General features: G+C 39.6%; 1 protein-coding gene across 2 annotated transcripts; it reads right to left on the bottom strand.

Moving 5' to 3' along the window:
- Positions 1-13,946: 13,946 nt before the first annotated feature.
- On the bottom strand, positions 13,947-97,542 carry sema3b (sema domain, immunoglobulin domain (Ig), short basic domain, secreted, (semaphorin) 3B). Of its 2 annotated transcripts, none has more exons than XM_044351051.1 (18): positions 96,907-97,542; positions 44,181-44,783; positions 38,666-38,823; positions 37,131-37,193; positions 28,558-28,677; positions 27,733-27,826; positions 27,365-27,484; positions 26,700-26,842; positions 26,354-26,468; positions 23,894-23,963; positions 23,592-23,736; positions 21,043-21,262; positions 20,833-20,924; positions 20,655-20,696; positions 20,116-20,273; positions 19,932-19,987; positions 18,062-18,201; positions 13,947-17,620 (listed from the first exon to the last, which is right to left on the bottom strand). In XM_044351051.1, exons 2-18 carry the CDS (start codon positions 44,359-44,361, stop codon positions 17,108-17,110), a joined length of 2,430 nt encoding a protein of 809 aa, XP_044206986.1. In that variant the 5' UTR covers positions 44,362-44,783; positions 96,907-97,542; the 3' UTR covers positions 13,947-17,107. The 2 variants fall into 2 exon arrangements, with proteins under 2 accessions (XP_044206986.1, XP_044206987.1); XM_044351052.1 differs by lacking the exon at positions 96,907-97,542 and adding an exon at positions 52,068-52,834.
- Positions 97,543-134,203: the final 36,661 nt, after the last annotated feature.

Genomic DNA, 134,203 nt, shown 5'->3' with positions numbered 1-134,203 from the left:
GTGTGCTGGAAAGTATCACTCACACTGACTTACAACAGATCCTGCCCTGCCTTACACTCTTATAATTCCCACTACATGTGTTTAATTATTTAACTTGGACTATATTTCAGCTCCATTTACATTTTTGAGATGTCAGATCTCAGTTTTGTTTCAACTTTTTCTCTAAAATTAGATAGTAAGACTTTTTAAAGTCTGTTTTTGTTAAACGTGGGAAAGAAAATTACAGCAGAAAGAAAACACGGGATGCTTCAGGATTCAGTTCAATGTCACTGGGTCACATGTGGGCCACAGAGCATAAATCATTATTCAAACCTCAGAACCTTAGAAATGTTTTACTTTTCAATGTACGCTTTTAGTTATTGGTCGTCGTAAAATGAAGTGTTTCCATATAAATCTATTTTAATCCTCTCAATAAGTTAATTACTATAAAAGTGATTGAAGGTTTAAGCAGTTCAGGAAATCACACATGGAATGTAGTTAAATGTGCAAATTCAGTTAAATGCCTTCTACTTTTGTTTTCTGAATGTTTTCTTAAAGTTCACTATAGACAATGACAGAAAAGATGTATGAACTCCTTCTTCCCTGACTTTGTTACAGCTACTTTCAAACTCAGTAAGAACACATTAACCTAACTGTGCTATAAGGTATCAGGTTAAACACTGATGTCATTTATTTATATCTGTTGAAAAAAATAAAGGACAAAGTTCTTCCTCCACATGAAGCATTTTTCACATCAGAAATCATAAACACATCCCATAAGTGTGTTTGTTGCAAAGGAGGTTGAAAGACTTAACATCTGATCTAGCTTTGAACTCCACAGCTCTGTCTCAGCCTGATTCAACGCGACAGATCAAACAGTTTCTTATAAACCCAGATATCCAGAACATTCTTTCTGCTCTCGCCATTTGTAGATAATTTCCACTCTTTCATTTTCTATTCCTCTCATGATTGTCTGTTTAGGCAAACTTGTCTTTTCAAGCCTAGGATTAACACCAGATTCGTCAATTTGTAAAAGGGCAGTCTTTCTCCATTTTTGAAAATGATCAATATTTCAGACTTCTAAATGTGTAGCTGTTGCTCCGTGTATTATGATAACTCCTTCCCACTTTAGGATCATCTGGATGCTTGCTGTCCCAGCTCTCTTCCATCATGGCGGCAGGAATGTGTTCAGATTTACTGTGACTGAACATAAACAAAACATCAATAAATTAATAGTGTATTGGGGCACCCAGGTGGACTGGGGGTTGAGGTCCCAGGTTTGAATGCAGCCTGAAACCTCTTGTTCTGTGTAATCTCGATTTTATTTGATATATCTGTATTTTTAGGTACTTTGGTAGAGTGTAACATATTGTGACTGTTGGTTCTGATTTTTCTCATTTGGTAAGAAACAATTAAAGTAGTAATAGTGCTGGTAGTAGTCCACTGTGCTTTACTACTCAAATCTAAGGAGGAAATAAAGAGCTGCAGAGGTGTGTGTGTGTGTGTGTGTGTGTGTGTGTGTGTGCATGCAGAGTACAGGAATGCCTAAGCGATCCACAGGGATTCGGCTATAGATGTAGAGGCTCCACTTTGACTGATGAAGATTAATCTACAGAGAGGGGACTGGCTGGATTGGAGGGATGGTGAAGTGATATTAGTAGAAAATTCCTGTTTCTGTAAAACTATTCCTCAAAAGGAAAATATCAGCGGTCAACAGCTTAAAGTGGCTGCCCTGGGGACCTGAAGTCAGCAGGACTTTTGAAAAACAGTGCATGTATTTGAAAAAAAAAACCCATAAACTCTGAACTGAATAACATTTCATTTTGTCATAACTGTAAATCATGTTTTTACCTGTTGTTGCAGGTATTGCAGACCGGAGTGTAAAAACTCTGTGTTGATAGAGACAGAAGATTTTCAAGGCGTCCATCATTGTGAAGTGATGATAGTTTTGATTCTTCATTTTAATGTTGAACTTTTTTTTTTTTTTTCTTTTTGATATGGAGATTTTTCAGGAGATTATACAACTTTAAGTCATTTCTCACTACTTTACCATGACTAAATAAACTAAATAAAACCACCAAATATTATCTGGCTTAATTTCTGATAACATCTGGAAGTTGGGGCGGTTGGCCACAGATCAGACTGTTGTTATTCTGTCTAGACACAACATGGAGACACAGCATGCTTACAAAATGACATATGGGTTGCACATGATGTTCTACAGTAACAAACCCATGAGTGAAACTCATTTTATCTATTTCAATCTTCTTTTCTATTTTTGGTCAGTTTTCCAGCCTCCAAACTTTTCTACAATTTGCACATTTTTTTACAGCCTAAACAAAAAGGAACGTGCTGCTTGTCAAAGCAAACACACTAAAATTATCCAGAGTTTATTTGGAGATGGAAGGAATGAGTGATAGATGAAAAAATATTTCCAATACATCATCAGAATTATACCAAAGAGACAGGACATACAAACACTGTCGAAGAAATGTGGTCCAAATATCAAACACTGTACCACCACTACACATACTGTAGCACTTCAGATTCTTCAATGTGGGAAACAAATGAGGACGAGGACAAGGGCAGGCAGTGAGGACAGCAAGAGAAGAGGAGAAGGATAGAAACAATAAAGAAGAAGAGGATGGAAAAGAGGGAGGGGAACTTTAGTACAGGTGGTAGATTGAGACTCCAGATAAATAAGGTAGGAGAGGGAGATGAAGGAAAGGGGAGGAGAGGAGGAATGAAAGATGGCGCACTGGATGGTAAAAACGTAAGTGATGATAAAGGGAGCAAAAGAGGACATTAAAGGGAAATGAAATAATGACTGGAGATACAGGGAGGCCTTGTGGGGAGAGCAGGAGAGTTCAGTCATTAATCTCTTATGTTCAGTTCCTTTCGTCCTCTGGGAAAAAGAAATAAAGATGAAATTCTTGGTGTGTCACAACCTGTTTTAGGAGTTTGAACTGGGGCTGTTTCGGGCATGTATTCCAGTCCCAATAACACATCTCATTACTCATTAGACAGATAGTGACATTACACCATAATCTCACAGGACACATGGCAACGCGCACGCTCACAAATGCGCCCACATTATATGACTCACTTTAAGCAGGACTACATATTATTCATCTTTCAGTGTTCACACCAACATCGTTTATCACTCTCTGACCCCTTGATGTTCCACGCAACCACAGGAACCTTGCTCTCCTTCATGTTGAAGGTCCAAATGTACTTGGTCTCCCAGGCTTCTTTCACAAAAAAACACAGAAGAATTCCCCAAAGCAGCTTGAAACGATGTTTAATCAGAGTAAAATCGTGTGGAAAAATTCCACCAAAGTCCACCAGGAAGACTCTGACTTTTCTTCAAAGGGGAGCAGTGCTCTGAGAGGGATTTATCCAAATTTATTGATGTATCAACGAGATAACACGCTTGAGAGAAGATATTATTACATTTTTTTTAAGTGGGTCCCATAGAAATAAAAGAAACTTTGTTGTATCTCCAAAATTCATAACCGGTACGAATCCTGGCTGTGTTTTGGGGTCACTAGAGCATTTACTACATGGATGAAAAAAAGTCATCTGTCAACATAAAAACACAGAGGTTGAAAGAAATACTTAAGTTCTCCTGAATGATTTATGTACTCAGTCAAATTATGAACTTAATCCCTAGTGACAGTAATACAGAAACTGGGAAAACGGACTCTAACTTTTGCCATGAAAAAACAATGTATTGATATCAGCTTCCTCCATCTAACAAGATTAGACTGTCAACAGCTGTTCCCCAATGTTAGACTTCCTTTTGTAATGACGAACAATGAGTACTTATTGGCTCTTCACAGCAAAATAACTTCCTTCAAATGTTTTTTATCCATTAATGGGAATAGACTGATAGCTGCAATGTTTGCCATGAAAAACACATGTTTAATAGAATTTTGTTTCCCTGAAAATTACAACAGCTTAATGGTGATAAAGAAATTCCAAATATTACACATATTTTATGCATAAAATCCAACTGCAAAGCCAAAAGCTCAACTGTTTTGCATGCAGACTTATTCTGTCAATATAGTAAGATTAACAGATAATACTTTAAGTACTACATTCATAGTGTTTCCTATGTGTTGGTATTGCAAAAGTCTCCATTTCTGCAGCTACATTACATATCTTCAGCAGTGATTGTGTATTCTTAATCAAGTATGTTAGTAAACACAGTATGTGTATATCATGTAACATAACACTCTGTATGTTGTATATTCAGACACAGATGGTAATACAAGGTTGTCACAGATCGGCTGTTGCTCTTTTGTTGCAGAGCAAATGCAAAACTAACATTTCCGTGTTATTGTGATTTCGCTGTCCTGAGTATGAACCGTCATAAAGAATCTTTTTTTTAAAAAAAATCAATTTACTCTTGTTTTGTTTCTTTAATCTGGTTCATCTGGTTCATCTGGTAACGCTAAACACAAGAAATCTCTCCTGACTATAAATCATCTAACTAAAAGATGTAAAGGTCTTTGATTTTTTTTTTTTGCTCTCGAAATTTATGGTCTGGCTCAAATTAGATCATTCTTTTAGAATATAATCATACTTTTCACTTGGAAATAATTATTTTCTTGCAGAGTTTGTCACGATTACAGGTGTTTAACAAAAGTAGTGGAACAATAATACAGCTTAAAAATGCGATAGATGTATTACAGTCTTTTTGATGGAGGGAGGCCTCAGTAAATCTGACCTCAAAATAATTAACTGGTGTTTTATAAGCTTTTACTATTTCAGTATATGACACTGATGAGTTTCACCTCATGTTCATGTCCACTCCATAGTATCTTTCCTGCGGGAAGGTGCAGCATTGCTGGATTTGGTGTGAATGCAGCCTGACATGTAAACCAGGGGTAAGAAGGGTACTAAAACAAAATTTACTTTGCTTTACCATCATCATATTACGATTATTAATTTTGCATAGCCATAAACATATACATCATCATTATCCCTATGCATCCTGCAAACAGCTGTGTGTAAAAAACAAAGAAAAATATTATTAAAAACAAGTAGCTTTTCCTTTCACTTAGCCTGTCATCAGGAACTGCAGCTGATTATGTGTGGGCCTGTTTTTTCCTGACATTGCTCAGATTCTTTTCAATAAATACAAGGACATCTGACCCATAAGCAGATGTTTGTTGCAACGCAGAGAGGAACACATGTTTTCATGTCATGCTGCTGTGGATTCATCTTTTAGCTGTTAGAAACTGAGTGAGAGAAAGACAAAGAGGTGCTGTTTTTATCCAGAGCGGAATAAACAACTGAGAGGAAAAACGCCTGGTTATTTTAAAGGTGGAAGTAAACCGAATGCCAACACAAACAAACATGCTAAATGTTAATTGAATATTGCTGGGAAGTCTGGTCAAGTAGTCTAACACAAAAAAGCTCTGGTTGTTTACGTCACACACTCTTGCAGTTCACTTCCTGTTCTTTCCTGTTTAGGAACACGGCTGAATCTGGATTTGGTCTTTTTCCAGACTGCATTGATTATGTCAGGGTAATGACCTGAGAGGACTGGCTATTCTGGTTTGTGTGTGTGTGTGTGTGTGTGATAACTATAACAGCTGTACTCGGCAATAGAGCAGGTACCTCTGGAACTGCCCACCTGAGACCAGACCTTTTTATACACACCGGTCAATACAGCAAAAAATGTCAATTTAACTCTCCCTCCCTCTTTCCTAAACAATTCAAGCTTTACTGGCATGACATTTTGATCAAAAACATGTTGCCAAAGCATATACACAAAGACTGACAGCATAACATGAATAAATAAATCCAATGAGAAAACAGAGAAAGACAAAAAACTAATATTAAAATGAAAAATATACAAATGAATGAAATAAAAATAGCAAGTTATTTCCCAAAGTTTCCTCACATCTTATTCTATCCTTTTGTGTGTTGTGCAAAGTCCCATCACAAACATATTGATTGAATTTAATCCTCCCACAGCTCCTTTTCTCTGCAGACACACACACACACACACACACACACACACACACACACACACACACACAGTACACTATACACACCACTGCAGTGTGTAAAGGTGTCTTTAGAGTCCAACGAAGTTAACAATTAGTCCTGCTGTGTGTTTTATTAAAGATTAACTTACTTCATGTACGCAGGGTTAATTTATTCTACAGGTAAGGGGGGAGTATCACATGTGTGTGTGTGTGTGTGTGTGTGTGTGTGTGTGTGTGTGTGTGTGTGTGTCACAGGAAGTATCGTGTGTGACACATGCAGTCGTCACTCTGCTACTTCCTTCCTAAGGGTGTGTCTGACCAGCAGGAAGTCACAGACTGACGCATTGTCCACAGAAGGACCAGCTTCTTACCGTATGTGTGTGTGTGTGTGTTTTGACTCATGCAGCTCATTGTTTCTTGTTTTTACAGTTTTACTCAGTATAATCTTTTAAACCAGAACAAGAGCTGCATTTTAAAGATCTCCACCATTTTGATACACCTCAGATGCAAGTACCGGCATCTTATCTGTACTTTCCTAATAAAGTTAACAGCTGAAATACTGTTTTAACTGATCACTCGTGTTGTTCTTTCTGTTCCTGTTTGGCTTCATGCACCGGTACTTCATACTGAGCTGTTATACAGTATCACATGTCACATACTGTATATCATGTAAATCTTTGACAAAGTCGTTAGTTCAAAGAATATGTTGATCGCTGTATGTTTTTGATTCTTCTTCAAATTTACATTATTTTTTTCTGATTAAGCCTTAATGGTTACAGCAATAACTTTTATATCAAAACTGTCCAGAAAAACAACAGTATTGGTCATTTGACAACTCACTTCTTAATTTCATGTGAATGTGACTTTCCTCTCTGAAAATGAAAAAAATAGAAAGTTGTGGAACTAGTGTGATGTTGTTATCGTGACTATGATCTTTCCCTAACCTTAACCGAGTATTTTTAATTGTCTAAACTTAACTTACCTTAATGATAGAGGTGGCAGAAAACTCTCATTTGAGCCATTTCTGACACACCGCCTATTTTGTCATGTAGGTATGAGGTATGAACTCATTTGACCTCAGGTTTCTAATATAGAGAGGTGATTAAATGAGGTGTGATGCGGGGACACAGCTGCCCCTTCACTGGTACAGATGATTCAATATCCTGATTTTGCTCAGGAGACATTTCATTCTGGCAGAACATTTACATTATTAGTCCTCAAAGCTCTTAACAGAGCTCAGTAACAGTTTGATATTCAGACTGCCAGCTCTCGACTTGCTCGCAGTATGTGCTGACACCTGACATAACAGAGACGGGGAGATGCTGGCATTAGACGAGCCAATTCATTACGCACTCTGTGTCTGAAATGACTTGGCCGGTGGTAAGTGGTAATTGGAGATAATTCGAGCTATGTTTATGTCTGAGTTTATGTCTGAGTAGAATAAACTATCCCGTACAGTCAGCTAATTGTCTGAGCCCTTCATGTCAAACAAATCCTCGAAAATCCTTTCTCTATATCTTTTTTTTAACCTTTCTTATCTATTTTGGTTCTTTCTTTCATCTTTCTTTCACTGTTTTCTCGTCTTTGTTTTGTCTTTTGTTCTTTTTCTTCATCATGCCGAAGGTATTTGTTTTCTGTAGAAACAATTTGCAGTGGGAAAATGTTTGGGTTGTCAAGGTGGTAGGCTTCCATCGCCGCAAATTTAGCAGTGGTCAGAGGTGTGTGTGTGTGTGTGTGTGTGTGTGTGTGTGTGTGTGTGTGTGTGTGTGTCTGAATGAGTGACTATGGTTAGTTAGTGGGAGCCCTGTCTCCTTTGTGTCAACAGGCTTTCTAACTTGCTGTGGTTAATCACCAGGGTAATTACTGTTAATTAGGCTCATTAATCATTAGACCTGTCAGCCTTTTTCACTGCCTGGTAGCTGGTGCGTGTGTTTGTGTGTGTGTGTGTGTGTGTGTGTGTGTGTGTGTGTGTGTATTCTATAAATAGTTGAAAGACAAGCAATATGGGGTTAATCTGGTTTCAAATACAAAACTGTTCTGAAAGAGTAATCATAAAAGAAGTGAATGAGATTTGATATCAATATGTTCCACCACCTCACTGTGAAAATTGAAGACAGATAACACTAACGTGTCGAGCCACCAAAAACAATTTTCTGATAATATTCAGTAGTTGCATTGGTTATGCTGATACACTGTTTTGGATGTAGCACTAATCAGATTTGTGTGTTTGCATTAGAAGCAGGGTGAGTTAATATTAAAACAATAACAACTATTGATGCTTTTGGCATGTTTGTACATATACAGTGGTACACCATGTATGCAACATTTTCACATAAAAGAAGCTCTATCAGGTCAGGAGGTGTCATAGGGACTTTTCAACCTATCCAGCAATATCAAATCATTTATCAATTAAGGTGATTATTGAATCTATATCCTGCATATGTTTTATATATTTGTATATTCTTTAGTTTCATATTCATAATATATGTGTATTCATAAAGTAACTGAATGAGTCAGTTAAATAGTTGTATAGTTGAAATAGTTTTGGTTTGAATTATGGCAGCTTTAATGTGGCTACTGGAGAAATATAATCCCTCCGTTTATCTAGACACTATACACTATAGCTCAGTGTTAACAGATGTTAATAACTTTCATAGCAATAGAATCAGCAGCATGGAGCAGTTATGTATTCAAATGGTTCACTGAAACTGCTTTACTTTGACCATAAAATATACTTACTGTACAAGACAGCGATGCAATCATTCTTCTGTTTCTCATTTGAAACCCAACAAAAATAAATCTTGCATGTAGTGAGAGAATTGTGTTTACTTCATGCAGCAAATTGAGTTGAAACCTTTCTGCAGTTAAGACTCTAAACATGCACTCATGTTATTAAATCGGTGAGTGATGTGCGCCTGCAAATTTTAGAAAGAAGAGGTTGGAAACTAGGTCAGAACCTCTGCAGCATATCATCCCTTTCTTTTTCTCCATTCTTTTTGGACATCTACTGACACTGTTACGCTGTAAAAAATAATCTGATTTGGACAAAACTCATTTGAGAGGTTTTATTCTGACAAAGAAGTACATGACTCTGCATCGCCAAAGGCTTTTAAGCTTTTACCAGCCGCTGTTCTGCTGGTTGGATGTACTATAACTGTGTAGAGTTGCATGGATATTATCATGTAATGTGTAACTCTTTTTGTGCATTATGGTCATTTTCAAAACTTCATTGGAAAGATAAACAGTATATATGAACATTTGATACTGTAACTGTCAGGGGTCAGTGTGTTAGATGGTACGCTTTACATAACAATAAAAAAAACACAGTGCAACACACGAGTAACATATTTAAAAGAATAGAAGCCCACAAAAAAAAAGACAAAAGAGAGAAAAATCCTCCCCTGTTGCCTCTCTGGACTATTCCACTGAGTTGAGCTACTTGCGTTTGTAATCATTTGAACTGTTTTGGACTTCTTCCAGAAAAGCAATATATAGGAGCCAAAGTTTTTTTGATTTATCTTTGAGGGTAAATCCCTGACATTTAGACAATACTGGAGCAAACTTTTCTCTACTGTTATAAGGCCATTATCAATAAACTGTCATTGACCTGCCAAAAATGATTCATAGTCTGGTTGCACTTCAGTACATTATAAAATTGTAAAATCTTCCTACTTGACCAACAGAAAACAAAACTTTTGAAACTTTTGTCTTTTCGGTCAAAATAGCATCTTTGTAATCTGAATTCTGTTGTGACCTCACTGAGAAGTTCAGCCTTTGACTGGCTCCGTATAAGTCTATGTTTAATATTGCGTTGAATGGCATGTGAATGACTTTAAAAAGCCTTCTTTATTCTCATCTACTGCTGCGACAAATTGAACGTAAACATGCTGATGTATATAGAAGGCATTAGAGTGTGTGTGTGTGTTTGTGTGTGTGTGTGTGTACTGGGGTCTCAGTGATATCGTGTTTCACACAGAGGCCACTGCTGTTTTCCAAAGTTACATTCACCCTGTCATGATACACTCAACTATATGTGGAAATATATTTGCTTTACTCAGCAGGAGAGAGAGGCACAGAGGCACACCTGCATCACACACACACACACACACACACACACACACACACACACACGTACCTGGATCAGGACACACGAAGAGAATGATTCAATACTGTACATACACACACATATTTGTATTTCTGAATAGCTGCTGCAGACTACAAGAGTTTCAGAATTTCAACCAGAATTGATAAACATTGTTTGTCTGTCTGTGTATAAATTGCATAACTGATCTCAGACAGATTACAAGAAGCTGAGAAGATAACCGACTGATAATCAGTTGAAGTCAGTGTGTATGTGTGTGTTTGTGTGTGTGTGTGTGTGTGTGTATCCACTTCATCCTTCCCTGTCTCCGGTTGCCTGTTATTCTCTCATTGGATATGCCCATCTCCCATCTCAAAGGACTACAAGAGCATCTTGGTTTTGGCCACAATAAAATTTCACCTGTTTAAAAATGACCATAACGCCCGAGATGGCTCTGAAACTGTTTCAAGAGGACTTGTCTTGACAGGGACAAGCACTGATTCTTTGCCAACCACAGGAGGTTTCGTCGCAGATTTCATTCATTTGTCTGCAACAGGCAGATTATGAACCCTTGGCTTTATGTAGTGATTGTTTGGTTTAACTTAAACTTCAACCTAAACTTAAACCGCATTATGACCATCAAACAACCCTTTGATAAAGTGAGAACTGACAAAATGTCCTCACTTTTCAAAAATGTCCTCTGCCTCTGGCTTTAAAACGTGGTCCTCACAAAGATAGAACGACGAGAGCACACAAACACAGAATGGCAAATGGTACCCAGTAAAATCAGCATACGGAAATGAGCCCTCAATTGGGACCCCACGGACCACTGCAGACCCAATTTAACACACACACATAAATATATACAGAAAACTGAAGGCTATTGAAAACACTGGGGGACTAATGGGATGCCAGGTTGAGTAATATGGACTCAATTTAATTTCCTATGTGTTTATGACTAGTGACTACATACTGCGTCTGTGTTTGTGTGTGTGTGTATGTTTCTGTGTGTGTGTGTGCGTGTGTAAGCGTCACTGAATACTTAAACATATGTGAATGTTCTTCACGTGTAGAGGAATGCCAGTGGTCTCACTTATATATATATATATATATATATATATATATATACATATATATATATATATATATATATATATGTGTGTGTGTGTTTGTGTGTGTGTGTGTGTGTGTGTGTGTGTGTTCCTGTCTGGATCTGTGTTCCCAGCGCTGACAGGCAGGTCATGATGATATTAGTATGAAGAATGTGGGTCTTAATGTCAGAGATGGAGACACTGATATACAGATGGAAGGAGGGGAGAGAGAGAGAGAGCGAGAGAGAGAGAGAGAGAGACAGGGGGCTCATAAGGACCCCATAAATATAAGCATCCACCTTGATAAAATAGCTGTGCTGTATACAGTATGTCATTATGCTGCAAGGAGTGTTTTTCATTTCTTTTCTTTCTGTTTCTTAAAACACATTTGTATTGTGTCTCACATTCATGGTATAATGTTTTCGTTCTTTAAGAGGAACAGTCTGACATTGTATGACTATGTGTATTTTTGGGAGGAGACAGGAAGGACCTGGACATGCAAAGACAAAAAAATGAAATAAAGTATAACAATCTACACTGTATAAATAGCACGTAATGCAAACAATGTGTTATTCATTAAATTGAAGCATGACACAGGATAAAAACACTAAAAATGAACATATGTGTGCTTTACCTTGAGGTAAATTTTGATGCCAAGCAATAACTAAAACATTATTATTTGGAATTTTCTTTTAATATTTTTACCTGTCTTGCTCGCCCTGCTTACCTGAGCAGATGGCAGGTTCCAGAAGTGGGGACGATAAAAGGCCAGTGTCCAGTTTCTGTGGTCATAGGACTGTAACTGGCAGCTTTCTGCTGGTTAGTTTGTTGAGCTTTCTTCATCTTTATTGAACTTCTTGGGGTGTTTTTCTTTTTTTGCTTCTGTTTCATTAAGATTATTGATTAACTCCACCTTTTTCATTTGCACTGCCAACACTTTAGCCATCATTGCCTTTAAAGGGTATCTTCTGCACTTTATATTGGACTTGCAGTTATAACATTGTGGAATTCCATAAACAGAACTTCATTGAGATTTGTCATATACAGTGCTGCTTGAAAGTTTGCGAACCCTTTAGAATTTGCTCTATTTCTGCATAAATATGACTTAAAACGTGATCAGATTTCCATTCAAGTCCTAAAATTAGATAAAGAGACATCAGTCAAACAAATGAGACAAAAACCTTACACTTGTTCATTTATTTATTGAGGAAAATGATCCAATGTTACATATTTGTGCGTGGCAAAAGTATGTGAACCTCTATCAATTTATTTGAAGGGGAAATTAAAGTTGGGTGTTTCAATCAATGTGATGACAATCAAGTGTGAGTCTGGGAGGCCCTACCTTATTTAAATAAGAGAAATCTGGGTCCTCACTATCAAAGTCTGAGCTTCACAACACAGGTTTGTGGAAGTGTGCCATGGCTCAAATAAACAATATTTTTGAGGACCTTAGAAGAAGAGTTATTGATACTCACCAGGCTGGAAAGGATTACAAAACCATTTCTAAAGACTCTGGACATCCAACACCATCGTTACCCCCCCCCCCCCCCCCCCAGGAGTGGTCAAACAACAAAAATCACACCAAGAGCAGGCGTGTAATACTCTGAGAGGCTACAAGGGACACCAGGGTAATGTCTAGGAAACTAAAGGCCTCTCTTACAGTGGCTACAGTCAGTGTTCATGAGTCCACCATCAGGAGAACATTGAACATCAATGGTGTGCATGGCAGAGTTGCAAGGAGAAACCCACTACTCTCCAAAAAGAACATTGCTGCCGTCTGCTGTTCACTCAAGACCACATGGATAAGCCAGAAGGTGATTGGAACAATGTTCTGTGGACGGATGAGACCAAAATTGAACTTTTTGGCTTGAATGAGAAGCGATGTAAACACTGCATTCCAGCATAAGAACCTTATCCCATCTGTGAAACATGGTGGTGGTAGTATCATGATTTGGGCTGCTTTGCTGCCTCTGGACCAAGACAGCTTGCAATCATCAATGGAGCTATGAGTTCTGAGTTGTACCAGCATATTCTACAGAAAAACTGTGAAGGTATCCATCTGTGAAGCTCAACAGAAGGGGGTCATGCAGTAAGACAACAACCCTAAACACACAAGTCGTTCTACCAAAGAACGGTTTAAGCAGAAGAAAGTTAAAAAGCCCTGACCTTAATCCTATAGAAATGCTGTGGAAGGACCTGAAGCAGGCACTTCATGCAAAGAAGCCAACCAACATCCCTTAGTTGAGACTGTTCTGTAAGGACGAATGGGCTAAAATTCCTCCAAACCGATGTGCAGGGCTGATAAACAGTTACCGCAAACATTTGGTTGAAGTTATTGCTGCAAAAGGGGGTCACACCAGTTACTGAAAGGGTTCACATACTTTTGCCTACCACAAATATGTAAGATTAGATAATTTTCCTCGATAAATAAATGAAAAAAAAATATTATTTTTTGTCTCATCTGTTTAATTGGGTTCAATTTATTTAGTTTTAGGACTTGTGTAAATGTCTTATCACGTTTTAGGTCATATTTATGCAGAAATAGAGCAAATTCTAATGGTTTCACAAACTTTCAAGCAGCACTGTATCATAAAGTTTACCTCATAGCATGGCTGCCACCATGTGGCCAAAGCGCAGATGACATAATTTAGAATCCTGAGTGCACAGTATTATTACAAATATAATAATATACTGTTAAGATTTTTTCATAATTCATCTTTCACTCATTGAAGCAACCATTTTTATTAAAAACACAACAGGATGAAAGTCTTTAAGAGAAAGAACAAGCATGTCTTGAAGTAACTGCATATTTTTTTATTGTGTTAATCAAAAACAATCTGACATGACATTTCACAAAGACCTCTGGGAGTATTACAGTGCACCATGTTAACTTTGGCCTCCGACCTTTGAACGCTCACCTACACACACACCTCTGTTCCTTTGCCATTATATACAGAGCTCTGCTTTCCCCCAAAATCCACAGACACACACATACATACAAACACATACACACACACACACACACACACACACACACACATACGCACACACACACGCCCACACACAAGCCTCTCCTTGTAAGCTATCATACAGGGGTGCGTCACATGGCATGGGATACTACATGAGTGTTGATTGGAGGGCTGTGTGAACAACAAAGACTCTAATTGGACACTGTGTTCAGGAGGAGTTTCCCCATTGGCTGAAATGTACAAAAAAATGTCAAGGATGAGTCCTTTTCAGCAGAACATGAACGATACAGATGTAAATCTACATTTATAAGAAAAATAAAAATCCACCACAACATATCAGCTTATCTTTGCACATAAATACATAGGAATAATAATAATATTCAACATTGTGCTTTCTTTCTCTCGCTCTTTCTCACCACCACACCATTGTCAAACGCGTTAGCCACTAACATTGGTCATGCATTTTCCAAAGAGCACAAAACAACAGCTGGCTTAAAAGGGAGACTCAGGCAAGTTTGACATCACTACCAAAGTAAATAATCTCTTATCAAAGAAAAAGAAGTATACAACTAATATGTTTTATCTCCATTTAGTGAATTAGAAGTCTAAGCTCAATTGTTTTGTGGTTTAAATGCAGATACTACAACAGCATCCTCCTACAGTTAAACTCAGATTTGATCTGCATCTTTTTGCAGTGAATCCTCTGTTCCTGGATGTGTTGTCAAAATGCAGAGTGTCCCTTTAACAGGCGTCAGTCAGTTCAGTTCAGTCCGGTTTAAATAGTTAATTACATCTCTATAAAGAAGGTATATAAATAACAACGACAATGATTCCATACATCTAAAATCCACTCACAGACCTAGTTTGTGCTGCCTCCTGTTAGTTATGTGAATTAATGAACACACCAAAGCCAAATTTAGAGGTTGTGATGCTATTATTGATATATAATTGTCTGAGAAATCAGTGGCAGCAACACAAATTAGACCATATATGTACCAAATCATACTGACATTTCATTAATGTAAAACATAAATGCATGTTTTATCTTACAAGGCCAGTTGCTTTCTTTCATGTGGATAGACTATGACATATTAAAGTATCGTACCACAGGTAGGCTCTTCATCAGAGCCTTTACACACAATGGACACTAGGGGGCAGGCTACACACACCATGTTAGCACAGACGACCAACAAACAAGGATTCTTTACAGATAATACACAGGAAGAGATTGGACTAAAGACAGAGAGAAGGAAGACCTTATAGTACTAATTGTCCATTAGGAAGAGATGACATTGTTAAGCAGCAAAAGTCAATGATATTAATGACTGTAACACTACATTGAGAAGTGATTACAACAGTGTATCAAGTCAGATGGAAGATGCATTGTGGGTACCGCAGAAGAACACCTCTCTGTGCATTTTACCGTGCTGAATGAGGAGTACATGACCCGCTCATCTCAAATATCATTCGCATATATCTATGTATCACAAACAACATATGCAACAACAGTGTAAAAGAGCAAGGAGTAGAAGTACCGCCTAGAATACAAAAAAAATCATAGTCTCACTCATAAATATCATGCTAATATATACTGTACTGTACTGTAGCCCAGAAACATGGGTTGTCATACTTGGAGTCCACTATGATCTTCCCTCTCATCCTCCTCACTGAATTAATGCTTCACACTCAAACCACCATGTTCACAATTTCTCCTTAATGTTAATGCAAAAGACATTAAACACAGCCAAAAATAAAACCAATAAATAGTGAATTTTAGAGTGATGTCAAAACTCTTTTCTATATGCACTTCCAATGCTCATAATAGTATTTGTGTATGTTATCTTTGCACTGAAAGATGCCTCATAAAGTAACTAAGACTTGTTAAGATATAATCCAGGTCTTATTTGGGTTTTTACTTGTTTTTAGAAATTGATTTCTTCATGCTCCAGCGTTGTCTGTGTATTGTAAACATCTCATCTTTCACTCACATCATGGAATGCCAGTAGTTTTTTCACTCCTCATTATGTAGTGGTTTGGACCAGTAAAGCAACATAATCATATCTGGGCAGATATGACTGCTCTTTAACCATGACTGCATTGTATTGTGTGATTTATTTTGCTGCAACATGCCTCAATATGCCTAAGGAAACCACTAAGAAACCTACCACATAATCAGTTCTGCAACATGCTGCTCTGTTCCACAGGCTGCCCCGCTGCTGGCATCCTCTACCTCATCTGTAACTGCATTGTGTAATATGCACACAAAACCTGTGAAAAGTGAGGTTACTGGAAATATATGTGCCCAGAGCACCACAGGAAGTTGATGAATTCACCTGTTTATGTAGATATAATGTCTATTATCTTTCTGCATGCGCGTGCAAATGCACTTATATAGTTACGTGTGTTTCCAGTTAGAGATCTTTACTTTCCAGTATGTTCCAGTTGTCATGTTTCTCCATTCATTCCCATTATGCGCAACACTCAAGTCCACTATTGTTCTGCACTGGTATGAAATCTTCACGTAAGAAAAGCCATGAGGAAAGTTCATCCAAAACTTTGGAGCTGTTTTTGTTTGAGTGGTGTAGTCCAGAGTGTAGGCTGTTTACATATAACGTGTAGCTGGCATGTAGTAGGCAAAGCTTAATAAAGGTCACATGTACCTGCTTGTACATTCAACTACACTGGTGGAACCGTGTAAAGGGATCGTGCAGAATCAATTTGGGCAGTAAGGCAGCACATGCAGGGGCTGGCCAGTGGGACGAGGACTCAGGGACTGGGGTACCATATAGTGGGGGCATCCATAGATAAATATACACAATAGAGGAGGTGCTGTGTGTGTGTGTCTGCATGTGTTTTTATGTGCATGAGTGTATCTGTGTGTGTGAACACCTCCAGGAGTTCTTGGTCTCTGTCTCTTTCTACCATTCTCCTCCTTTCTCCCTGTATCAGTCATTCTTTTCTCCCTCTATCTCTTTCTCCACGTTGTTACTCCCCTGCACTGCGTGGCGCCCGAGGGTTCGGTTTCCCGTCGTGGGTCCGGCGGTTTCTCCCCTTCCTTATCTCCTGAAGATGCTTCCACTTCTTGTTCGCAGAGCGGACAGCAGGGCCCAGAGGTGTGACGTCCTTCCCCACAGCAGGAAAGCTCTTATCCACTTGGTCGCCGCCAGCATTCTTGCGTGCCCAAACTTGCTCACAAATCTGGTCAACGGTGCTCAGGTTGGGGTGGTCCACCAGTTGCATGAAGTCCCGGTACCAAAGCTTTTGATTGGTCATTTGGGGCCCACCTCCACTGCGGGGGTCTAATCGGACAGGGGCATCAGAGGGTAGATTGGAGATAGCAGTGGATGTTGAAGGTACAACTTCCAATGTGATGCCTAGCAAGGTTTGGGTAAAGCCGTGTTCCATGGCGTGGCATTGGTAGACTCCGATATCCCTCTTAAGGACACGTCGAATCAGAAGGCCTCTGTCTGTCTGGAGGACACGGTCATCTAGACGCACCTGGAAAATAGAAATAAGATTAAATCAGATGGAGGAACTAAAATATGTGATACTGCTGCCATTTTTACAGTAAGTATATGTCTTATGACTAATGTAAGTATATCACGTTGCTCTCCATGATCTGTGCTTGATAAAATAAATGTACTAGTTTTCATTTCAATTCGTGACCACAATGAATGGTTTTGGAAATATGGGTCAAGATGTACTGATATATTGTTCAAGAGGAATGTTTCTGTTTTTTCTTTTCCTTTAGCTAATGATGCAAAGCCTTTGTGTTACTGTCTGTCAAAATCACAACTATTTCCTCATTGCACAAGTTGGTTAAGTGCTGAAATAGTTCAAACACTTCTGTGTGAGCCTAGAGTGGATTTAGGCTATACTACAGCCTCTTCAGACCTCTTATTTACAAGCTCTCACTTCCCTCTCTTTCATTCCTCTCACCTCTTCTCGTGGGTTCTGTGGTTGTTTCTGGAAGGTCCAGGTGACTCTGGCCTGAAGGGATTTGGGGATACACTCCAAGAAAGTGCTGCTTCCCTCCACTCCATAGAGCTTCCTCTCTGCAACACGGTGCTTATGATGGTCTGCAGGGGGCAGCAGAGACAAACACATCATGGGTATACTGTAACTCAAGATGAGCTTACTAATAACTATCCAAGACCAGGCAAGAATGGGAAAGGTGAAAAAAGGAAAGCATAGGGCAAGACATGACAGGACAGAGCAATGCAAAAAGGTCAGGAGAGATACTGCTCTCTGCACACTAAGGACTGGACATGGTAAGACAGGAAAGGTAAAAAACCAAAAAACAGACAAGGCAAGAGCAGACAGGACAGACCAAGGAAAGATAGGATAGGATAGGATGGGACAGAAGCAATTTGAGCTTATGATGCTTGACTAAGAAACCAAAGCTTACTTTGAAACACTTATCCAATAACTACACTTATATAGATCAGGACGTGTTAAGTTTTGTGATTAAACGTTGTATTGTCCAACATAAGTCCAAAGTATTGGCACCACAAGAACATATGTAATGCACATAAGTTCTTAGTACAATAGAGTCTTGGTTAACTGATTGATGACTGCCTCTTTGTGGCTTCTGATGGGGAAGTTCACTCCAATTACACATAATGACAACCTTCTGTAGGAGATGTGTGAATATTGTCAGTACTTAGGAAGATTGATGTTTGATGCGTCTAACATTAAACAAATACTTTTATTGTCCTAGCAGAGCTTAGTCATGCATGTTGCCAATATGAGTGATGAAGTTTAGTAATGACAAAGGATCACTGTCTGTGCCCCAATTTTGACCTTTGCTATAATTTTCTACAAGACTTTTTAAAAATTCAACCTACATCAACACTAAAATTGGGTCAGAAAAAGATCAATTTCTTTTTCTAACCACCTGCAATACACAAATTATTGGGGAATCAATGGTGTTTAAACTGCCAGACTGACCAGCACTTCGGGGCAATACCATTCTCATCAGAAACAATTACTCTGATCTTCATTAGTTTTACACAACCCGGCTTGCATGCCACATGATGTAATCATATCCAGCAGTTCCTTCAGTTTGAGCGATTAGCCTGAATCGGTTATGTGGCAGAAAGACAGATAGCGAGAGAATGCTGGTATTGTGGTCTAGGAGGACAGAGGTCACCAGGCGTGAAGGGTGAAAGGATTTGGGAGTTTTTTGGCACAGGGACATGTCAGATGCCAAGAGCCTTTGTGAGTCAGAGTATGAGCGGAGTGAGGCTTTGTTCTTATTTATTGAACATTCCTCTTTGGTGGTTCAACAGTGGTCAACCAACAAAACTGCTCACACAAGGGAAATTTCAAAACCAGAGCGTTCAGAACCAAAAACAGTCAAACAACACAGCAAGAGTAGATGCATCAACAAACTACCAATATGTTTTTTTGATCTGTGGATCGAGTATATGTGTAGTAGATTTGGTTTGATCCTCTGTATGTTTCTTGTCTGTTCAACCATGGTGGCTATCTCTCCTCATGGAAACAGCATAGTTCACTATCTGTTTATTTCAAACTATCTACTGTTGCTGGTGAAGGAGATGTAAAATATATCACTTCTTCCACTTTCTTTTAGACTTTTGCCACAGAAATTCCTGGCAGAAGAGAGCATTAACATAAACTTCATATAAAAATGACAAAGATAATTTAAGAGATTAGGAGATAATTTGGCATCCTTAATGGTTGTAACTGTTATGTAATGATTATGTATTGTAGATAAGCTATAGCTGGACAACATGGGAGACATTATCAAATTAATGCATTGTTTATAATCAGCAGTGGATCTTACCTCCAGAGCACAGAGTGTTAGGGTCTCCATTCCTCACATCCTGGCGACGGAAACGTCTGTAAAACATTACAAACATAATCACATTATCACAATCAATATCTACAGTTTATCTATACAATTAGGAATTAGTACTTTAATCGTGTCTTTCTTATTCATTAGTGTCATTAGAGTTTGTGTCACAGACCTCTTGGTGTTTGGTAGGTAGCGAGTACAGGAGGTTCCATCCCAGGCGCAGTATGGGTCTCTAGCCAAGCAGCATTCGGCACAGGCCTTTCCATACACGCTGCAGCGGTGAAGGGGAACCTGGGCAATGCCTGTGTCTGAGCCCAAGTACAGCTGTTGCTGTGGGGACACAGAGGGTGGAGGGACAAGTTTCAAAATAGGATTTCAGGACTGTTCCCACATTAGAGTCAAACATTTATGTTATGGAATTTTCCATCTTTAGAGGTTACAAATTGGGTTATACTGGGTCAAGCATGGGCTTTGAGGTCACAGAGTAAGCAACATCAAGTCTTACAGAGAGACACTGCCTCTCCTTGGATATGCAGCTATAAAGATGAAAAATTCCATTACAAATTATGTCAAGTTTAGTAGTGATCTCAGTCTGAGATTATGACCATTGGACAATCATCAGTTCAGTGAAAATAACTGATTCTGAATTCTCTGAAAATGGGAGCCACAATGTTTCTCTTCTTCATTAGTCACAATATAAAACAGACTTACCCGTTTTGAGGAGATCTGCATGTCAATGATAGATGAAGCATCCTGAAGAACAGAGGAGACACAGCAAATGAATACCACACTAGGAACTGAATAGTTAAAATGATCATATAATATACTGCACAGTACATATTATAAGTATTGTTATCTACAAGAATTCACTTTTTCATAGATTTCTTACTTTGAAGACCTCCAGCTCTTCCAGTAGAAGTTCCTCCATGTTGTTCCAGCTCTCCTTGGGTACATTGATCACCTTCAGTACTGTCCCTTTGTCTGAAATAGGCGATGCAGTCCATCAAATTACATTTTCATATTTATGTTTTTTCTTTGTTATTTTCAGAATTTAATTGAATATTGATTTACAACTTGGAATTGGAAACAGATCATTCACCTGTGCCAATAAACATGACATCATACTGTCCATCTGCTGCATTGACTCTGTCCACAGCGATCTGTGTGAAGCTGTAGTCCACGTTTGTTCTGACGAAGACGGGCCGTCTGCTCATAGGGTAGACCGGGTTATACATCAGAGGATGGTGACGTGCAAACTGGATCACATCATCTGGGAAACCTTTTGTGGACTCAAAGCTGCCAAATGTCTTGCTGGGACACTAATGGAGGACAATAAAGAAAAGGTGAATTCACATCCCAATAAAATGACCTTGTTTATCCAAACTTGAAAACAAAAACAAAGGTTATCTTATCTAAAAAGAGATCAGCACAAAAATAACATTAGGTAAAGTATGTTGTAATTATTGTAGGCATTTTGCGGTGGGGATGCAAAATGGTGCAAACTTCTTAAAACATTAAAAAACAATCTCTGTAAATAATACTAAACACATTCAATTGAAACCTTTTCAATGGCAATTTTTCCCTGGGAAATCTTGTGTGCACATTTCATATTCATGAAAAGATTTAGGCTGCTGACCAGCAGTTCAAAGTAACAGTATAACACTTCTACTGTAAAGGGTTTGTTACAGCTCTGCAGAACAGGACTGACAATGAGTTCATGCACCTCTCAGAGACTCTTTGGCATTAAAATATTCCATGACTTATATTTACAAATGGTTTTGTGTTTTCTCTGCATGTGAACTGAAATAAAATGTCTGATTTGTCAACGTTTCATTTGCCCTGAATTACACAAAGCAACAGGCTACAGTGACGTGATTATGGTGTGATGGGTCACAGGGACGTGAAAGATTTACTCAGGTCAGAGTCCAGCCTCCCTCTCTAATTAAAAGTGCGCTTCTGGACTACTTCTGGATTATTCCAGGATACGAAAATACTAAAACATACAGTATACTTTTCCCCCCTCTTGAATTATGATCTTTTCCTTTCCTGTTATTTTACAGCATAGTGTTGTTAGTATAGTTCATATCTTACATTATATACTGTAAACATTGCATAGTTTGCTTTTGATCTGATTCATGCATTTTAAACGCTGGATCTGTTTTCTATACAATTTTGCATAATTCACTTGTAAGCATGATTATTTCCTTTTAATTTGATATGTTCCACTAGTTTTACAATCCCAGAGAGGTGACGATGGTGTGAGAGAGGTTTCACGGTACTATAGGCCAAATACAATTACTATTCTGCAGTCATACAATGGGAATTGTTCTGCTGTGGCAGCAGCAGCTGAAGCTCTGCATAACAAATCCTGCTGATGTTACGCTTGTGTGTTTAGCAGAATGTAAGAGCCCTAATAAGCACACATTGATTGGGAGGATTGTGGAGAGATTTTGAATAAAATGAGGTTTAATACTGCAAGTGTATGAAGTGCCCATAAGATTTATATCACAAGGATATTACAGGAGATTAATGTATCCATATTGCTACAACTTTGTATTTTTACATTGTACAGAGAGCAGTATCAACTATTGGGTTGAGAATATGATGCTGTTAGATCTATTACTTAAGATTTAAATAAAAGTACCAATACCAGAAGTTTGAAGTATAGTATTCTATGAAAAGCATTCATCATTTTAGTTAAACCTGCAGCAAGCATGTTGTGAAAAACACTGAAATATCATCACCTTTTCAGTTGTTATGGTGAACCTTTTAGCGAACAGTTGCTAATTTACACATCCAGCAGTCACAGAGCAACATAATCATTCATTTGCTTCTGTCCAACTAGCAAATGCAAATCCAATATTCTCTCTCCTTTAGCCTGTTTTTTCTCTATACCGACTCCTAGGATAAATATCTTTTTTTTTAGCTACTAAATGTTCCACTATGGTCACCAGCAAGTCACTAACTGTGTCTGTTTGCCGTTTGGCACTGAGCAGGTAGTGTACAGGTTTTTAGAGCCTTTTCTCTGAAAACAGCTGCCAGCTGTGGCTGAAAACAGTAAGAATGAACCAAAACAGTTAAGTCGCAGTGCCCGACATTTAAAAAATGTGCTGAAACTCATTATAAATTTCCATAGACCTTAGGGGAGCTGCAGTGTCGGGTGATAACTCTCTGTAGGTTCATCACTACGAGTGACACCTCAGACATTACACATTGTCGTTTGATACGTTATCATTATAAAAAACATTTATTATAGCTGGTTTAAGTAAAGGTTATGCATCCACAGTCCTCATTCAGACTGTTGTAAGATATTGATATATGCAGAAATTTAATGTTATAGCCTGTTTAAGCTGATTTTAATATAAAGTACTTTATATTCCATTGAGTAGTTTAATATATGACAATGCATCATATTTTATAAGCTGACCATACTATCGTAATTATGAAATGTAACTGAGTCATTAAGTAAGTACTGTATTTCCCCCTGAAATGTAGTAGTATAAAATGGAAATACCCAGTAAAGTGCAAGCACCTCAGAGTTGTACTTGAGTACAGCACTTGTTTAAATGTATTAAATTACATTTCACCGTGGTTATGAACTCTCTCTGACTCAACTCTATTGATGGGTCTTTACTGTTACTGACATACCATTCCTGGGCGGGGATAGGGGACTTTTCCCTGGAAGGGGACCCACTGGTAGTTGGGCCCCTCTTTGTGAGCGAAGGGCCCCAGGAAGGCCCTCCGGATGTCATTCATGGAGTAGAGACACACAGCTGAGCCTTTAAATACACTGCTGCTGGGGGACAGGGAGAGCTGGGTTAGATACATCAAAACACATATAACACACACACACACACACACACACAGACACATACTCATTTCTCTCTCTCTGTTTCTTCTGCAGACAGACACAGACTCACACACACATATCGGTATAAATGGACTCTGACCTGGAAGTAGAGAAGACTGTGTAGACCAGGGGATTCTTTCTGTCCCTTGTCTGTAGCAGGAATACATCGCCTGAGGACAGACACACACACTCAGGTCAGGTGGTGGTGGTCCAGAGGTCAGAGGTTGAGAGAAAGATAAACAAAGCCCTATGGCCATGTCTAACCACTTTAAAGAGACGTTTCACTGATAACTGAAGGTCATGACATGGAACAAAATCCACTATGGCCTCAAGCAATGGTTTGTAAAATTATTTTGAACAAGAATTAGTTCCATTAAAATATTTTGTCACACTTGTCAAGTTGGAACCTGCCACAAACAAAATGCATTTCTGAGTCTGAAGGAATGAATAAAACACTGCAGTTTAAAAATAATATTATTGCTCCCACTACTATTAAAAAGTAACATGTTGTAGGTACTTCAGTAAAATAATTTGAATTTTCTCCAGATTCTTGTCACAAAGTGACAGAATCACATCTGGCTCCATAACACTCATGTCTGTCTTGGTTCAGATCAACACATATTTTTACAGGGAGGTCCTTTCAAAAGATTTGGCCTCAGGTGTGGTCAGAAAACCTTTGGTCAAGATAAGAGACTCATTGTTCATATGCAGGAAGGTGATGGACAGGTGTAGCCTAAGGTAGGGTAAGAATTTGGACAAATTTTTCCACTTAGTTCACCTTTCGCAGCGTCACAAGATAAGCACAAAGACAGATCATATTATAGCCCAAATACACATGGTCAGAGAGATCAATATAACTACTGCAGCTGCTGTGCAAACCACATGACTGCAGATTTGATGTTTCACTCTGTGAGATGTGCTTTAATCAAATATTGTGCATTCTTTTCATAATTCATCAATGATTCCTTTAAGTCTGAATTAAAGGGTTTTATGGTAGCATTTGAAGACAGATGTATTTAAAGTTAAAGGACATGTTTATCTGTCAATGTTTTACTTCTTAAAATAAACTACTTCATTCAAACATAATCCTGTTTTGGTGATTAGTTTATATTCTTGGACAAGCAAGCTAGAGCTCAGATGTATGCTTTACTGATATTTTAAGCAGTGTGTTTCATTTTTAATATTACATAAGAAAAGGCCTTTTAGGATGAGGACTAACCATAGTGTTTGGGGAACGTATCACTCTGTCTGATAAGTTTGGTTGGGGTTACTGGAGTACAATCTTCCCGAAATACAATAGAGCAGGACAGATATGCTAACATTAGTCTGCACACTCGTATATTGTATTAGCATACAGGACCAGCTTCCACACAGTGGGGCAATACTACACAATCATGTACTAGTTGTGAATGAGGCTTTTACATAACCTGGTGCCCCAGAAAATGGAGTTAGGTAATTAAAAACGCTCTTGGCCTTGTCACAGCAGATGAACACATTGTTTAATCCATTTCTTATGCTTGTGTTCTTGTGATCTTGTGTTTTTGGTCTTGAAAAGGCTAAAAACATACTATTCTCTAACTCTTAAGATGCCAACTATTGCTCTTTCAATTTGGAGATATCAAAAGCTTGACAGGCCTGCCATGCCTGATAGTTGCTGAGGTATGATTGGACAATCACTGTTCGCAGGAAGGGTTTAGGGTTTAGGGTTTAGGAAGTTCAAGGTTTTTTTACTGTATAAAGTTTTATAGTCATACACAATGTTTGGTGCAGTTTTCTCTCAGTTCTGAGTACTTCTGAGGAAAATGCTTGGGCGAACTGGCACCAGATATTTGTGTAACAACCACTTTGCGTTTAGAGTGAAATTATTTCTTCTTTATCATAAATTCTTCTGCCCACAATCTGAGCTGTAGAAATTTAGCCTTGCTTCTGGACTCTGTCTAATGAAAACACATTATTTCTTTTTGTCATATGAAGACTCACCAGAGTCAAGCCTGCAACTTACTTTGAACCCACAGCAAAAACACTGGCTTTGGATCAGGCCAGAATCTATTACCAATTAATCTCTTACTCATGCTTTCTCCAAGTCTGCAGGAATGTGAGGCTGAATGGTAATCTACAATTGAGGTCAGAAATCCTGGTTAATTTATTATGCTTTCCTCAATTTTCTCTCCCTTTGCGCCCTCAGAATGTGTTTCTGGGTAAAAATCCAAAGAGGTAAGGTTGGAAAATCATCCCAAATTTCAACTCTTTGTTTGGCTTTTTCCAGCTTCTGAAAAATCTGATTTCTTTATCGTACTTTATGATTGACAGAGAATAAGAAACCTAGACCAGTTTTGCAGCTTGGACATTGAGGCCAGGATGAGGTCACAGGTGGACTTTCTTCAAGCTCAAAAACCCATGTGTGAAGACTTTCATTTGAGCTTCCTGTCAGGTTTTCACCTTCAACACCTTTTATATTACATCATTATAACTTTAGTCATAAATGACTTCAGCAACTGTAAGAAAAGTGCAGTTGCAGATATAGTATCTGTCCTACAGACTGTGTGCACAGTGAACTCACGCAGCTCGTCAAAGTACGTATCGCTGCCGTCGGCTCCTGGTACCGAGCAGATCAGACGGGTCTTGAGGAATGTCGTCCACTTGTTCACCAGACTTCGCTGACCGCCCATGTCGTTCTGATTCAAGACCAAACAGTAAAAAGCTGGTTAACAGGATCACAAAAGGAACTTGTATTTGGAAGGAAGAGAGTAACAGCAGTGTCATTACTGGGCACAAACCATTTTTAGTTTTTAGTAATTTAGATTTTTTAGAATATTATGTGATCTGTCAACTGGTGCAGGCTGTTGGGTTTTTTCACACCCAGTTTATTTAAAATACTGAACCTCAGTGAGGAAACAATCTCTTACCCTGCAGAGTTGTCCAATACGGGAGTAGGTGGACTTTCCCAGTCCCTGGGCCTCAACTGCCGTCTCCCGGAAGAAGAAAAATACCTTATCATCATCTGGGTTTTCACTTTCCGGGACCCAAAAGGAGCCAACAAATTTTGGTTCTGTTAGACAGAAACAAAGATGAAGAGTACCAGTTATACCAACATTTTCTCCAAAACAAGATACTTGTTTTGTACTATTTGGAAATTGCCCTCCAAATAAAAACAACAGAATAATTTCAGCAAGTGCCCCAAAATGACATACAGTATGTTTACATTCAAGTGAGAAAGCCCACTAGCAGCCCTAGTAGGACAGGGAGTAGGTCGGGTGAAAGATGGGTCAACAGAGCCATCTGACTTTAACACGGGAGACAGCTGTTTGTTTCCTGTTTCCAATTGCAAATCAGCATTGTTGTTTTTAAACCATGACCACGGTCGTCCCCTAACCTTAACCATGTGGTTATTATTGTAATCATGATGATGAATGCCTCCAAACCTTAAAGCGGTAAACCAAGATGTCTCATCTGGTGTGCATGGACCAACAACGCTATTTGTCTTTATTTGGGAAGATTTGTTGGAAATTATGAATAAACTCAATTTAAAAGGAATGGATGCCTAATCTGACACAAAAACACAGACACTCACCATTAAGCCAGCGTGAGTCATGCTGTTCGGTGCGGATGGAGGGGCGTTTCCCCAGGCTTCTGAAGATGGTAAAGTCTCGTCCCATTAAGTCTGTGGCCACGCCTGCATACAGCTCATCACCTAGGAGACAGAATTCATCAATAACTCATCGATAGCAATTGATCATGTGAGCTTTAAAAATGACTGGGTCTATATCATCCACCAAGATCAGCTAAAATTATGATATGAAAATGTTAGAAAGTGAATACAACCATAATATATTTCCAATAATACACTTTTGTCAGTGTAGACCCATTTTTGGGATGGTTAGGTAAAAATTGACAGTTGATTGATAATCAGCGCATATTAAAATGCATGGGTTTGGTTACCGACGAGCACAGATGCAGCATTGTGACGAGGATCATACGGACTCTTCCCTTTCCCGTCCTCCACCTTAGAGGGGTCAATCCTGAACACATGGTCCTGATGGAGAGAGAGGACAGAGGGAAGTGGACTGTGATCACACATGCAGTTAGTTTTCTCGTGTCAGACACATACTGTAATTCATTTTTATATCTGTTAAATTTAGTTTCACGCTGACCAATTACAAGGGGGAACAAAAGTCACATAAACTGAGAGAGATCCTGTCATCCCATCAGGTTTAGAGACTTTGGCAACATGAGGGAGTCAAAACAAATTTGAAACTGGAAACCTAAGCTAAGCATGATTTATTTGTCTGCACTCTTTGCGATAATTGTTATTCTCTACAGCACATGCCCAGACTCCTGTATGACTTGAGTCAATTTTGTTATGCTAAGCTTTCCAAGTGTGAGTAACTACTGGATATATTACTGTTTTGAGGTTCTTCCCTGCAGTTTGTTCGGATTATGTTCTCACTTATAATGATGAGTAAAGTAATTTGGTTGGCAGAGGACTGAGGCTTGCATTTAAAGACATTGGAACCAGTTATGTCTGCGTGTTCTGAGTTTAAATAACATTTTATTTGAGTAGATGAGAACAAACAATGTACGAAGTGATTTAAATATTCTCAGTGTAATTATGTAATCATGATGTAACTCAACTTTATATCATAGCTATGATATATGGTTGAGTGGTCTTTTAGATACTTGGTGAAGTGTCTCCATACCTTCAAATCTTATCACGCACTTAAATAAAATGTGTGTTTGTGTTGGTTTGTTTTGTGTATTGCTCACCTCCATCCTGTGTCCCACCTCGACGAAGGCACAAGTAGGGTGGAAGGCCCCGGTTCCACAGGCGTACAGGTGGGTGCGGTTATAGTGGTGCACGATCTTCACATAGTTCACACAGTCGGACTGAAAGACATACAGATACACAGTGTCAGTGTTCATCTATGAATCACAATTTAAATGATGATCTTCAGGAACATTTTTATTGATTTGGATTTTTCTTTTTTCCCTTCATGCATCATCTAAATACTGCTTCAGTGCAATAAAATGCACTGCAGGAATAAAATTCTGCTGAGTAAATACTGAATCTTTTTATTTAATTGTCATGGTCTGAAATGGTCAAATTCAAGTACACAAAGTCTTAAATTAACAACCAAGTGAAGCATTCAGTTGTACAATGTCAACCATACTTTGGGTCACTAAAACCCTGGAAGATTCACAAAAATAATACCGCAGATGTGACCTCAGTTAGCTGCAGCCCAGTTTACTAGTGTAAGAATACGTTAACATGACATGAAAAAAAAACACTGTAAATCCAAGATCCACCAACAAAACCTGGACTCTCTCTCTCTTTTGGTTTAGTGGTGTACATTCCTTGATCCTCTCTCCCTGTCTGCCTGTGACAACACTGTCATGTCCTCAGTTCCACCTCCAACACACTGTTGTGACAGCCTTTGTGCCCTGGCTGTACACACAAATGCTGACAATGTATGCGTATAGGAATGTGTGAGCTACGCGAAGGTCGATTGTGAACAGTAGGACACAGCTGTGCTGCATTGTTAGTCTAGTTAAAGATTAATATCTAAACCATAATAAACTCAAATATAATATGGCCACAGTGGGACTAATGTTTGATTTTCCAGTTTAGTTTTGGGGATCAAGTTTATTTTCTACGCCTGAGTTGTGTATTATGCTTGACATTTGTTAGACACATTTGTGGGCACATGTTTTACGCTGGCTTAGTTAAAACATTTACACGGTTACATTCACAGTTAGACGCAGAAAACCCGTGAAGAAGCACACATGCACCCAATAAATTAACTCATTTCACTTCCTTTTAAAAGAATAGTTGGACATTTTTGAAAATACAATGCCAAGAGTTAGAAGCTTTATGCTAAACTAAGATCTGTTGGCTAACTTCTTTTCATCTAACTCTTGGCAAAAAAGCAAATAAGCATATTTCCCATAATGTCCAATTATTTCTTTAATATCAACAGACTTGCTTGGCATTTGTTTACTATTTGCTTCCCAAGTGTTGTTTTTATCCGCAGGCTGACTTAAAGTTTAAGGAAAAGACGGAGAAAACTGGCACTTAATTGTCCCTCTCTTTACAAAAGACCACTTTCAATGCTTTTTTTTTTTTTTTTAATCTCTCTTCTTCTCTTGACACTAGGCTATTGACCCACAGACACATCTGTCCATCTGGGAGTCGGGTTACGGTAAGCTGGATCTCAGGAGATTTCTGAAGAAAAGATTTACAGTACAGTAAGAGCAGATGGACAGACTGAATGGTTCACTCTCCTTTTCCAGTCCTAATCTTAAGTCCTTATCTTGAACACTGACACCTGGTTTTGTGGAGACTGGCCCTTTGTTCAACCACAGTATATCCATGAAGTGATGAGAACATGGGCATTATCAGTGCATCCTCTATGCCTTTGACTCCAAGACTCTATAATATATGATGAGCTAATATAAATGAATTTGATTGTCTGTGCTGTCATTACATACATTTCCCAAAACCTAGTCTACTCATTAAGATCTTGCTCTTTATTCACACTACTGTAAACGCACTCTAACTCTCACATCAATCCTAACTATCCCTCCCTTTCTCTCTTGTCTACTTTTCCCTAGACAGGCCACCGTAACATCTGTCTGTTGATCAAGTTACAAACACTGGCGGACCCTCAGGGGCCATTGTAAGAGAGATAAAAGACATGAATCTGATCGTCAGCAGCTGACGGGGATAATGCACAATCACCCCTCTGTATGTGTGTGCGTGTATCCTAGATAGCACAATGCGTGATGATTCTTCTTAGTTTCATTTGTTAGTGTTCATGTCTTTATTTTGACTTAATTCAAGTGGCTTAATGAGCTTGTTTTGCATATTATTTGGCTTTTGTCTTAATCTGATGATCCAAGTTGGTCAAAGGGTCTAAGTTTAATCAGAGGAACATGGCACTTTCCTCTCCCTATATATACTCTATGTATCTATCTATATATATTTTTAAACAACTTTTGTTTGTTTGTTTTTATTTTTGTGTGTGTATTTCAGTTCTGTTCTTAATGGGTTTTCTTATGTGCCATGCAGAGTGGGGGAAGGGAGGGAGGTGCAGGGACTTAAAGGTCTCTGTTCACTCTATGTTTAGATACAGATGTATGCAAGAGTTGATGATTTGCATAAGGATAAAGAATGTTCCTGATATATTCAATCTACCCTCTAGTATTGACAAATACAAATTTGATCACAAAAAAACCCCAAAACAAATATTCGCATTTTTAAATTTTATAATTTTTTACATTTTAGAAAGTGGATAGTCGTTGTCATGGTGCATTCTATGATTTTTATGTTTCAAGTTAATCATGAATGGAAGTCATGTTAAGGTACATTTCTAATTTCTTTCTGTTTCTCCATCTCTCTGTTATCTACACCTTTACTCTCTTCTTTAAGCTGACATCTTTACTCATTTCCGGATCTTCTGACTCTCAGCTTCACCCGAGGATGACAGACAGACAGGCCAGGTTGTAAAAGCAGTGGCACAAGCGGAATTGTGGCTCATTAGGCCTCACACACACACACACACACACACACACACACACACACACACACACACACAGCCTTCAGTGGTTTACAACAAAGGCGTGCCTTGCAGCCTTTGAAACCCACCATGCGGTTAGAGTGGGAGTTGGTGTGTGAACACAGAGGTGTTTCTGTGTGTGGACATGAGAAGGTGTTAAACCAATCGATCGGCTGATTAAGCTGTTGACAAACACAGGAGACTTCTGTTTCACATGGAATAAGGGGGCACACACGCTCCAACTTTGCCACCGCCCTTAGGCTGACACACGCATTTACACTGTGAATGAACATACACACACTGAAAACACACATCTCACCAGTGACCATGTTCGTCCTGTAAAACATACTCATGCCAAGTTTCGATCAATCTTCTTCCTCCGAATCTCCAGTGGGTTTCTGAAGCAAGACCTCCTCCTCTTCAAACTAACCCCTATTGTATTTTAAGCCCTTAGTGTGTATATGTGTGTGTCAAAGGGCAATCAGCGGAGCGGCGGTTTGACAAAGTCAACCCTTTGATGTGACAAAGGAGAAAGAGAGCAGGAGGCTGCGGAAAGGAAAAGGTAAGAAGAGAAAAGACTCTTGAAAGACCTTGAAAAGATCAGAAAGGAAGGAGGAGAACGAGGGAGGTGAATTATGCCAGCAATCACATTACTGTGGTGTGTGTGTGTGTGTGTGTGTGTGTGTGTGTGTGTGTGTGTGTGTGTGTTAAAGGGTTCACCGGTCAACCTTTGACCTACCACTCACTCATTAGTTGAAACAGTGAGCAAAACGCAGGCTGTGACCTCACCACAGCCTGAGCTTTAGGTCTTGCCTTCATGTCTTATAAAGCTGTATTGTTCTGTCGTGGATGTCTTTTTTTCCCCTTTCTCTCTTTATCCTTTCCACTCCAGAAATGATTAACCCAATCTACCCATTTATTATTCCAGCCATTATCTGTCCCTCTGCTACTGCTCTCCATCTGTCTGTTTGTCTTGCACAAGCTAGGTTTTTATTCAAGCATTTCAATGTGAAATATTATGTGTTGAGCTTTAATATTAAGTACAAACGAAAAGTACAATTTGCTCAATATTGCAAAGCTTTTTCATGATCCCCCCAAAAAATATTGAAGGTCGAAGGTATTTCTTCAATTTGGACATCTTCAAATTATTCTTGCCAAGTATATCTCCACCATAATTATGTCATAAGTTTCATTTCTTTAATATATTAGAATACAGTCACGGTTAAATGGGCATAGAATGCTGTCAAACACATATCATTTATTATATTTAGACAGATTTAATAACAAAATCTGCTGATATTTGAAAATAACTCCCTTCATTTTCCCATTTATCCATCAGTGTATGTGAGAGAAAAGAGTCTCAGCAATCCAGGAAAGTTTAATAAAGTTAATGGCTGAGAGCCTTAGACTGAACACACAGAGCGATGGCGCACAGTGAACAACCATTAGATACACAATACAGCAGAATGTAATAGCCCAGGAATGCCTTTGATCACTTCTGTTGGACAGGACAATGTAACAGCGTTGACATTTGTGTTGTCTCTATGTTGAAATATTTCTCCTGGAACAGGCTGATTTCTAGACTCTGACCTTCTGTAAAGTGTAGTTAAAATAATATCACAGAGGAACCATCGAAGCAGAGGGGATTTCCTTCCTTCTTATTAATGGGATGGAAATGTTCTGTGGGTGTTTGCTGTGTGTACAAAGGTGAATTCCCACACACTGATGATCTGAAAAACACCAAGCTACACAATAATTCAAAAGTCAAATGATTTACACTTGGTGGTTTTCATCAAGCTTCGCATTCACACATTTGGTGGCCACTGACCCCCTAAGCTCGATAGTTGAGGGTTAAGTTCCTTGCTCAAGGCCACTTCATCAGGGCTTAATGAATCTTCATATCTGTGCAGCCTGGAGAAGCAAAATTCCAGCTTCAGCCTTGTCAAGCCGATACAAGGATGACATGCTAGTTCCTGCTATGTAACTGACCATAAACAAAGATCTTTATTAGCTGTTTGAACAAATTAGCATCACTGTTGTATTTCCTGAGAAGATGGTCATTATATGCACATATCAAGAAAAGATTATTTGCGTGTCAAGAAAATGTTAACATGGATTATTTTTTTGGCAATTTGCACAAATGACCTCAGTCCCAACCCCTTTAACCAGTCATGATTTCCCAGTTGGTCCATAGATTTTAACTGGTGATCTGCTGGTTACAGGACTCATTCTGCTGCTCAGATAGTTTCATATCTCAGAGGTAATTAATAGTTTTATGATTCACCCTTCATCCCTCTTCATAGGTGATTTGTCTTACATCATAAAAGGGTTTAAAAGATGTACAGTACTTTTTGACTCAATAATTTAAGGAGAATTATACATTTCCTAATCACTACTGATTTGTTAATGGGTCTTGGAAGATAGAGAAAATTACAAAGTGGGTGTTAACATAATGGCGTAAACATACAATCTATCACTTCTGTAGGTTTCAGTGTGGCTCCAGCTCTACAGTGACGCGTCAGTCGGAGTGCTGAGTCAGACTGGGTGTCTGGGTGAAATGTCATCTGTTTACTGCCACTGTCTGACTGTGTTTATGTGCATGTGTCTGGGTTTGTGTTAGTGCATGTTAGGTGGCTTTTCTGTGGTCTCTGGGTGTGTGTGAGTGATGAAGTGTTTATTACTTGTCTTTATGTGGGCAACTTTAAGACCATCACATGCCTACGTGCGTAAGTATTGAGCTACAATGATACTGTGTGTACTGAACTTATTTTTGTGAAATAACCCAGCAAGCTTTTGCTATGTCTAAAAACAAGGTTTTGATGTTTTTTCTTTCATTTTGTCTTTTAATAGTTGTCATTTTAATCATTAATCATCACCTTTAATACCTGGCTGCTTTTATAGCTATCTGTCTTACAGAAAGCATCTGGTATCTTATCTAATATGACCGATGAAACTCTTAAAAAAGGAATTTTCCTAATAAAACACTCTGATACTCAAGTCTGCGTTGAGTTACTAAACCCCCTTTTTTTTACATCCACATGGCAGTTACTGTATGATTACAGATTACTTTAAGGTTAAAGACAGATTGTGGTAAATTGTGGTTAAGGAATACAACCAATAACTAATCCACTTCTACCCAATGGGAGTGATGGTTGGCATTTGCTTCATCAGAGCCTATTTCACATCATGACTGTCCAGCTGTGTGGAAATGAGAAAGGATCCAGGGTTTGAATTTATCTCTCTAGCTCTCTTTTTTTCATTTGTTACATAACTATTTCTGTCATTTTGCATGTGCACAACCAAGTGCAGCACTACGAATGCCTTCCAGGAGAAGCCATCACTTATCACGTCTCCCCCTTCACTACGACGTCCAACTTTTCACTCCGCCTTCGAGTGTGGCTGTTCGGAACAACTAAACACTTTTAATTTCCAATGTGATCATAGTATCTAGTTCTTGTCGAGCATTACCTAGTCCTTAGCCTGGTTACAGACCTCTGAATCATGGTCCACTCCTACGACGGTTGACTGCAGTGAAACAAAAATGGCTCACTGGCTTCCCACCAAAGAACACTGTAGACTCGGTTTGATTGAGCGCCTGGCCAAACTAGAAGTGACGCTGCCATGTATTGAATCCCTGTGGTGTTTTCCAAGGCACCATCCCAGAGAACAAATGAGATACAGAGAGAACATGGGAAGAAGGAGAAAGGAGGACTGAGACAGAGAGCAAGGAGAGTAGGGGAGGAGAGATCCAGAGAGGGAGAGAGATGTTGACCTCTTCCTTCAGAGAAACACACTTCTCTGTAATTAGGGTCAACGGTGTGAGGTCAGCTAAGTTCTCAGTGTGTGGGTGAGTTTTCACCCAGAAAATAGAAGACTAAAGAAATGAGAGGGGAGTGTTTAACAAAGGATAAAAATAACATATCCAGGGCCAGAAAGGAGAGAAGAATGACTGACCAGGGGAAAACTCAGTTCAATGCATCATTTGTCTTCAAAATTCCACTTTTTTCTTTTATTTTCTTATCTCTTTCTCTCTCCATCGAACCTTCCTCCTCCTCCTCCTCTGGAGCAATTTTTCTAATTCTCTCCGCCACTCCCCGTCTCCACTGTTACTCTCTCTTTCAAACACACACAGAATACATACACACAGAAACCTGAGCACACACTCAGACAGTCTCCTGGTCAGGTGAAACTGGAGCCTGGAGTTTTGTATGAATGGAGCTCGTTGTCTGTCTGCTACAGCTGTGTAATCACACTGATGAAGGGTTTGTTTTACACACACAAAGAAACACACGCACACACACACACACAATGGATACATACATGAACAAATGTACACACACTGTTAAACATGTGAACATAAATACAGTATATATTAAAATTTGTGGCATGTCAGCACACACTGATGGGAAATCACTGTTTCATACACACAGTAGCGCACCTACACACACACAAACTGTATGTTAATTGTGTGTGATGTAATCCTGGGTGGTCTATAGGCTCCTGGTGGCCTCTACATGTCGGTCAGTGAAGCGGAGCCTGCTCTGCCCGGACACATTTAGACACATAATCATCACATGGAGTATTTACTCGACATATTCTTGGAAACTAAATGTTTCTCTACTGTGGATCAAAATAGAAAATCTTGATTTTTAAACCTTTTGGCAGCCAATAAAAAGACTAAGGGAAGTAGCAGGGTGGCCTTTGTTTGGAGAAACTGCCCTGTGAATATTACAGTAGGTCATGAGTTCAATCCCTGCAACATGTAGTGTATGCAGCAGCCATGTGTGCTGTCAGTCAGGTCCCTCCCTGTACTCTCATCTTGGCCGGGCCGCTCTAAATAGCCCTTCCTTGTCGCATTAAATAAGGTTTAATCATGTACTGTAACCTGATGTAACCTAACACATGTTTACATGCAGCAGGTCAATAATTAGATTTTCCCTCTAAACTCAACCTTAATTTGGAACCATGGCATGGAAAGTACTGTAGTTTAAGTGTATCAGTGATATAAGATGTTTCTGGAGTTAACTGTTCAGCTGTGAAACTGACTTATTGGAGACAGACTTTAAACATCTAGAATGTGATACTTGTTGAAAGTCTTTGTGATGCACATGTAAAAACCCTGTTTGAAACCCAACAACGTGTATACATGGTCAAGAAATCAGGTTTCTCCACCAGAAATGTAGCTGTGCCACAGTAAGTGGGTTTATCTAATTCCTTGTTGATGTTTAAGGAATTACTGCATGAAGCCAGCTGTTGCTGGTTGCTGTAAGCTGCTGTCAAAAAAGAGCAAGGTCTTCGGCTCAGTATCAAAATGAGCAGGTCACATAGGTTTTAAAACAAACACATTTTGAGGAAGTGATCTCACCACAGGGCAGATCCAAAACAGAAGAGCAGTGGGAGGGTTGCACCTTTTATTATATCTGTTTAAACGTGGTGTTTCTGTCTTGTGATGACTCCCATGACTCCAGTGGATTAAAAGGTAGCATTGTGTTGCATTGGGTAGGAGTGGACGGTTACCTCCTCCACGAGGAGCTCCTCAGAACTACGTGCAGAATGTATGATGTCTGGGGGCTGATGAGGAGTCTTTCTTATTTTTTAAAAAAGGATGTTACGTACTGTGTCATAGTTCATGCACAGGGAGTCTGTTTTAGTTGATGAAGGGTAGGGAACTGTCTTAACTTAACACATCACTTGTCATTAAGGGATGCAGATGATTTTCAGGTTCCTTAGAACTGTAGAAAATGGGGTGAGTAAGGTCAGTTGAAGTAATGTGAAGAGACTTACAGTGATATCTTTACCAGCCCAGTTACACTCCTCCCTCCAGTCGACGGGGGCTGGCCAGTAGATCTGAAACACAGCAGGCAAAGGTCAGATGATCCTGTCACTGAAATCTGAATTTATTATGTGGTTTTATTTACTGGTTTAAAGTCTGCTTGACAAACATTTTGAGAAATTATTTTCCTTTTAAAACCCTCAGAACAACAAGTGTTTGTCCCTAAATGAATAGTATGACATTTAGCAAGAGGTCTAGACAAGTAAAAGTCTTCAAATCCCTCCCCTTTAGCTTCTCCAAATTTCTGTTCAACACACTCACTTCTTTCTCTTCCTCCCTCTTTTGTCCTTTCCCATCTGCTTCTTTTTCCTGACCTCATCTTCCCCTGTCATCTTCCTCATCCTCTACCCCCCCCCCCCCCCCCCCCCCCCCTCGAAAGTAGGGGATGAGGAAGACCCCACCACATCGAAGAGCAGCTTTAGCTATGGTGAATCTGCACACCCAGGTCATAAATCAAACTCGCCCACATACGTACATAAAACCAACAGAGGCTTCACATCTAACGTACCAAACACATAATTTACTCCAAACAGCTGTGGACAGATGTTTGCAGTAGACTGCATTTTGCTTGTATAACTATGTTTTCTTTGTGTGTGTCTCTATGCTTTTAAGTGCATTCAGTGTTTTTTGGCTGAGTATATCTGTATACGTGTATTGCAATGTGTAATGTGTGCAAGTGTGTTTCTGCATCTGGCTATTTCATACAGAAGCACAAAGCTTCATTCAAAGTATGTCATTTAGATATTAATCACAATGTGTTTTTGGACAAATGGTCTCTTTTCATATCTGTGCACCTCTTTGTTTTTCTACCTTTCTCTATTAATCCCACATTTCTTTTTCTTCCCTTCTTACACATGTGAAGCTACTCACTTGATTGGTCGCATATGTGCAAGGATATGATTCAATCATTTTCAAAGAGGCATGTTGGCGAAATGTGGCCACACAGTATTTCTTTTGTCAGGCCTTTACAGGTCCACATGAAAACAAACCCTTAAAGCGTGCAAAGTCTGATGTTGATAACAACAATAATAAATTATTCTTAGGAATCAGTTAATATGGCACTAGTTATAAATATGAACCACTTCCTTATTCTCATCCTTTGCCAGTATAATCTCTAAAGTAATGAAGTCATTTTATCATAGAAACACAGTGTTGCTGATTAGAGCACACATCTGGCAGATATATGTCTTCATTATTTAATACAGTGTATTGCCATGAAAAATACAGTAATTATAATACTGCTTTGTTTTGTTGGACATTGTTTTAATGGACTGGAGTGCAACGTGGGTTTTTTTTCTAAAAAGCATGTTGAAACCTCAGCAGAGTCATTAGTATTGATCAAAAAAACCTCTCATACCTCATATTTTTTCAAGCATATTCTGTTGTGGCGCAGTAAAAGGAAAGATTCTGTGTAATAAATGTTGGTGACTTATTGTAGTTTCTACTGATTTTAGTGATCAGTTCTTTGAAAGTGGATCAGACCAACCTTGTGTTCCTGCTTAGCGATGTTGTCCAATGAGAGTGACAGCAGGAAGTTCTTAGCCCCAACGAAAAGACGGCCCCTCTCCTCATCCAATAGCAGAGCGCTGAAGCAGCAGGAACGCTCCAGCTCGAACCGCCGCACGCCATGGAACTGCTGCAACTCTGAAAACACGCTGGATTTTAGGGCATGGCACCTCTCTATCTGTTTTTTGTCATGTGTGATATACTGATGGAATCCCATAATTTAACAACATAAAACCGCTTCCGGTTATTGCATGTCGTTGGTGATTTTGTCCTCTGCAGCTTCACTCAGACCTCCACACAGCAGGATTTCTGTCTCACTGGCTGATTGATTTGAAGTGTGTTAGTCTGTATGTGTGAATTTGTGTGTGTGTGCGCATTAATGTGAGTGTGCATGTACCTTTGTGTTTGCCTTTAAATGTTTGTGTTGGTAGGTAGAGAAATGGTCCAGAAAACCCTCAATTAAATCTGAAATAACTGTGCAAGAGTCCAGCTGGGTTTTGCCAGTTTCTGACTGTTAGTCTGACCTTTTATTGAATGGTAACAAAAAATCTAAAGTATGTTCTCATGTTGGGACAAATGATCATTCTGGTTAAATGCAACATGCAAACTCTTTCAACTCATATTGCGCTGTCAACAGTTGGGCGAAATAAAAATAAATATTGTATTCATGGTCATTATCCATAGACAATGACCTAAGAAAGACTTTGTGATCAGTGTATCAATGCCAAAACAACCTCGAGACATCAGATTCTTCAGATCCAAATCAGTTCCACAGGGCTGCAACAAGTCATGAGGTTGATAAAGAAGATTACCACTTAATTTTAGTATTTATAATAATAATAATAATAATAATAATAATAATAATAATAATAATAATAATTAGTAAAACAGCATTGGTAAAAAGATGTGTCTTAAGGTTTTGTTTGAAAGTGTCAACAGACTTAGAGTCTCTTAGACCCTCAGACAGACTGTTCCAGAGTTTTGGGCAGTCTGTCACAAGAAAAACAACAGTATAGGTCTAAAATTCAGACCGGCAAAAACGACTTATGGTTATGTTTATGCCATTTAGCAGCTGTTGTAATAATGACCCGAGGAAGTGATGCTGTTCAAGTGATGTCAATAGAAGGTGACTTCCTCATCAGGAGGAGGCGGGTATGAGGGGGATGGCTATATAGTTAACATGGTGGCAAAAAGTGGCCTTTGCTGCAGGAGAAAACTGTTCTCGCCTCCTGCTTCCAACTAAGTGTTTTTCTTCACAAAAGACACCGCGAGTCACCACAGCTCAGGTGTCCAAAATGATCTTTCCCTAACCCTAATCAAGTGGTTTTCGTCCCTAAACCTAAGCTGACCTTAACCACAATGTTGTCACACCATAAAACTGGTCCCCATCCATCCTCTAGAGGGTGCAGAAAAAACTCATATAGGTCATTTTGGGAGAATAATAGACCTGTTCTGTCGTTTGGTATGAGGATTTGTTGGTTTTGGGGCGTAAATCTATGTTGTCTTTTTTAAGCAGTGGTTCAATTAAAGCAGTTTTAAAAGCTGCAGGAGAGGTGCCTGCGACTGATTAATTATTGTTAAAACTTCATCTGCTAAACTGTTAAAAACCAATTTTAAAAAAGTGGTGGGAATGGAATGGAATGGAAAGAGCACAGATAGAGGATTTTAATTCACAGACAACTTTCTTGATTGTTCCCAAGTCCACTGATGTAAAAAAACTGCATGGTGCATTTGAATTTTGGGGCGATACTTTGTGGTACATTGTCCAGCCTTTTCTGAATAATATTCATTCTGATTTTATCTTGAAAATAGGCATAAATTTCATTGCATTTAGTAACGCTCAGGTGATCAGTGTAATAGTTAGGGGCAGGGTTTATGAGACTGTCAGCAGTTGAAAATAGAGCCCTTGGATTGTTAGAATTGTATTTATAAGTTCAGAGAAATAAGATCGTCTGGCGTTTCTCATGGCTGTATTGTATTCTGCTAGGAGTTCTTTTAAGATATCATGGTGGACCTGAAGTTTAGTTTTTCTCCATCTCCGTCCAGCTTTGCAACAGCTTCTTTTGAGTTGGTTGATATTCAGTTTTCTCCATGGTGGTTTTTGTTTTTGAGGATTTTTTTGTACCTGACTGGGACAATATGGTCAATAGTTGATTGCAGTTTTGTATTTAAATTGTCCACTAGATCATCAACAGATGAAGAGAGATTTGGCAAAGACATTTTATTTATATGCAAAATAAAATGTTCTGCCATTTCAGATGGAAGATATTTTCTTTTAATAGTGTGCCTAGAATTGCATGCAGCATATGAAGAGAGACGGTGAATTCACGTAAGTAGTGATCACACAGAACCACATCGATGACTGATGAAATGTCAGCAGAGAGTAATGACAAGGTCTAAGGTATGACCACAGCTATAAGTTGGTTCATTAACATGTTGTATGAAGCTCAGATCTTCCAATAGATGTGAAAAATCAGTTGCCTTCTTGTCTGTGCCATTGTCAATGTGTAAATTAACTTCACCAATAATGATTATAGTTAGAGCTGATGATAGATGAGAGCTCAGAGACATCAGAGGGGCAATGCTTCGGCGGTCATACAGACAATAACTACAAGAATGGGTACCTGATATTTCAGTATGACAGCATGACACTCAAATAAAGTACTATTTATACTCAAATGAACTAGTACTATTTATATACCATTTCTGAACTGTGTCCTAAAGCCAGTCACATGTGAACAAGCAGAACGAAATCCTCTGACAGTAATGACACTATATTGGTTTAAATGGAAAAATTGAGTGTCCTTGCTGTTTCCCAGCTGGCAACAGAAAATTCTGGGGGAACATTGCCCAGGAAAATTCAACTTGTATTTGTAAACGTAAACTATAATAAGTGCAGTGGAAAAAAAAACATTGTTCTTGGCTTGACAAACTGAAGAAATAAAGGGACTGCATCCTCCCCTGCTGGCCTAGCTTAAACCACGAACTTAAGAAAACAAGGCCGAGGCCCTCTGAGCTTAGACATTAAAATGGCTTTATTAGTCTGCTATTGTTCTAATGCGAATTTATAACTTTAATTAAGACACTGACGCCAACAACCAGCGTCCTGCATGAGATCAGGGACTTTAGGTCTGCTGCTCCTGTTTTACATTAATGTGCTATTTGTAGAAAATGTTTTATTACTCAAGTCTACTATACTACTGCTACCGATAATAAATGTGTGCCCAGAGAAGACACATATTGCACTGAAAATGTCGCATGTTTAACATACCTATTGTCTAGTAAATGCAAATGGAATAATGTAGTCGACAACTTTTAAATATAGTATAATTGTCTTTGTGTTAGTCAAGTCTGCTGTTATGTTAGTGATGTCTCCTCTCTCAGTATGTTCACATTATTTTTCAAAACAAAAAACACAATTTTAAGGCAATCCTTGAGTTAAGTCATGGATACTTTCTCTAGTTACCCTGTGAGGCTGTAAAGCTCACACCAGAAAATGAAACTGCTAGATGGACGAAAAAGACAACTTTGGTATTCTTAGTTGTTTAAAACCACTACAAGGTCAAAAAATTAAAACAAAAATTTTAAAAAATGGCTTAATCAATAGGTTATCTTATGTCCTGTGCTCCTTTTAGGACATCTGACTCAGAGCCTGTGAGGCTGAGCTTCATATCATCTGATGTGGTTCATCTTTCATGTCATATTAGAATGATTGTAATGACAAGAATGATGAGATCTCAACTTGTAAACGGCGTTCATGTCAATATCCAAGTCGTAATTATGACTAGAAAACTCAGATTTTTCTGAAAGCTCTGATATATCTGACTTGGTGCTTCAAGTTCCTCAATTTCCAGCAAACAGGGATGAAGCCAAAATGCATCATTCAAGGTGATTAAACCGACATCCACTGGATATGGTGGTATATCGACAATGCACATTATTTTTAACCCTCATTTGACCAACTCTGTAATCATACAACCGTCTTAACTTGTCCTGTGACTTGAACACTTGCAAGTTGTAAACATGGGAATTTTCCCATCTGTCCCGTATGACATAAATGTGGCATTTGTCTGCCTCAGCTGCACGTACACTCAGCTGTTAGCTTATTAGCATGTTGACATGGTCACAGTTTAACAAGTTTACAAGCATGTTAACAACTTTTATATGCAAGCATGCTGACGTTTAACATGTTAAATGAACAATGTATGTATACTGTGTTATAGGAATTTGATTTGAATGTTGAAAAGTGGGCGAGCTAATGAATCTTAGCTCTGTGCTGCTAAAAGTTGAAGATTGATTGATGGGTGGATATCATGATATTATTGGTTAAAATTGGCTGGTTCAAGTGTATGTAAGCACATGTCCTCTTTTATTTTACAGGAAGAAAACATGATTGGATTTTGATACAAGAATACAAACAAATTGATTTTTTGGCATATATTGTTAAATAGGTTTAAAATATGACCGGGGATGTGATATAAAAGGGTTAAAAGTGCATTTTTCATTTCATCTCGACTTTAATAAATTAGGATGATAATGTGCTTACATTTATCATGATAAGTTCAAATGCTAACATGTTATGCTAGCATCACAGTCAGACATAAAGACTGACTAACTTACACTGTCATCCCTTGAGCAGCATGCTAGTCTAGCTAAAAACAGTTTTTAACATTACTTCACTATTTGGATTTGAATCACCATGTCAAGAGTTATTTTAATGTCCAGCTACTTGTACTGCTTATTTCTATTGGAACAGACATAAGAAATAACAGCAAACCCTTTCAGAATACTGAATACAGAAACAGACTGCTACTGTTTGCTGTGTTCTGCTTCCCTGCTGGCTAAATAAAATTTAAAGTTATTTCAGTGATGCATGAGATTGTCAGGATCTCTTTAAGTCCTTCATGTGTCTACTAAAACTAAAATATTCTGCCCCTGGTTTTCCATCCTGTATGCAACATCTTACCTTCAGTCTAAATTAAAGGGAGCACATATCTCAGCTGGGCAGGCGGCCTTCAGCGAGCCTCACGTCCTTGGTGAGTTAGTTCAGGCTGTAATTGCTGGCTCTCAATGATGGAACACATCCCTGGTTCATGTGGTTGTGTCGGGCATTGAGCTGCCTTCTTCTAACTTACAATACTCAAGATGAAACACAAAACCCTGCCACTGTGTGTTTAAGCTGTGCATGTGTATGCATCTGTTTGTGTATGAGTGTGGCTGTGAATCACAGTAACCACAAATTACGCCTGGCTACTGTTCAGGACTGTGTACTTTGAAAAGGATATGGCAGAAAATCACATGAAGCAGAGAAAGTGTATGTGTGGCTGAGAATGTGTACACGTACTGCACACAGAATGTATAGTATACAAAGTATACTACATTACTACATTACATGTACCGTAGGAGACAAACACACACATGTACACCCATGAGCCAAATTTGCCTTCTTTAGATAGAAATGCTGCAACTTTGCTCCCCAAAGCTTTAGTTCTTACCTTTGTACGAGAGCTTCATGCGTGGTGAGGAGGATGAAGAGGACGAAGAGGAGGAGGATGAAGTTGAAGAGGATGTGCGGGTCATGGTGCTGGAGGAAGCATGGGCGGCGGCCAGCCCCAGCAGCAACAGAGAGCTGCAGGTGACCATCATGGCCGCCATCATCATCATCATGGTCATCATCTTTGCACACTTAAAACAAACTCCCTCCTTTCAACTCTGAAATTTTGAGTCTGTGTAATGAATTTATTGTTGTTTTCAGCTGGATTTTGCCTAGTTACCAGTCCTGTTCTGGTAATGATTCAGAACTCCACCTGCCTTTGGACTGGTCTGGTTTGGGTTTAGTCCTGTTTGGCGAGTATTCAGTATGAGCTTTGCTTTGCAAACCCAAAACAGATTTTCTCTCTTGTTGTTTTAATTTAGCAGAGCTTCAATCTCTTCAAGTCTTCCTTTCGAGTTGTTAATATTCAATGTAATCTTTACAATGTTCTCCTTGGTTCTGAAGAGTTCTGTTGGCAGATCCACAGCTCCTCCCCGAGAAGGACGACAAAGTTCACCTCTCACAGCCAAGATGGGACAAAAACGTCACACATAGGCATAGATATCTAAAAATAGAGAGACAGAGAGGGAGAGGAGTTAGGAATGGACACTACTAGCTTCTGCCAGGGATGCCCCTGAACACACACACACACAAACACACACAAACACTGGCATCTAAGGTATATTTAGTCAGAGCCAGATTTATGCCCCTGCCAGGCTGTGTTAATGCCAGCCTCCATTATGGACACAACATTATATCTCTTCATATTACAGCAAGACTCAAGGACATAATCCAAAACACACTTTCACACACACAGACTGACCATGATAATGAAGACTGCATGTGTGTGTGATAGAGATAGAGATATGCTTTGCCCACTGCCAAGCCAAGCGCAATCTCTCCATGTCCGTGTCTGTGGCATTGCCAACTCAGACTGGCTTCTCTCTCTCACTCTCTTTCTTGCTGACACTCTCTCGCTCTCTTCACACAGACAGACGGTGTCACCAGATGAGATCTCTTCATCGCTGAAGCCTAATGAGCTGACAGTGACATGGATGGATGTATGAATGGATGAGTGTATCGGTGCTTCTCAGAAAGTCACTTGTGAGTGATTTCAGCCACACAAAGCGAAAAACTGTTGGTTTTTGTAATGAGATTTGGTGTCTATATTAAATTTCACAGTAAGGAGATACAGGATGTGACAAGTTTTCTAAAGCTTCAAAATGTTGTTATTTATAATCTGGTTTGGCTTATTGTATTGTAAGTATAAGAGGGCTTGCTGTCAATGGAGCGTGTTAAGGGAGTAAAGAAGTTATTTGAGAATTGGAATTGAACTTAAAGGTGACAGTTTAGTTATTGGTTCGGAAAAATCCCCAATAAGTTGGTGCCTCAGTTGTAAGTGTGTTGTTGTAAACTGCAACTCGCCATGGCAGGAGCCCGAATGAGGTCAATGGTTTGTCAGCCTATATGTATGTGAATATTGTGTTGAAAAAAGTCTGCACGGGACATGGATGTATGCACACACACACCTCTTTCAGGACTTTGGACTCTGCAGTCAGTCATAACAATAAAGTCTTTCAGTAGAAACAGTCTCCTTTATTATATTACACCTCACTGTGGGTATTCGGTCAGTAACAGGCAACGGCCTGCTTTTCCCCCTTTTCACTTTGTTTCTTCTCCCTCTCCTCACAGTGACCTCTATCATTCTGCTTCTGTGCCTTTCCATAAATACCTTTCTAGTGTCTTGGAACGAAACCAGCTGCCTGGCCAACGTGGGGCTAACTCTGCTCTCTACTGCAAACTCACTCTGTCAGTAAGTGGGGCAATATATGGCATAAAATAACACCAATTATCTTTCTTTATATGGCACTTTTCAAATAAGAAGCTTCAAAATGCTTAAGGAAATCCAAATGGAAAAAATTGGCCCAGCAGAAGCCTAAATTTGGGACACTTGCACTGTCCCAAAGTTAGCCAAAGCATTGATAACTGGAGCTGATTCTAAGCCCAAATTTGCCTTAGTCTGCACCCCTAAAACTTATCCAAATCTTGCCACCACATACAGTATGGGCTGGACCCAATTTGCATTGAGACCTGTAGTGACAGAACAAAGCTCAGTGCACCAGGAATTTTACGAGAAACAGAGAAGAGCTTCCCTCAAGATTTTTATGTTTAGCAGTGACATTTAAAAAATAATTCAATGAAAAATGCCTCTTGGATCTGACAACGATGTGACACAAAACAAGTGCTTGTGATATAAAGGTAAGCAATCAATATCCACAAAAAAGGGAATGGATTTATACCTTTTGTCAAGGTGCAAAAGTTAAAAAGCCTTTGTTAGCTACAGGTTAAAAACAACACTAACGTGTAACGACTGCATGCTGGTCTTGCAGTGTCAAACTATCACATAAACAAATGGGTAACCTAGATGTTGCTGTGTAATTGTACCTTTACAAAGTGCTGTGCCTTAACTTTTTGGAGGAATTGATTTTCCTTCTTTGTGGACATTGAGTAACATTTTTTTATTTTGAGTATGCACAGTGGTAGAAAATTATTTCTGTACAGTATATCTTGACTTACATTGGTGAATGGAGAGTGAGAGTATGATGGACTCTTCTGAAAAAATCATCTCATTCTTTTTTAAGCCAGAAACATTTTTATATGAATTCCTCAATTTCTGGCGGAAGCACTGCTGAAAGCTCCAGCTATCACTCTTAAGCACAGTAGGCACACATATGCATACCGAAACACACAAAGAGGAGAATATACACACAAACTCTATACACACACAGACCCGTCCTGGCTGTTGGCACAGAATTTTATGAATAATAGACCTATTGAGGCGTGGAGACAGGAGAGCTCTCATAAGCTCACAGCTCCCTGGCCACAACACAACAGGATAGGAACATGAACTCCCATATACCCTGCAGTATGTAAACACACACACACTTGTGAATGGACAAAAGTGCACATGCAAGCCATGAACAGCACACAACCTGCCATCCTCTGCCACATCTCACTGTTTCAGAAGCGCACAAAGAGGTGTTGTAAAGTGTGAATCGTCTGGGATATTTTTATAGCACCGGGTCTGCTAACCTCTGGTGTGAAGCAGAAAACATCAGATTTCTCCTCGTCAATCAAGGGAGTGATGATGTGTGCAAAATGCAGTAATAAAACGTGCGTTTGTGTGTGCAGCAGAAAGAAACAGGGTGAGTCGGCCTGTGTGTGTGTGTGTGCTCAAGGTTCTGCAATGAGCTGCAAAGATGCTGCAGTATTTCAAGGAGAAGGACGTCAGCACTCTCGTCAGCTCCTTGACTCACAAACAGAAACAAACTCACACACACATTTCACGTCACAGTCCCTGGGAATGTCAGGGGCACCAGCAAAGCCCTTACACTCCTGTCGGCTGCTATAAAAGGAGGTCCCATTGTTCCTATGAGTCTCCCCGAGCTGTGTGTGTGTGTGTATGTGTGTCTGTGTGTGTGTGTGTATCTTCAAAATCTGCCATCATGAGTTGAAGAGAGCATCATTGTTCCTCGCACATCCTCATCTCATCCCAGAGCCCTGAGTGGAGACACACACATACACACACTCACACATTTATAAGTATGCGTGCAGGAGCATATGTACTCATCTACAAACTCCCGCTTCTCAGCACTTAGATCAGCAAACACACAAACGTGCACACACACACACACACACATACACACACACACACACACTCACAAATACACAAACTCCATAATGCTCCATAATGCATCTTAATAAAAAAGCCACTGGGCCCGCTGACACTTGCATTCAGTTCAGCTTCAATAGACACGGAGCAGCGGCATGCCAAGAGGGAGTGGATTAAAAATAAAGAGTGAAACAGAGAGAGATTCTTTAGAGGGGGGGGGGGGGGGGGGGGGGGGGGGGGGGGCAAGCCGTCCTGTCAAAAACCAGCCTAAATAAAGACAGGCAGACAAAGCGGGCCGCCTCCAGGGTGAGACAGGCTTTTTCAGAGTGAGGTTAGAGTGCAACCCTACAGTATAGCATACAATAATGAATGAATGGATATCAGCAGTTTAACCTGTAGCCCTCCACTACCACAAGTTTGACAAGAGAGAGAGAGGAGAGGAGAAGGAGGCATGATGGGAAGGCAAGGAGGGATAAGAACGACAGGAAGGAAGCAAGAAAGGTAAAATGGTTAGATTGAGCAACATGAGAGAAGACGGTAGTAAGAGAGTGGTAATGAGGAGAGGAGAGGAAGGAAAAGAAATAACGAGTTGTAGTGAAAAAACAAAAGGTGGAAAAAGTAGATAGAGATGGAGAAAGTAAATGTGACTTTAGGAGTGAATGGAGCAGAAAGAAAACGTGAATGAAGCGGGGGAAGAGGATTATTAGAAGTCTGAGAAGAAGGAGGAAGAGGTAGGGAGAAGAGAGTGAATGGGAAGGGAGGGAAAGAGATGATGGAGGGAGAGTAAGAAAAGGGGTTGAAACAGTTAGCAGAGGTAGGAAGAGGAGGAGGAAAGAATGGAGGGACAGAAGGATATATAGACATTACACCAAGCCCACTTCAGCCTGCCTGCGTGCATACAGTCCCACGGAAAAAGAGAATGCAATGGAGGAAGGGAGGGAGGGATGGAGAAGAAAATGAGCAAGGCAAGAGGTGACAGAGAGAAAGGAGCCAATTGTTTCGCCTGCAGGAAGAAAAGAGTTTCCCTGGCCTGTGACCAACAAGTCTAAGCCTCCCTGCGACGGAGAAATGAAAGGAAGGAGGGATGGATGGAGGGATAAAGAGGAAGAATGAGGTGGAAAGGGTGAGAAAGAGGGAGGGAGGGGCTCTCGGTTTTACAGAGGAAAATGACTGAAACAGCAGGACTGGTGGCTTTCTGATATAGGAGGGTGGGGGTGGAGTGTGGGGGGGGGGACGAGGGGGGTGGAAGGTTGAGCGAATGAGAATTTGAGAAGCAAGAACAGGAAAAACCAATCTATCATAAAGTACCTCAGGCAAAGAAATAGTTTTTTTTTTGCCTACTTGATCTGATTTTTAGGGCTACTTTTGAAGTTTTACAATATATTTGTATTAATAATTAATAAAATAAATATATTAAAAAATATATTAGTCAAGAAAAAAAGTGGTAGAATGGGGTGAAAAGAGGAGAGGAAGGTAAGGAGATGAAGAGGGGCTCCTGTAGGAGAAACATGGAGAGAGAGAAATGATGAAAAAAGGGGAGGATGGGTGCTGAAGGTGAGCCAAGTTGGACCAAGCAGAGAGACAAGAGAGACGGGGGGGGGAGGCGAGGTCGGTAGTTCAGTCAACTACTAGAGTGAAAGCAATAACGTTTACTATAAATGGTATTAAATGTCTAGATCCATATAACCAGATAAGAAACAGTTGCGTTATTACATTCTTGTAGGTCTGTGTCATTATGATGTCAATAAAACACATCTGAAATACATTGGCATTGCATTAGAACACGTTTCATGCCATAAATGTTTTCATTCTGGTAATTTACTGCTTTCTGAATTAGGTTCATGGCCTACTTTGGTATAAATCTGATATGTGTAACATAAAAAGTGCTCATAAAGTACATCAGAAAGCAAAACGTTGTGTGTGCTCTCAGTATGTATTCATTACATTGTGGAGACTAATCTACCATCTGAAGACAGGTTTGATCCCCACAATGTTAACCATTATATTAAGACCTGGTTTTAGGGTTGATTTAAAGAAAGGGTTGGTGTCTGGCATGTAGGTTAAGGTTGGGTAAAACCTCCAGGGACTGAATATAAGTCAGTGTCTTCACAAGTATATTAGTACAAGTTTGTTTGTGTGTGTGCAGCGAGCATGTAAAAAGTTGGATCTCTCGACTGGAATATATAAAGAACATCTTTCTGCAGTTGCACCATTTAAAATGTTTTGATTCAGCTTTTATAAAAATCTGTTGGTCTGATTGCTTCATTTACAAAAAAAAAAAGGAGAAAGCCTTAAATGTGCAGAGAGAAGTAAGTGAGGTATAGCAGGTGATTCAGGGGAGCGTGGCTGCACATCAACACACTACAGGGTTTTCACAAACAATGTCTAGAGGGAGCAGCAGCAATGAGCAGACGTGCAGCAGGCATGTAAAGAGCGGGGACTTGTAGAGTGCAATGACTACAGCTGTGACATTGTTATTGGTTTGAATCATGAGATCATTTCTCTTTTTCCGAGCGGAGAGCTGCTGAGCAGTGCCTCATTTCCCTTGAAAACTAGAAAAAAGAAACAAACGTTGATAAAGACAGACCACCAATGGAGAGAGAGGACTCCTTCCAAAATAGAAGAAAGGTCAATGCTCACTCTGTTTTGTGTTACTTATTACTTATCACTACTTATTTCGACATAAATATGATTATTTAATTTGAGAGTAAGAGGTAAAAATGACTCTAGGTATTTATTGAAGTGATTTTCTCCTTATTCTCTTAAAGGTTTTTTAAAGACAAGTGGAATCTTATTTTCTCTCTTTTCTCAGTCATATGAAAGTCACATCTGGTTAAGAAAATCTCCATCAACAATGTAATGCAGCTTAAAGGTACAGTGTTTTCAGCAGAGGGTCTTGGGACAAAGTTAGTTATAGAAGTAAATGAGAGTTTTGCGCACACACATCAAGCAAAGTAAAGCCGCTACAAGCCAAAAGTGACTACCGGTCTTTATGGGATTTAATCAGAAAGACAAAGTGAGAGAAAGAAAGCGAGACGATCCGGGGCAAAGAGCCGGTTGCTCTGAAAGAGACGGAGTGAATGAAGGAGCCGGGGAGGCTACAGCGCTCTGCTGGTCGCTGGTAACGAGCCATCTGGCCCAGTATCATGAGTGGAAAGTTTCCCAGCCTGCAAATCTATGACTAGCATTTGTTCAAAAATTATTCGCACTAGTCAAAGTTTGAATGGGAGAAATTAAGAAGTGTTAAAACTGGAGTCAACAAAATCTATTTACTGGTGTCCAGAGGTTGTGTACCCTGCCAAGTTTGAGCCGATACAAGTCTTACACTCATGATGATAGATATCTGTTTAATCTTTTTCATCAGTTCAGGCTGCACAGCTTGAGTGGGGAGTGGTGACTGGACTAATGTTATTGTGGATAATATGAAATATTACAAGGGAGACATATATCAAAATGGTATTGGAGAATTGCCTTGCTGTGGTCATAAGGACGATTAAACCTCTTGTCGGTTGTAAAAAGCTGAAAAAAAGAGGAACAATGAAGGAGCCACTAAGGCGAGGGCAGCCTGCTGTTAGCTGGTGGCCGGCCATTTGGCTGTGCTAAACCCAGAAGCAGCAGTAAGTCAGGACCTTACAGAGCTACCTCTGGTCTCCTGACTGGAGCCACTCCAAACAGCTCTCTGAGGGAAGACAACTCACTCTACTCTCCTAAATGAAACAACAGAGCAGATTTCAAGCCAGTTCTTCTGAGGCGGCGGCGGCCCCCATGTCATCAGCGTGACTTGTAAAAAGATATTTGGGTTTGTAATAGCTCAGGAATAGCCACTGCTGCATGAGATCACGTCACAAACACAGCAGGCTTATTAAAACATCAACTTAATGGTTTTTAATCATCATTTCTTATTTGTACATGTGCCAGCTGAAGTTACTTTGTGACTGAATGTTTCAGATTTATCTTCAGCCAGATCTGATTTTTTGGAATACACAGTGACACCACAAAAATGATTAAAGTATAATATTGTCAGGTATAGTTTGCACCCAAAATAGTAATACTACAAAAGAATCTGTGGCACATGATTATTTTGAGTTTAACTTGACATGATAGATGAAAATACTTGAGGGACGAGAGCAGTGACCCTAAATGCTCCTGACTGGACCACAGTCAAAATGAACTCACCTGTCCATCCGTTACCAGGGGAACCAAATTCCAAAAGAGTTCAGCACATTCCGGACCGGGATCAACGTCCACCTGAGCCCGACATGCCTCTGACAGCACTGACCGTTTCCATAGTTACAGTACTGCTTTTAACCTCTCATAGTCTTTCCATTGCAATAAAAAAAGATAACAAATATATTATATACCCAGAGTGCTGTATACACACCTACACACACTCACTGAGTTCTTGTTATGTGCTTCCAGCTTGAGCATGTCTGAATTAAATGTGAATGTACAGAAAAAGTTCCTCTGGAATCAGGTGGAAACAACTGATGCTGTATTTAAAACTTTGACAGTCCATAAATTTTTAGGAAAAATGAAATGATGTGTGAGGCAGGTAGAAATTCTTGTAAAAATTATTCTCAGTAAGTTGTTTTAAAAAAATTCCAGTGATAGGAATGGTGCCTGGAGGGCAGAAACAGAGCAGCGGCAAAGTCCCACTTTGGTGCGAAGTCCAGTGAGTCTTAAAAAAACTCCAAAAAAGCAGCTGGTGCGCGAGTTGAAAAGCAGCGCAGTGAGATCTGAGTATTCCCCAGTCTGCAGTCAGCTCCACTGATGAACGGCTGCACTCCAGCTCCACTTAGAAAAACACACAACCTTATGCACACACACATAAAAACTCTTCTTAACACACACGTGCGAGGAGTTCACACACACACACACACGCACGCACGCACGCACATACACACACACACACTCACACAGAGTTTTCACAGGAGCTGAGCACAGTAGAAGTGCTCAGAGGGAGAGCAGGCAGGAATAATGGACTTAATTCAAGAGGGGAGAGAGAGAAAGAGAGAGAGAGAGGGAGAGGGAGGGATTGCAGAGAGGAGGGAAAGGTGGGATGTAAGAGGAGGGGAGTGGAAAGGGGCAGGGACATGCACTGTGTTGTTTACAGTGCATGTGAGTGCGTCTATTGGTACCTGGATGAAACTGTTTTCTTTACAGTCTACGGTTGTGATCAGTGACTTTAATTAACTTCTATGCAGAGCATTAAAACTCAATACAGCAGCAGAGACTTGGACTCAGGTCAGTCTTAAAGCCCCCTATACTTAACTCCTGGCACATCTTTCAGAATTAAAGCTCCCTATACTTAAACGCACAATATGTAATTTTCTGCCGCAAGAGGTCTCTCAATCAAAACATGACAAAAGACGGAGTTTGATGACGTTGTGAAGTAGCGTGGGATCATGGGAGTTGTTGTATTCATTTTTTAAAAACCACCATTGCCGTCATTGCAGTCAGTTTCTCCTGGTTAGGATTCCTTCAGTGTTCATCATTCAGGAGGTTTTTACCAGGAGCCAAATTATCCACAGAGGTCTCTCTCAAAAGCAAATGGGCACACTGGTTAAAACCAGTAAAAACAGTTAATAAAGCAGTTTCACGTTAAAAATCAGTGTTTCTCCGACGCCGTTCAGCGGACACAGGACGTCCAGAGGGGCTGCCAGCTGAGCTGCTGATAACTTAATCTCCAGACATCCAATTACTAAAATCCTTCATCTTGTTAAAAGATATAATTAAACTACCAAGATCTAAAAAGTGTATTGAAAAAATGTGGCTTAAAACTGGATAAAAAGTCAATTTATAACAATTTCTGGCAGACAACCACAACGCTGATGCATGCGCAAAGGGGCTATGACGTCATAGACAGCTGACCAAACCTTGATTAAAATGATGGATTTCTCTGAGTTTTAACATTGTTGGAAACATTTAGGATAACGTTAAGTACACAACTCAACAGTAGACAGTAGTTTTTAGACATTTTAATGCAGAAAAGTTACATATTATACCTTTAAATCCTTCGTGCAATATCCAATATTCATGACGATGCATATGCCTGCTGGCGTCAGGAAGCACGCCTTATATTGCAAACTTCCTTTGATTTACATGAAATTTAAAATGTGTGGTCTACATTTGATATGCAGCAATATAATGTACATTTAGTGGGTGTTCTCTAGCACCACATTATGGACACAGGAAGTGATACAGTAGTTATCTCCTACATGTCCAATATTCATGGAAATGTATATCTGTGTCAGTTGCCCTCTGGTAAATGTACTGCTGCGTGTCAACCGACCTCCAGTTGCAATACCACAGCTTCCGCTCCCTCTGATGTGTGTGTGGTGTGAGGGCCCATTCATTATTATTATCATTATTATTATTATTATTATGTCAACAAAAAGAGGCTTGAGAACATTTAACTGCTGTCAGACCTGACTTGGACTTGCCTCATAAGACTTAAAACAGCTCTGGAAGAGAGTATATTCATGTATTTAGAAAACAGCTTTGGATAAAGATCACTACAGACTCAAGGAGGAGGTGGTGGGAGAGCGAAAGATTTCCAGATACTAGAAAATGACTCTATGCTGGTGCGGACGGTTTGTAGGCTGATAAGCTACTGTACATACAGTAAGAGGGTAATTGGCATACATTTGTAGTATATGAGGGGTTTACATCATCCTGCACGTATCAAAGTTGAAGCTATTCACGACAGCCGGGCTATGAACATAAATATATGAAAACATACATGAGGGGAGAAAGGTTTAAGAAATGTTTAAAAGTGATATGAAGACATCAAAAATGTCTTTTCCTATTTTGTTTAATAGCAGATTCTGAAAGAAGTGCCAGGGTGAAGATCTTAAAGTTAAGCGACTTTCTACCTTATAGAATAGATATTTACTGTAGTTTGTATTTTCTTTATTTTTTTCTGCAGAGAACATTTGCTGTGGTTAGCTTCAGCACAGTCAGCCACACTGTATTCCTTTGATGACAAAGTTTCACGAGGGAAAAAAAGTATGAAAGCATCCATTCAACTTATCAAACAATTCCTGCAGCATAATCCTTTCGTCTACAGTCTACTGATAGACTCAATGTGTTCCAGACACCAGGACTGGGTTGGGTATAATACTGAAATTACCACCGTGCTTGAAGCTCAACTTTACACTCAAATGATCTCAAATAAACAAGCTCAAAAACTTCAAGCTCAAATCCTCGGTTTGTGTACACTGCTTTTCCTGCCCCATCATCAGAGAAAGGACCAGAACCCAGAGCTTTAATTGACAAAATGCCAAAATATGAATATTTAATACCAACATTGCGTACAATGCATTCAAAAAATGTTAAAATAACAAAGTTTTATTGTGTGGCCAACATCTTAGTGTCAGTGTTACACTCACAATTAGACTGTGTGTGTGTGTCCATGGTTTCCCCAGTTGTCCCACTCCTTTAGTCTTCATTCCTCTGGCAGATGCAGTGCTGCGCCTGGCAACCCTGACATTCACACCCACACGAAACCCGCTCACACCAGGGTACGGTCCCCATACAGAGAGGTCATAGGTCTCACATTAGGGTGTTCACTGCAATGTGTGTGTGTGTGTGTGTGTGTGTGTGTGTGTTGTCTACAGGTTTGGCTGCATTTTGAACACACAATACACACTTGCCCTCAGTGTCTAAAACACTTTCATGCATATATGGGCATGTATACAATTAAAGCTATTGGTGTAAGTGAGTGTGTGTGTGTGTGTGTGTGTGTGTGTGTGTGCATGTGTGTGTATGCCGTATGCTATTGTTTTCAGCTGACTGCCCACCCCCTGCTGACCTGTCTGTCATAAACCAGTCTGATGTCTCTACAGGCTGCAGAGAGAGCCCTGTGATCCTGACAAAGGCTTTTGTTTCAGCTAAAGCCTCTGTGCTATTGAAACAGATGAGAGCTCACTTTCCTAATAGCATCTTAGTGAATCTTTGTTTTATTGCGAGTCAATGAACCGAAATGATCTTTAGATTAGTGTGGGACCATAATCAGGCTGCCGTGTCCCATATGGAAATCTCCCCCTGTGGTCTTATGGTTTACTTTTTATTCAGTTCAGGTATTCCAAAACATATAGATAAAATATAAAGGAGAAAAGGGTAAAACAGATGTTTATTTTTATTATATTTTCCAACATATGTCAGCTTCATTGTGCTCCCTTATTCAACAGCAGACAATACATTAAAATGAAAGTCATTTCACCATGTTGAGGTTAAATTATGCGTGAACAGCTCTGCAGAATGTTTTCATGAAAATAAAAGCTCTTGACACTTGAATACAGGCTGAATCACAGTTTCCATTTAATGGTTTGCTGTGTTTTGTACAGTGTTTTGTATAATATCAATGTAGAGGGGAGTGTCAGTCTGTAACTCTTGGCCCAGTAGGGTTTGGACTTTGACTTTATCCTGCAGATTAGCTTATGACATGCAGTACATGCCAGTTTTATATTTACCTCACATTGTAAAATATGAATACAATAACATACTGTAGAATTCCTAACCCGAAACACCGAATAACAGACAGTTTTGGTTTCATAAAGCATAAGTGTGTCGACTGAATTGGGTTGCTTCCCATGGTGAGAACTTTCATAAACTGATTGGGATACTATTGTTTTTTGTCACATGCTTTACGTTGTGTAATCAGAGGAGCAGGAATGTAGCCCACATGACAGCGCTAATTACTGTAAGACTTATTTAGGCAATGCTGCTTATGAGTACTTGCAGAATGTGCACTTTTACCTATGATGTCAGTCATGTAGTTTCTCATGAGTAGTTTTGAACTTTTTACTCAACATTGATTAATTACGGGAGTATACACTATGTTCTTTAGGTGGATAAAGATTTTTTAAAAATCCAAAATGCAGTTTGCTCGACCTGACTTTAGAAAATGTCCAAAAACCTAAAAATGAACCAAGTGAATACTTGATGAGACGAACTTGTTGCTTTTTAAAAATAGACATGGAACCAAAGACTGTTGGTCTTGTAAGATGATTAACTTAATTATGTACTGCCTCTGTGTTATATAACGCTCAATATGCATAATTCACAACGTCATACACCAGCACCATCAAAGCCACACACACACTCTGGATTACGTCAGTCCTTCAAAAACATTGTTTACTTCATTACATAATGCTGCTAAAGAACTTAATACATATTCCAGAGGATACATGAAAAATCTTCCAGGAAAACTATTATAATCCAATCAGCAGCTACAGTAACACTAACCTGAGTGTAGCTGCACAATAGCAGTTGTCGAACAGCTCGGCTACCTTCTACTTCTTGTGCTAAAGTGGAAGTTTGTATAAGGTTGCTTAAGACCAAACCCCAGAATAAGCCTTTCAGCCATTTAGAATTAGGAATGCCAACTATGAGAGTATATTATACTAATATTAATGTAGCGATGAATCATTGGTGAAGGCAACCTTAAACAAAACACTCAGAATAAAAGCAAAATACAAGTGCCTCAGTGTTGGAAAGCCATGCTTCATTGAGGTTAATTATACCATATTGACTTTAAAAACTGCACCTATTAACACAAGTGCTGTGGAAGCAATGTGTTATTGTTGGAAGAGAATCTCTGAGCAAAAATATTGAATCCAAGTGGTAATTTCAACATCACAAGATACGTCCTGGTATGTGACTGTGAAGGTCTCTCGCCTGCAGCTTGATTTTCCACTGTATGGCGTAGGAGCACACACTGTCGCTGTGTTCACTTTTAGAAGCAGTGACTGTGTGGCTGTCACTTGATTGACCGCTATTGAAAACTTTTCACCATGGATGAGGACATAGTTGAAGAAGGTATCATACTTTTTGGCGTCTAGCGTGTCACACTGCTCCCTCCTTTCTTGGCCAAACTGACTTTTTGAGAAACACACTGAGGTATGATGCAAGCATCCATGTTTCCATCGCATTTAGTCATGGTTGTTTCAGTACTGTATAGTGTAAAATCTCCTCGATTTAACTGGATAACTGAGATGAATCTACACTGGCACATTACATTGTTGCTCCACCCCGGCGAGGAATGGTTTCAGAATGCTGCAGGACACATGCAGAGGTCGGATCTTTCAAAAGCATGGGAGGAACGATGGTTTCAAATAGCATGTACTTACAGCAGGCCAACCCTAATAGTAAAATTTCTGTGATGTTGCGGTACTGTGACACCTGCCAACATTACAAGTGTTGCATTATAAACATTTGCTCGACAGATGTACAAATATCTGGGCCTAGATGCCGTGCATGTAAAATTAGCAGCATGAAATACCACGTTCACTGTGTGCTGTGTGGGCTCTGTGGGTGTCACACTGACCCAACATAAAACAAATACCAGCATTAAGTGGATCATTAGCATCACTACAACAGTGGAGCCTACTCTGTCAGCTGTAACCCCACATTTATCTCATCTGGTGTTTGTATGTATGTGTTTGTGCAGTGAATGTGTCCTTTAATAGCAACCACAGAAGTGTGTCAGGAGTTGAACACACGTGAATGATGAAGTTGGGTAAAACAAAAAGTAATTTTGGTGTTTTTGGGGGACTTATGGTGAAGCAGTTTGCATGGCAGCAATGATGTGATGCTGCGTCTACAAGGCCAGAAATAAAACATTATTCTTTTTTAATATAATCTGTTTCTATCAGCCTTAAACTGATCCTCTGTTTGCCAATATGCTAACTCTTCCATTTATTTCCCTTAATTTCTGTTATTTCATTTCATTTTTTTATATGTGTTACTTCAAATTAAAGAACAGCTGAATCAAAATGTGTTCATGGAGGCAGAGAGAGGAAAAAATGAAAAAGATGAAAAGAGTGAATGAAAGAAATGAAGGAGACATAAAAATAAGTGATAAAAGGCAGAAAGGATGAGAAAAGAATAAAAAGTTTTGTCTCTATTCAAGCTCAGCTAGCTATCCATATCCAGCTGTACTATATGTGTCCTGAGGGGTAGTCCATGACACGGTCCCCTGACCTCTTGACACCACGAGGATTATAGGGGCCCTGGTGGAGAGTGGCAGCAACGGAAAAGAGAGAGAGAGAGAGTTACAGTTAGTAGAGGGAGAGAGGGGTCTTGCTTGGGAACCCTTAGGGCACAGAAACCTGTAATCCTCCCTGTTTCACTTTGATGTGATCACACCCAACTGAAAGGATGGAGGCTGAAGGGGGGGCGGGGGTTGTTGGTGTGTCAGGAGGGCAGTATGGGTGGGTGGGTGGGTAGAGGGTGACTGACCGTGGTGCCAGGAGGCTCAGAGGTGGGACACACACTCTCACACACTCTCACAGGCAAGGCAGTCACACACCATCTGGCTCCGGGGGTCACCGGGTGGATAAGACCACCTTCAAACATAAGCAAGGTTTTAGTGACACATTTTCACACACACACATACACACACACCTCCGAGCAGGTTCTTAAGGTCAGTGAGTGGATTACAGCACCTTGCATGACCACAGCGTTGTCTCTTTCACACTCACGCAAACACACACACACACACACACACACACACACACACTTGGAATAAGCAGTATTTCTCAGTGGAATGCACATTGCTGCGCTAGTTCCCACCACTATTAAATCGGCTAATGAAGGTGTGGTTCTAGATGTTAGCAAAAAGCAAAAACAAAAAAAAATGTATGATGTCTAAAAAGAAGGAAGGACTATATCAACTAAATTGTAGCCTAGATTTGTCATCATATATTTATTGATAAATACAGTGTTTTACTTAATGTGTTATGTGAGAGGATGTCCCCATTGTACTGATTTTTGAACTTTTTTTATAATGTAGCTAAAAGTCTTATAAAAAAATCACTACACTGACAAAATCAAACAATCACTCTCATTTCATTATTATTTTTTATCACATACAGGCTACAGTTAGAATATGCAGGCACATGCTGGTTTCAAGCCAGATGTACTGCCCTGTAATTCTGAGCTTCACTTTAATCAAACCTGAGCTGTTGCTGCTGCTATTGCTGAGAGAATTCAGCACAGATCACAGTGACAGTGGATGAAAGACACAAAACTGGGAAATCACCTCTTAAAAGACAGAAGCTTTAAACCTCAGACTTAACACACGTAGCACACTCAAATTTACAGTTTTTAAAGGCCCACACATGGATCAGTCCCTGCACAGCTGTGCATATCCAGGTACAGACAGTACGCACAAAGTCTACACGCAAGCCACTAAATTACATACTGTGTAATGTAGCATCACTTAGAAAGTGCACAATTATCAAATTATCCAGCATATCAAGCATCTTTGGAACAACTACAACTGCTTGACTTCAGCAGGTACATCGGCTAGTTTTGCAGTTACGCTGCTAGAGGCTGGCTATACCAGGCCAATATTTTACCTAAAAATATGACTATATATGTATTTCCTCTTCCTGAGATCCTTTAGTGTCTCAAATGTTGCTGATGTGCATCTTTGTACACATACACTGATTTTTTTCTAATAGAGCAAGTGAAAATTCTAATGGACCACTATGGTGAAAAACATCAGTGAATGTTCATTTGAGCACCCATTTCCATTGTTAAACATAATTATAAATGGAAGATAGTTGTTATAATGTGGGCTAAAGCATCTCAGTAGGCTATTAATAATAATAATAATAATAATAAACTTTATTTATATAGCACTTTTCTTAACAATGTTACAAAGTGCTTTACAAAAGGAAAATGAAAACAGACAAAGCAGATAAAAGTAGAGACAAAAAAATGAATAAGATCAGATAATTAAAAAAAACGTATATCAGACATTTCCAAAAGCTTTTACAAAGAGAAATGTTTTAAGAAGAGATTTTAAAGAGGTTAACAAGTCAGTATGTCTGAGTTCAGCAGGCAGAGAGTTCCATAGTGTGGGACCTCTAATTGCAAAAGCTCGATCACTCTTAGTCACCAACCGTGACCTGGGAGTAACCAGCAGGGCTCCATCCACAGATCTTAATGGCCAACTGGGAACATACCAGGTCAATAGAGCAGAGATGTATTTAGGTACAAGGCCGTTAAAGGCAGTTGTTGAAGGACACAAGGAACATCAGTCATCAGCTCCTCCACCTGCTACGATGTTCATGTTCAGACTCATTTTCATGGATGAGACTAATTCTGTACTGAATAAAAAAAAAAGACTTGGTGCAGTGGATTAATCAATCTGAAATGTGTGATATTAACTTACTGACATTTTCTTATTCTCATGATTTTAAAGACAAAATCTCAAAATCCAAACTGTCATTAAAATGTTTGGATTTGGAAACAGTTGGGTTGGGAAAGACATTTTTGCTGAAAAGCAGGCAGATAGGGCCCAGGGGGGCATGTGATGACACACACGCACGCACACACACACACACACACACACACACACACACACACACACACACCACACACTGTGGTGCCACTGTGCTGCCTCATTAAGGCCTGAGACGTGATAGCAGTGAGCAGACCCAACCAAATGATTCCTGATCCTGATGGGCACTGATCCAACCAGACAGGCTGCACTCAGCGCCATCGCGGATTAATAACACGCATACACACAGACACACACACATGTTGAAGTACACACTTCCCAAGGGGTTGGTGAGACACTAGAATGTGCAGTTATTATCGTGTGAGTGTGCACATACAACCCCAGGGGATATCTGAGACAAGCTCAGCAGATTTCACAAGAACATTCGTGGTCCTGACACACACAGATGATTCTACTTGTGGAAATATGTACATACACACTTTCTATCTGACACCATTTGCTGCAGTGTGAGAACAGCAGGTAGTTATGATCCACATTATGTGAAAAATTAGTTTTATTTATAAAGACAGTTAAAAATTTGTATTTTTTACAATTAAAAAAACTATTTTTTTCAGTCCTGAGACCTATGGTGAAGCAGTAATGTGCAGTTCTGTGTTCAATACTGGTGAGTTAAATCTCACAGAATGAGTTGTTGAATGAAGCTCAATGAAGTAGACAGTGAAAGTACAAGAGCTAATTTAAAGAGGCTATGTGCTTTTGCCACTTACTGAAAAATGTATACTAGTCATACTCTGATTGCATGTTTATAATTTTGCTTTACACACACTTTTGTGAACCCTTTCATACTAAAGCAGACAGTTTCAGTCTTTGAAACTAAGTCTGGAGCAAATACAGGTCACAGTTAATGTTGTGTTTGATCTCATTACACCAGTGGGTGAGGTTTTTCTTGAGTCCCACCTAGTTAGCCTAGCTGACTGAGCTTAAAAAGCCATTTTTGCCAAACAACTAATAACACAAGGTAATGAGTTTCCTGAACTTCAAAACTCATGCCACAATTGTGTTGCTTCTCAGTGGTTCTTTAGTTTTGCCCACTGAAGCCCATTTTTTTGCAACCTAACTACTCTGCCTTCATTAAATACTTCTATAATTCTGATCTGCAATCAAACGTTTCACTTAAAGAACAGAGTACAGGCTTAAAAACAGACAGTTTCACAAGTAAAATATTCAGTTTACGTTCTCCCAGTTTCAAAATGTGTCTCTGTTTTAAAACAAAGCATCAGAGATTTATCACAATGGTGGGAAGAAATTACTGCCTATTTTGGGTTCTTTGTACACAACACGCTATCAGCAAAACCTTCAAGTAAACACTCAGACCGTGTAAACCTTCACTTACAATCGCTTTCCCAAAGCAAAGCATTCAAAATATGCAGCTGTTCACTTCTCTTTGCCAGAAATGCACAGCAACAACACACACACACACACACAAACACACACAAACACACACACCTGCAGATGTTCATCAAACATATAACCTGTGTTCATAACAGCTACAGCAGATTACATGAGTGGTTGAAGTTCTTTCAGCTTTGCCATAATTGTGATTTCACTTTTAGATTTAAGCTGTCAAAACAGCTGCTCACACATAAATACTTAAATCCCACACACACACACACACACACACACACACACACACGCACACACACACACACACACGTATATATTTCTCAGGTGTACTGAGAAGTGCAGTCTGTGTCTGGCGGGCCAGAAATCCCCACCATTAACCTGTAATTTAAGACAGTTACAAGGGGAGAAGAACAAGGGGGATGAATGAATGAATAAACAGCCATGAGAGGAGAGGAGGAGGGACGGATGAGTGGAAGGTGAGAAGATATGTAGCAGTTATAATACCATTATGTTTAGGGGTTCAATTATTTGTGTATCTCTGGCTAGAACAAGTTACAGACAGTGCCAAGTTAGAACTTTGATTACTGAGGCCACCCATAAGGCACCTGGAAAACTGAAGCGTTTATGGCCAACAGTGGATGCAAAACAGGGAGGATGATATGGCAGTGGAACAGGAAAACTCACACACATAAAAAGTTGAAATGATAACATGATGAGGAACAGCCAGGAGAAAACAGGATACAAAGACAGCCAGAGCCCACACACACAGTTTATCTACCATATTTTACATTTTTTTCTTTCACTTTGTTTCAGACTTTCGGTTCTGTTTTATAACAATCACAAATGTCTGGTTCCTTCCGGACAGCGATGCTTATCACTGCTAATGTTACTGTTGTCTTTGGGGAGGCTGCAGACAGATAGGTGCAACCTCCATCACACATACTGTAGACTGTTTGTCACCTGGGCACTCATCTAGTGATACCAGACAATCAGAGATCTCCGCCAACCGAAGTCTGAGGATTTCTATGTTCTCCTCTATAGTGAACTGCATGTCACCGCCCCAATATGAAGGGCTGACCTAAAGACATAGGAGATTGTCCTCAGTCTCTATGAGCAAAGTGTGTAAATACTGACCTGTGAGTCTACCTGGGCACCATCCATCCCAGATCCACCACAACTCTGCTAGTGCACTAAACAACCACTAGGAGTGACCGGTGCAGCAAAAAGAACATGATTCCTCACCGGCTTCCCACTCACAAACACAGGCAATAGTGTCAAACGCACAACCAAGCTGAGGGTTACCCTTCCGAGAATCAAACCACAGCTCTCTGTGGTGGTGCAGATAAACCTCCTAGTGGTCAAATGGTACCTTTAAATTCAATTTAAGTTTAGTTTAGTTCACCAGGATGATCAACTCAGTATCAGTACCTACCTACTATGAAATGTTCACTACACAGAAAAAACAGCAATCTCATTTTCTGTTGCCTACTTACTTCTACTGAATACTTACTTCTCACAGGAATGATGGAAAATTCATTGCAAGTCATAATGCTAATTTGGCTCCCAAGCAGGAAAGTTTAACATGTAAAGAATTTGAATGCTTCTAAAATTTAAAGACCTTTAAACAAATCCTGATCGGAGAACAAAGGCTTTTTTAACAACAGCACTCAACTGAATGGCAAAGCTATTGAGGAACAATTGAGCCCACATTTATTCCAGACACAAAGCAGGGAGAAGTCTGCCAGCCAGCCATGTACACACACACATACACTAACAGTAAATGACACAGGGTGTGATTTTGGGTTGCCGGGGAAACATGGGAAATCACCTCGTTATCACAGAGGCAACAGCTGTCATTAACATAGCCCCAAAATCACAGTGAACGAACACGTGTGCACATACGCACACATAAGAAAACTATCTAAAAGCACTAAAATAAAATCTGGTATCTATATTCTTGAAGAAATATGCAACGACTTTCATTTTCATCTGATGCCAACCTTAACTAAAAATAGATAAACCTGCTCTCCTTTAGACAAGCACATAGATTCAAGATGTCCAGTCAGAGCTGGTTGACATCATTAAGGCAACACACAGCAATCTCAAGCTTTTCTAAAAATGTTAAAAATATATATTGCTGCATCAGCAATAATCTCTGCCAATACTTGATTATAAAAAAGTCAAACATTTGCTGTAAATGCTGCCCCATTTGTTGCTGCGTGTCAACTATTTTAGGACTAAAATTTATGGAAATATTGTGCTGTGCCTATTTCAAGCAGAACCTGGTATTTTATTCTATTTATGGTGCTAAATTGGGTCAAATATACAAGTTAGTCCACAAATATAATGAAATCATTTTCTACACCACAGCCTCTGTCTCCAGGCTCCCTCCATCCATCCTGTTTGAGGTTACAGGTAGTCAGCCAAGTAGAGGAAGATTAGAGCACTCTAAGTAATAGGCTGTCCTGACCAAACAAACTGTCATTTCCCTCTGTTTGGCTCAGCTCTTCTTCTCCTTCCACCCCTCTTTTCCCTCCCTCCTTCCACTCCTCCCCTCCTCTTGGAGCCAACGTGTCAAGGGGAAAAAACAAAGCTGTTTAAACTCTGAGCAGCATGAAAAGAAGAAAGGGAGGGAGGTACACAGGGGAGGATTGAAGTAGAGATTCAGAGATAGAAAGTTAAAGGGAAAATGAGAAAGAGAGATGCTTTTTAAGTAGCAGCTGATAATGTCTCTTCTTTACATGAAAGGTCTGATGTGTTTTATTCATTTTAAACAAAAAAAAGAACAAAAAACTTCCAGAGCACATTCATAAAAGTTAAGCTAAAGTGACTATATGACTGTCACCAGACAACAGATAAGACACAAACAGAAAGCCTAGGGCTGTTTGGATTTCAATTTAATCCCATGAAAAGGACACTTGAAATTCATGGAGAGCAGTACATATTCAGTGACATAATGCTCCATAAGTAGGTGCAACCAAAAAGTCCAACCAATCAAGTCAAATCAAATATTTCTCCTCATAACAAACAGCTACTTGGTTTACTCTGTTTGAAACATATGTGCATTAGACATGACATGACTTGGCGTTATCATACTGATAAACATGAAGAAGATACTATTGATGCATGACACAATAATAAAAACTTTATCATCAGTTATCTCCTGTTTGGCAATTACAGTAGTGAATCATAAGAGAGAGATTTAAGAGACCTCTATGTGACATCAACTTTCTATAAATATGGCAAGCCAGCAACAACAGATCTTGTTTTGAATATTTCTTACTTTTAAGTCTTTCAGCAAGTGGCTTAAGCCAATATTACACATGGCATTTGCTACATGAAAGCATATGAGCATATTCTTGGATCTGAACATAAATATATTGTATGACAAAGGAAAAAGAAATTTGGATGTCCAGAGGAGAGCAGGCAAAAAGAAACAGTTGATGAAGTCAAGACATTGATAAAAAGCCAGTACTGATCAACAAGTACGGAACATCCACACGGGGACAGGACACATTAAACCCAGAAGACAGCAAACACTCGCCATTGATAGGATGGATCAAGCTAATGCTCCATAAACATTAGCCAAGGCACAAACACAAACTCACAATGGTCTCTCTTTGCTTTTAGCTCTTAAAAAAGATTAATCACACACTTGTTATGACTTTTAGTTTGTGCGTCTACCATGTAAACATGTGGAACTTGTAGGTCACTGGTTTTTATTATCTGTACCGTCTCTCAGAACTTGTACAGAAGCTTTTCTTCACCCAGCAGCTGCAGCAAAACTGTTGCCAGAAATCTTCTCTTTGATTTTGTGCCATCCGTTGAGTATGTCCATGTCAAAAGTAAAGAAGCATCAAATACCAAACTAGATTGAAATTCTATATTCTTTTTAAGGTGAGTTTTGTTTGTTGTGCTCACAGCATTCAAAATGACATTTAAATAACTCAACAGTAACATGTTTTTATAGTGGCAACAGTGTCTCTGTCACATTGAATAATCCACGGAACAACTTGTCAAAAGTTTTCATTTTAACCCTTTCTAGTGAAGGAAGAAGTTCAATTTAAAGCCTGTAAATGACTGATTGATCCCTTTAAATCTAATCCTCCTTTATTCTAAATGTCCCCCTAATTTGTGAGCTAATACAAGGATGCGTCAGCCATCACACCCTCAGATGGACACCTGGTTTCAACCACAATCTGTGATGAATCAAGAGGCTTTCCAGCAGTGCTGATATGCCTCATATGGTAGATAAATAGGCACACGGTCCTTCTCTCTGTGTAAATGAAACCACAAGGCAGTTTATGCCAAAATGCTGCAGCCAGCTTGGCTAACGTGACTACTCCCGAACACATTAAATACACAGCCTGCAGCCTCCCTCCTGTGACCGCAGCACACCCGCTCCAATAAAAAAGAAAAAAAAAAAAAGGCTTCTCATGTGTTATTACTTAAGTTTGAAATGCCATATTGGCTGAATCACATTAAATCTTATCCAAAACGAGGCAAACAATTTAACTGAAATAACATGAGAGATAGAAAGTATGACGTGGTAAAGAGTTTGTGTGTGGGACAACCTGTACTTCTCACTTTGTGAGGACCAGTTTTGGGCTTTGAGAGGACATTTCTGGAAAGTGAGTTTGAGGATTGGTGAGATTCAGTTTCGGTTTAGGCTTAGGTTATGGACCAGAATTTCTCAAAGAGGGTCTTCAGAAGTATTAATGTTTATGTGTGTGTACTTGATTATATACATTGTGGGGACCCATCTCCCATTAGGGGACAAAAAGACGGTCTCAACAAGATAAACCAATATTTTAGATCAAGACTCACTTTTTGGTTGAAGATATTCCGTGTCTATTGAGTAAAATAAATGTTGGGAACCATGCGCTTCTTTGAAAACCAGTAATCTCTTTAGAGTTGTTAGAATTGCAACAACTTATTTATTTGGCCTCTTGGGGGCAGCAGAAACACAACATTGACATATTATCACTTTTTCAGTTGATATGTTGAACTTGCACCTGAAACAGTACATATATAGATGACAGAGAGCAACAATAGCATTCATTTGGAGTTGTATTTCTTGCCCCTTGGTGAACGTAAGTCCAATATTCACTCTCCTTTTAGGTCTTTTTTTGGTATCAACTAATTCTAGAGAGAGATATGTAACTTTTTAGCTGCCACTGCTTAATGCTCTAGCATGTTCACCAGCTAGGCTCTAACTTTTCCTACCATTTAGTGCTGCTAGTGCTGAAAACAGGATCCTGCTGCATCCAAAAACAATGCAGAGGAGAGTGGTGAAAGTGAACAAAATTGTTGCGGGCTGGAAAACAAATAATGAGTTCAAAGTTGCTAAAAAGCTGAGAGGAACTTCAGAGTTGGTTGATAATTCTCTGCAGGTTCATCACTACGAGCGTCTTTCACACACAAGTGGTCATTTGATTCATTGTTAATATAAAAATATTGATTATCACCTTTAAGCAATGATTGTAAAGTAATATTAGTTACAATTATTCAAAATTTGTTAAAACTTAAATTTTTTGTTACATTGTTTACTTTCTATGGCTCTGAAAACCAAAGACAACCCATCTTTTAGGCAATGAAAAATCTTGCAGTAACTGATGCAACATTGTTATATTAAAAAAAAACAATAACATTGGTTTACTCCTTTAAAACATTCAAATATTCTTGCACTACATTTTAAAGAAATTATGACAACAAACATGCATTAGCAAGTTAATTAACAGATTAATTCTTATTCTAAGTATTTTAAAAGGTTTCAAAGATTTTTTCTTAAACTATACCTCTTAGGGCAACTCAGTAGCAAAGGGAAGTAACTACTTATTAAAGTAAGTTTGCCCAGTGTGTGTGTGTGTGTGTGTATGTGTGTATGTGTGTGTGTGTGTGCATGTGTGTGTGTGTGTGTGTGCGTGCGCTCACACAACTGACTGTTCTCAGTATAAAACTGAACTACGGCCTGTATGACTCGTCTTATACATCTGTTGATCATTAGTGGGATTCTCCCTCTGATACTTTCTTGCTCCATCCAGCTCTCTGTCTCACTGTTTGTTCCTTTGTTTGCTGTACGTTCTTCTCTCGTCATCCTCACTTCCTACAATGGCATCTGTGCTTTACATTTAAATCACTTTTATGGGACATGTCTAAATATTTTCTGTTCTTTTGAATGCTTCTTTTTTCCCTTGCTATTTGCTTATTAATTTTCCTTCTTTACTTCTGTCCAAAACCTCAATCTGCTCTGATAAATCTCAGGAAGGGCTTAAACTAAAGTGATCAGGATAAACTGCCCCAATGAAAATATTTAATGCAGAATATCTAAGAATATAACCAGTGGGATACCATCTCAAAGCCGCCTGACGTAGGTAAGCACACAGAAAATGAAACATGATGCACAAGATGATTTTTTAATTTCCCATTTCAGGCTCTTTCACTTGATAAATAAATGCCGGAAGCCTGGAGAAGGTCATTTTCAATTTTCCACTCAAAGCATGTCCAAAACTTATTCTACCATAAAATGTGTGTGTACGTTTTCTGTGTCAGCATCTCTCATTATCACACAACCGATGTTTAGTTTCCTGTGACCAGCGTTGTGTGTGTGCATACTGCATGTGTGTGCTTGTGAGCGTGTGTGTGTGTGTGTGTTACATGCAACCTCATATAACCCTAGCATGGGCCGGTCCGAGAGCTATTAGGATATTGAGAGAACATTGCCTGTGGTTTACCAAAGCTTGGCCACAGTACTTGAAAGAAAAATTGTGTTAAATACAGAAGTAACAAGCCATGTTCTTCCTTTTACCACAACGTTTTCATGTAATGCAAAGCTGCGCTGCAAGCTTATTTTGCTTGTTCAGGTCATTGTTTTCTCTTTTTTTGTCATTAAGCTGATCACTAATTTGGATTTTTATTTCCACTTTTATAGATGTTCAAGGATTTACATTTGGTCAGCCAGCAGAAACAAGTGGTTTGGCTGGTAGAGTATTCTATAAGTATGTTAGCATGTCAGCGTATTAACGTTTTTTCTCATTTTTGCTTGCATCTCATGAGTGCATCTGTAGCAAATAACAGTACACTGGTAGATTCCTAATGCAAGACAGATGCATGATGGGACACGTCTGTCAAGGCCACAACAGTGAACCCTACAGCATGTCGGTCAGCAGAGCCGCAGAGCAGCAAACTGCTTCTCTTGCCATGTGTTTGAGGAAGGATTGTAAAATAGGTGGTGCCTTTCAGCATTGCAAATTTGTGGTCGGGACTTCACCAAGCACTGGTTAGAGGAAAAAATGAGGGAGCAAAGTTGTGAATAAGTTGTGCACTGGTCAAGGAAGCACACACACACACACACACACTCATGCAGCGATTGGCAGTAATCCACAACCACAACAGCATGATGCCATTTGGAGGAGCCCTGAAAGGGATTGCCTCCCTTCTCCTCCTCTTCTTCCTGCTTCTTTCTGTTATTTTCCCTCCCTAAACCTCCTCATTTATAGGTTTTATCTTCCTTTACCACCTCTTCTTTATGAATTATTCCATTCCTTTTCTCTTTGTCTTTCTCATTTTTTCCTTTCTTTTGCTTTCCTCTTCATCTGCTTCCCTCCGTATTTCTTTCTCTGCCTTGACTGTTCAACTTTCCATACTTCATGACCTTTATCTCCTCCCTCTTATTTCTTTCCCACTAAAAATAATAATAAAACAAAATAAAATAAGTCTAAATTAAACTGTGAAGGCAGCTCGTACCCGTTGTGGTTAATTATTTTTGTCTTTCTCATTGCCACGGATTTCCCCCACTGCAGCCTCCGGCCAGCTCATCCACTCGATCCCTCAGATGGGAAACACATCAGACACCATAAGATCTGCTCACATTGACAACCACTTGTATCTGCACTCTGTCTAAAGCTGGATAAACACACCACACCTGCAACTGAGATCTGTCTGGGAAATCAACACGAGATGGAAAGATCTAATGGCTTAAAAGTAATTCAGTTGAAATAAATCTCTGATTTTCTGACTTCCACACTGGTTTTACTTAGATTATGGTGTGATTTAAAGGCAAATCAGATCATATTAAGACAATACCGTATGTCATATGGAGAATGGATACCAAACTGAATGAAGACCAAACTGAACCCATATGGATGAATATTCAGGGGAAAGAGCAAACAAGATCTTCTATTTAACTCTTTCCCTTGTTTACCGACCTGGAAGACCAGCCATAGCCCAAATATTTACAATCATTGAGATTTAGACCAATATTTATCATTTTATATAATGAATGGTTTGGAATTAGAAATCTTGTCATGAAGTGACACACCATATAGCCATATAGCACACGGCATGTAGAATATATGTAACGTATCTCATATGAATCGAATTTTAGCTTGAGTGTTATTTCACTTCTTTCCATACTTGAAAAACAAATATCTCCAGCTATGACTTTTTAGCCTTTTTAATTATTATCTTTATAATTTTGGGACAGATCGGCCGGTGTCAACACTAGAAATTGGGACAGTGGTGTATTCTGTCATGATGAAATACATTCACCCACTTTGATGTACACCTGGCCACTGCTAGTGTTCATGAAAAAATAATCTGATGTAGTAAATTTGTTTTTCATACTGGTGACACAGGGCACTAATCATTTGAGCAAGTGTCTTTATTTCAGCTACCAAATCTAGTTTCTGTAATCTAGCCAGTGGCCATGATTGCTAGCTAACTTTAAATCTAATCTCACACTGCTAGACTGCTGTCTCATCAAAAGAGAAATCAGGGGAAAACTTGCCAAAAAGGCATATAACAGGCTTTTGGAAAACCTTTGACAGCTCTTAGATTTATTCTGATTTTGAAAACACATTCTCTTGCTTGCACCAATCCAGCACTAATATTTAAACACCCATTCAGGCTTTTCCTCCCCTAACTGTGCTAGTTTTAAGTAGGCTACTAAGAACAGCCGGGGTTATTTAGGAAACTTTTCTGCCTTAACTTCCTCAGACTTGTGGGAATTTAATGAGCGCTGGCTACATATGTTTACTTTGTTCTTAGTTGTTGTTCAAAAGATTCATTTATGTGTCAAAGTTTTGTTAAGTTCATGACAATCTTTGAGTCCCAGGGTTGTGGCGGCCACAAGAATAAGGTCAAGCATCTCTAAATTTTGTACAGCTTGTAAGAGCACCATAATTATTTTTGAATTGGTGCAATCAATCAATTCCTAAGAGTGTGTGTCACTTCTTTCAGTTGAAGGCCATGTAGCCTTGGATCAGGAATATGACTGTACATTATAATTATTTCCTCTCTGTGGCAACTTGTCACAAATACTTCATTGCTTTTCCTTGTAATTCGATTACTCATGCCTGTTTTGTAATGGCAGATGGGTGATATAATGGAACTACTATGAATCCTCACTAGGGAGTGTGCCTCAACAAGAATTTGAGCTGCAAGCCAGACACAGTTAATGAGGTTAGCCAAACAACACGTGCACTATAGAGAGCGACGCTGGAAGAAGAGACAGAGATGAGAGGGATGGATGGATAATAAAACGAGCAGAGAAAGAAGCAAACAGAGATGGAGAGAGGGAAGAGAGGCGGGACCCAGAGGAATAACAAAGGAAAGAATAATATAGCCTGCTCATAAATCATTTTATTTCTTCTTTTTCTTCCCCCCTGACGGCACTTCTCACTCCTCTGCCATCCTACTGCTCTCTGCCTGCCAAATACCGGAGTCCCACTTGGAACGTCACATAATTACATCAGTTAAGGTAACAATCTGTGACATTTTACTGTATATTGTAAATGTCTGGAAACCTACTTTCTTTCACCAACTGGCATAAACGGTAATACAGTGACTGAATCTGTACCTAGACAGATTTACCTTTCAAGTATCTCATATTACATAAAATCTATGATTGTAGTATCATGATAAGCAGTGAGCACAGTGCTCTACTAGTGTCTTGTAGGTTTTTCAGGGAAAAAGTCCTCAAGGGAAACAATGCACCTTATGTTTGCTTTGAATGGATGTTCAGCCTGAGCAAGGATGGACACCAACAAAGAAAAGAGAAGCACTAACTACAAAAAACCCAAGTTTGATCAAAGGAAAAGTTGAGGGGAAAGGCCTGACAGTCGCTTACAAATGATTCCTGGAAAGTGCATGTTCCTTATGTAAAAATGCCATTAATTTTGTTCAAAGTTTCTTCTTTGTTCCTAGACGACAGTAACACCACTGGAGTGTTTATCCCAAACACTCAGTACCAAGCACAGAGAGGAGAAACCCCAACATGACCTGGTATGGCTGAACTGAGCTGGTGACCATCTCCTTTTTAAACTAATGAACTAAAGACAAGACACACACACACACACACACACACACAGATCAGACCTGAATCACACACACATTTCTCTCAGGTCTTCACATGAGTAGTAAAGAGACCTTATATTGTAGACTGATACACTTATAGTACGCTGATAATGTTTTCTAAATTCATCTAGAAGGCACCAGCATACCTGTGTCATCATTTATATGGTCTTACCATCTAAGTTGCTGAGTTATTTAACACAGTTGAGCTCAGAGCTGATAACCATAACACCAGATCACAGAGGAGATTGACTTTAAAAGTTCCTCATACAAACTGAACTGGGGAAGACTGGTTTCAGGTACTGTGCAACACAGCTTAAAGTTTAGACACTTGTTCCTCTGAGGGACTAAATTAAAGACTAATTAAAGTTTTATTAGCTGCTATTCTTCAGAATGTTTGTGATTGTTTTAAGTCGTGTGTCTGATGATTGTTTTGTGATTGTGATGTCTTATTGTGACCCTGTGTATATATTCAAATAAAAATACAACACAACTGAAAGAACTTAATGTGGGTACACTAAAAGTTAGACTGGGGTGATAAAAATGGGTTAAAATATATTTCCCATAATTATATTCTTATTCCCATATTAACTTAGTGGTAAAAACAGACCAGGGTTCTGTACATGCTGATTGGTTCTTGATGTCACTGTAATTAAAACAGCTCCTAGCTCACATTTCAGAAGACAGATTTAAATTGTGTTCAATTAACAATAATTCCATGTTAGAGTAGATACACTATCAGCCTCGGTAGTCTTGAAAAGTAGGAGTACCCTCTACCCAAAGACACATATACCATATGATATACTCTGTTCACATATACATATAGAAATTCCATAGAGTAATGTATATAAATACCATAACACACACACACACACAGAGGCCTCAGTTCTCAGAGAGCAGTGGGAGTGGCACATCATCCACACTGTTCCCCTCATTCACCCTGCCTAATTAATTAACATACTTAACAAGTTCATGCTTAACGAGTTCAGCTTGAACACAGCCACTAATTGGCCGTGTCAAACTGCATGTGTCCCATGCTAATTAGCTCTTTGATTGGGGCTTCATAGAGTTAATTAGCCAATTAACCACTTCAGTCGTCCAGTTCGCTCTCACTGTGGCTTATGTTTCTGATTTTGGGTGGATCAGACAGTGGTGAGGAAGGATTGGAAAATATACCATCTATCTGTCTGCTTAACTAAAGTTAAAAAGAAAAGAAAAGAAAATCAATAAAGATATACAGTATTAGAGATTGAGCAAAACCTGAAACATTCAGAAGAGAGAAACAGCTAAATATACTCTCTGTATTCATGGCAGACATCTTGACATGTCATAGCAGAAAAAGCACAGATGTGATTAATAATCTTAATAACGCTTCTAATAACAGTTCCTGGTGTTGTGCATTAGGGTTCACTGGTATGGCTACTGGGCACTTACATACATGGAACAGAGCCATTGTTAATGTTAATTGTTCCATTTGGACATTTCTTGCCATAACAAGTCAAAACATCTGCTGTGAAGAGGTCATATTTTAGTAATATTGTAGACTGTTTTCATTGTACAGTATATGATACTGTCATATAAGTGTCTTTCCATGACTAATTCATGATTTTGGTGAGTCAAGTAACTTGTCCAGCCTTGGTTTCATACACATGGCATTTTTGCCAGAATGAATGTAGACAGGCTCAAAAAACATGACAGCTTATGCATGGCTATTATCTGTCCTCACAGACATACAAACATACTGACAGTGACACTCATATGTTCACATGTACAAATGCTCAGACTAGCCAGGCTACATCAGCTCTCAAGGTGCAATGATTTCTCTGTCACTAACTGTAGAGGTGTGTGAGCTGTCTTAATAATGTAAAGGACAGAGGTGGAGTAATGGGTCAAAAGGTTAGAGAAGTGATCGTGGTACTGGGAGGTCAGCGGTTTAAATTCTCACAGCAGATTTCTGAGAGGGAAACATAAAAATATTTCCATTCCTTCTCACGTTTCCTGTAAACATGATAGAGATTCCTTATTGAAACCACACGGGACAGCTATGTAGCCCAACTGTCCCTTTGGTCCCCATGAGGAATGCTAACAATAAGTGCAAGCCTTTGTAGGCAAACTGAAGTCAACTGTAGATACTTGTGGCCACACGTGCCACAATGTAGGAACACATTGTGAAATGTGTCTGATCCCTTTTCACACCGAACACACCCATGTTAAGAATTTGTTTGATATTTCCCGTCCATGTGTCCTTCATATTTCTGCCGTCGATGTTTCAGTATGAAATGTAAAATCTGGCTCAGCGCGCAAAAAAAGATTTGTTAAGTGGTGTGTAAAAGAGAATGTGAGTGAGGTTTTCAAGTTTTCCTTTCATAACCATATCAAAAACATAAACCAAGCTCACTACTACAGTTCCCCTTTCCTAAATATACTCAAGCTTTCCGCATAATGAACATGTGTAAACAGTGTGCTCTTTCATTGTATTGTCTTAAAATACTTTCTCTAAGAACTATGGTAGTCTCTGCACTGTTTGCATTCTCAGCACGAAATCAATATTTCAGAATACGTACATACCTTTTAAGGAATGTTATGACAGTATATTTCTCTATAAATAATTCCTTCGGTGAAAGGAGCCAAACAGGTGCAGTAATAATTCAGCCGGCACACATTAAAAGTGACTTACAGTGGCTACATACAGTAAAAACAATGGTCCTAAGTTCACTACAGCAAAAAAAATGTAATTGCTTTAGCAAGGATCAACAGCTTTGGATTTGAAGATATTTAAGAAGATGACAGATGGGATTGGTTACAAATCCTAGGCAGCTTTGGCTCTCTTCATTTCCTAAAGTGACAGCATGTCTAAAGTATTGTCGTTTTTTAAGAAGCTGCACCATATGAGATCTGACCCAGGAGTACCAGGACTAAATTCATTTTCCAGGCAGTAAAGGAACGCTGCAACTGTTTGGCAAATGTGCAGCTGGTGGCAATATTACAAGTTTGCCAAGTATTTATTTAATTTAGCACAAACTTGAGCATATTGTGTATCACTGGCGCAGCTAACAATACCATGAAAAGGGCTGTATGTCTTTACTCTGCAGTATCCAACAGCTGGTATACTTTTAAAGGAAACTACAGTAATACATTGCAACAAAACTCATTGCAACAGCTGTTTAGGTTTCTCAAAACTATTTTTATTTTGGGGAGTGGAGCCAGATGCCAGTGGTAGGTTAAAGCAAGTAAAAAGTGAAACCAGTACCTGTAAATGGCTCCAGCCCTACTGTAGCTCATCATCCTCTCAGAAGAACTATAATCCAACAGTGCAAGCTGGGATTTGAGACCACTTAGGAAGATGACAGATGGGATTGGTGACAAATCCCCTTATCCTCAGCTCACTTCATTTCCATAAGTGTCAACATGCCTGAAATCTTGTGGAGAGACAAGAAGTTACAGCAAGGCGAGATTTGACTCAGGAGTTTTATGAATTAGACAGAAACAGTCGATCAGTCAGTGTTGCATACTGGAATACTCATACTGCAATGCAACATTACTGAAATTCAGCAACAGCAGAGGGTGTTTGCTGTCAGCAGTTTGGGGATATGAGGGTGTAGATGAGCATGTGTTTAAAGATAAAGTCACCTCAGTCATTTTCTGTGGAGGGATCTGAAAGCCCCACTAATAAGAGCTAAACTTGCAAAAACGCAAAGCACACACGCCAAAGCAAGATGCATATACACAAAAGTCACAGAGCAAGACACACACCAAGAGAGGTAAGCAGCAAGTGAGTAATAAGCTTCACTTTGTGTGGTGCTGTCATAGAGACACACACATACACACACACAGGAGAACGGATTAGAGGATTTTGGGTGTGTACTCTCTTGCATAATCTAATATCACCGTGTTGGTGTCGTTCATAATTAATGTTGCTCCAAGACCATCATTGCAACTGACCAATCACGTTGTTGTGATGTCGTAGCTTTGTGACTCCAGGAAAAAGACCTCCTTATCCGCTCACACGCATACTGTATGCAGTAGGTATACAGACGGTAAACATTAAAGGTGCAGTGTTTGGGATTTAGTGGCATCTAGCGGTGAGGTTGCAGATTGCAACCAACTGAATACCACTCCCCTTACAAGTGTAGAAGAACCTGCGATGGCCATGAAACTCGCAAAAAATGCGAAAGGCCCTCTCTAGAGCCAGTGTTTGGTTTGTCAATTCTGGGCTACTGTTCAGATACTGCTAGCTATAAAGGTAATTGCCTATTTAAGCCAAATGCCACATCCATGAGCCAATTCATTATATTTACGGTAATTATTTTACCCAAGGTTCCAATTCAGTTTGATTTCTGATTCGATTTGATTTGATTTGATTCAATATCAATTCGGTTAGGGACATTTCAGTTACAATACCAAGAGATTCTCAGAGAACTAATACTGTAAATTGTACAAGGAACCCTCTAACCCTGTGCATTATTAAAAATATTAATGTTTTTAATTGACCCCATCTGTTACATTAATGAACTTTTTATTTGTTAGCTCAGTTAGCCATTAGCTCTGTTAGCTCAGTTAGCTGTTAGCTCTGTTAGCCATTTGAAATGCATGGTGTATTTCAAATGCATATTAGCCGTGTTGTTGTTTCCACACAGCGGCTGTCAGCAGCCCAAACTGCCAGAACAAACAGTCTGACAGCAGCAGGAGCAGCAATGCGGTAAATTACCATTAAATAAAGATAAATGAGTCTGTCTTACCAAAGGCTAGCCATGTGAGACTAACTGGGTTAAGTTAGAGCTTCATGCATCCACGAGAAAAGGCTTACAAAAAGGCTTATAAATCGATTTCAGCTTAAAAGATCGATCTCGTGATGAAAATGTCCTATCATATTATTAAAGAAAGTATTTTTAAGGCTTACCTTCTGTTCTCCACTACATACAGTATGCGTGTAAGTGGGCAAGGAGCTGCACTTTTGTATATTCCAGTCTATTTCCCCAAGACGCAAAGCTATGAGATCACAATGTGATTGGTCAGTTGCAATGATGGTCCTGGAACAACATTAATTATGATGTCGTAGGAACAACACAAACATGACAATATCAATTTGTGCTGTCAAAGAGAGTAGAGGTAGTAACACTCACTCTACAGTAAACATGCTAAATAGTGAGTGTGAGACAGAGAGCCAGATCATGAGACACACTGACAGTTTAATTGGCTAAAAGAAGAGTGTGAACTTATGAATGAGAGCGGGGGGACACGGTAAGAGAGAGAGAGGAAGAGAGAGCACACCAACAGTGGTGTGTATGGGAGTTTTTCATGGGAGAAAGAATGCAGTCAGGAATTCTTTTAATTGTCCAAACTCCGCCTCAGTGCTCAGCCTACTCACCCATCCCAGGACACACATTAACACATACACAAACACACACACACACACACTGTAGATACAGACACATACCAGTCATTCTGTCTGCACAATGCTCCATTGCCAACCCCCGTAAAACTCCATCTCTTACTGCTTTTCCTGGCAAACCTGCACTCTTAGCTCAGGACACTATTAACAAAAATGACTTCATGACATACTTTTCCGTAGCTACGTCCAGGTCTAGTCAAACTGATTAATGCAAATCTCCTAACATAGCAAGCTCACCAAAAAGCACAGTAAAGTAGACAGAAATGGTCTTCCCTCCTTCCTTTTTTTTTTTTTTTTTTGCTTACTGCTATTCTTCCTTTACACAAAACTGAGATGTTTTGTCATATAAGGCCAAATATAATGCAATGTGTTTGTGATTTTGTTGTTGATGCATGTTTAATTTCTGTATTATTTGCAGTGGTTTAGCACTGTTTATCAATTTATATTAAGGAGACTTTATTTTCCTAATCATGCATTCATACTGCAAGCAACCCTCCAGTTTCAGTATCAGCCTAATGAAAATTTCAAAACATCTACAATTTTGTTGTCTTGAACAATAACAGTAAAGCTGATTCTGTTCTGATTCTTTATGTGCAGCTGTTCTGCGTGAGAAATGTACAACACCAATGCAAGTAGTGTAATGTTCAAACAGTGCACAGAAAAATCAAGTTTCACGTCTTGTTTTATAGTAGTGTTGACATTTTTATTTTGCCTTCATTCCCTAATGTTAGTCTTGATCTTGAATTTAAAAGTATCCTGTGTATTATTATTATGTCTTCAATCCTCACCAAAACATATTGTGCGTATTCTTGAAGCATAACATAGCACATATGTAACATAACATAACACAATATATTTCAAATAAATTCACAAAGCCGATTTTTTTTTTTTATCTACATTGTTTACTTGCTAGCAGTCGTCTTCTTCTTCTTCTTCTGCCTTTTAATGGCACGTGCTTTGCTTCTTGGTGTGCTCCACAAGCTATCGAGTCATGGAAGAGCGAGACTTGTGTGATCTGTATATTTGCATTACTGCCTTCTGCAGTGGATACGAATGTGTATCAGGTCACGTACATACACATGCACTTGTTTGTGCATCCTTGTGCATGTGCTAATAGAGCATGAGATACACACAAAAAAGGGACCTGCTCATCCAACTTTCCTCCGCTGTTCTCCAAAAGGTCAAAACATTACTCAAACATACCCCAAATCACTCAAGAGGCTGTCATTACTGTCTTTTTTAATGGAAATATCATGATAGGAATTCACTAACTTTGAAACATTAAAGTTTGTGAAAACTTAACTTAGCATCTTTAATCAACTTTAATCAGTAGCCTCAGCATATTCATGCTCCAACTAGCACACAGCTGCCTGTGATCAGCCGTCACGCAGTAGCGCTGCAGTTTGGTAGCTGGTAAGTTTTTCCATAACGTTTAGCTCTTTCTGACGTTTATCTTGGCCTCCTTCTCTGTTCCCAGCTGTCCGAAGCTGCCCTTGGGGTAGGATTCACTGTGCCCAGGTGTGTTCCTCTGAGTGTGTGTGTGTGTGTGTGCTATGTATAGAGTTACTGAGAGGCCCCTGAGTACAGCTGTCTCAGATCGGGGTGAATCAATGAAACGCAACACTGGAAGATAGCTGACACTTTCTGTTGACACACAGTTATTATACACTCAGCTTATTGTTGAGCAGAGCATGTTGATTTCATCAGACACAGGTGTATATTTACCTTTACTGGTTTTTAAGTATGCACATTAAAAAAAAAGAATTGTAAATCACATTTAAAGATAATGGTCCCATATAGAAATACATACACACATATATACACACACAAATACAGACACAGAGGCGACAGTCGCAGAAACCTGACATCAGATGTCACCTTGTGGTGTCTTTCTCTCCTTTGTGTCTGTCTCTTTTCCATTTTCCGCCATACCCCCCCGGTCTATCTATCTCGCTTTGTCGCAGGAGTTCGTGTTTCAAAGGAGGAAATTACCTTATTCATACACGAGACACACAATACCAACAAACCATCAGTTATGCCCTACAGCGCTGCTTTGCCTTCTCTGTCTCCAAACCTCTGCTTCATTCCATAATGAGAAGAGCTCTGCTGCTGCTGCTGCTGCTTGGCACTGCTCCCCAGCAGCAGCTGAGAAGAGGCATGAGGATTTTTTTATTTTTTGGAGTGGAGAAGCAATAACCTAAACAAAGGAAGGGCACTCAGAGGAGAAAGTGATGATTGGAATTTGTAGTTGAACAAACATCTGTCCTCTTCTTTCCTCTGTTTCACTTTTTTTTCTCTCTTCCTTCTCTCCACTTTTCTTACTTCTATTCTTGCTTACCCCCGTCTCTTCTTCGTGTACTTCTGTCTTGTCTTTTCCTCTCCTCTTGCTTGTTCTGTGCTTTTATTATTTAGCACCTGTCGACCATAGAACAGAAAACCTTGTTGTGCGACCCGTAGAAACACACACACACAAAAGCTGTAGTCCTCACAGAACCACACACTTCCGAATGCTGACGCACAGAGACCCACATACACGGTTTCCAGATACTGTATACATGAACACCCCGCACACATGTACACGCCCCTGACATTTTCTGATGCACATTAGCTAATGTGGAAAGACGGATGGGCTGAATTACCACTACACCTAATGACTATTTCATGTCAGGATGAGAGGAAGAGCAGAGAGGAGGAAGAGAGGCCAGAAACGGAATACAGAGTTGGATTCAGCAGATTTAAGTCTTATCTTTCTTTCCTTTACATCCTTCTTTCTTTGTCTCTTGTCATAATGAATTAATCACACAGTCTATGGATGGAGACTGATTGAGGACTGATAATATTTCTTCTCATTAATTATACCAAATGCAAGTTAAAACAAACAAGGATTAAAGGTTGTGCCAAACAACAATTAACTCATACTACTTACAAAAATTGTGTGTATCCAAAGTCTGATATATCATATTCCTCTATGCCGTAGATCGTTGTTGTCCAAAAACTATTAAAAATACATCAACGAGCCACACCGTTGTTAGTTTGTTTAGGACTGGCTCCAAAGAGTAATAACAGCAATAAGATTTTAACTTTCAGGAGTAGTTCCTTGTAAGGCAGACGCCACTGCGCAGGCATGGGAATGTGTTTACGTTTACAGAGCTTTGCTAGCTTATTCTGCCACATTTTGCAATTTATTGACTTTGTGCGACATTGTAAATTTCTCAAACAGCTTCAGTACAAAGTCAAGAGGTTGTTACAACCAAATATTGCTACAAAAATGTTTTTAAAGCACTGCTGTCATTTGCAGTGTAATTCCAACCCCAGTGTGTCTTGGTGACAGAGTTGCAGAGATGAACTGACAACTTTAAGAGTCTCAGAGTTGTTATGGAGGATGGATGATAGGACCTCACATAAAGTGCACTGAGAGATCGTTACACACAGCAAGGGATGGAAGTGGTTTTACACCCTACGGTTCATTGGCTTTCAGAGGGGTCTTGCTTACTTAACTAAAATTGTGCTTGACATTTTTTTTCCCCCGTTCAGGAAGTGAGCATCAGTGTGTCAGTGTGTAGTTAAACCCTGCTGTCAAACCTCCGCTGCCACACAGCAGCCCGGCAGGACTGATGGACTAATGACAGGGTTTGACGATGATGTGTCTGCGTGTGTGTCTGCCCTGTATTTGTCATTCTAGCACAGTGTTAGTCATTGTGTGTCTCTCGAGCCTCATGCAGCTCACCAAGTTTTAATTGGCGGCTCGCATCCCAGCTATTAATTATGATTAGGGACGACCCCTGAATTGGAACCAGTTCTAAAATTTTAAGAACCAGTTCTTTTATTTTAAGGTCAGTTCTTTTATTGGTACTTTTATACATTTTGGTGTAACTTGTGGTGACGCTGCAGCCTCTCCTTTCTGTCCTCCCCTCTGCTCTCTGTGACTGTGTTTGACCGAGGGCGGGGCGCTCAACTCCTCCACACACACACACAGACAGAGCAGGGAGCAGAGCAGAAAGGTGGAGACAGTGAACCAGGTAAAGTGAATAACATTTTACTGAAGTTGATGACAACTATGTTCATTACTGAGTGAAATAAAAACTTTGCAAGTAAAAGGCCAATAAGAGCACTTTATCAAAACACCTTTTCAACAATGTAGAAAAGTGATATTTTAAACAACTTTGTCCACAGTCTCCCATCCACTGCCAGCATGTTTCACACGACCACAACATGATCGTCAGGCTTATAGTGAAGCGCTATGAATGAGCTGTCTGTATGTAGCCTGATGATTTAGCTTAGTTTTTAACGTATATTAAAACTAGTCAAATTGTTGTAAACTAAACTACCAGCGGTACCTGAAGGCAGTGAATCACATGAGCAGTAGAGGGAGGAGGACAGAGGACAGGATCAATGACTGATAGCGACTGATGTATGTGTTCTTCATTCTTTCTAATCTTTACTCACTATCATCTCAGAAATATTATTTATTATACATTTTAGATTTGTCTCTAGTGAGATATTATTGGGTTTATATAGTGACTTTCTGAGGTAAAGGTTACTGTTGCTGCTCTAGAAACAATATTTAGTTATATTTAAAATATAAATACATTTTAACTCTGCTCTGAATTATTCTTTTTTTAATTAAGATATTTTTTAAAAATAGCAATACTGTAGTAATGAAAAATAACCAATAAGAATATGGACAAAGAACCAGACCAATGAGGAGTATCGATAAGAGTAACGACAACCATCCCTAATTATGATAATGCAGCCAAAACACATAATTTACAAGGACTGCAACAACAAAGTACAAATATAACATGAGGGAAGTCAAGGAAATGCTTGCTTGCCTCTGTTCAATCCAGTATTAAGGTAAGCCTGTCTTTAATTGAGATTGTATTTGCTATATTACATATTTTATGTTGTGGGATGACAAATTAGTAGGCAGATTTACTTAATGGTTAGGGTGGATTTTGGTCTTTCGCGATAGAAGTGGCTCTCCTATTGACTGCATGCTGCCAGTGTGGCTCCCATAAAAAAAAAAGAAGAAGAAGAATAGGGAAACAAAAATGTGTTGCTGGTTAAAAAGCCTTTGTGATCTAAACTCTCACTGACATGGCTGTTTTTAGCCATCACAAACTGCAATGTCATGACCCAACAATTATCTGACCAAGAAAAAAGCTGTTTTTAGTTGTTGTTTGCCACCAATCTGAAATTTCTGAGCATTAACAAAAAGTTTCAAAATAAGTTTTGAACAAAGTAAGTGGCTATTGGTATGGATTCCTCCATGTCATTAGTCCATTTATTGTTGGTACGGAATTTTTACGATGCGCATTGGTATTGATTGCGCAAGATCACATGATCAAATTGTTTCAAAAATGGAGGAACGTTTTTGATACGGGAATCCTTCCCATTGTTTGGATTAAAATGGTTAGGTTTAAGCACAACACTTGGTTAGAGTTAGAGAAGGATCATGGTTTGGGTTAAAACAGTAAAATGCGGTATAAAATATCCCATTTAACGGCACCACAATTCCCGACGTGATGGTAAAAAATGTCTGGTTGTCTACAAGAGGTCTGACCATAAATTCCAGAAACCCATTCCGTGCCAGTAGAACAAACTACTATCGGCACGGAAAACCAGTCTATTCAACAGTCTGTGGACTACTGGCACAGAATCCTGCGCCGTGTCAATAAAAATCACTAAATTATTGCACCGGTTCGGTAGCCATACAGGTGCCTTGAACAAAAGCTGGAATTGATGCATGGAAATGAAAAGGGAAAATTTAGAAATTCCGATTTTCATCTTTTCCTAACCCCACTGGTGAAAACAAGAGGTGCAAAGCCAAAAGTTAGACCGCTCTTCTTACTTTGGAAATTTACAGTTTTGACAACACAGATAGGACTGATACAGACTCAACGTGTACACGCACCTCATTCTACATTTAAATGTGGCTTGAACAGAGATATCAATAACTCTTGTTTTATCAAAAAAAGCACACACATACAGACCTTACATGTTCAGCATGGGGTTTTTCTACACAGATATAGATTCATAAAGGTTTACTGAAATTATTGCCAGTTTTAGGTATAAAGTGTAGGTATGTCGGTGAAAACAACTGTTGTTCAGCATGTCACAGCCTGCTCTTTTCTTCTCCTCAGCTGATGTTTCCAGCACACAGACTAAACTCCCTGCAACATGCTGGTCACTCATTATGTCTTTGGCTTTCATCTATCACCATTACTGTCAAAATACAGACGGAGCCACACATACACACAGGGCAAAAAACCCAAACACACAGACTTAATACCTCATAACACCGAATACAGATGCTTTTCAGGACTGAAGAAAATCAGTTGAAAGTCTGCCGTTGTTGCTTGTGCCTATTTGAGCGATGGAAACCACCTTAAACTGCATCTAGATTGCACATGCACAGTGCTTACACAAAGTACTTACACAACCACAAACTGTAGGGTCTAAATGAGGAAGGTGAGTGCGTTTATGTTGCCCCTCAGGTAAATACCGTTATCAGTTACTGACCTCTGACACTGACCTTATCAGCAAATGGGTACAAATGCAGTTTTTTACCTCCCTCATTACCTCCCCTTACCATATTTCTTCTGCTGTCCCATTTAGTCCTCTGACTCTTTCCATCCTGTTATTTTGAGAAAATGGAACGATAATAAGTGGCAGGGTGAAAGTGAGAGACAAGAAGAAGTCAAAGAGAAGAGAATGGGAAGTAGGATTGGAAGATGTTTAGAGGAAAGAGGGGATGATAAGGGGAGGATAAAGTCACCTGTATGACCAAGGACTACCTGCTGCCGCACATTTCACATTAATCGATCAGTGTCTTTAAAAACTACTCCTCTGTATTTCATTTCCTCCTTCCCATATTCAACCTCTCTTCTACCGTCCTCCTACCTCCTTTTCTCTCTTTCTCATGTCCCTCCTCTTTCTCCTCCCGTACAACTAAAAGCAGTCACATCTGACATGTAAGTAATCAATCATACCTATCATCCAACATCACAAATATATACGTATATGCACAATCAAATGCATATATGCAGCATGGAGGAACAGAGAATTCACATTTTAGGTGGTCATCAAAAGACACACACACACAAATACAAACATAGCTAATGAGGGAAGCAGTGAGCAGTATATAAACATATGGGCTATGAAGCATAAAAGACTGGCTGTTTGAAGCCCCCTCACCCACACAAGACGTCAGCCAATTCTCCAGTTCATAGTCAGTGGTCACATGAAAGACTGTCAGTTCTGTATCTGAAGATGGCAACTTTTCATGCCAGCCAATAAAAACAGGTTTGAATTTCTATCTAACTTTGTGTGTTTCTTTCATTACCAATCATTTTAGATATTTAATGACCTTCCCATGCCATTATACAACATAAGGTAGGCGAGTGAGAGAAAAGGATTGTGGCAAATGTTTCTGCAAGGAACCGGCCACACCTTAATAGAGCTGAATATGCTTTTGGTCAGGTAAACCTTAGACTGTATGTCAGTTCATCATGTTGTCAATTTATTTTAACTCAGGTTAGCTGTAAAGTAAAGGAAAAATGGTCAATAAAAGAACAACTTAATACTTTTCCGAAAACAACATTGAAATTGTACCTTATGGTGTATAAAACGTGTCAGTGGGACAGTATATTTAATGCATTATAGTAAAGTTTCTGTGAAATTTTTGCACTTGACTTCACTGCAGATGGCTAAGCAAGGCTGTCTTGACTCCCTAGACACATTCTCCAGCTCCTCCTGGGGTATCCTGAAGCATTCTCAGGTAAGATGGGATATGACATCTTGTCTGATTGGGGATTTCCCTCAAGTTTGGCTCACCAAGAGTACCTGAGTCAGTCAGAGTCAGTTTTTGTGGGTACAAATGAGTGTAATACTATCAACGCCTTCCATGAGAAAGTGAAAGTGTGCGGCCATATTTAAACAATTATCATGTCTCACACCTCTCTATGATGGCTGATTTTTTCACTGTGCCTTTGGATGTGGCTATATTTGAAACAGCTTTAAACAATTGCCTTCCGACGTGGTTGGACAACATGTATGAAGTAGTTCTTTTCGAGCATACCAGCACCCTAATACCACTTGTATCTTTGAACAGACAATAATATACTCCAAGTAACCCAAAATATGCCTATAAATAATGGCACAGTCATTAGATAGTATTGAGAAAATCATTACCCAACTTTTTCTTTGTTGCATTTTTCCCTTTGAGTGAGGGAGTGGTCACTTAAACACAGTCCATGTTGCGTCTGACTCCCCCTCTTTACCTGAGGATGATGCAGAGACAGTGCAGACAGACTAATCAGCAGGAGTTGCAAGTGTTGCAAGGGCATGATCCCTGACTGGCTTCCCACCCATGAACAAAATGTACCAGTATCAGTTTTGCAGTGGCCCAGCTGGAAGTACCACGATTGAATTGACCCTGGGTCTCTGCCATAGTGCACCACCTAATGGTGAAATTTGAAACTTTACCTCTAGTTCAAACGTAACTGGTATTCATTTTTGTTCTTTAAACTTCAAAAAATGACTTTGTGCCGTTCTGGTCGATCAAAAGGTGAAGTCATCTGGGGCCCATTATGTTCTTGTTATGGTACATCTGTGATGAATTCATTGCGATAATGTACTTCTGTACAAACAGATGTAGAGAACTAAATTTGCAGTGATTTTTTTTCTACACTGAGTGAGTAAAAAAACAGACAAAAGGTACAATTAGAAATCTCCGTTAAAAGTCCAAACTATCGGTCCAACCTGCTCTGACCTGTTATTTAGAAATAACATTTTCCACTCTTCTACAAATACTGAGAACAGACCTGAAGTCTTTCCACATATTGTACTGTAGCTAACAACTCTCTACGTGTCAAATGTCTTTTCCACAAGTCCTGCCGCCCCCGAGCCTCCAACTAAAGTACCTTATCTGTCCATCTGAAAATGCCATTTTACTAATGGCCACAGCTACTGCAACATACCAAACATGCTTCCTGCACAGAATCTGTCAGGATGCCTGACTTGTGCTTTGCTGCTGTGTTACTGTGGGCATACCTGCTTGTCTGTGTGTGCGTATTTGTTTAATTTCAGTCACTGTATCGTGAAACTCCTCCTTGGGTCAATGCACTTGAGGTTTACTCCACCTCTCTGTTGTAGAGGTATTAACACACAGCACCTTAAATGCCTTTCTACAGTCTGTCAGTGGCACATAAAACACACACACACACACACACACACACACAAAGGCACGCAAAGCACATGCACACAGTCTAACCATTTAAATCATACAGTATGCATTGGGTTGGATTTGTATGCTTAGACACACACACAGAAATACCCAGAAACAACCAGTACTGATGTCCACCAATGTATTCAGACCATTTGAGTAGCATTGCAGTATAAATACACTTTTTAAAGGTTCAGAAAAATATTTATTTTATGTACAAAAGTGCAAAACCTCAAATTCACAAACTGGGCACATTGGAGACTTTTTAGATTATTTTTTCTGATTCTGAAAGTGTGTTACAATCAATAACAAAATGTCTTTGTTCTCCATCTGTCTGCTTGTTAGTGGGATAAAGCACACACACACATACACACACGCGCGTGCAATCAGACACGCCCATTGTAGTCCCCAGGTGCAGTTTGCAGAGATGGAGGCTCTCTGAAGGTGAACCCCATGGTGAGCAAAGGCGGGGTGCTGCGCTCTGTGAGTGTGTGTATCTGTCCTTTCATGTATTCAGTTGTCTATAATGTCTGTATTTGGGGTTGGCAATCACGTAGACAGCCAGCTTGCTAAAGAAAAAGAAATGAAGATGAAAAAATGGAAGATATATAGACACAGACAAACAAAAATAAAGTGAAGTTTTTACTAACTTGAAATTGTAAGTTGCTCTGCCTTAAATAAACCGTAATACATGAACAAGGGGTTAGATTGATAGAGACCGAGAGCTTAACGAGAGAGGGGGGGGGTTTGAAGGAAGGAGGGATGTAGCTTTTATCTGGAGGAGGGGAAGCCAAATTAGAAATGTGGCATGATCCCCCCCCTCCTGGGACTGAGTCAATTAGCCTGCCTGGAGGAGCTGCCAAGAGGCTGGGGCTGGGCTGGGGGATGGTGGCGGTAAAGAGGCTGGTGGTAGTGGGGGTTACTGGTTGAGACAGGAGAGGCCAAGGGCGTAGGCAAGAGGGTTTTCACTGGAGGGATGGTGGATAGACAGGATTGAACATTCTGCAACATGAAGGCCTGCTGGGCAAGATATTTCACTTGTAGGAAAATAGAAAAAGTGAAGGTTGAAACATTTACATTAGTGGGTAATACCTGCAGATGGAAGATGTTTGAGCAACCTTCTCATCAAGCCCAATCACATTTGTGCACAAGGCAGAAACACTTTGGACACGTTCCTTAATCCATCATGATTTAGAGCATTAATCAGCAACTATTCTGACAATCAATTGTTTTAATTATTTATCAGGAAAATATGTCAAACATTTTCTGCAAGCTTCACAAACACTGAACAACATTGCTCTGATTGAATACTATGCTAGACTGGGACAAGGAGACATGAAGACTGGTTTTAAGTCCAGGACTAACTGGGAGACACATGAAGGACATGGTGAAAAACTAAGAAGTTTGACTGACCGATCTGTCCTTTTCATGAAGTTACGGCAGACAGCAGCTGTACTGCAGACTCTAACAGGGGTGGATGGAAAGATGATGGTGAGAGCCTGGAGCTGCTGGCAAAATGCCATTCTCTTACCAAGCAGCTCATTCATGGACCAAATCAATCATTACTGAACCAAATCAGTACTGGCAATACAGACTAGCCTCAGCCATCAAATACTAATGAAAATAATATTGAAGAATCAGCAACAGTGCTGAAAAACAGACCCCTGATGAATACACACTCAAATTCCTTCTGCGCTCACTATATCTTTTTCCATCTGTGATCCCGAGCAGCTGCACAACAGCAGTAAGCAGGATTACAGGTGGTGAGAAGAGAGGAAGAGGAGGAGGGAGGGAGAGGAGGGAGGAAAAGAGGGAGGTAGGAAAGGGGGTTACATGGAGGAGAGGGAAGAAGGAGGAACAGGCCAAGGGAGTGAGGAAAAGGAGGGGGGGGGGGGTTGTGAAAGAAGGTGGAGGGGCGAGGTGAAAGAAATAAAAATGAGAAAAAAAAAGGAAGATGAGAGCAAAAACGAGAAAACGGCAACAAAAGAAGGAAGGAAGAGCAAGGGGTTGTGCCTAAATCTACCAATCATTGACCCACTTTTAATCAAATACTGACATCAGGACTGTTTATAATATAGTCTCTCCAGTGTTCTTCTCATTAGAGCAGACTGGTCCCAGCCATACCAGCCTGACAGAGATGGAGGAAGTGTGAGGGAACTCAGTGGAAAAAAAAACCCTGCCGGTATGTGTGTGTTTGTTTCTTTGTGAGCTCAGCAAATGAGATACCAGACAGTCCCTGTGTGTGTGTGTGTGTGTGTGTGTGTGTGTGTGTGTGTGTGTGTGTGCGCAGTATCATCACCAGTAGCAGCAGAGGGTGGCAGGTGACTTGAGTGACAGGTTAAAGAGGGAAAGGGGAAGGAGAGGAGGATGTACTGCACACGCTCAGTAGCGTGTCACCAGGCAGGCCTGTGTCTCCTTCCTTATCTGACAGGCACACTGCAGAACAGCAAAATCCCCTGCATAAGCCCCTCGAGCACTCCTCTGGGACATAGTGTGCATGTGTGTATATTTGTGTGTGTGTGTGTGTGTGTGTGTGTCGAGGCAGAGAGAGTTTCTTAAACTATAGGGGTGTAAGGGTGCTTGTATGTGTGGAATATTGCGTGTGTGTGTGTGTGAGAGAGAGAGAGAGAGAGAGAGAGACGGGGATGGTGAGAATCTCGTTATTTTCCTATTTCCTATCTCCTTGTGTAAAGCCTCCTAATTCCACCTCACCTTCAACACTGCATGGCCGCTCAAGGTGATAGGACAGGACAGGCCCGGAGTCCAACTCACACATGTACATACACGTATGCACACACACACACACACACACACACACACACATCTACACAAATCTAGAGTGCAATTACAGGTCAGTCTGGCAAAGGAGAGGCTGTTCCGCAACAGCAATGGATAGACTTGAGCATTCTAGGAAGAAAGGAGAAATGAGGAAGGACAGGAAGGGTGTGAGCATGTCTGTGTGTTTATGTGTGAGACAGTATAGGAAAGGAAAGTAAGGGAACACAAAGACACTGACAGCGGCTTTTCAATAAAATCTTAACGATACCCATCCCTACTGACTGGTGTGGGTTTTTTAATGCTGATACTACATAATACTTACATTATAGACTAGAAGTGCCAACGACTGATATTCAACATGTTCAAGTTTGAATATTGAGATGTTTGGGTTATTGGTTGGGTGAAAAAAAACACTGGATACTGTCACCCCCCTTTGAACCATGAAAATAATAAAGATCAAACAACATTGTGTCTTTCATATCAGAGGGTGATGACACTGACTGTTCGTCTGTTTTATTGTAAGGCATATTGATCTCATTGGTCTCCATCTGGTGTTCAACCGGACGTACATAAACCAGTAAGGTTTGGTTTCAATACATAGCTCCATTCTGGATCTGCTTTGAAATGCCAGAAAATACCCAGATTATTAATACAATTCTTACAAACCATTCATCATCTTATGCTTTTTCTTTACCAAAGAGTAACATGCAAAACATTTTCATCAACTATGCCACCTAAACTTTAGTTATTTAAAGCTTTTGTTACTTAAGAGATTATAAACTATAGATGTAAAAAGATACAGATTTGATAAAATGCTATTTAACTCAAACCCTATTACATTTTTTATCTCACTCCCACTGGAGTAGAGAAGTGTGTGTAGTGACGGTAGTCAGTACGATCACAAGGAATGAAGAGGAGCACGAGTCTTGTCCAAGTCAAGCAGTGAGTCTTATCGTGAGCCAAAAGAAAGCAGAAAGTAGAGCTCTCGTCCATTAAATCATGTTTGTTCTCTTTCTCCTTCCTACTGTGTGCATGTTCACTTTCTCCCCTCAGACTTATACCAGACTGTTCCCATCTTGCACTACAAAATTAAAGGAAGAGGAAAAACAATCTTTTAGTTGAACATTTTTTGCAACTATTTGTCCAATATCTGTTTCATTGAGTTTGATCAGGTGGTTATTCTGACTGACGTGTTTTTACACCAGGGTACATAAACAAAAGCTAAAGAGAAAAAGTATCAGCTACATATTTCTTCCTCCTTAACAGCTTCTCGGCCACTCTAGAGATTCAAAACAGCAACCTTCTGATCAAAAACCAGTTAACCCAGTGGTCAAACCTCCAGGTTACACATCCGTCGGTTCATTCCCAACAGTCCACTGATAGTGATCTGAGATTGTCCCGTCTTCAGCCTAACTTTAACTTCAGGCCATCAGCATGTTTAAATGATCTGCTTTTATCTGATGACATGGAGCCAGATTACCATTAATCCTCCTGAACCAACAACAAGTGCAGATACGCAGTCGTAATTTACCTCATTCTCATGTTTTTGTCTCTGGTTTAATATTGTGACATCTGGTTACTGATCCATTAATTATGCCCATCTACTATCATCCTGCTGTCATTTTGCTTATCATTTATGCCATGGGTGTTTATTGCTCAGCTGATCACTATGTAACTCAGTTTTTGTTCCTGAGTAGTAAGTTTTATTTCCTAATTGCTTATGCCTAAAGTGTAGAAATGGCTATTATTCCCTTCCAACTTGGCTTTTGTGACCTGGACAATAATATTTTGAAATTAAACTATTTCCAATGGGAAAACAAGCAAATTTGCACATTTTCATTTACATGACGTCAGAAAAAACAACATATGAATCAAAACTAATATGTATTTCTACTAATGTTATACAAAAGTGACCACAAAAGATTTAGAAGTGAGGTCTCTCTGGAGATTTACGATTATGCTGTAAATCACTTTCACAAATCAGCCCCTAAATATGGTCTCCCATTATTGTATCCAGTAATTCATATGTTGTTTTTCTGACTTAATGAGAATGAAAATGTGCAAATTCACGTGAGGTAAATTTCAAAATATCACTGTCCTGGTCACAAAAGCAAAGTCTGAAGGGAATAATCGCCATTTCCTATACTTCTTAGGCATAGGCAATTAGGACATAACACTTACTACCCTGTTATTCCTCTAAAGGCAAGTAAAAATTTGTTACACTGTGTTATGAAATGCCAATGTTTTTTGAGTGCAGAATTGCTTTGGTAACCCACAGTCATTGGAAAATGAATGAACTACCATAAGCTAGCAGAGAATATTTGGACTGATATTTCTTGTTAACCTATTCTTGAATTTGACATTTCCTCTTCAAATCATGATTTTCTTTTTTTCACACTGTGTTATATGTTTTGGGGCCTGATATACTTGACTAGAGATGGTCAATCAGGTATCAGGTACAACATTTTTTTTTAACAAGATATCTCAACTCAAAATGTGGTCGGTGAAATTATTGGACAAACCATAAAAGTTTGGCATAAAAGTTTTGGATTTTGTTTTTTTATTTTGGTATTGTGCCTAAGCAATTATTTTGGCATCATAATTGAACATTTTCAAACAATACCCAGCGCTACAGACATGAAGTCTCCCACTGAATGTCTTTCAGATGTTTTTGGTTTATACTGATGATGCTTAATACTGTTCATAACATCTCATTCTCTTCTACTGCTTATTTCATGACAATGGAAAATCATTTTTTTTCCTGTTATATCAGGACTCAATGTCTTTTTTACCAAGTGAGGAAAACAGATTGTTTCTCTTCATTTTTCAAAATTGTCTGTATGCGATGACAAAGGTTGACTGTTACCTGTCAAAATATGTCATCTTTTCATGTCTTTTCTTGCCTCATTTAGTGAAAATTATTAATTTGTCTGAGTCACGATCAATACTTTTACCTTGTATAGGAATCTACCGTTAACTTTCTCTCACGTGTTATTACACATGTCCAACTTTAGCTTCACTACTCTTCTAAGAAACCTGCCATCCTGGTTTATTTTAGTGCCTCCATTTCCCCTATTATCTTTTAAGACCTCTTTAAACTTAAAAGATTGAGTTTGAACATCAATTAAGGTGTTATCTACACTTTTATCGACACTGATCACCCAGAATACTAAACATCCTTTATCTTCCTTTTTAAGAGAGTGATGAATTAGGGAAGCTAGCTTCCCTGACCTCAGCTTCAACTCATTTGTCATCCATCCATCCATGTGTGCAGGTTATCTACACATATCAAATGACACCTTTAAAACATGAGATATTTTATCTTCAAGCGTATCCTATATCTCTAACACAGTCAACATTCTTGCATATACACAAATGCACTAAGGCAGTTATACTACGAGTAATAAAAACTGATGATCCATCTATAAAGATACAATTTGCAGGTATTTATGTATGCTTTTAATTACTCTGAAGGACACTAGATCATGTGCACCATATGAGCTTTCTGTCCATTTTTTGTTTCGCTTTCTATTAGTGGAGTGATATTCTGAGTCGACCTTGCCACCAGAGGACTCAATTTACTGTAAACTGCAGATGAGCAGTTTGTTACGGAAGCAGGAAACAGATCGACTTTTAGATACACTCGGACATCAAATCAGAGCCAGAAATTAGTTGAAAACAGTCTTAGTAAAAAAAATAGTTTTTAAAATCTGTAAAGAACCCTGAGCACCCATGATATGAATGTGAAAAGTGTACTTTTGAATATAAGTAGTACAGAAATCATAAAACACATTTCTGGAGACACGATCCCATATACTGTAACACACACACAGAAAATCTACAGCTGAACCCAAACTCTGTTTCTCTCTCACACACACACAGACACACACACACAGACGCACACGCATATTTTACCCTTTATTAACCGCGACTTAACATCAAGGGCAAGTATCATGTTTTTTTTTTTTTAATCAACAGAATTTAAAAGGAAAACAATACATAAATAAATAAACAAATAAAAGAAGCCGATGAAAGTTTGATGCTAACAGCCTTTTGCTTTTTATTTGAATGAGAGAACAACCTCCGCTCCCGTCTGTCCCCTCTGGCTATATAGGAAAAAGTCAATATTTCAAGAGAGCAGAGATACTCATTAAATATTTCAAACAAAGGAAAGCTGACATCGCTGCCCTCTCTCTCTCTCTCTCTCTCTCTCTCTCTCTCTCTCGCTCTGTACCTTGCCTCATCTGCTCTTGGCAGCCTATTCTTCTACTTTTTTCAGTCTATACTTAATACACATAAAGAGAAAAAAGGCAAATAGGAAACCAATACAGAGCTAATAGACCTACACTGGGCAGTGCAAGAGAAGATATTTATCCCGTGTTCTACTATTGTATCATACTTCCCAAAAATTTTGTGTTTCTGCTTTACACATTTGTTACCTACTTTCTGCTGACTTGCCAGATATTACAGGGTGAGGGAAGGGTTAATGGGTTTTTACACTGAGGAAGGGTTGAGATGGAGGTTAATGGGTTTTAAGGTGTGGCAGAGGATCAGTGAATAGCCACCTTAACCGTAAAATTACCTCGGTAGTCGATACATCACCAGGCAATCAACAGACCCACCTTGAACCCACAGGAGCTGTTAGGTTAAATAAATGTCCACTTTGCTGCTCGCCGTTGTAAAGTGACACAAGAGCGAATGCAACCTCTGACCAGGTGGCAAAAAGCTATTACATGTATGCTGTTCTAGACTGTCTGCCTGTCTGTAATTGGGGGGGGGGGGATCCTGTGGCACACAGGAAGTGATGTGTTTTAAATGTGCATCAGCAGGGGGAAGAGCTGGTTAATTAGCATGAGAGGCAATAGCCACCACGACTGAACAGACAATACAAAGAGTGACACCTACAGAAACTCTTTATTAGATACACCTGTACAACCTAATGTAATCTAGTAAAAAAAAGAGCTCTGAATTTGAAGCTTATGAATACATAATATGCAATAAATCAGATTTTGTTGACACTGTAAGAAAATACTTCTAGTTTCAGTTTATTATTGAGGTCATAGTGGGTGGTGATATTGCACCTGACTGCATTATATTGAAAGGTGTTTCCCTTGTTTTGTCCACCTCATGAGCTGGGTGTGTAACAGAACACATAGATAACAACCATGTAAACCCTTGTTGGACCAGCCACTGCATGCAGAACACACCTTACCGCCAAGGTAAACTATAAGGGTTAATGTGTGTGTTCAGTGGTATGGTAATGGAAGGGTTACTGTGCAGGTTAAGGTGGGTTTGGGGTGGAGGGCTTATAAAGACCAGTGAGACCTGGGATTACAGGGCTGAATAGGTGAGATGACAGACACAATGCACACCTGTGAGCTTGAAAACACGTAAACTCCCGCTCACACACAAAACATACCGGTGATAACTGGGTATAAACAAAAAAGATACTCTGCGTGATAGTAACAAAGAACGAGAAGGAGCCAAAGTATATAAAAGAGAGAACAGATACTCAAAGCTTTATGAAAGCAGATGAATAGTCGGAAAGAGGATGAGGAAGAGAAAAGAGAGGGGTGTGAGAAAGGATGAGAGCGAGGCAGAGTGGCATGGGATAAGCCCCTGTCATTAGTTGTTGGATTTTCACTGAAAACCTGCAGAAAAGGCAGAAGTAAATGAGATTAGAGAACAAAAGTGGCAGAGTGCGGCAGGATGGAGGGTAGAGGGAGGAGTGAAAGGATGAGGCACACAATAACCGCATGTGTAAAAGATCCAAAGACTTATAATCTTCTGTATGTCCACTTGTTTCTTTATTCACCACTGATTTATTGCGTGTAAAAATTTGTGCGATTTACTGCCTGAGTGCAAGGTCCTGAGCCTCATATAAAAGCATAAAAAAAACAAACAAAAAAAAAACTGTTCACATTTTCAAATTAAAAACATAACTTCATTGTTATTATTTATCAACGCCTAAAGAAAAAGACAGACTCTGTTCAAAAGCAATAATAATGCCCTCTAAATCCCCCACTTCCACTGGTGGACCATCAGGAAATAAGACACACACTCACTCACACATGCAAACTCTTTCCCTTCCTGATTTATCTGAGATGAATCACCCACTGATCAAATCCAATTACAGATAAGAAAACCACGAAATGTTCTCGCTGGCACATTCTCCATCCAAAAAAACAAAGTCCACAAACACTTTGTCCAGCCACGCCATTATATTACTCAAGGGAATCACCCTAATGATCAACATAGATATGAAACGCCAAATAAAGCAGAGCTGACACACAAGTGCATTAGTGATTCCAACACAAACACCTCCAGTCTTTCAAAAAGGGTATTCCCCAGCTTTAAAAACACTTACAAGAACTGTAATCACTTCTTAACAACCATTGAAAAAATAAATAAACCTGAAAACACAGCAAACACATTTCACTTCAGCATACCCCACAGTCAAACACACAACTTCCTACATCAGTTACTCATTAAATGAAAAAAACCTCTGATAAATACCTTCACTTGACAGATTTATGTGGTAATAAGGGCATAAAATACAAAGACAGATGTTAGAGCAGAAGGTTTTGCTAATAAATCAAATTCTCACCTTTTTCATCAGCAGCTTCCTCTGCTTGTGTCCCGTGTGAGTCCTCAGCTCCTGCGAGTCACTTTCCCCTCGGCAGGTGCCATCATGGTCAAATAGTCCACAGGAAAGGGCTGGAAAGGGCTATTCTCTAATCTTCTCTCTATCTCTCTTTCTTATACTCCCTCTCTGAGTCCTGTTGTGATTTGTATCAGCACGAGAAAAGCAGCATGTGTGTGAGCGTGTGAGTGTGTGTGTGAGCGTGTATGTGTGTGTGTGTGTGTGTGTGTGTGTGTGTGTGTGTGTGTGTGTGTGTGCATGCGCACACAACTCCAAAGGTCCTGGAATTCCTGAGTCCTGCGCTATAAGAGTGAGCGTGGCTGAGCTCCCTCTCTGTCTTTCTCTCTGCACTCCTTTTCTTTTTCCTCTCGATCCCGGCCGAGCAGAGAGGAGGGGAAGACAGTCAGGGGGTGGGACGGAGGACAGAAGCTTCTTTCAACCAACTCTTTCTCTGTCTCTTCTCCCATCCACTGTCCCTTTCCTTGTGTCTCTTTCTTTTTGCCTAACTTTTATGCCCTGTCTTTTGGTTTCCTCTGTGTGACAGATACTCTTTCACTGCTCAGCAAGGCGTGAAAGCAAAGCTCTCTCTGACACACACACACACACACACACACATACACACACACACACACTCACACCCTCCTCTTTCTCCCAACGCCACTCCCTCTGCCTCAGTCCAGAGGTAAAGTCACTCCCTTGCTCTGTCACCCAGCCGCAGTGTCTTTCTCCTGCTATAATGATTCAACACGCTTCATCCTCAAAGATACAGCACTGTGAGAGTCCTTGTGTCTGTGCTTGTGTTTCTCTCAGTGACCCAGCAAATTTTTTTAACTAATCCAGTCATGAAGATAAAGATCAGGGTGAGACTGGGATGAGGGCGCACTTAACGCTCGGATTTAAGTTCCCTCACAAAGTTCACACATTCTTTAAAAATGTCAACTCATCCGTACATTCGTTGTTCTGCACAGAAGATACAGTATTTGCAACATTGGATATGAAATCTCTTGAATTTTTTGTGCAGCTTGACATTTATACAAAACCTGCATCCTATTCTCTCTTATTCAAACAGCCGAGTTCAAGATTCAGTAATGCATAAGTAATAAATAAACCCTTGACAGTGATATCTCTGACCTTTTTACCTCAGCTTTGCAACTGTACAAAAAGAACAAGCAGCATTGGCTGCATGTACGACTGATGTAGCACAGATACATGATAAGGGATTTGGGGGAAGGTTGTGTTACTGTAATGTAACGTGTGTCATGTTTAAATGAAGATTAAAAAGATGTGCTTTGTGTATGGAAAGTTGCTTCTCTGAATCCTGAATCTTCTGGGGAAACCTGGGTTTTCCAATTGACCCAAATCTGTGTTCCAGTTCGGACGTCGTCTCAGTGAAGTTACAATTCACCTTAAAATGTAGATTTAACAGCCACACTTGGACTTTGTGGCATTGTGATGACGAGTTCAAGTCACAAATGCATCCTCTAATTACACAGTGGAGTTATTTTACCATGATCCCTTGTAACTATTTTTGGAGGGTGACTCTAAACTGAGGACAGATTATCTCACAATCAGCTGATGACGTGCCCATGAGCATGGCACTTAATCCCTAACCTGTAAAGCTTCCATATTTGAAAACATGAATGTGTATGGAAACAAAAACATCCTTCCCTTAACTGGCAAAGGCTGATGATGGAAAAAGAATAGAATAGATAAATAAGAAGCTCAATTTTAATACATGTTTGGACTATTTTAAAATTACGTCATTATGAGTTGACAGTATATTATCTGCATACCTGTTAATGATTTTTTTTATATGACGTCCACACCCCAGAGCAGTGTATATTTACATCACAGTAAATCCATGAGGGACCAGACGATAAGAGGCAAAAAGAGACCGACATGGAAGACAGACAGAGAGAAAGACCGAAATCAAAAGAGACAACCAGGGTGAAAACCTACACCTTATGGGACACACACTCACACAAAACATGGACTAATTTATTGTATTTATAATCAGGCCCCAGGCAGCAGGGCGCAGCGAAGTATCAGTGACACACACACATACACACACACACACACACAAAACACACATTCATGTAGACACTGCCAATAGGGACATTCACACTTACACATGGAGATTCACACTCATGCGGGTACACACACACACACAAACACCTGCTGTAGGTACGTTCATGTAAGCACAAACACTCATTCACACAAAACACACACACACACATAAACACAGTGTGTGCCGTCTGTCTGGCGTCTAGCTGGCACCATTCAGACGGCCATCTCTAGAGGCTGTGGATGTAGCCAATCACAACTGCCAGTCAGCAGCTTTCATTATCACACACATACACACACACACACACACACACACACACACACACACACACACAGTGGGTCCTAAAGAGACTCCAGACTGGGAGAAGTGTGTAAGTGTGTGCATGTGATTAGATCAGAATGAGATAATACGAAACTATAATCACAGGAAACAGAAAAATGAAACAATTCAGTGATATAATGGTATCAACAGATGTGCACACTGTTAGCTGCTATTAATTGTCTTTCTGCTGTAATCATTCTTCATCCAGCTGTGCTGACTGGGCCAGAAGGAGAAGCTGCATTATCATCTGACAAAGACAGTTCAACCAGCCTTTCTACTTTCCGTGTTACTATTGTTTTTGTGCAGCATGTAGACGCAGCTGCAGCAACCTGAGTTATTTCTACATTCAGTTTTCATCCATCCGCTGTTCTCTCTCCTTCCATTTCCTATAAAAGATATGTTTTATTTATAAGGTTTATTATTTTTTGTGTTTTTATTATATCTTGCTATTTGATATGATATGAAAATCATATTACCAAACTTCCAATAAAAAATTGATTTTAAATAACAGATTTGTTGTTACAAACCTTATACAAAATCATGCATAATTACTGCCGGCCAGTTTCCAGGGAACAGTGTTATAGACTACTGTCCAGGCATCCACTGGCCTCCACTCATTTCAATTTACTATGAACATATAAAATGACTCCACCATCACAGTGACAATGTCTGTTTATTTTAAAGTTACAATATTTTTGCAGATCTTTCTAATAAATTTGTATTTACATATGCATTATATATACATATACTGTTTATATATACATGCCAACATGATGTTCACTGTGATGGATTACCAATGTGAGATGAGTGTTTAGTCTGTTCAAGGTGTTTTTTATAGTATGCTGATATCAATGGAAACAAATGGCTGTCTAGAAAACATATTCATAGAAGGTCAGCAGGAATGTCAAGTATGTGACTGGTAGTCAGTGGGCTAAAACATGCTATTGTTGTCAAGGTAACTGTAACACTTTTATAAGCTTATCAGTGATATAGTCAGTACTACTCGACAGTAAGGCCACATTTCACATATGCTACATCTCAGTGGAATGAACCTTTTTCTACTTTACTCACGAAACTAAACTTGTTGGAAGTTATTTGTCCCATCAGCTCTTCATTAATTCCAACAAATGTTTAGTCTGATTGTGGTTGAAAAACAGTCCCATCTTCCTTGTTGCCTCTGGCCTTGAAAACGACTTTACCACAAAATACAACCTGCTGAAACACCAGATAGTGTGAAGGCCAGTGCAGGGTGAAAATCTTGGCAACGGTCTCAATTGTTTATAGAAAATTATATCAATAATATCACCAATTTATAATATTATAAGAAGCATCAATAATCCGTCCACCTGTTCCTGTGCTGAGGCCGTCTACCACCGTGGTTTACATCCTCTCGGAGGGTTTATTGTTTGTTTAATTCCTTCCTTCCGTCCTTCCTTTCTTCTTTCTCTTATTTCTTAAGCATGTGTATACTTCCAAGCACTTGCCTGCATGTGTGTGACTGAGTTATACAACATAAACTGACATCCGATACCAGACACAAAGGCTGATAAGCCTGTAAGACATTCTCTGATGTCACAAACCGGACATAAGTGCAGAAAAATGTCACGCCGTGCTGACAACATCAACACCTCCACAAATGAGCCGACACATATTTTCCATCGCAACAGAAACACACACACATTTACATGCACACAGTGCCCACACACCCATCTTTTCCCTCTAGTAGCTTGTGAATACTTCAATCATTTGTTTTTGCTGGTGCCTTTTGAAATTTTGTGGCTTATCATTTATTTATCAGTTATTGATTTGCTACTCCTGCTATACCAGAACACAAACGTCCTTTCCCTCACTTTTTCATTACACAGAAATAGTGAAGAATGTGCAAGGCGAAGCATATTTTCTTGTCTCTTTGTGTTTCTCTGCCACACACACACACGCACGCACTTGATCCTGTTGCCTGTCTTCTGTCACAGCTAACCTTTACTCAGAAGATGCCTGTGGTTTTCCTTTCAATTCCCTCTACCTTTATCTAAAATTGCCCACCTCCCCTTTAAATCCCTTCATCATTCACCCCATCCACCCAGCCAATCCCAGCCTTCTCTCATCCAACTCTTCATCGCCCCACCCTTCTTTTGTCCCCTCCCTCTCTCTTCTCCATCCACCGCTCCATCCTTAATCATTGTGTTTCATATTCTGACTTCATTTGCCCCCTTCATGCCTCTTTTCCCTCCTTCACTACCTCTCTAATCCCCCATTTCTCTCACTCCTCGCCTCTAAAAACTCTTTGTTTCATTTATCCTCTCCTCCATCTATTCCTATTTCCCTCAATTTTTCCACCCATACACCCCTCCATGCCAGTCTTGTTTTTTTCCTCCACACACTTCCCTCATTTGCACCTTTTCCCTCCATTTTTCTCCCACCGTTTCACTTACTCCCCACCAAACATTGCCCCTGCACCCCCTCCTTCCTTCCCTCCCTTCCTCTAACCTTCCGTCTCTATTCTCTGTTTGTTCAAGGCCTCTTTTAACGAAGCCAGCCTCCTCCCAGGTCTCAACAGGCTATTGTCAATACTGACGTCTGGCCTCTCACACACACACAAACACGCACACGGACACTTGTGCATGAGCACGAACACACAAACCCACAGACTTATGAATATGCACCCGAAAGTACACACCGCTCTCTATAAAGGTCTCAGCCTCTTCTGTCCTTTGTCCTGTGACCTCTAATCGTTTAGTTTAGGCTTTATCACTCCCTCACACACACACAAACACACACACACACACACACAGGATGAGTACCAAGTTCACCAGGTCTCCACCACTGAGCTCTTTTCAGGCCTGTATTCACTGATTTAGATCGACAGGATATTGTAATGCAGAGAAGAGAGCCACATTGATAACAGGCAATTTATAAGCGATAGGAAATTTGCATTTAAATAACCACCTTAAAATCACTACAATTAAGTAACAACACTCATATCAAGGTATTAACTGTTATTGAAACAGTAATACTAGTTTGAATCCGAGCAAGTTCGACACAGACTGTCTCTGAATTCACAACCACTGGTAGAGCCTGATATACACAACATGCAACGAACATGAACACGTATTGAAAAAAGCATTCAATAACTGTTGAATATTTTATATACATGCTAATACATAAAGCGGCTGGGGAGGTGGAGGGAATTAAAAATTTGCAGGAAGCAGGCAGTGATGTAGCAGCAAGGACGCTGTGCTCAGTGTTGGATCACGACAACAGAAATGGAGCCAAAGAGTTCATATCAACATGTGCTCCAGATTAAACAACAAAACACATGATGTGTAACTTCCCTCCAGAATGACACATAAGCATTTTCTGAAGTTACGATGTTGGCACCATGACATAACTCGTCAGTGCCTTTCAAAACCATCACAAATTACAGCTATGGCTAAAGTTTGGTTAGGTTTGGGCTAACCAAAGGTTTAGGCAAAAACGACTTAGGGATAAAGAAAGCTCTTGGTTTGGACTTGGGTTTTCTTTGGGTGCTAGAGGGCCCTGTCAGTTGGACACGAGGCACTTGTCATTTTTTGACATTTGCTGAAACAACTGGTGATCAGTGTCTTTGGGAGGACAGCTTTGGAAATCTGCCTTCCACAGTCTGGTTTAACAGGAGGTTGTTGTGCCTTTCAACAATATATTTACATTATTTAACACATTCACTTTAAAACCAAAGTCTCTTATTTTCACCTCTTGTATATGGAAGAACAGTATCTCTTGATGATGCATCATTTCAATCATTTTCATAATTGCGTACCTTTCTAGGTGGTATATTGATATGAAGCTGTTTTTAAGCAGTTTACAAGTTGTAACTAGGGGATTTATTAATGTTTAATGGCTCCTTTAATAATGACTTACTCCACTTGCTAATAATCAATAACGTTTGAATATTAGTAGATTTAATGGATAAATGGATTTGTTGTGTAATGTGAATGTATGTTGGAGAGGTTGTCCTAATGAATTAAAAGGATGAAACAAGTAATTATAGGTGGATGCACACTAGCTGGAAAGATTTTTTCATAACCTGGCAATCCAAAAGTTGTTCATATTGGTATTAAAAAGTAAAACAAATAGTAAGAAAAAAACATATAAATGTATTAAAAAAAGAGAAAACATTCCAAATTGGCAAAATAACAATTTAATGCTATTTTCTTCAACCCTGCAGAAACTTTCATTGGAGATTTTACACACATGAGAGACAATAATGACGAGACAGGACCAAGAGCAATTTAATCATGGAGTGACTCCATGTGACCGTGGTCCGTTGCTTATTTGTTGTCTAAATACAAGTTCATCCCTCTGTACTATTCTCTCTTTCTCTCAACTCGTCCTCCCAGAGCAGCACTCCTGCTCATATAAATATTTCACATCCCAAAACTTAAAAAGGCCTGTTACTTTACACTTCAAAGACCCCGGTGTATGCATCACTCCCTCATACACACGCGCCTGCACACACACCAAATACAAACACACACACACACACAACCATGTACATATAAACTACACATTTACAGTAACACCAAGTTCATACGCACACACATTTACAAGTATATAAAGAAATACAACACATCTGCACGCACAAATTGCAGACTTGAACACACACACACACACACACACACACACGCAGACGCTGCTGTGCACTGCAGGCCCTGGACTGACCAGGGAGGTGTGCAGGCAGATACACACACCTCATTAATGATTTATGTCATGAGGATGAGAAGAGCTGATAGATTCTGCTCTCTAAAACACTCCTATAGCTTCCTGCTTGACCAAAACACAGATACTGCTGAGGGCCTCATGGTTATTCATGGAAATATCAAAAGAAAGCCGGCGTATCACCTAAAAATCAACCATCCAGTATCTTTTCACAAAACTCTCTCCTACTACTCTCCCAGTTTGGACCAAACAAAAGCATAATAGAGATCTTGGGGAGCTGTTTAAGTCAAGACTTTTATTTGCCATACTAGTTTCATATTGGAATACTGCATTAGTCAGAAAACCCAACGTGCAGATTATATTTAGAACTCTGGGAACTGAGTGTCATTTTGCACAGGAGGCCAAATAGTCCGGAAAGAATTCATTTTCTTCAGTGCCTCTCCTATAATTATCCAAAATGATTCAACACCGAAAAAAGCACCCATCACATCGGCAGACACTGGACAAGAAACACTCTCGCTCTTTCTTTCTCTGATTGACCATCAATTATTATTTCAGAGATTTTAAGGCTGTTATTATACTCTATTATATGACCTCAAAGTCAAAGCTTGTTTATTTTGGGTTACGACATATTGGTCACAACTGTTTCCTCACTTTTGAAATGCTACAGGACAGATAGACGTGCTCTATTGAGGAATTTAGATGTTGTTTCCAGAGCTGTGGACTTGCTTTCAAATCATACAGACAAGTCACAAAAATGAGGACTCGAGACTTTAGGTAGATGTGACTGCTGAGTGACTTTGAGACTTGAGTCTCTAAAGACTTGACCTGAGACTTGAGAGCAAAAACATGCAGCTGGAATACGTACGACTGACTTGCAATTTCATTGTGAAGTACTGTGACTTCCTCGCCATCAAGGACTTGTGAGCTGTCTCTTGGATGTAAAAACAGCTCTGCTATCTTATTTTTATTACTGTTAAAGTCATACATTCATTTTCAAATACTTTCAAGGCCTTAATTTGTTTCTTTTTTGGCCAGGAGAGGACAATTTCAAGGCCAGCATGAATCCAGTCTGCCTTACTTTGTACCCCACTCTCCCGTGGCCCGTAAATGCATACAGAAAAATGCGCTCTGTTGTGTGTGATTCAGTGTGTGTGTGTGTGTGTGTGTGTGTGTGTGTGCTCACACACATCAAACAGGTGCAGTTGCAGTGTCTAATAACAGTCTAGCAGCCGTCAGTCAGAGCCTTTGTAGGCAGATAGAATGAAGCAGAACTCAGTGGTGTGTTAGACCCATCAAAGCCGTCACACACTGAACCTAAAATCATTTTACTGCTCTGGAGAGCACACAGCTGCGTCGATTGGAAAACCACCTGACCTCATTGAGTGTGCGTGCTTGTGTGTGTGTGTGTGTGTGTGTGTGTTTACAGGCCTCGGTATGAATGACAGGTGGCAACCGGAAAGTAAATCTGTGCATAGACTTGGAAATAGTGACTTTTTGAAAGTGTGAGTCGCGTGGTTAGACTGCATGCTTGTGTGTGATGTCGGTGCCCTGTGTGCGTGTGTGTCGCTGCTGTCCTGCAGTCTGTGTAATTGCCTGGCTGGGAAACCCTTGACATTCTGACATTTGAGCCCATGGCAATCTCTCTCTCTCTCTCCTTCTCTCTCTCCCTCCCTCTCTGTGAGATGGGGAATAGTGATCCATGAAAAAAAGACAAAGAAAGTGAGTGAGAGAGAGATAGAAAGACTGAGAAAGATGAAAATGAAAGGATGTGAAGGAGAGAAAGAGGAGGACAAAGTGTTCCCTGTGCTTCGCTGTGAATCCTAGAACAGTTCTGGGCGATTCTCCCAGGACTGGGGGTCAACCAAGTACCAGAACCGAGAGCCAGTGATCCACAGTGCAAGACTGGACGACAATGAAACATAACGGAAAATACAAACCAAAAGAGCACATTAGGTCTAAAGAGCCAGAGCTTTTTTCCTTGTTTGTTTTGGCAACTCAGCTACCTTGACCAAACAGTTCAAGGAACTTAGGAGCCACAAGTAAAGGCAGACAGATGACAAATTAATGGAAAAACTTAAATAAATGAAACACAGGTAAAGTTCCTAAATGTCTCAAATGTTCCTGCAGTTGAAATGGATTACTCTTGGAAACATGTAGGAAAAATATAGTTGGCGCAAAAAAATCATGTTCTCAGATTTCATCACAAGCGCCAGCAGCAACTTATTTTTCTCATTTCTCAGTATCTCTCTTTCTCGACGTCCGAACCTCCCCTTTAAGGGAGGACAGGAATCCACAAGTGTCTGAAGGTAAACACACTGGGATGATCATCCTTCACTCCCTGCCATCGCTCACTGCTCGGGGCCCCTCTAATTAGATAAACTGCCTGTCCAAACAGTGAAATCAGAAGCTACTGTATCTAAATTTCACCCTTCCCCTGTCCTCAGCTCCTCTCAACTCAGATCATCGTTCATCTTCATTTGCCCGCTCTTAAAGTTCCTCCTCAGCTCGTCCTCTAGCCCATCATCCTCCCATCAACTGTCCTCGTCATCATACGTCATTATCATCCTGTTATCATCACCAATCAGATAAAAAGGGGAAAAAAAGGTTAAAAAAAAAAGGAGGCGAATGGCAATTAGCAGCACATTTTTAAATCCCTCGTCATTATCGTCCATTAGCAGAGTTTATGAGTTGATACCCCAGGAATGATAATTCAAATCCACTGACAGCTATAAATGCTATGCAACCCTGTTCGTAATCTAATTGAACCTAAATATCAACTTTTTTTTTTGTAATATCGATCTTTCAAAGTTGCATCAGCTTTTAACTTGGCTTGGCAGGCCATGACCTGCATGTTCCTTCCCTCCCTTAATGATTTCCACTATCTCTTCCAGCTCTGGCAGACTGGATGGCTCGGCTCTTACGATTGCTGTACAATTCTTTATCTTCTCCACTCCCTCTCTCCCTCGTCCATCCATCACTGTCACTGCATGTCTTCTTCCTTCTTCTACTTAGTCTTTGCCTTCCTCAGTCTGTCTCCTTCGATATCAGTCTCTCACCTCAACCTGTCCCTCTGGTTTTATGCCTCCTTGATATGGAACCTGTCAGGGTGTATTTTAGACAAGGAAATTCAAGTATACAGTTTTTTTTTGTTGTTGTTGAGTGCTGTAACAGAACACTGTTGGAGACTGTCAATGAAAATATAAGGAGGTAACTCAAACAAAGAAAAAAAAACCCAAAACCACAGTAAACACTTGACTTACAGAGTTGGGAATGCCGAATCAACGGGTTGTTCAAGCAGACTCGCCATAAACATGATAAACAGTCTGTCCTTCTTTGTTCCAATTTTCTCTTCAGACCGTCTTGTGTGCCTTTTTTCTTGCCTTTCCCTTCCTGTAAAATATTTTTTCAATTACGTATCTGATTTGATTAGACACTAAATTCTTTCAAAACTGAGTATTTCCATTTGAACATTGCTTTTGTTTTGAAACTGTAAATGAGCAAAAGATGTAGGAAATGAGCTGCTTGTGTCTGTCAAAGCAGTGCAGACAAAATATATCTGGTACATTGTGTTAGATTTTAAAACTTTATCAGTCTAAGAGTGAGAATTGTGTAATGACGTAAAACAGCTATTTTTAAATTAAAGCAAAAGCCTAACATACATCTTTTAGTGAAATTATTAAACATATCTAATATTTCCCTCATTGCCTTTGCTCTTTGTGCAAAGGAGGGTTCATGGGCATTAAGGCAGATTTAACATCTTAAATTTGGGTTCAGGTTTAATTCAAACCCTCCACACTCCTTCATTTCATCCCATCCTCTCTCCTCTTTGCCATTTAACTTCCTTTATTCCATCACAGGAATGCTGGTGGAGCACTGGTGCCAAGTAGGACACTGATCTGATAGTGCAACATGATCCTGAAGTCTTTCACTGAAGTCGTTGCTCTTTTTCTCAGCCCTTTACTTTTCATCCATTTCATTTCCCTCCCCCACACAAGCTTCTCTCTTTTCCTATAATCTTGAATTGCTCATCTTCGACCGATCTCCAATTAAATATTTCCTTAATTTCGTCCAGAAACGAAATCAAAAGACATGTCATGGAAAACAGGAAACTTGATACAAAGTGAAAGGAAAAGAGAAACAAATCCAGTCTTTTGCTTGGGTCAGTTCCTGAGTCTGCTCTAAGTTTTTGCATCACTCAGTAAACTGTAGCAGCTGCCATCAGGAGCGTCCAAATTTCAGATTGACTCTTTGGTATTACTGCGTCACATTTAAGACATGAAAGTTCTTTTTTTCATTGTTTTCATTTTTATTAAAATCATCACTGCCACAATACAAATGTTCTTGTGATCTAGCTTTCACTTTAAATCTTTACCAGGACACATCTTTGGGAAGGGTAATATAATGTCAACCAGCTACAGGTATTTTGTTACCAGGCAACACTGTGCAGAGACATGAAGTCTACCACAGTGACCTTCTAGATAAAAACTACCAACACTAAAACTATGACCTTTTTAAATGGGAAGTGACCTTGTTCTCTCAGTGTAATGACGACTGGAGATAGCATTGTGTTTTATGATTAAACCAGGATATCCTTGCTAATACACACAAACACACAAATACTCACACACACAGAAACATGCAAAACTTTACCTACACAGGAACATGCAGTGAAAATAAAATAGCATTTGCTGTGAATGATCCATCTAAAAAAATCACAGCTATGCCAAACTTTCAGTGTCTGAGAATTTCTGTAATTTTGTGAAACTGAGAATCTGACATTTACACCCACTTCATGCAGTGATTGGCCAGGCATGAAAAGAAAAGGAGGACTTTTCTCTCTAGCTCTCTTTTTTCTATTCTTTATGCAACTATTTCTGTCACTGTTCATGCATCAACCAAGTGCAACACAATGAATGTCTTCCAGGAAAGACTGTTTGAAAATGTGCTCTGTTCTCCTCATAGGCTATATCACATCTCCCCCCTCTCTCTCTCTCTTTAACATTCGGCCTTTCAGAACAATTATAAACACATTTGATTTCCGACAAGGTTGAAAAAAACATTGTACAAACTAGTTCTTTTCAAATATTACTTGTCCCTTAGTTTAAATTTGACTGCTGGACCGTTTGTGTTGATCTGTGTTTATTCACTCCAAAACAGCCAATGTATCAACTGTAGATGTTGGCTTTAAGCTAGCTAGCAACGTATGCACCAACCGTGTATGTGGGAGTGCCTGTGTGTGTGTGTGTGTGTGTGTGTGTGTGAACTCATGTTCTTTCTGTTATTTCCCTCCAGTTTTTTTTGTCTCTGAACATTCATAAAGCCCCAGGATAAGCATGGATTTTTCGCTCAAGTTGAAACATACACACCGTAATGTGTTCACACTGAACACAAAGTTAATGGTAAGATACAAACACAGATTTGCCCCCAGGGATGCAAATCAAAAATGTTTCAACTTGAGTGTAGAATTTGTGGTTAATATGTTTGACATTACAGTATAATGTGTGTGTGTGTGTGTGTTTAGGTAGCTACAGCTACAGACACCGGTGCATTTTTTTTATCAGCTGTATATGAGAAGGCTGAACTCCAAATAGGCTGAAATTCCTCCAAATAAACAAGAAAGAAAATTGGCTTTATATTCACTGTGGAGACACTTTTACAAACACCATCTGGAAAAGGGATTCCCCAGCAGCTAATGCAGAGCTCTAAGAGGTTAGTTTGTAAAGACGGGATCACATGTATGTGCTTACTTTCCTTTATTGAATAATGACAGCAGACATGTTTTCAACTAAAACAATTAACTAATTAAGATCTGGACAATAAACTAACAAGTACAGATGTGTGATGGTTCAGAGAAATGTAAGGAGCTATAAATGGCAGAGGATGAGTTTGTTAGTGTAGATGCGTCAGGCACTTCTTTCAGGCTGGTATCCATGTTAAACATCTGAATGTAACGTGAGGTCTGCTCTAAAATCTCAGGAAGTTTTGAATGCGGTACAGGTTTGAAATACTGTATAAATTGTATAAGTCAGAAACCCATCTTATTCATCAAAATTAATTTAAAAGTTGTAAATATAATTAATTACAACATTGTTCTTTAAATGTGCTGTGATTCCATGTATTTTTATGCCGCAAAAAGGCTTTCATACAGAACTATTTTCTCTGTATTTGCTTATTTGGAGAAGATGGATTTGAAAGATAGAAACTGAACAGGATGAAGCAGAAATGTCAAATGTGTAACAATCATATAGTCTTGTTTTGCCCTTTTCACAGTTACTGTACATTTAGCACAGGTTCTCGAAAGCTTTAGCAGTAGCTTTCTTAGGCTACACCACAAGATTCACTCGTTGTTGCAGGCGTGTCAGCTCTCGTTAGCAAACGTTATCTAATTAAGCAACCAACACTTTCTCCAACAATTCACATCACTTTGTGCCAAGCAGCACTTCGTTTTTGTTTGTATGTGTAATCTTGGAATCACAAAAGAGGAATTCAAGATATCACAACAATGATTTCAACAGATATGTATCCATACCTGATAAAGAGTAAACAGCCTGATCCAACACTGCTTCATTTTCAACAAATAAGACTGGAGCTTCAATTTGCATTAAATTAAAAATGTTCAACTTTCAACCGCTCTCCCATTTTTCAAGTCAATGGTCTCTCCCGCATCGCCCGCTATCCCACAATGCTTAGAGAGGCAATTGACTCATGTCTCATGTGTCACACCATGTTCGGTGGGTCTTCACTTTATAGAGCTAAATCGCTATGGGTAAGAAATTCAGCTAAATGACTGAAAAATAAAATGTAGACAAGCGATTATATACAGAATGTAATTCTACGTCTGCCCATTTTTCGTGCACATTTCCAAAATCTTATCAGGAAGCGCTGCTGAAATATTACTTCCTGTGTGAGGCCTTCCTGACCTTTTTAGGGGGGCAAAGTGTCCAAATTTTCCTGCATATGTGTGTGTGCATGTATACAAGCACTGCATGCACCCTGCCTCACTCACACCACTCACACGTGCACTTGGCTGTTATGACACGACGGACAGATAAGCCTGGCGCTCACAGACCAAATACACTCACACCGTGCCGTGGGAAACAAGCACAAAGTGTGTGTATGTCTGTGTGACTGTGTGTGTGTTGTGTGAGGGTCAAATTCCAAGCCTATGCTCCTCCATTTTCCACCGTCCAACAAAATTGTCTTTGTGTGTGTGTGTGTGTGTGTGTGTGTGTGTGTGTGTATTTATTATATATCCTCATATAAATTCCATCTCTTTGTTTCTTCACACACCACCTCTTTTTACAATGTGTCAATTTACTTTAATACATGGACACAAACATGCTCATGGATGTGTGTGAGTGTACGCATGCGTGTGCGTGTGTGTGTGTGTTTCCAGTGTTACCCAAGGACACTTAAACGCTGATAAGTGGAACGACACAACAGCCCCACACCTAGAAACCTTGAGAGCAGTCAGCCGAAGTGTCTCACACACTAACAGATAAACACTCTCTCTCTCTCTCTCTCTCTCTCACACACACACACACACACACACACACAAATACACAAGGAAATAGACACTTATGGTTATAAAATGGTCTCCGGCATGAAATGGAAGACAAATGAACAATATTTGAAACACACAAGATGGGACAGCAGCATATATATGATGCACACACACACACATATATAGTGATTAGTGGCTAACACTGACTTAATACACACAATAAAGTGCCTGAACACACACACACACACGCACACACAATAGGTTGCACTCTGCTCTACCCTATTTTTTTCTATTTCTCCAGTATTTTCCATCTGATTCTCTTTTTCACCCCCCATTTTTATATTCACTCCCTCCCTCCTCCTCTTATTTTCTGTCCTGTCCTTGACTTTCATCGGTCTGTCTTTGTTTGTGTCTGTCTTTTCTTGTATCACTTTCCCCTTCATTCTCTCTCTCTCTCTCTCTCTCTCTCTCTCTCTCTCTCTCTCCTGTCCTGCCCTTGGCTCTCACCGCTCACTCTCTGTTCTGTCTGTTCCTGTTATCATCCGTGGCTCTTTTATATCTGACTGCCTTCTCTACTTTATCTCCATAGACAACAGCTATGCACACTGAGAGTGCTCTGTATGCTGATTTCTTTTACAGGTTAGGGATTGTATTCGTAAGTGTGTTAGTGCACATGTGTAGGTCCCTAAAAAAAGAGGAGGAAGCAAGAATGTGAGAGGAGACCACAGAAGGTTCAAAGTAGGAAAAAAGAGGGAGACAAGGGAGACATTCACCAAAACCATTTAAACTGAAATATTGGACTTAAAGATAAAAGTAAAATCCCTTTATTGTTACTCATACTTGCAAATTTAAGAATAAAAGCTATTTATCAACTTTATTTGACATACTCCAATATTTCAGAGAGGTCTGGCCCGGTCTCTTATGTTGCTTTAGAGTAGCCTGTTAGGGCCTTATATAACTGCAGTACAGAGACAAAAGAGAGTATAGACGCCTGAAGTGTTTCAGATTTACTATTCAGTTTAACTGGTCATGATGGAAAGTGCATTTTCTGCAGCAAAATGTTTAGTTTAGAATCGGGTAGTTTAATGCTTACCAATTGCAGCTGCTGCTTTCTTTTAAACTCTTATCTCCAAACACACTTTCCACACGATGTTAAACCACTTTGTGAAAAAGGCAAGAATAAAGCTGGTATTGATTTTGTTTGCAACCGTTGGATTTTTTTTGTCTGCACTTGGGAATGTGGTAATAGATTCATTTAATTGTATGTTTTCTTTGATTTACCACCTTTAAACTGCTCCAGGTTGGTTCTCTTTTTGTTTCCATTTCGGCCACTATCCTATAATTTCATTTCTAACTTTTTACATTATTTTTTATTCTCTGAATATTATTTCACCGAGAAATGTAATGATTTCTTTAAAATATTGGACAATGGGGTAGGTTGAATACTGAATATCTGGCAATTTCTCTCTGAGCATACACCTTGAGATCCTTTGAGAGTTGCTCTTAAAGGTTACTCTTACATTTTGAATAGGATTTAGTTTCTAGATTCTGTCTTATTCTCACTTTTAGCAAAGAAAAAATGTTCCTAAATTAGCTCTTTAAAGCATTTTTATGTGTTTGTTTTAAATCGATATATTTTAAAAGAGGGAAAGGAACAGTATGTTGGGAAAAAGAAGGAAAGAACTGGCAAAAATTTAGGAAGGTAGCAGAGGTAAGAATAAGGGAGATGAGCAAGGGGAGAAAGGGTGGAGCGATGAGAAAATTATGTTGTTTTGTTGGAGGGTGCAGGAAGATTTTCACAAAGGATTGAGGACACAGGGAAGGAAAGACAAAATATGGAAAAGAAGCTAAGAAAGACAGAAGGAGTGATGTGTGTTATGTATAGCATCTCTCAATGGGATGCATACATGTACATCCCAGGCTATAAGTAAATAATGAATAGATGTGAGTAAAAGTAGTAAAACAAAAAAACACAAAGGTGGGAAATGAGGGAGCAGCTGGATTGGGGGATTGAATGGGAGTGCTGCCGGGAGAGGAGGGGATGGAGAGATTGAGAGCTGGAGGGAGAGGAGGAAGGTGAATGCTGGGTGGGAGGGAAGGGATAGAGGAAAAGGTAGGATGAATGGGGTTTCATGGAGGATGGGAGAATGTGTGCAAAGGGGATAAGAAAGTGACCTAAAGGGGAAAGAACGGGTGCCAGAAGGATCGGATGAGAGATTGAGATTGTTTTAGAGCGACAGAAGATAATAGAGGTACTGGGAGTAGATATCACCATTGTTGAAGACTGTGAACTTGTGCCAGATATGATTAAAGACTCGGCCAAAAAACCCTTAAGGATCGGTAAAACCCCTTGCTGAAGTCTGTGTGCTAAAGGGATAAGTGGGTGGGTTGGTAGGATCAGGAGAGAAAGAGATGAGAGAAGAGGAGGAGGGAGAGGGCTGAGGAAGACGAGGAGGAAGGTGAGGATCCCCTTAGGAGGCTAAATAGGCTTATGTAAGTCCCCTCCAGAGACAGACGAGAGTCATGGCCATTTACTTCTGTTTAAATGCACACAAACACACACACACACACACACACACACAGAACCAGTGACGTGCTGGCCAGTCTCCCAGACATCTCCCCTGAGTGTATGTACACACACACACTGGCACACTTAGACAAAGGCTTGGATCTCCAGACACACTTTCCGTAAACACAAACAGAAACTGTGATACAGAGAGACAGTGGAGAGCTAGAATATATGGCAAGATAATGCTAAAACAAGCAGATAAACTGGACGAGGTTAACCCCAAACCTCAAGATTTTACATTCAGAAATAGGCTTTCTTTGAGTTTGGACAAGGATTTATACGCTGTATATGATAACTGGCTAAAGATAAAATCCGAAGGTCAGAGAAGAGGAAAAGGAAACCACAGTAAAACAGAATTTCTCTTAAACACACACGAATAAACTTACTTACACTGAGCAGATAGAAGATTGAGACATTTGTAAGGTTAACAGCAATGTTTATCAGTGACATTTTTTTTTATTAGAAGTACAGTATGATTTAAATTACCTGAGTACTTAATATTTACAGTATGTTTGCATTAAGTCTGAATGTAAAAAAAAAGTTTGTAAAAAATTACTCACAAAGCTAAATTGAATGTTCCCAGTTTCAAGATTTATTTTCCTGTGTTGTCTGTTTTAACTGTTTCCTTTGTCAAATCCTCACAAATCATCCTATCTCATTTCCTCACCAGTGAACCGCAGGTGAAAGGTGATACAGAGCTCCTGTAAGAGTTAATCCTGTTGTAAATTGACACACCTGCAAGAGCATTAGAGAGGGATGATAGAGAAAAAACACAAAACAGAGATGAGCAGGTGCAGCCATGAGAACATGTTTTAATGATGGGTGTTGAAACTGGGAAAATCCCACAAATTATCACCAAACTGTGGCATTTGAATCTATATAAGTTTTCTTGTGTGCATTTCTAAAGTAGGAACCACCACCACAACTGAGCGCTGAGCCCAGTGTTGAAGTGGCTTCAGATGAGTCAATTGTTATGGCTGCTACATCTTTACTTCAAAGTGACAGACAAGAATTCTCTTGAAATAAGAAGTCAAAGCATATTTTTTTTCTTCAAGACATGAGACATGAGCCACAACGTTGCACTGGGTGACACTGGGTCCTTCATCATGAAGAGTATGGGCTCAGTAGTTTGTCTAGAAATGGCTCCAAAGACTAATAAAGTAGTCCATTTATAGTGCTTAGTTAGCTTGTTATGCTACATATCACAACCTTGTGACTTTGTACTGAAGTTCTTTGAGAAATTTGCAATGTAGCACAAAGTCAAGAGTTCACTATATGTAGCACAACAAGCTAGCGAAGCTCTGTAAATGGAACTGCGTTCCCGTACATGAGCAGTGGTGTCTACCTTACACGGCACTACTCTCTGGAGACTGAAAATGTGATCACTGGTATAACTCTTTAAGCTGTTTAAAAAAATACCATAACCAAACTATTTGTTATAAAGGAACATGTTACCCAGTGCAACAGTGTGGCTCAGTGACTTGTTTTTAATAGTTTTTGGACAACAACGGATGTACAGAGGAATACAATATATCAGGCTTTGGATACACACACAATATTTGTAAGTATATCAATTCATTGTTGGTTTGGCTCTGCAAATGAGACATGTTGACAACTAGAAAATATAGAAAATTGCCAGGCATATCCTTTAACATCAACATGTCACTATAACATGATGTTAACATATAGTTGTTAACGTCATGTTAACATTCTCTCTCTAGACATGATAAACATGCTAATGTTACCATGTTAGCAAGCTAACCCTCACCCTAATGGAAGTTTAGATGAATCTGACAACAGACAGCTAAGCCTGACAAGCTGAGTCTGAGATGTTTGAAAATCTAAAGATACATACAGCAGCATTCATCTGGATCAAACGCAGTAAGTCAGTCTGGCTGCCAATTTTCCCAGTGGCCAACTGCAGTCCTGCAGCAACAACAACAAAATAAATTACCTAAAGCACAAAATTTATTTTCCCCATAGACTACATTATAAAAAAGACCTTTGTAAAACAACACACTTTTAATTGCAAACAAGACCAATTATCACCTTTTGTATTACTACTATTGTTATGTGAGGGAGTGATGTAAGAAATACTACAGTGAAATGTGCAGTGCGGAGGCAGCGTACACAAAGGATAAGCAGCTGTCATTGAAAGAAATAACTACCATCGTTAAGTCCGGTATCCAGTTCTCAAAATACATCCACGGGATAAATGTTACTCTAACAACAACAACCTCTCACACCATCCTCGGGCCAGACTTTTCACTTTTTGCCCTAAAACTGATAAGAATCTAAGAAAAGCAAAGTTGTTTCCTTTTCCACCCAAATTTGTTGACTGGAGTGTAATGACCATCACAGCCTCACAGGGCCGCTAGCATGGTTGCAGAGTTTTAGTCTTGTTTGGTGACAATTCAAAAACCTAAACTTTGCTTGACATCTGGATGGAAAAACTGATCAAATGTGATTTGATTAAAAAAATATTTATTTAGTTATGTGGCAGCTTTACAGCAAAATATGCAAACCATTGACCGCTGTACAATAGCAAGATGAAGTTTCCATCACAGAGACGAGCAAACACCAACATCTTTTCCACATCAAATGCGCTTTTTCAAAACACACACACAGCCACATAAATGGCAGAGTTCCCACATCCCAAAAGCCAGAACAAGGAGTGAATGATGTCATTTTTTATGTATATATCCGAGAATGCTATTCATTAACTACTTAGATCTTAAGGTGGCCCAAGTGGATCATATGAGATCACTTTCAGCAATGGCCACTAATTCACTCACACTTTTTCTATTTATTCTTCCCTCTCTTCTTGTTTCTCACGCACACATAAACACAGTCCCTGTTTTTATCACCTCACAAGATGTGTAGATAAAAGGCAGATAGAAAGATAAATAAACTTGTGTTGTCATGTCATGTGCAGCAGTGAGCTCATCGACATGTGCAGCTGTCGTTGATGTCATCTGGTGATACACAATAGGACTGACAATGACAAACTAATCGACGCAGACCAAGTAACAGATGACAAAGTGACACAGAAGACTGAGTAACAGATGACAAAGTATCACCTAAATATAACAGGTGGTCCTGAGCTGGAAGAAGTCATCATTTTAAACCTGTAATTTTGGACAGCACAGCCTTGTACTTGTGAAAATGAACAATTGTTTCCCGAAGCAACCACACAAGACAGACTCTTGTCAGTGTCATGAAGCGACGAACCTCGGATCTGATTTAATTTGAGGGCATCTCTCCACCTCAGCAGCCATGGTAATCACTAATGACAAGATCCTATAAATGTCCCCAAAAACAATACAGACAGCACATGTCACAGTGGTCTGGACCAGTTAGTCAGAACCACCCACTTCATTCTTGACCCATGAGACTGCCATTTCTATCGCGTGTCCTCAGCAAATACAGGAAACAATGATTCATTCAGAGAAATCAAAAGTGTCTTTCTGTTTTTGCTCTCGCTGCAACTCATTTCACGCTGCTTTCATATTTCAATTTATATCCCTTCATCTCTATAATTCGCTCAAGGTCGCGCTTCCCCTTCTCCTGCAGCCTGTCGGAGAGAGAGATCTGTGTGTGTGTCCCCTTGTGCACATGTGTCATATTATGCTTGCCACATGAAGGTAGAAGCAGCTTTTAATTCTAAAATGCAATTCCAGATGACTTATTTGTAACTGCGTAACAAGAGACCATAACAATCATTTCCTTTTGGAGTTTGACAGGACTGAAAATTTGATCCAGGCCCAACCAGAACACCAACACCTCTATGAGCCTGTGTGGCAGCCTACTGCTTTTAATGAGCCCTAACCAAAGCCCACAGTTCCGAATAATGTAATACCGATGCATTTTATGACATTCTCAATGTGGTAACTTAATCAAGTTTGTATGATAGCACACCTGCAGTGTATATCAGCACAGGAACTACCTAATTTAGACTTCCTTCAAGTCTCACACCTTTTTTGTTCTCCACTTTTCCCAAGTCCACCAGATATGCCTGTTGTACTGTATGTACCTCTTCCATCGCCCCTCAACTCCCTTTTTAAATTTGCTCCCGCTTTCCTCATCCCCGTTCCTTTCGGTTGCTCCTGCAGCTTTCTTTCATTCCCTGCATCCTTTCCACCACCTCCTCTAGCAGCTAAAAAGGTCTCAGACCTCCATAACATAACAAACCCTCGCTTTGACCTTCAGATTATTCCTCGCTCCCTAAGTCTTCTCCCCTCTATCACCTAACAATAGCCTCTTAATCCTCACCTCCTCCCGTTATTTATTTTTTTGTTTTCTTTTCTTCTGTCGAACTTCCAACACCTTTTTTCTCACTTATTTCATTGTTGTTTTTTTTACCACTAGCCTTTCTCTCCCTCTTGCTCTCACACTTTCTTTCAATTACCCAGCATGATATTTTTTTCCTTTTTTCTTTCTTTGTCTTTGATCTGTACTTCCTAATCTCTTCCAGAGGGGATACACTGGTTGGTTTGCACTGTTGGAGATCTGGAAATGACATCCAAAGCCTCACACCTCAGTCTGACTTACCAATTTTCATCCTTAATTCAGTGCTATACAGCATAGTACAAAACATTTATTAGAATTTATTAGTTTTAGAAAGTGTAAAAATTAGATTAGATTAGATGAGATTCAACTCTACTGTCATTGCACAAAGTACAAGTACTGAGTCAACGAAATGCAGTTTAGCATCTAACCAGAAGGGCAAAAGGAGCAGTAAAATGCAGTGCAGTGTAATGTACATACAGTATATATAATATATGAATAGAATAAACAGTAAGGGTAGGTATGAACTAGCTAGCTAGCCTGTTGGTTCACAATGGAAGTTGCAAGTGACATTACCGCCAGTGAGGAGGAAATTGTTGCAAATTTATTATCCACACCATTTTCAAGATTAACTTTGAATGATTTTATTTATTAACAATATTGCTTGTTTTTCGTGGTGGGTTCAAAAATGCCATGATTGCTGTTCACTGTCCATGATTCTGAAGTGTCCGTCACTAATGGTTGCTTGGCTGTGTGCATTTTGCTTAAGAAATTTGCTGTTTTTTGTTTTGGTGATAACTCTCACTCTCTCTAGCTTTACTAATTTCTTAGGACAATCATTGTTTTTGTCATTATCGCCACAGTGTCCACACGGTAAGTTTGTGTGCAGTCTGTTGTAAGATCTTATATATCAATATATGCAATAATTAAGTTTGAATCACACATAAAATTACAAATGCATAGACTATAACATATATACAAAGAATATAAACATGTTACTGAAAAAAAAAACTCATAGAACCTGTCATTTGTGGGGGGACGTTCACTCTCTCGGGCACTCTCAAATCCAGATGGTTCATTGCAGAAAACTGACAAGGCTGCTCTTGAGTGAGTTAGAGAAATCAGCATCAGCAGTTGAAGATATTGGAGAACACTCTGCATGCATCATTGATGCAATGAGCCTTGTTCAGAAACTGAAAGGTGGTAGTAAGTTTTTTGGAGAGATCGCTGGTTCTGTGCTGAACTTCACTTTGCACGAAGGAGGAAACAGTAAGAGATAGATGTGGTGTTTGATGTGTGCTGGAAAACATGCTGAGAGATGCAGTCGTGGTTCAGCAAGTAGCACTCAATGGAAGAATATTGCCCCAGGACACAATGTTGTGCAGTGGAGAAAGCTGTTAAGTAATACAGAAAGCAAAACAGCCTTGATAACATTCATTGTGGACTGGTGGAAGCAGAGAACCGGGTGAAGCTTCAGGACAAGCGGCTATTTACAACCTGTGGAGAGACCTGCTATTGTCTGAGCAAAAAAGACTGGAATGTTGTTGAAGAGCTGAAATCTTCCTATGAGGAGGCAGACACCCCTATGCTCCTGCATGCAAATCATGACAGCCAGAATGGCTATCAAATCACAGTTATTGTGAGCAAGAATATGGATGTCATGATCCTTTGTCTTGGATACTGTAAGAAGATAAACTGCATGATGCTCTTGTAGGTGTACATGCCTTTAAGTGCAAGTGCTTTATAAATACAATAAAATAGTATAAATATGTATAGGTAATTTCTAGACATTTGGGCTCTCCACTGAAACAGATGAGAAATATCTTACAGTTCCAGTACCACTTATTCTTACAGGTATGCTGATGTTAGACTGGATGCAGGGACCCCCCACACCAGTGGCCGTCCTGGAACTTATGGCCTGCAAGTGTAGACAGACCTGCAAGCTTCCAGACTGCTCCTGACTTGCCAACAAACTAAAGTGCACAGAAATGTGCAATCTACAAACCTGCAGCAATCAGAGGGAAGAGGAGGATGTAGAAGTTGTTGTGACTATGATGATAATAGTGACAATGATGATGAATAAACAAAATATGAATACTCGAGAATGGATATTAGTATAACAAAGTCAGATTCCTGTGCCGTAGATCTCTATAGTCCAAAAACTATTAAAAACATGTAAATGAGCCACACCGCTGCACTGGGTGACACTGGGAGTGAAGTTCCTGGTAAGCCATAAGCATAAGCATATGCAGAAACATGTGACATTTACAGAGCTTCACTAGCTTGCTACATAACACCTCTTGACGTTGTACTACATTATAAATTTCTCAAAGAACTTCAGTATAAAGTCAAGAGGTGGTTTGTGAGTGACATATAGCACAACAAGCTAGCAAAGTTCTGTGAACAGAATCACATGTCCACGCATGCACGAGAGCTGGTCCCATTTAGCGTAAAATAGACCCAGATTAGAACAGGAGTATAGCCGTAGCGGTTGCTATTTTAGTGTGTTTTCAGTTCATGAAAGTTAATTGTAACATTTTGGTCACCTAAAAAGTCTTGTTCTGCATTTGGTTGTACTAGAAGTTGTTCAGTTTTTACGGTACAAGTATATTTTGTTTTGAGCCTGTTTTTCGACAGTTTTTGGAGAATGCCAACAAAAGCCCCAGATGAGAGGCAAATCGCCATTTGCTCAGCGCTTGCAAATTAGCAATCGATTGCTATGGGTGACTGTTCAAAGACCTGATCTGAGAGACTCACCGATGCATCACCAACACCCGAAACATATAAAGCAGGCTAAATATCTGGACCTGTCGGGGAGTCCAAATCCTGTGGTGTGAAAAGTGTTGTGACTGGCAATGAGTCAGCAACGAGCTACAGCCAATGAGAGCACAAGACACAGGCTGAGAGGAAACATTTCCCATGTCACTTCTCAAAAACATAGTTTGCAGACCAGACAGACTCATCAGGGATTCCTCCTGGTGCAAGAGCTTGTAATGTGTGACCTCCTGTTGCCAATCAGTCATGTGGCATGCAAACCAGAACAGCTTCAAGATTCCCGATTACAGGACAGAAAGTTGTGTATTGTGAACAGTACAGTGATCTGACAACTTTGAAAGTCAAGTAGTGTGTGCTTGGTATAAGCAGTATGCACTGTGTGGTGATCGATTCTGTGATGGCCTGGCTCATCTCATTATCTGTCGTCAATCAAAAAAACTGCAGGAATAAACCAACAACATAACATCCTCAGTGTTGGGTCTCAGGTGTTTCAAGTCCTGTGCCTGATTGCTTGGCTCCACCGGGATTGATTGCACCTGTGAGGGAGTCACAATAACTGGAGATGTTATGTTGTTGGTTTATTCCTGATGATTCCTCCTTAGTGATATTTTGTAGTACAACAGGAATTGCTCAGTTTATACAGCTTCATGCTGATGATACACCATCTTTTTTAAGTTGTCTTGACTGAATTATTTGTGTAACTGATGCCTGATGATTGAACCTTCTGGCTACATTTGGAGAACTATTTTCATGTAAAGCTGATGTCCTACAGTGTATGTATCAGTGCTTTCCTGGAATCATACACCAAATTTTGATGAGCTGAAGGTATCTTCCCTGGATTCTTAGCCACCTTATTGCATATTGCGAGCGATGCTGCTCACATGGATGTTTCTCATGTCGTATGGATGTTGTTTGTCCATTTTAGCCCATTATCCCCCAGTAACTGGTGAACAAACTTGGCCCACTTGGACCAAACACTCCACTGTGCAATTGGATCTTTGACTTTCTCCCAGACAGGCCTCAATTTGTATGAGTAGGCGATAACACTTCATCCACCATCTCACTGAGTACCGGATCTCTGCAGGGATGTGTCCTGAGCCCCTTACTGTTCACCCTGATGACGCACAACTCTTGTGCAAAGTGGAGTACGAATAACATCATTAAGTATGTGGATGACACAACAGTGGCGGGCCTGATCCAGAGCAACCAGGAGAACACTTGCAGAGAGGAGGTGAAGTCAGGCAAGAGGTACAGCAGCCTGCGTAGCAGCACTGTCAGGTTCAGTAAAATGTAATGTGTGCAATATAACACAATCATGTGTGCAACAACTCTCCCCCTTTCTTTTCATGTTTACATTCCTTACACCCCACACCTGTGCAATGTCCAGAAATTATTCAGTTTTTTATATATATTTATTTACAGAGCTCTCTTTTTTTATATATTGTTTTTTATCTGTGTTTTTAACGGTACCATGCTTGTAATTTCGTTCTGCTTTGCATCACTGATGTTTTTGCTGAATGACATTAAAAAGAAATCTTGAATCTTGATCTTGAATCTATGTTTATTCGGTTCTGTTCCTGAGAAATTTCACAGTCAGCAACCTTTCGCTAACCTTTCTCCTCCGCATTTCACCCAACCAGATCTTTTTCTGGTGTCTTCCCATCAGTTCAGCCTCTTTGTCTTTGCCAGTATTTTCCGTAATGTGAGCGTGCTGCTCTCCTCTGGAAATACTCACTCAGCAGCCTTTGCCTCACCCTTGTTTCACCCCATCTCGTCCGGCAATGGAAAGAAACTAATTACAGCAATTGCAGTTATGGATATTTTTGGTCTTGTTTCGTTTACTTTTCTGTCAGTTTTTGTTGACAGAAACGTATATATGACTCGCAGTTCTTGTTCAGTTGCATTATTTTTGAATAGTACTATAAGGCTTAACGGAGTATAAGGTGCTACAAATCTGCACATACAGGAAATCCTCCTGTTACCTGTCTCCCTCTGACACTGACAAATGTACAGTAAATACGTGCAGATCTGTTCGGATGGCCTTGTAGAATACCTGACACTATGAGATGACCTTAACTCTCACCCTAATCTGTTGCGGCGTGCTGCTGTTACACGCTCTGGTAGTTTTTTGTTGGAGATCCAGAATCTGTTCACAGTCAGCAACTTTGACGAAACCTCCTATTTTTCATTCTCTGTGAACTTTTCACCAAGCTCTCCGAGAACACGCTTCGACATACACATACCGTCATCTTTCTTATAGCTAACCTTTAATGTCAAAATGGCATGATTTTGACATTTAAGGCCATTGATATCGATGGTATTTCAGATACATATACAAAGCACACAGTAGTAGTCATCTTACGTCTTTGTAGTTTTCCTTGTTTCCCTTCTTTTTGTCACATCAGAGAATAAAATTTACATATAGCAACACAAAGCAGCAAGTTTTACAATCAACTCCTTATAAAGGTTTTTTTTTCTTCTCCAGTTACTCAAAATGGAGTAAATTTATAGTGGTAAATAAGAGTTTTAGACAAGTTGTAAATGTACAATCAAAACTACCAGTAACAGCCAACATCCACCTTACAGTCACAACTTGCAGTTGACTACCATAAAAGTCATGCTTCAGTTCAGAAAGAAAGAAGAAAAAACATGTATCAAGAAGCAAGCTCAACTTAGTTTTGCTCCCTGGTCTCACTTAGCCCAACAATGGAGATCCTAAATAATCAGTATCACACAGCTGATTAACAACTGGCTTGGTTAACTCTGGGTTTTCCGATCCAGCTACAAGCATGACCTGTTCATTTCAAGTGACATCATCAAAAATGGTGATACCCGCTGGAAAATTCAGTTACAGACACAATAAACAGTCATACTGGCAGATTCATGATACCGGAAAATCTGAGTTAAGCCCAAAGAAAGTTCGCGAACCCACAAATCTCACCTCTTGGTTCAGGTCCCAGTTCTATACCCTGAACCATAATTTAAACCCTAAACTTGCCTTCTAAGAAATGAAAGCCTGTAAAATGTCCTCATTTAGAATTTTTCTCTCTGTTTTTTAGGATGATTGGTCTTAATGGTTTTAATGTGCACAACAGTATGTACATACACACACACACACACCTGTAAAGCCTGCTTTGTGTTTCCTGGCAGAGCTGCTGTCCGTCCTAATTAACAATACACCACCTGCTCTCCATCCACATCTCAGACACATTTCTCTTCTCCACACCCTCACATCTAGCTATCACAGAGTCTGAGTCCAGAGAGCTCCGTCCCCCGTCCGTCACAACATGATGCAACACTGGTAATAGAGAAAAGACTGAACACTCGGCTTGTTGAAATATGACCAACATGTTTTCTGCATATAGAGAGTTGGACATCATGTTCCATCTTTATGCTTTTCTTGGATCATTTTTGTTCAACCTGTTAAGTTCATTCTTTGTTTTTTACTCTGTTTCTGTCCTTTAGTTTATGTCACTCTTTCCGCTTTCTCCTCCCCTCCTCTGAACACAGCGAGGCCGCCAGGCACCGCTTACCACAATTGGCCACTTGTGGTCAGATCAGTTGTGCTCTGAATCCAAATGTCATTTACTGCTGGCTTCCATGATGTTTGCTGTTTAGGCTCAAACAGATCAGTGCAGAAGCTGCATCTGAATGGAGCTTTATACAGGAAGTAAATTAATAAGCTTTACATGTTTACTTACACACAACAGTTGTCAGGTCAGACTGACTAACCATGCGACATTTGTCCACATCTTCCGTGTCACAGTTCTTTTACTTCTTGGCTGAGAGTGAAGTTTGTGACTTGAAAGCGGACTTTTGGAAAATACCATGGTAGTGGAAGTGAAACTGGAATGAACATTTCCCAGACATAGCATACTGGCAACCACTCTTAACATCTCCTGGAAAGTGAATCAGCTCTCAGCCTTTACTAACGTTATTTCTCCCTTGTCTCACTCCTATTGTCCCCTGTGTTTTTTTGTCTCTCTTCACCGTCCTCTATCTCCCTCTCATCTCTTCATTGCTTCCCTTTACTTTGTCCTCCTCCTCTTAGTCAACTTTCCAACGTCCATCCTCTTTTGTTTGTGTTCCTGCATCTGACTCGACACACCGCAGTGTTTTCATAGTTAACTTGTTAAAACAGTGAAAAGCAAAATACAGACATGACCTCACTCTCCTTTTCTCCCCTCGCCATTTTTTTTTTCTTTTTTAATATCCCATGTTTGTTAGTGGAGGAAGTTACTGTTGAATAAGGTGTCAAGGTTGATTCTGTGGACATCATGTGGAGGTGTATGTCAGCATGAATCTGCTTATCCTTTATAATGTGAAGATTTTTTTTTTTTTAAAGAAACAAAGCATCTGTTAGTCTAAACTCATTTTTGTGGCTTTTTTTTAACCATCTTTTTTTCTCCTACCTGGTTTATAGAATTTAGTCTCCTGTCAATGACAAGATTTCACATTCTGTGATTTATGACTATAACTATACTTATTCATGACTATAAATATAAGTATAGGCTCCGAGGGTTAAGCTGTTGGCCTGTTCCTTGCAGTAAGTTTTTTTAGTGCATTTCTCTCTTCTTTCTCCGGCATATGGCACTGATATGTTTTAACAGTCAATTTTCACACTTCCTCTCCATCCTCTATTCCTCTCCATATGGCAACTTTTCTGTGTATTTAATGGTTAACCTGCACCATAAACCCCCTATGGCTAAAGCAGATGTCTGCCTGCTCCGTCCATTAACAATAATGTCAAAAATTCCCCACCCCTCTTTCGCTTTTTGTGAATTTCCCCAATTTCTCGTTTTTCCATTTCCCTCTCACACTTTCCTTTGGTCTCCCCAAACTCCTCCTTTTCTGTTTGACCAGTGACCATGTGTGGACTATTTCGCCACGTTCAGAACAAAATAACAACGCAGGGGGCTGCACTGTGGGGTGTGTTGCTTCAGGTAACAAGGAGACATGAAATGTTATCCCGGAAGTCTAGCTTACAGTAACCCAGCATCTTGGAAGTCAGTCAATTAAAGTGTGGCAGGTTGACAAGATTGTTCATAGAACAGACATTGCTTCTAAGAGGCTTGATAGGTTGTGACATGACCAGGACTTCTCATGGCAAAAATATGCCAACTGCAAATAAGACAACAATAGAGGGGTGCTCGGTATGAACAAGACAACTAAGAAAACCTAAAAACACTACCACCCAAGAAGCAGTCACCAGTGCCGTCATGCTACATGCAAGGAGGTAGAGGCTAGCTGCTGTTGCCATCTTACCGTAGGCCTCTTCCAAAGTATGCAGACCGTTAACTGTATATAAAAATGGATGTAGTGAGATGTGATGTCACCCTTTGGTTTGCATTGGAACCTGTTTGAAGAGTTGCTGCTTATGGTCTGCGCCATCTTTTCCATTTGGTCCCAGGGCCTTCCAAGTAATGAGTGCGGGTGTTGCCTTTCACGCTTGGTAAACACACCCTGCTAGGGCCGAAGTGAACGCTAGCTTGCTGGGAACACTGAGTGGTGCACAGTAACATTAAACTTACTGAAATATTGTGACCATAATCCAACTCAGTGCAAGGCCAAGAACCGGGGAGAGCAGCAGGTGAGCAAACTGTCAGTCACAGCTGTCAATGCACGCCCGCACGGCAGACAACGAAGCCTACTACAAGTCTTCAAATCTTATTAACAGAGGAATCATTTCTAAAATGACCACAAGCACACTTATTAGAGGGTTTGAATTTAGCAATTGAACAATCCTCAAACCGTAGTAGTTGCTGCTTGGTGAAGACAAGACAAAAGGTGACCAGCATGTGGAGTTTTAGTTGACTGAAAAATAAGCATGATTTTCCAAGACTGGACCAAATATCACATCTTGTCATTTGGCAGATGCTTTTATCCAAAGCGACATACAAGCAGGGCAAGACAATCAAGTGTTAGAGGACAGTGACTCAGAAAGAGCTGTGGTCCAAACTCTCAAGTAGCTGACCAGGTACAAGTGCAATGAGAAAGAGCGCTAGACAGAAGTTTTATATATATATATATTATTAAAGTAAGAAGCAACTGGAAGTAGAGAAGTGCATAAGCAATACCATAACAAGAAAGAAGTGCAACAATCAAAGTGTTAAAAAGGTTAAGCGGCTCCAGTGCTGAGGTGTTCACATCTTGATATTAGAAAATCTTTTAAGCACATCACTGCATGTTGTGTTAATATGAAAGCTCGCACACACATCTGCGTGCACGCATGCATGCAGACAGACTCATGTATATGATGACTAAATATTTTATGCCAGCCAAATTCATTCATGCATACATCCTTGCATGTATTCAGACAACTGAACAACGACCTTTGGCAAACCGTTCTGACAAACAAGTAATCTCACGAATAAATCATCCCGTCTAGACTTCTGTATGTATGTGTGTGTGCGTGTGTGTGCGTGCATGTTTTGCTTTTGTATCCATTTTTCACCCCTTTTTCTCTTCTGCCATCAGGGTGACTTCCTCACTGTATCGCCCTGAGCCCATTTCACAATTTTATTTTCTTCCCTTTCCTCTCCTCTCCTAGATCACTTGTTCATTACACCTCTAACCTCACGTTCACTCCTTCAAGCCTCACGTCAGTCTACCTTCCAGCTGTACAGATTAGCGTCCTTGAAAAACTCATTTTCATTTCATTTCTACATTCAATTCTATCTATCATTCAGGATGTAGCCTGCTGCCCTCTCAATGATGTACATTGCTCTATCTCTCTACCTCTTCCACATCCAAGGCCACTGCTATATTTGCACTGCATGTAGAGCAGACATAAATTAATGATTACATTACATTAATACACTGGAGAGACTAATACATGTTTGACTACCTATGTTTTTAATCTTTTAATAAATGCATCTTTTTAAGGCTCTCTTTTAACTGGGGCTTTAAAACTACATATCACTCATTGTGCAACCACATGTGTAATTGCAGAAGACAAAATGAGAATATCGTTTTAAAGTGTTGCACTCCTCGACTGTAGTGTTAATGTATAATTTGAAACGTTTTATTTGCCTTGGTTGTAAAGTGTTTCACAGCTGTTGTAATGGTGCACTATCTCCCTTTGTTCCTACATCTTGTTCTCTCTGACACAGTCCACCTTAACCCAAGACACACATGTCACAGTTGTACTAATACAGACACACACACACATCATTAACAGTCCATCACAGTGTAAAAGAAACGACCCGTACAGGTGTGGACAGTCAGACCCCCTGACCACACACACATTGTTGTGTCTGCAGGAGAGAAAGTAAATGTTGTGTTGTCTTCGAGTAGAAAGGCCGGACTCTGCTAATGTGAACTTTACATCCACAATGAAGTGATTGATGCTCTGCTCTCTTTGAGGGGATTTTGTCTTTCTCCACCTATCCATCTAGTTAACGTTTTATGTGACACGTCTATTGATGTATTTTCACTTTGTCTTATACTCAGTGTGACATTATTGGTTGATATTCTGCTGTGTGCCTATGCCAAAATCAATTAATGAAGGTCAATTTATCATCATTGTATGCATATTTACATTACAAGAAATATTACATATTTCACTGCATTAAAACCCATAATATACTGTGTATGAGTAGATGGCATTGACTATTATACAGCCTGGTGCTGAGATTTATGCTGTTCATATCTCACTTTTGGACTAGAGGATGGTGCTACAATTTATCATCTAACATTTGAAAAAAATTAATTAAAAATCACACCTTAAAGAGTCTTACTAAATCTAATAAAATTAAAAACCATGTTGTTAGTCTTGTTATTAACTTTATAATCATTTCTAATAGATGTTTTATTCTTTAATTTGTTTTTTATTATTTGAATTTATTTGGGTTTTTTTTTTTCAGGATTTAAATCTGGCCAAAATATCAGGCCATCAGGTTGACGAAAGTGAGAGATTGCTTAATGCCACTTTTTATTAGCTTTACTTTATTCACTTTATTAAAAAAAATAATAAAGGCTACACAGGATAATTACTGTGTCTAACCACATCTCGCTCTGCACACAGCACTGCCAGTGCTTTTCTTGTTAAATCCCTTCCATCCCAATCACTCTGCACAGCAATGTCTCCCTGTGAGAGAGGAGAAAAAGGAGTTAATTTATCACTGAAAGTGTTTATTTATACTGAAGCGATGAAGGAAGTTTTGACCTTATGTCCCCTCTACTGTAGGCTCAGTGGTTCTAGAGAAGTCTTTGAATTGTCTTCCCACTCAGACAGCCTCAGAAGTGAAAACATCACATACCAAGACAGCCAAAAAGCAAACCAACGCATCCATTTTTCAAATCGGAAGCAATTTCAAATATGTGCTTTGTCAGGATCTATTGTAGTCTGTGTGGTCTGTAACCCCCCCTCCGCTTTCCTCCTCCTCCTGTTGTGGAGCTACTAGGGGGAGGTCTGACCCTAAGCTCCTGCTCTCACCCTTAAAACACACACCTCCTGCCTCTCCTTTATCACACACTGTTTTCCTCTCCTTTCACCTCTCCACTCTCTCTTTTTCTGGTTCGCTATTCAGCCAGCTGTTCTGCTCTGCTTCGTTTCCTTTCCAAACAAACAGCGAGCCATTTTCTTTCTCTTTCTTTACGTTTCTGAAAAGAAACTTTTTCCTGTTCTTGGTACACGCACAGCTTGGCTCTGCGTGTGTGTGAGTGACAGAGAGCAGTGAACCACAAACGACTCACAATATGTCAAATTAGGAAAAGCTAGACTGCAGCTCAGCAGTCGGTACACCTGGTTGCATTCATGTGTGCTAGTTAAAAATAAAAATCAGATAACAAACAACCTTTATAACAGTGTGTGTTTATAATATCTGCTTTGTTATAGTGTTGACATTTGCTTTTTAAGATTTTTAAAGCAATCGTTCATGACGCTAAAGTAACTGCACCTTGATTGCACATTAAAAGACAATAATCTCCTCACAATGTAGCTGTTCTCCCATTGGTGGTAGACAGAATGGGGGAAGTCAGGAAGAAGGAGAGGATAAGGTCAGAATTAGTAGTGCATCAAAAAAAAACACTGTGTTGGCTTAGTAGGGGTTCAGCGGTGGGTAAAAAAAGAGTTTAAAGTTTAACTTGGATCAACTTTGGCATGTATGTACAGTATGTTAGAAAGAGAAAAATGGAAGAAGTTAGGAAGAATCTGCTCATTTTAATGTGATACTTTTGCTGGTATGAATGCAGTGCTGGAAAGTAAGTAAGTACATTTACTCAAGTACTGTAGTTAAGTACAATTTTGAGGTACTTGTATTTTACTTGAGTATTTCCATTTGATTCTACTTCATACTTTCACTCCACTACATTTCAAAGGGAAATATTGTACTTTCTACTCCACTACATTTATTTGACAGCTTTAGTTATTCTTCAGATGAAGATTTGACACAATGGATAATATAACAAGCTTTTAAAATACAACACAGTGTTAAAGATGAAACCAGTGGTTTCCAACCTTTTTGGCTCATGACGTCTTACAAAAAGCAGTGTGTAGTCGGGGTCACATTTCATATGTCTACGAGTTGTTAACAGCTCCACCAAATAGTGATTTTCCCCTCTAAACTTCTCACATGGTTTCATTCCAATAAATGTTCAAATGATCCAATATTTCACCAAAAATCAAAGATGAGCGAAAAAGTCCAAAAACTGAAAACAGATTTGTGTATCAGAACTTTGTTTTTTCTTCTTTCCTCTCCCATTAATCATCTCATGACCCCTCAGATTTATCTGGTGACCCTTCGGAGGGGCCCAACCCCTAGGTTGGGAACCACTGAACATGCTGCTTACACACTGATCAGTATAGGGCCATTCCCAGGTCCAGTCTGACGGCTCCTCTGGTCCAGCGGCTGCGAAGGATCCTGCCCACGGTGCGCTCCGTCTTGTGTGCCAAGCCCTCGCTCGTGGGACTCCAAGGAGCCTTGCACAAGCCTCCCACATCTCGCATACAGACTAACAAGCTGACCTGGCATCCAGCCCTCATAGCAGCACTGACTGGGGGTTGGTGCTGATGCTCAGTGGTCAAATCATCTCTGTGTGAATATTTTGTCTTGGTTGTATGTTTAAACTCTCCGGGGTCACCACATGGCCGAGCTGGCTGCCATTTCACCTGCAAGATAAAGTAGTTCTCCACCAATTATACAATCTAAAGGTGCGTCCAGCCAGACTCCATTCATAAATCTCAGCTTTAAGAGGACTCGGCTGTAGGCCAACGTTGTTTCCTGCCACAACACGATTTAAATTGTTTCTGTGTTTGTCAGGTATTATTGCTCCATTCAACTGACTCATAATCAGACTAACGTACCTTGATTTAAAAAAAAAAAAAAGGCGCTAATACTGCATATGACTGCATACCATGGTGTTGAGCCACCCTAAATCACCGCAGGGGAAATTCCTTCACCGTGACAGCTCTACTTCAGTATTAATAATCTAATGATGTCATATATAATAATATATCAGTCAGAGGGACTCTGAGGGACTCACTTTACTTCAATAGCCTACTTTGACTACATTTTGCTGTGAATACTTATGTACTTTTACTTAAGTAGGATTTTAATTGCAGGACTTTACTTGTAATGGAGTACTTTTACATTGCTGTATTGGTACTTTGACTTTAGTAAAGGATCCAAGTACTTCTTCCAACACTGTATGAATGCATCACTCCTTATGGGTTTAAATATAGGTCAGGCTCTTCCCGCAGAGTCAGCGCTCAGCTCGCTAACACACACTCACGCACACACACACAAATACAGACACTGCAGTACTTAATGGGGAAGGAGTGGACAGGCCCTCCAGTGTAAACTAGTGTCAGGAAGCACTTTACATCAAGATTCATGTCAAGTTGTTTTTCCTCCTACTTGTATATTTCTCTCCCACTCTGACAACTTACTGCATGCAGCAGTCTGCTGGCCAGGAAAGATGCAGCAAGTCAAACAGGGCTGGCTGGAGTTGCCAGAGACAAGAGACATCAATAAACTGAACTGAGTGTGAGAAAAAATCAACCCTAGCTTTAAAAATGGAAACATTTTAAATCAATCTGTTCAAGAGCCATGGTAGATGTTTCCCCTCTATCTTGTCTATGTCTGTGTATGTGGGTTTGTGCATATGTGTCTAGTAGTAAAATACCACTGAGAAATTCCATACTATTCCAGAGACAACCAATGATAGCCCTGGTTAAAGTTTATGGGAAGTTCGGGTTGTTTTAGGACTTCTTTCCATGAAAGAGATTTAGCAGGAAAGTTACAGTTTCAGCTACTTTTCTTGAATAATAAATGTGTGGAGAATGACTGCAGAAAGCATTTAAAGTTTTGATGCACTTTTGATTAAGTGAAACTGCTTATTTAGAACCATAACTGGTGAAATACTATATCAGTTATTGAAAATGATGCGGTTGAGATGTAAAGTGACACCTCTGTGCTAACGAGGGAGTCCCCCCGCAGGCAGGCAAGCTCAGACTATACCTCTGTACCAGGATACCTCAGAGGGAGCTTCAGGGGCATTTACTGGTCAATGTATTCAGTGTTATGAGATTCTAGGATCATCATGTTAAGACACAGATGAGGGTGCCATTAGTGCCTGTTCTTACCTGCTTTAAAATGCATTGTTTTTAAAAGAATAGCTATATAATAATTGATGTATTATTATTTTCATTTATCAAGGTTTGTCATTGTTCACATTTGAATTAGTGGAAGTTTAAATCATTTTGTGTCATTCTATTTCTATTCTTACCAAGCACCTGTCAAGTGTCTTTCACTGAAATTTACAAAGATGAGCTGTCAGTCGAGTTGGGGGATACTATTATGATGTTATTGCGATGAAAGTTCTGTCGACAAAGTGTGATTTATTCACTGTTTGTGGTTCTCTGTTGTGGTTTATTCACAGCAAATTGAGGAGAGTTGGTGTTTGATAGTTGGTGTTAAAACACAGTGTTAACTTTGCTTTCTGACAGTGATTTTAACTGACTGAACCGTCTTATTTGTGAATCAATTCCTAACCTGGCGGTAATCATGGAACAACACTACATGAAAATCAACCTGCTACGTTATATCAAACAGTAAAACAAGTATATTTTATATAAAACATTTTGTAGATTATCACTGAAACAACAAAGGCTAAAAAGTAGCTCCATCACTGCTTTTATCATCACCTCCACCTCTGTTCATCCTCACTGCCGCACAGAGACAGAGGCAAAAATACCTCACCCTGAATTTTAGTTTTGACTGTATCTAAGTTTAAGTTGAACTTGTAAACTTTCAATTCCCCAAAAACGTGGACAGTCCATAGTTCTTCAACTCTGAAACTAAAACTAATTTTATTTCCCTGCTCTCTCCTCTCTCCTCTCTGGTCTCTAGTCTACCCCCACCTTTCTTTTCTCTGCTTTGTACCCCGAGGCTATTCAGCACAACCTCATGGCATACAGTGTATGAATATACTGTGTGTATATTCTACTGTATATACTGTTGAATGAAAAGACAGACAAGGAAAAAAATAAGGGAAAACCTAAAAGAGAGAGGGGGATGAAGGCAGAGAAAAACAGACACATGCATGGAGACAGTAGGTCAAGAAGTAAAGTTTGAGGGAGAAACTGGAAAAGACAAAATGAAACATGAGATGACACACATAAACCAAAACCATATAGATGATATTTAGTATCTTGAGTGGTCATTGAATTCAGTTTTTATCTAATAGTATTTTTTTGCAATTCATCATATCATACATTCCAGTATTTCACACAAAAAACCAGGCTTTTGCATGTCAGAAAACATGCCGGCGCTTGTATGTATGTGTCCTTGTAAGTGTGTGTTGGAGCTTTTGTACAGTATATGAGAATGTGTTTATGTGCCTCCGTTGTGTTTATGTGAATGCATGAGCGTATCTGTTGCTGTGTAAAAATTCAGGATTGTGTCCCTCCTTCTGTTTCCCAATGGCCTGTCCCCAGATACGTACATCCTCTTACTCATCCAACTTATTTCATCATGGAATGAGCCATGAGGCTCCATAAACCTTTCACCGCCGACAGGACAATAAATCTGACTGTGAA

This window comes from Thunnus albacares, chromosome 5 (genome assembly GCF_914725855.1).
Source record: "Thunnus albacares chromosome 5, fThuAlb1.1, whole genome shotgun sequence".
In the NCBI taxonomy this organism is placed as follows: Eukaryota; Metazoa; Chordata; class Actinopteri; order Scombriformes; family Scombridae; genus Thunnus; species Thunnus albacares.
This window is presented reverse-complemented; position numbering and strand designations above follow the sequence as displayed.

Bases quoted from the DNA above. Each gene is read 5' to 3' on its own strand.
- sema3b (XM_044351051.1), bottom strand. From the start codon at position 44,361: ATGATGACCATGATGATGATGATGGCGGCCATGATGGTCACCTGCAGC. The intron at 27,485-27,732 runs GTAACCAAACCC...TCTGTCTCCTAG, and splicing joins TGCTGCATCTGTGCTCGTCG to GTGATGAGCTGTATGCAGGC. The intron at 20,274-20,654 runs GTAAGTCTGTTT...GTGTCCCCACAG, and splicing joins TGCAGATCTCCTCAAAACGG to CAACAGCTGTACTTGGGCTC.